This window comes from Atheta coriaria, unplaced genomic scaffold (assembly GCF_025399875.1).
Source record: "Atheta coriaria isolate IRGN ID8LTWV9N9 unplaced genomic scaffold, Caltech_Dcor_3.1 hic_scaffold_6_pilon, whole genome shotgun sequence".
In the NCBI taxonomy this organism is placed as follows: domain Eukaryota; kingdom Metazoa; phylum Arthropoda; class Insecta; order Coleoptera; family Staphylinidae; genus Dalotia; species Dalotia coriaria.
Genome location: NW_027045448.1, coordinates 6,448,848 through 6,572,633, shown reverse-complemented (window position 1 = coordinate 6,572,633; position 123,786 = coordinate 6,448,848). Strand labels below are relative to the sequence as shown.

The 123,786-nt window shown below is 38.7% G+C and overlaps 8 protein-coding genes and 2 long non-coding RNA genes across 16 annotated transcripts; 3 read left to right on the top strand and 7 right to left on the bottom strand.

The window, feature by feature from the left end:
* Positions 1-3,595: 3,595 nt before the first annotated feature.
* LOC135795042 (tyrosine-protein kinase Abl-like) lies at positions 3,596-14,768 on the bottom strand. The gene is given in 12 exon segments (XM_065306592.1): positions 3,596-5,425; positions 5,428-5,502; positions 5,505-5,566; positions 5,568-6,988; positions 7,048-7,301; positions 7,567-7,637; positions 7,722-7,845; positions 7,907-8,041; positions 8,173-9,435; positions 9,492-9,764; positions 11,272-11,322; positions 14,246-14,768. Coding segments are annotated over 12 exon segments (4,473 nt in total). The 5' UTR covers positions 14,376-14,768; the 3' UTR covers positions 3,596-4,811.
* A 213-nt stretch (positions 14,769-14,981) lies between these two features.
* LOC135795043 (ecdysone-induced protein 78C-like) lies at positions 14,982-35,122 on the bottom strand. Of its 2 annotated transcripts, XM_065306594.1 has the most exons (7): positions 34,896-35,122; positions 33,833-33,918; positions 18,705-18,829; positions 18,277-18,418; positions 17,693-18,213; positions 17,452-17,631; positions 14,982-17,373 (listed from the first exon to the last, which is right to left on the bottom strand). In XM_065306594.1, exons 1-7 carry the CDS (start codon positions 34,955-34,957, stop codon positions 17,182-17,184), a joined length of 1,308 nt encoding a protein of 435 aa, XP_065162666.1. In that variant the 5' UTR covers positions 34,958-35,122; the 3' UTR covers positions 14,982-17,181. The 2 variants fall into 2 exon arrangements, with proteins under 2 accessions (XP_065162666.1, XP_065162665.1); XM_065306593.1 differs by lacking the exons at positions 33,833-33,918; positions 34,896-35,122 and adding an exon at positions 25,843-26,499.
* Positions 35,123-35,720: 598 nt separating this feature from the next.
* Positions 35,721-38,024, bottom strand: LOC135795045 (integrin-linked protein kinase-like). Its single transcript, XM_065306595.1, has 3 exons — positions 37,667-38,024; positions 37,359-37,524; positions 35,721-37,299 (listed from the first exon to the last, which is right to left on the bottom strand). The coding sequence occupies exons 1-3, from the start codon at positions 37,753-37,755 to the stop codon at positions 36,208-36,210; spliced, it is 1,347 nt and encodes a 448-aa protein (XP_065162667.1). The 5' UTR covers positions 37,756-38,024; the 3' UTR covers positions 35,721-36,207.
* A 166-nt stretch (positions 38,025-38,190) lies between these two features.
* LOC135794654 (serine/threonine-protein kinase tricornered) lies at positions 38,191-78,203 on the bottom strand. Of its 6 annotated transcripts, XM_065305992.1 has the most exons (9): positions 78,083-78,203; positions 73,910-74,026; positions 58,170-58,232; positions 48,392-48,433; positions 41,873-42,008; positions 41,166-41,806; positions 40,748-41,057; positions 40,502-40,689; positions 38,191-40,432 (listed from the first exon to the last, which is right to left on the bottom strand). In XM_065305992.1, exons 1-9 carry the CDS (start codon positions 78,186-78,188, stop codon positions 40,317-40,319), a joined length of 1,719 nt encoding a protein of 572 aa, XP_065162064.1. In that variant the 5' UTR covers positions 78,189-78,203; the 3' UTR covers positions 38,191-40,316. The 6 variants fall into 6 exon arrangements, with proteins under 6 accessions (XP_065162064.1, XP_065162067.1, XP_065162065.1 ...); XM_065305995.1 differs by lacking the exons at positions 58,170-58,232; positions 78,083-78,203 and adding an exon at positions 75,872-75,955; XM_065305993.1 differs by lacking the exons at positions 58,170-58,232; positions 78,083-78,203 and adding an exon at positions 75,106-75,361.
* On the top strand, positions 75,791-76,928 carry LOC135794655 (transcription initiation factor TFIID subunit 11-like). Its single transcript, XM_065305998.1, is given in 4 exon segments — positions 75,791-75,931; positions 76,082-76,252; positions 76,255-76,496; positions 76,560-76,928. Coding segments are annotated over 3 exon segments (702 nt in total). The 5' UTR covers positions 75,791-75,931; positions 76,082-76,117; the 3' UTR covers positions 76,885-76,928.
* LOC135794656 (adhesive plaque matrix protein 2-like) lies at positions 77,092-78,055 on the top strand. The gene is made up of 4 exons (XM_065305999.1): positions 77,092-77,235; positions 77,455-77,604; positions 77,655-77,780; positions 77,880-78,055. Exons 1-4 carry the CDS (start codon positions 77,199-77,201, stop codon positions 77,942-77,944), a joined length of 378 nt encoding a protein of 125 aa, XP_065162071.1. The 5' UTR covers positions 77,092-77,198; the 3' UTR covers positions 77,945-78,055.
* Positions 78,204-78,288: 85 nt separating the features above from the next.
* On the bottom strand, positions 78,289-83,748 carry LOC135794653 (cold shock domain-containing protein E1-like). The gene is given in 8 exon segments (XM_065305991.1): positions 78,289-80,323; positions 80,605-81,634; positions 81,637-82,201; positions 82,292-82,499; positions 82,566-82,765; positions 82,882-83,061; positions 83,121-83,443; positions 83,498-83,748. Coding segments are annotated over 8 exon segments (2,763 nt in total). The 5' UTR covers positions 83,586-83,748; the 3' UTR covers positions 78,289-80,154.
* A 485-nt stretch (positions 83,749-84,233) lies between these two features.
* Positions 84,234-85,530, bottom strand: LOC135794657 (uncharacterized). Its single transcript, XR_010548932.1, has 2 exons — positions 85,474-85,530; positions 84,234-84,644 (listed from the first exon to the last, which is right to left on the bottom strand). It is a non-coding gene; the product is annotated as an uncharacterized lncRNA (long non-coding RNA).
* Positions 85,531-85,783: 253 nt separating this feature from the next.
* Positions 85,784-87,040, top strand: LOC135793590 (uncharacterized). The gene is made up of 2 exons (XR_010548657.1): positions 85,784-85,937; positions 86,034-87,040. It is a non-coding gene; the product is annotated as an uncharacterized lncRNA (long non-coding RNA).
* Positions 87,041-87,552: 512 nt separating this feature from the next.
* LOC135794283 (SCY1-like protein 2) lies at positions 87,553-118,209 on the bottom strand. Its single transcript, XM_065305497.1, is given in 19 exon segments — positions 87,553-89,184; positions 89,764-89,910; positions 90,584-90,601; positions 91,253-91,315; positions 91,675-91,925; positions 91,989-92,345; positions 92,404-92,653; positions 92,741-92,894; positions 93,487-93,632; positions 94,514-94,628; positions 95,292-95,337; positions 95,340-95,421; positions 96,223-96,368; positions 96,935-97,030; positions 101,906-102,026; positions 103,502-103,565; positions 103,567-103,856; positions 107,866-108,082; positions 117,950-118,209. Coding segments are annotated over 18 exon segments (2,625 nt in total). The 5' UTR covers positions 108,034-108,082; positions 117,950-118,209; the 3' UTR covers positions 87,553-89,073.
* Positions 118,210-123,786: the final 5,577 nt, after the last annotated feature.

The window sequence follows — 123,786 nt, the reverse complement described above, 5'->3', positions numbered from 1 at the left end:
AGAATAGGAGAAGATAAAAGGAAGAAACAACAGAGGAGTAGAGTAGAGAAGAGGAGGAAATAGAAGAAAGAGAACAGGGGAGGATCAGATTTTTAAATTTTTTGGCCCGTGTCGTTAGACAGTCTACTGCTTCGATGCGTCCATTGCTCCCGGCCCATCCTACAGCTACGATGTCTCTGCGCTTCATCCCCGAAATTATCAGGCATATCAACAATTTTATGGTGGGGATCACCCCAGAGAGGGGAACTCCTTATAAGGACAATCCTTATAAGGCCTTGTTCAAATATTTCAAGTTTTAAGTCGCCTCAAGAGAGGTGACACTTAAAAATATTCTTACAAGTTCTGACCTGTAGCTGAAATGAAAGAAGGAGTACACAAATCATACAGGTTACCTTAACAATTTTTATAGAGGGGATCATCCCCTGAGAGAGGGAACTCTCTTAGAGACCAGTTCCTGAAATGATAGTAGGCGAACACACAAATCAAAGAAGTCAATATATCTTACTATTTCTTTATTAATAGAATACAAGTTTAGATTTTACAAGTCAACAGAATACATGCCGCCGTATTGAGACAGGACTTACGAGCTGCATAGCCGCGCACATATAAGCAAGTACCACTTCGTACAGTTCTGCCGGGATAAAGAAATTAGCAAATAGTCCATTTTCTAGGTGATTGAAAATGGGAACAAATATACTGGGTGTTACAAATAAAAAAATTAATATGACAACAGAAAATCAATTAAACACTACAAATATTGCTCGTTTTTCACTCGAGGCTTCGGGAAACTGATATACAGGGTGTCACAAAAAGAAAATAACTTCACTTTAGAATATACGTCAATGGCAAACTTTTAAACACTACAAGTATGGCTATTTTTTCACGTGACATAAAGGAAAATTGATATACAGGGTGTTGTAAAAAGAAAATTCATAGATCGAAACGAGACACTCCAAAACAACAAATACAGCTCATTTATGTATGGATGTCAAAGCAAATTAAGATACAGAGTGCCTCAAACAGATATTTGCAACTTGCAATTAAGAAACAACCAAAACCTACAAGTTTAGCTTATGTTCACGCAATGAAAAGGAATGCACAGATTGTTAGAGAAAGAAAATCCAAAGTTCAAGAAAGACGAGGACCAAAACTAGAGAGACAATCTATTTTTCACGTAATACCAGGATACAGAAATGGGCAGGATGTTATACAAAAAACAATTTATAATAAAATGTAATATTATTTTTTTAATAGTCCCGCTTGAGATGCTAGCCGACGGTCGACGGGACGCCATAAATTTACACTAAGACACGTTAATTGTTGATGAAATGCAAATAGATTTAGCACATTAATGCTACGGTTTTAATGTTACGTTACGTGTTAGTGTTACGCGTAATGAAAACAAAGAAATTTTACTTACATGGAAGCTCCTATATTTGCTAATTGAGAACCAACAAATTCTATTCCAAAATTGAGTTCTGTATAATTCCACAGGTGAAGAATAATCAGCGACGGCCGACGGAACCACATGCGAGCACAAATAAACTAACGATGAATCTGCGATTGATGCACATTTAACGCCTGCAATCGTACTACGAGTAGCAAAACTCCGGATCACGCCCGATTCCTATATATGCCGTTAATTGTTTGTGGAATATAAACCGATACCTATACCTAATTATAATCGGACGAAACAGAACTAGTTGTGATGAACACGCGCGATTTATCCGGCGTTCGAAATAAAACTGCAACGTGCCCAGTCCACGGCGACAACACGCGGTCACTATCAGTTTGCAATATGCTTGGTGAACGCGACCCTGGAGATAGGTTGTTTCATTTTGCATGTTGGCTGCGCGCAACTCAAAACAATGCTAATCACTATTACTAATAAAGGCAGGATGTCATGAATAATAAAATAAATAAAAATGTTATAAGCAGGAATACAAAGAATAACAACTAGATTCTAGAAGACAATCTAAAATTGCAGGAAGAGATCTTCCTAAACTTCCAAAAATCAACGAATTTTCCAATGTTGGGTTATCATTATCCCAAAAAAACATTTTTAAATAAAATTTTGTCTATAATTATATAGATATTCTTTATTCTTCATATACATCAGTATATAAAGAAAGTAAATTCAAAGAAATTTAAAAAGAATAACATATATGCATCTGTATTATAGCCCCCTACTTACATCAAGAATATTTGTCTTAGATTCTCCTTGTACTTCCAGTCCTGGCATATCTACATTTCTAGTAAGAACTACAAATCCTGGGAAACTTAAATTTATTATTTAAATACAATGAAAATTTGTAACCAAAATATCATCCATACAAATAATATTATGCACACAATTCACCACATAGTGCCATGCCTCTTCTTCATATGGCAGTACATACAAAACTCCCAATATAATTTATTGGGGTATTAATATAATTTCATATAAATATAACTAGTGTTCCTTGGAAGCCATATGTCGCATCAAATTATTAATGAATTTGTCAATTTTCCTAACATCCTGAGCAATCTCTGTTTTAAATTGTAAACACTAAAACAAGCATAACACTGTATTAATTTCAATAACCGCCATAATAATCAATACCAAACTTACTACAACATCATCAGTCATCTTCAGTACAAGCTGGTTCTTTGAATGAGTGTACTTCATTGTATATCGCACTTTAGTCGGTTCCTGAAGGTATAAACGTTCTCCTGCCTTTTCAAAGTCCTCCCACGTTTTTATGTAAGTCATTTTAAATTATATTGTCAACTAATTAATTAGGTAAACTAAGATTGAGCCAAACAAATCGAATACCACAAGGAAACTTTCTTGTGAACATAAACTTAACCTACACGCCACGTTTGACACACGAGTTGCCAACTGTGAACGAAGGTTCACAACTCGGTAGAAATTACTAAAATCTCGCTAGATACAAAACGTTTTCATTTTCCTTTGCTAGTGATGGCAGCAATGCGTTTATTTTCCCTTTTGAATTCGAAAATTTGAATGAACTTATTCAAGAAACAAATAACTGACAACATGGAATTTGACTAAAGGCAGAAACGAAAGTTTAGCAAATCTATTTAAGTAGATACAGTCTGTTATCCCCTATCAATAAAGCCTGTACATGATTCCAGCATAAATATATTTTGTATATACATAAAAGAAGGAATATCAAAAATTGCGTTAATGTTGTTGCCCTTGTCTGCTGTCGAACGATTACACTTACAATATTACGCCAAGAACTATAAAACCGTGTATCATTTGTTGTTTTCGTTTAGAATATTTTTATTTTTGTACACATTTCCTCTATAAGTGCATGTGTTCCGTCCGAAGACTGATCGAATTCCAAATGGCACAAAACTAACTTTAAAGAGAACAAAGTACAAACATCGGTGTGATTTCGCATAAATGTGAAAATACTATTATATTCATGCTAAAATGGCTAATGATATAATATATTCGACACAGATCAGCAGTATTTTCACCGTTCATGTTTTGTATTAGCGTGTAGTTGTGAGTGCCTCTTTTGCACAAGTAGGATGAGTATATCGTTGTAATTGTAGTAAATCGTAGATTATAAACAACAATCGCTGCATGAAAATGCAATTTAATTCATAGTATTATTCAACTGGTTGAGTCAATGACGTGATCGATTAAACTATAGTGTGATATTTATATTCATATGAGTTTCTTTCTACCGTTAGGGCGGAAGAAAGTGTTCGGTATTGTTCGCTGAGCATACAGATTTGAAAAATTTCGTTGAAAAACGCTTACTTTGTAGCGAGGTCACACACTTTTGATGAATATGTTTATGAATACAAGTGCAAAATTATATCAGTCTAACAATTAATTGATTACTTACGATATAAAAGTATATATAGGTATTTACAAAATAATTAAATTCCAAGATTAATTAATTAATCCATATATCTATATCAAAAAATAATAGTAATAACTTATTAAATCGCACACGACTTGCAGGCCATGCAAAAATCTCCGCGGATTGCGCATTCGCTACAACTAAAGTTAAATTCATCTTTGGATTATACAAAATAGTATCATATAAGTTGTAAAAAGTCATCCATCTTCGTGCGCCAACAACATTCGTATCCTGTCAAGTCACACGCTGATCGAACGAACGATCAGGGAAATTTCGTTTTTGTTTCATTGCCTAATTTTTAAAAATATATGTAGAAACTATACTTCACATCCACTTTTTGTCAGCATTTTCACACACTCTAAACATATAATTTACAAATGAAGACTAGCATAATTGTCATTATAAATAAAAAATAAAATAGATGTTCTGCAACTATTTCTTTTTGTCGCGCGCGCACAACGATATAATTCTCCAAAAGGGTTCGCACGATATATAATCGTCGTAGAATAGACAAAAATGTCGCCGCAAAGACCAGAATAAAAAACAAGTTAGTTGAAACGTTAAATAATAAACATTTCCATTGAGCATGTGGGTGTAAAACTTGTAAAATTAACATATTTGTATCACAGTTGAGTGAAAAATGAATTTACAGACAATCTAAAATATCCCTAATAAAAAAGACGAATACAATTGCTTTAAACTACTCGTATTGGTTTTTGGCGGCTTTGATACGACATTAATACACGACTGACAAGCCATTTACTGAAAACTTAATCGTTGGTACAAAGAGGGACACTTGTACCTTTCATCTTTCTCTGGCGTAAATGCAAACGAATACTTTTCATCTCCGAAACAAAACCGGAAACGTGTTTCCCTTAACTTAAGTCCTACTTAGTGGTCCTACGCAGTCGTAATAATTGATGTTCCCTATCGCACGACGACGTTCTCGACATCTTTGATCGTATTAATGACGTCGTTCACACAGCGCGAGTTCTCCGATGAGTTACGCGAACCAGCCGTGCGCATCTGGCGGGCCTGCGTTTCCAGTTTGGTGAGCAGCTCGCGAAATTGGAACTTGGTGTGCGCGGGCACCACATTGTCGGCATAGTCCATGCACGAAGTATGAAGCAGGCCAATTTTGTCGGATAGCTGTAGCCAAGTGGTCGACGTGACGGTCGGATTGTTCTTAATACTGTTGAGGGTCGACTCCAGCGCGCGCGAGATCTGCAAGATATTATTTTTGTTCTCAGTCTTGCCGTCGTTTGTGATCTTGGCGTCTTCTTCTGGAGTTTTGCTCTCCAAGTTAATGGGCTTAGCGGAAATAGGCGGTTTATTGTTCGCCGATGCGATTGGAGTGGCGTAAATCGCTGAACTCGCTGGTCGCATAATAGGTTTTAGCTTTACCGGTGGCTTGGTGGGAATGAGCGGCTTGTCATCGATCACGGACGATGGCGGCCAGACACGCTTTTCGTTCTTGGTGTTCTTCGACGTCTCTTCCGGCTCTGTCGCCGCAATTTCGGTGATAAGCTCATCGTTTTCATATTCTTCACGCCAAGTTTGGGTGATAACTGAGTATTATTGGACACTTCAATCGATTCCTTCGTTTCCCATAGCTTTTCAGCGAACTGATGCTTCCGGTACTCTTACGTTTGTCATCCCTTCCTCCAACTTTGCATTGCCCCATCTGAGCTTGCAATGCTCTCGCGCTTGTTGTTCTCGTCGGCGTCAAGATTGTTCTTATTTTGTTCGCTCTTATCATCGTCATCAGACTTTTTCTCGTGTTTCTCGTTTCCGTTATCGACTTTCCGCAAGCGTGACTTAAAATCGATCATAATGCCGCTGTCGACCGAGTCATTTTTATCTTTCTGCGTGTTTTTCTTTGGCGGCTCAACCTTCTTTAGGTTCTGTAGAAATGCGCCGTTTGTTTCGGGCTTCGTTGTGACAGGCGGCGTAGGCGTCGCCTTTGGCAAGTTCAACTGTTCGGACAGTTCGGAAACTAATTGAGATACGGGATCATTACTAATGCTACTCACAGCCAATAGAGAGTCGGGCGATTCTTTCACATTCTTCTGCTTCTGGTCGGCGCGCTCCTTCATTTCCGCCACCAGCTTGAGCTCCATCTCTTTAAGCAGTCGTGAATTCAGCAATTTCTTGCCTTCATCACCTGCTCCGCCAGCGATCGGACCACAATCGTCCGTTTCGTCAACATCACCATCGCCAGGGAAGATTGGAGGTGGCAGATCTATAGGGGAGCCCACTGTTGGTACGTCCGAGTCGATACTCATTGGGCTCTTGCCCTCTAAACTCGGGCTAGTCAGACTTAAGCTCGTTCTATGCGGACTGCGGTCCTTATCTTCCTTGTTGGCACTGCTGCAGCTATCGGAAGAAGGCTCCCGCTTTCGTAGACTGACGCCGAATCGAGAAGACGCTTCTTCTACAGACGGCTGCAGATTGCTGACGTCGTTATCTTCAGTCTCTTGCTTGCGTGACGTCAGCGGTGAAATGGGAACACGTTTGCGAATCTCCACCGACGACGTCATACAGTTGAAACCCATAGAATCGATGGGTTCAACTGGTCCATCAAACTCCTCAGGCGGTGGCGGCAAGTCGGTCGGTGGTGGCGGAAATTCTAAATCAGCTAAACTAGGCTGGGCAGAACGCGACGGACTACCACCGCGAAAACTGTTGCCCTGCGCGGCTTTAAACGTGCGCAGACTGCAGCCACCTAGGTCGGTATTGTTGCGTTGCATGTTACGGTTGCGATTAAATTTGGAAGCGGTGGGCGAACTAGGAGGTTGTTGAGCATGGAAGGTGGTCACGCCGCTGGATGAGTTACTGCGTATCATCTGGGGTTGAGTACGGATATTCGTACGTGGGGAAAGCGAACGTTGTGACGTCTCCTTCGCATCCTTAACTGGCGCAGACGACGCGGCGCTGGCAGTAGAAACACTGGTGGTGGTGGATTGAGCTGCTTGCTCCTGGCTAGAAATACCGCTCTGGCGGAGAGATTCAAGGTAGGCGCCGATTCGCGCTCCTTTCGGTAGCGTACCGTAGCGACTAATAGCTTTGCGCACATTTTGCACTTCCAGGGCAGCGACCTGAACCTACAAGTGCACAGAGCATATGCATTTAGATAAAATAATATGCGATAAACTAAACATACCTGCGGTTGCGCTTGTTTCTGTTCTTTGTCTGGATAGGTCTTTGTCTTGCGCCCACGCTGTTCTAAACCGCGATTTCCCATTATCGGCGCGCGCTTGAACGAGCCGCTGCCAGGGACGACGAACGCGGAACCGGATACCTCCGGATAGGAATGTGCGCCGGAATCGTCCGTATCAGGTGTCTGGTCCTGTAGCTCGCTCTCGCTGTCGCCTCCCTTTGCACTTGCAGCAAGGTTTTGCAGATCTCTAGTCATCCCTAAAGTGTGCATCACAAAGAATAATTCTCGACTCTAACAATAACGCATAATTAAAACATGCAAAAGCGAACAATATGAAATTAAAATGTATGATTGTTAACAATGAATGATTACCGATATGTACAAACCGTTAGTAACTCTTACAAATGCATTTTTAGCAGGATTATAAAAGCTTGATGTGGTTTCATCCACGGTTGCAAGGATTGCATCCACCTAACACCGTAATACACAGAAGAAATCTACCTTTAAATTTGTTATTAATACCATTTAAGTCGGCAGCCTCGGTGTCACCGTCGCCCTGGTAGGGATCATCTATGGTGCTGTCGCGGAATGAACTGCAAGAAGACAACAAGCTGAAACACGAACATCATAATTATCTGGTATGAAACACATTTTCCTGCTGGTGGCTGTGTAAATACCTGGTGCGCTTGGGAGGCGCAGGTGCCTGCTTTCCTCGCCTGTTTGTTGTCCGCCGCAACTGAACATTGCTCTTCGATGAGCCACCCGTGAATGTACTTAATTTCGCCGACGTTGTGAGATTATCTTTAAGAACCAAACAAACAGCTTAAATACTAACCTAATACAAATAAAATACAACTCCTACCTGTTGACTGTTCAGATAAAGAGACTAGACCGTGAATGTTGCCGGTGCTGCCGGAGTGCGTCTTCTTAAAAGACATGTGCGGCGTGCCCAGCGGAACCGGCGGCGGTTCCATGCCCTGCAACTGCTTTTCAACCTCTGCGGAACGTTACAAAAAACGAGTAGAGTTAAACAAAATCGCTAAAAAACGCCAAACCCAACCCGCTAACTACCAACAACCAACTGAACTCAAGATTTGAAGAAGAAGAAGAAATAGACACTAAACTAACCTTCAGTAATGCTAGATTCCTGGAACATATTCTCCAGAGCATGGTGTATCTCTCGGAACGTGGGCCGATCGTGCGCTTGCCACTGCCAGCACTGCTTCATCAGATCATAAATCTTCGGCGGACACCCTTGCGGGCATTCCATTCGGTACCCCTTCTCCAACATGTGGTACACATCAGTCAAGTCCACGCCTGGATACGGCGACATCCCATACGTCGCAATCTCCCAAAGAAGAATGCCAAACGCCCACACATCCGATTTGGTGCTGAATTTATTGTAAGCCAGACCTTCCGGGGCGGTCCACTTAATCGGAAATTTGGCACCCGCATGCGCTGTGTATGTATCATCACGCATCAGTCTCGCCAAACCAAAGTCAGCCACCTTAACCAAATGATTCTCTCCAACGAGACAATTTCTCGCCGCAAGATCGCGATGAATAAACATGCGCTCCTCTAGATAACTCATGCCGCTGGCAATCTGCGTGGCCATGTACATCAAGACCACCGCGTTGATCTGCTCCTTGTTACCATTGCGCAAGTAATCCAGTAGATTGCCCTTGCTCATAAACTCGGTGATAATATAAAACGGCGGTTCTCTCGTGCATACGCCCATTAGTTGCACTAGATTAGGATGTTTCATCTCTTTCATTATCGCAGCCTCCTCCAGAAAATCTTTGAGGGCCATCGTGTCCTCTTTGAGAGTTTTTACAGCAACCGTCATATTATACCGCTTCCACACCGCTTCGTATACATCGCCATATTGCCCACCGCCTAATTTATGTCGCATTACAATATCAGTCCGGTTAATTTCCCACTCGTCAGGTTCGGGACTCAGTGGGAACACAGTGGGTTTATTATGTTTGGGCGCGGGGTAGAGTAGTTGCGTGATTAGACCATCCGATTGCATGGAATGATGGTGCACTAGCTCGGCCAGAGTGTTAAACTTGCTCTCGGCCGTAACAAATACCTTTTTCTCGGCATCTTCGTTGATGCGATAGTGGTATACTCGACCTTCATAACGCAGCGATATACTTCTCTGTCCTGGAGAACTTTCTGACTCCCGCACAAGAAAACTACCATTGATGCCCGAAGACAGGAGATATTCGGCGGCGTTACGTGCGATTGGACCATGATACCACGAGTGTTTCTCCAGCGAATTAACCGGCGTCACATAGTTCGATGGCACCCAGCCGACTTGATTGGACGTCGAGTGCGCTTCGCACCATTCGCCGCTCTTGTTATAACTTAATATTCTCACTTGTTCACCTAGACAATATCATTTTATAAATAATAACGCAATTAACGAATTAACAATATATTACCTTTCTTAAGACTTAGTTGATTCTCTCCACCCGCTTGGAAATCGTAAAGGGCGACAAACAGTTGCGGATCGTCCTCTTCCTGCGCGAGCAGATTTTCTTTGGACGTCCATCGGTTGGCAGTTTCAAGAGACAGCGGCGTGGAGGCGGTGCCGGAACCCAGCGAACTCAATGTTCCAACGGTGGCATTAACCGCCGCCGAGCTGAGTGTCCCGGGTGGGTCAGTTTCCGGTACACTCGGTATATGCGGCAACGGTCTGCTCTGCAGCAGCGCCTCTGTAACACCAAAATAAAAACAAAAATTAATTAATTGATTGAAAACAACACAAAAAAATGCAGATTAAATGATTTAATTAGCTGTAATTAGTGAAATTCGATTTTGCAAGTAGCACAACTGTAATTACAAAGCATGGGAACTATTCTTCTCCATTACGCCCCCCGTACTAATAGCTTTAATTGCCAACATACAGGATGTCACGGTAAAAAAAAACTCGGCACAGTGTCTATTACGTTCGCCAAGCATTGTTGCTATCACTCAATAATTTTAGGATGTAATCCGAAGCCCACAAACGTACAAAAAAACCTACTACGAAAAACTCAGGTTGCATTCGTACTCGTTGTCGACGCGTTTGTTATCGGATACGGCGACCCGTCCACGCTATTACAAATTAAAATGCAAGCCAACTTAAGAAGCCGGAGGTGCTATTATGCTACTCACGCGATGTGTGAAATTCTCGCCGGCGGTGGGATGAATGAAGAATGAAAATACAATAGCGCATTACGCACTTAGTTGCACTCAACTTACGGAAAGATAGATTGCGCAAAGCAGACGTTTTGCAAGACGCTAACTAAACGATCAACATCATCATGTTCTGTTGTATTTTTTTTTGTTTCTTGCTACTCACATAACATTTCCAATTATTTCATCTACTTACGCCAATTATTAGATAATGATATCAACAAAAATGATTAACTATTCATGAACGCACCCACCCACAATATGAGTAATCTTTTTTCGTGATTACACATTTCGTAACAAAGTCATGACTAAATGCAAATACGTACATATTATTATTTATATGTTAAGTATAAACTAGGAATTATGAAATTAGTCGATTTTTTTTTATTTGATGACGACATGGGATGAGAAACAGCAACAAAACATCATTATTCGCTTTCGAAGAAGAGCGCTGTAACAAATTGCACAATTTCGGTTTCGCGTACTTGAAACTCAAACTTTACTAACATACATGAATGTATTAAAAACCATACCAAGTTAAAAAAAAGTTGAAATAAATTCCTTATAAAGGTATAATTTTAAGAGGCTATATCCAATCAAATCGTAAAACACTCGTCGCTATACGTGGAATCCTCTGAATCATCCCATTGTTGTTTACAAAAACACAGACACGTATGATATTATTATGAATCTTATTTACACACCGTCACACGTGCTTCCGCGCAGCAAATCCAAAATTTACAAATCTACATTTTTACGTAATTTACGGTTCATTGACAGAAAAAAAACAAATGCCGGTTCCGTTTGACCGCGGATCGGAAGTCCATCGACCATGTGCGACACAAACAGGAGCGCCATCTGTTTAACGTTAGCACTCACATCCGTCGATTATTTATGCGCGGGCATAATGAATATTTACGTTTTTATAGGAAAGCAGGTCTTGAGTTAGTTATTTAATTGCATTTGTGCACATGTTGATCGATAATTTCGGTGCTGGTGGTATTTATTTTTTTTTGTATTAATAGCGGTGCCGACGATACGCACCTGTAAACGGATGTGAACGAACGCTTCGTATGCTCGCACGGTGCTCGTTCGCTAAAATTTAAAACAAACAAAAATTCAACAAATATTTTTTTTGTTTTTGGTGGAAATGAATGAATAATTTTGCTATGAATAGTTAAATTGTAAATACATATGATCAAAAATGTAACATTGTACACAATTTCGAGTTGTAAAATTTGTTAAAAATCGAATCGAAAGGAAACGAGTGGAAAATAAATGATCGCTTCTTGCATGGTTCCTGCACGCGCGGCATCCCACGACGGGCTGGCGCATACCACAGACCTTGCCAAGGTCATTACAAACTCACGACCACGATCACTCGGCCGTTCCTTCACAACTTCACATTCATTACGCCGAGACGAAACGCATTTCCATCTTTTTTACTATGTAGGTACACCAGACTAGCGCGGCGACTAGATGTGCCTACTCAATTTATGTATTCGAATAAAAGCAAAAAAAAATTCAGACTCACAAATGGGGAAGCTGTCTACTATCGGTAAACAAGCCAAGCACTTATGCGCTACTACTATTCGCGAAAGTAAACAAATTTTGTGGTAATGGCTATGTATGCAAAGAGAAGTAGTCAAATATTTGAAATATTACTTACACCGATGAAAAATATGCAATATAAAAATGAAATGTGATATTTGATGCATTCATAAGTCAAGAACCCCGCACTTGAATGAATAAAATGCGTCTGCCACCTGACGCATTCTAGCCTTGTACAGATTTTATTGATGACTAAAAAAGTTCATAAAGAATAAATCATTAAAATCTAAAATAAAATGGTATTGACCGAGGCCAAAGGAGCACACAGTTGTCGATAAATGGGGTGATCGACATTGGGGTAGTTCAAAGCTAACACCACTGTCATGCCGCTGCAACGACGCCGCGACGCGAGTCAATAAAGTCCTATAAAATCCATCCAGACGCCGAGTGCAACGCAACGACGCGCAAGGATCCTTCCACAAAGCGAAAGCAATAACCAACAAGCAAGTTGAACCCCCTCGGCAGCCTTGGCGAGGTACCGAATTGGGGGAGAGCACGCGCGCGCGATGCACAATGAAACGCCCGGGGGCAGCACGTCGTCCCCACAAACATGCCAGAAACTCGCATTTCGACGAAATTCATCAACAAATAATATATAACGGGGAAATTTTTACTGACACGCCAAAGATTTGTTGACGAAATTCCACACGCTGGTGTGTATTTGTTTCATGCAATTATGAGTCACCCAACGAAGAAATTACTTCCACGAGAACGAGCAGGAAGCAACCCTTAATTAATTTACAGCCCACATCTCCGACGCGCACTCAACTCTCGACGATCGACAAAAATACAAATTGGATAATTAGATTTAGAGCACACCCTTCCTCACTCTCCGAATAATTTAACAGCTTATGTGCGTACGTAACTAGTTATATTTCGTTGGACGATTATAATTGTTAACCGCTTTGTCCGAGTATTTACTCCCAATTATCTTGCTAATTACCGGTCATTATTTCGGCGGAAATTGTTTTTGCTAAGACAAACACATTACACTTTTTTTTCGGTGTCGCCGGTTAAAATTGTCAAACGGTGAAATTGGCTGTGACATGAAACCACGATGCGTTTCCGCGTTTTAAACTCGCTATTTTCGGATGGGAGACGCATTTCGGTTGAAAATAGACTCCAAGGAATTATTCCAAAGAATGTGACCGAAAGATTCACTCACGTTATTTTTATCTTGATGATAAGAGCACGAGAATTCTCAAAATTTCATTTCAATGAGTATTTGTAACTTTAATCTTATCACGATTACTATCACTCTCGAATACGTTCAGAATCGATTTATGTCAGTTTGCGTTTTGGTAGTGCGCAACAAATGCGTTTATCTGCACTTTATTTGAACAATGAATGTATAGTAACATATTTAAATAATAAACATTGATAAACATGATTCATTACGTGATTGATTGCCTTCCGTTTCAAAACAACTAGCTACAAAGCAAACTTCCTTTACACTTAATTATATCATCGTTTGTTTTCTAGTTATGTTTCTGTAATGAAGGAATGAGTCAGATTTTTCATGAAAATCATGCAAAAAAACGGGTTGACACATACATTAAGCATTCAGACGAAGACAAGGTTGCTATGGAAACGATAAACAAACAACTGTGTAGCGTGATTTTTAGTAAAATCTACCGCAACACAAACATTATAAGAGATTGAATAATAACTGGGTGTTAATATGATAACACAAGATAAAGAATTGAATAAAACGCGTCCTAGGAAACAAATAATTAACCGGAAGTGGGTATAATTTCAATTGTGTGCTGGAGAAACGAAGGTTTAAAATATTTTCTTGAAATCTTGCACGCCCTACACATCAATTCGTGTTCTGCGTGCCGACAAAGAATGAAAAACAAGTCGTTAACATGTTCAAACATGCCGGCCGAGGTTCGGAAAGAAAACACTTCGATTTTTTGACAATTTAAAGCAAATATTTAACATTTCCATCAACATGATGAGTGTGAAAGTTAACAATACGAAGTACGCAATTTATATATTAATGCAATATGATAAATCTGCGAGTGTCGGTTGTGTATCATTGTGTTGTGCGTGTACTATTGACGGAACCTTGATTTGATATCCCGTTATAGAGTTGAAGTTTGTTGCTGGTGTAAACACACACAACAAATGCACAACGCGAATACGTGGAACGGCTCGTTTATAAGAATTGCACGAATCAAAGTGGAGAAAATTGCGACTAACATTCGACGCGAATCGACAATGCAATCACGCTGGTAATCGATGCCGATTTGTATTGTTTGTTCGCAAATCGCAGCGGTGCAAAGCAAAATGCCGAAGACGATCGTCAATTGTTTCGCATACAACAGCACCACACAAATCAACAATAGAAACCCCTCGATGAGTTTCCGCATGCGAGCAAATGATTCATGAAGTGCATACATACCGCTATGCTCGGTGAAGATGTTGGACACGATCTGACGTCCATCTTTGGTCGGCTTGGGCCTACTCTTCGTCGCGCGGATTGAATGCGTTCCCGACGTGATCGTGCGTTCCTTGGTATTCTGCGCGCCCATGGTCGGCGCTCATAACCCGATGGTGACGCCGAAGGGCCGAAACGAGAACGGCGACGAGCGCACTCCGGCTCCGGGTATGCGTGTGTATGTGTGGTTGTGTGTATCAGTGTATCCTCTGGCTGGCGGACCAGCACAACAACACTCTCGGGCACGGCGGATCGCGGAAGTCCAGCGGGTGCCGGGGTTACATGCTTTAAGGGCGCGCGCGGTGCACGCAAATCGCGCACATTTGCGGGCGCTCGCTATTGATCAGTACGCGGCGTTTTTACTGTGAGCAGCAACGGCGAGACGCGACGACGACGGCGACGACCCCACTGCACACACTGCAACTGCCTTGCTCACGACGCCATTTTGCGCTCGACTTCAGTGTGTCTCTCTTACACTCACTCACGACTATGCGGCGATCAGCGCCGACGTCGTGTCGGTTGTGTCGATAAATAGTACAACATTGCACCACTAAACGCCACTATTTTATCCAATTTAACAGTGTTCAACTTAGGCAACCAAACATACACCAAAACAAAGTTGTTTAGAACAAATAGTAACGTTCAAATCTTATCAATATAACGAATTCGCAGAATTGTTTACTATTGAAACTAAATCAACTTGATAGGAATTTGTTTACTTTTGCAAAATAATATCAATATTGATAATAATTTACAATATGCATCAATCATTTTTGTAACAAATGCGTTTTTGTTCCTCCGACGACTAAAAACTATACAAAATATTTAAAACTCTTACAGTATAACGTCCTGCCACAATAATTCCGATAACTTAGCATCGCTCCACGAAACATGGTATTAATAATAATCTCAAAAAATTAAATAAATCAAAATACATACATAATAAAAAAAGATTACTGCAAATAGTGCGCGTGTAAACAATCAATATATAAAATTCAATAGAATAAACAAGAGTAATAACAACGATTTAACATTCATAGTATCATATCAATAGAGATTTATCCTCGCAGACCTCATCGCGACTTAATTGTATAAATATGAGCACATAATTTATAATTAAAATTTCTATGTCGTGTGTTTCTGTGTCTGTGTCGTATGTGTAGTGTCTTTTTCACGTTCTGCTAAAGTAATTATGCTTAAACTACATTTATAATAAATAATAATCGTCTTATAAAAAATGGCATACCGAATATTTATATCAATGGATATAATTACAATATTTGATGCGACAGAGGCAGTGGAACACCGGAATCGAAAGGTTAAATGTACACAATCGTCAAACTAAAATTAAAAACTTAAAATATAACAAATTATATATATATAACACACTAGTTAAGATTCGCGCTAAACAACTACCATAGTATAAGTACGTGAAATAATAAGTACATTAGTGTCTTTTGTTTCGCCCCGAACAAAGATAAAACAGAGTGCAGTCAGTCAAATAGTTTAAAATTTGTTCAATTGTCTGCGTCTAAACATTGAAATGGCTACCGATTAACGCACACCAAAAAGGTGAAGAAACTATACAGCCTCAAACAACATTTAATAATAATTGTCATCATGATCATCATCATCATCATCAATATTTATATCGATTTCGTTCTCTTCTATATAAAAAATCACTTTTGTACTCTACGTAGAGATTTCCAACGCTTGTAACACACGCCTTTTATATTAAACGCTCTAAAAACCATCCAATGTTATCTTTTACAGTATTTGCAACGTTAAGTTTTAGTGTTAAATTTAAATTGTAATAATACATATTATGATACGTCTTCCATAAACGTTTGTCTTTTTTTTACATTCGTCAAATATGTAGGATATGATTGTTACTTCACGTATTCTCGTCCGTCTCCGCAATTCATCATCATTGTAAAGTCATCTTAGTAAAATCTTAGTCCTTAGTGTAAAACACATTTTGAATGTCGCGCTTATTGCCGATGATCTCAAAAAACAACAAAATGGCTGATATAGTGATGATAGTTGTAGTCCACACCGAAATTTAAATAAATTTTACAATCTCTCAACAATTAATCGTAATTATGCATGTAAGTAATAAGTATTATATCTTATGTACAAGATAGAAATCTATGTTATATATTTTGGAGCAGACTGCAAAACAGGTTTAAAGTAATTTTTACAGTTTTTCTCATCTTTCGCTTTTTCTCTTCGCTTCGCTGATATGTCGAGTTGCATACATTTTACTTCATATTTCTATCACAACTGTTTTCAGGATAACAGTCTTGGACACACATTAAAGGTAAAATTAATGATAGTATTCTTCTCTTGTGTAGCATGAATTTTAAACAGTGATATAGGACTATTATTCTGATACAAATTGCGATGATTGTGATTATTCAATTCATTGCTCCATTTTGTTTGTGATTAGTATTGCTAATGATCAGATTGTTACCTTTTTGTTTCTCACTTTTCAATTCATCGATTCGACAATAATTATTGCTTAACTAACATATTAACGACCCTGTTATCTAATTGAACTCTCTCTTACTATATAGTTATATATTAAGTAAGTTATCATTTTGTCCGCCATTTTGTTTCTAGCAAACTTTTATGTGTGTGTGTGTGATATGAAATGTAATGTTTCACGTCTTCGTGTCTCGTTTTCCCACCACGTTTCTTATAATCGCCTAGAAATAAGTTTGGTTCCACTTTTTTTTCTTGTACTTGTTGCATCCTACACCGCGTACCGCTTACATAATTGTATATGAAGGTTTCCTTATTGGTTACTAAGTTTTTTGAGCAAGATGAGGCATGTGTAGGAATTATACAGATGCAAAAGCCCACGTAAGCCTCCGATAAACATCTACAGTGCTGCTTCCTCACTGCAAGTCGTCCTCGCACTTGGGAATGTCGAAGATTTCGGCGAAGAGCGGCGGCAGCGTCAGTTTGGACCAGTTCAGACGAAACCAGTCCAGGTGTGCCGTGTGCTTTGCGCCTAGATTGCGCAGCTCGGGGAGTTTTATCAGCAGATTCGAGAAGAGTTGTGGTTCGTTTGCATGATTACGACCCACCTACAATACAAATACAAACCGATGGCATTTTATAGTAAAAACAATCCACAATAAAAGATAGCTATGGATTATGTTTACCTGTACTTTAAGTGCTTCTATAAGTTTATCCTGATAATGTTCTATCGTTTTGACATCGGTGATGCCGGGCCGATCGGCTGTGAGTAACACCACAGCGGAAAATAATCCCAATTCCGTGTCGTTCAACGCAAGCGCGTTAAATGTGCTGGCGAAATGGATAATGGACGTGACAAAATCAGCCTAAGCAATAAAAATAAATTACAATAAATTTAAATTCTTACTTTTTTAAACTAAAACTTACATCATACATAGTTTCCAACTGTTGTCGACTAACAGTTGTCCCATCGTCGAAAACCATCGACGCTCCCGAGGTGAGTTTCGCGACATGACTGAGCCAGATCTCAAAAAATCCGATTTTGATCAGTATCAGCTGATCATCCTGACCCAGATCGCAGAACCCGGGCACGCGTTTCGCAAATTCTACCACGCGCTGCACGCTCGGCGTCACATTCGCAGCTAATTCCTGCCACAACCAACAACGCTGCAGCTCAATGCTATCCGCTGTCGAAGAGGCCGCATCCGCAATATCCTCCTGTGGACTCGCAGGCATCTCACCAAGCGGTTTTCGTACTAAATTTCGAGTGTGCTCCTCCGTGTAACCGCAGTTCGCATGATGCGCCTGCGACACAGTCAGGATAACGTCGTAGACAGCAAGTTGCTTCGTTTCCGCATCGGATTGATCCGCATCTGTGGTGGAAACGCGTGATGCTTCCTCTGTGCTGCGTTCCCGAGAACGTTTTGGCACCCTACCATATCTTACAGCTGCCGAAATAAAATAAAACATTCACAAATTTGTTCCGTCTATAAAAGTTTCGCCAAACTTACAATCCCTCGACATTCCAACAGCGAGACATTTCTTAAATCGACAATATTGACATCTATTCCTATTCAAACGTATCACCAGACATTTGCCATCGCGCAGGCAGCGATACTCGATCTGCTTCTGTATGCTGCGTCGAAAAAAACCCTACGGACAACAAATATAGCTTGCTTTTATTTGTTTTGTAATTAGTGGCATGCGTTTGGAATTAATGTGTTTCAAGAAGCGAAGAATGGCCACGAATGGAAACAGCGACAATTCGAAAGGCACGCCGGGCGCAGGGTACGGTGCTTAAAAGGCTTTACCGAGGGTACCGTTATTCTCGGAGTCTCGAAGAGAAAGGTATACTGCATATAAGTAACAGGCGCATCCATGCATGCAACGCATTCAACGAATATGAGTGTGCGTGATTGGGGAAATTATCGTGGATTACCTTGCATCCTTCGCACGACGTAACGCCGTAGTGGTAGCCCGACGCCTTGTCGCCGCACACTTTGCAGGGCACGAAGGACTTTGTCGTCGCCGAGCTGTTTGAATCCGCAGCGACATAATGTTGATCTGCAATCAAACAAAAATCAAAACTTTAAAACGCAATTTAACCTTTTTTAATACATAACCTAACCTGTTACGTCATAGGTATATTCCGCATAGATAATAATACAGGTTAAGATGAAGAGTGTTAAGATCAAGATTTCAACTGTCACCAAATGTCGCCTGTCGCCTGCCCCGTGCCGTTATCCTATAGATTGACAATGAGTGATATGTATGCCATAAGCGTCGCCAAAACATTCGACATTGCGGCAATTGCGATTCGCGAGAACTAACAGTAACAAACTAACAGCAAAACGACGACACCGAGAATGTTAATATCACGCAGTTCGCGAAACGCCTGCGAGTACAATGCGTGCGCCAACTGTACCTCTGCGACATGTCGACATATTTGGAATAGAAAAAAGGTATCCGCAGCGATCAATTAACAAACGATCGCTCTCGCGAAGTCGAACATGTGTTCACGTTTTGACGTGTGAATGATCTTTTAATGCGATTTAATGCTGTCTAATGCTATTTAATGTCGCGATAAACAGCGATGTAACAAATGTCCACACACAGGCCATGCGACAATACGCGGAAATTTCGCTCGATTTGGCGTTGCAGCGCTGCAAAAACAAGCGTTATTTGTGCGCGAGTAAGCAAACATTGCAATAAAATCAGCTCGCTTTAGTCTTCGTGTATGTAGCCAAAAATAAAAGCAAAAAAAGGAAACATGCCGGCTGGTGGTATTATATAATGCGAAACTGGTCAGTCGTCAACCTTGCTGCGAGTGCTGCGAGGAGGAGCGCCTCGCAGGAGTTACAACACGAGCACATGAACTTCACCTTCGCACACGATACACACCCATAAAAAGTCAATGAACACTTGATTCTCGATACATTATACACGAATTATAATTGAATTAAAAGTTTTTTTGCAATTTTTCCATGGAAAATTCAATTGCATATAACATAACCTCAAATGTGCATTAATAATATCATAACCTAGCATTATACAAGTTGTCGTTGAGGTATAATGATAGACATAAATTTTCGCACACAATGGCGTATAATTCGCGTTCATACTGCCGTGCGATTACGAGATTAATTTATTTCCTCTTTCGCGATGGAAAGCACGACGCGGAAAACACAATAAAATAATTAATTATAGCATTTCATTATTATTAAATAACATTGTAAACCTTTGAGTGTATCATTGGAAATAAAACGAAATTTAATTGTCAATTTTCATTACAATTTGCGTTTGAGTGCCACCGCTGTGCTGGCAGCAAGTTTTCAATTACAAACCAGAGACAACAGACATACGAAGATTAAACCGTTGGGCGGCCATTTGTTCGCTCATTGTTTCGTGTGTTTCTTTCTAAGATTCAACAACAACAACAACAACAAGAACAAATAAAATGACTAAGACTAAGATTCAGAGTGAGTTAATCTAGTTAATTACGGATGTGCTGAAGGAAATTACTGTGAATTCGTCTCATAATTGTGCGGACAATAAGAAAAATTATTTGGAGAATAAATAGAAAATTAAGATTAATTATACTAAATAATTATACTTTTCTTTTGTTTTTCTTTCATTTGCATGATAATAAATTTCGGCATTTCGGTGAGTTATAAACATAAAAAAGTTTTAAAATGTAAACTTCAACAACCACAATTTTATACTTTAAATGTGAATTATATTGTTGTAATTTAGTAATTTAATTTTTATTTCAAAATAAATTTATTTTAATGTTGCGCATTTATCACAGTTTATGTTATTATGCAATTATTTGTATAATACCTACATGTGTTCAGGCGAACGCAGCCGATTGCGAACGCATATCATCTATAATCTTGTGAAAGTGCATTTTACTCGTTAGCGCATTTCGCATTACACGTTACATAAATCAACGAATTTGCAGTCATACCAATAATATCGCTTATAACACTCAAATTGCTTAAACAATTTGTGCGTTGGCAATACACACACCGTTATACACTGCGATGAAAAAGGAAACAATTATCTTAAAAGTTGAAATTTGCCTGCATTTGCATCGACATACTCTACTTACTTTCGAATTTGATTTTTTCGTTTTTCTCGCGTACATGTAAATCGCTAATCTGCACGGTGTGTACAATCAGATTGTGAATATTGTGATCTGGTTTTTAATGCAACTGCACATGTGTGTGCGATTTATGTAATCGGTGATCGCTAGCGATGTGTGTCTCTAATGTCTAAAGTCGCGTAATTAGAAATGCGCAAATCGAAGCGATAGTTCATACTTTCCTCGCTGAGTGAAGTGAATACTTTCATTGAATGCATCATACTCGTAATATCACAGATTGCGCTGTCAATTACATATTACCACACATTGCAATATAATATTACTTGTGTGCATACATAAAAGTTGCATACTTTTCATTTTTAAAATGTTAGATTTAATATAAAGGCTGTGCTGCCACAACAGAAACAAAAACTACACTAAAAAAAATCCCTAAAACTTGCCGGAATCATAATTGGACGAATTAAAAGGAAAAATTACACGCTGATTGTGAAAAGCTATAGAATACAACTGGATGAAGAACACACAAAGATCGTTTTCGTATCTTTTCATTGCTTTCGGATGTTTCGGATGGTTCATTGCCCCATTCGGAATCGCCTCTGCTCGAGGCGGAATTTCGTTAAAAACCTGTTCCATAGCTCCATACATTTACACACACAGCACATCCATTGCCCAGCGCACGCACGGAAAAAGAAGCGGACGAAATAAAAAAATAAAATAACGAAAATCTATCAGCTATTCAATTCCATCTTTCCCTCCGATATCGTCGTTTGATACTGCTTTATAGATACGTTAATTTATTACTACGGCTGCATCACGTCACATTCACATTCATAGTAAGACTGTCGTTTGGTCGTTTATATGTTAAAATTTTTCATTCAATTAGCTCGCTTTACATCCGCTTAAAATTGGAGTTTTCATGGCTTGAAGATTTAAGATAAGTGAACCTGCAGTAAAACTAGCTTTTGTACGTGACTTCGGTCTCGTAGTTTTTAATAAAACATTAATTAATTTATTAATTTCATTTATAAAATTTGCAATTTTATGTTAAAGAATTTAAAAATGCTAATAATGCATTTTAAAGCCATCTGGAATTGAATTATTTAGCTAAAACTATGATTGAATCCCTATACTAATTTTCATCCATTATTTAACGCTCTTGAAGACAGAAAGAAATCCAAAAAATCATAGATCATCAAAATCTGTCCAGCCATTCTTGAATTATAAATATTGTAACTAACCGTACTTTGTTTTATATAGAAATAGCTATATATTTTAACGCCCAAAGTAAAATTATAAGAATCCGCTGGAATTTACAAACTAAAAAATTCATCTGCATTAAAATTGCAATAAAATATGTTCTACTTCAATAACTACCCGTCATAAAAATGCAACATTAATGCATTCGTTCATAAATAACTAATTTATAACTACTATTTACTTGTTAACTCTCAGGGCGCTTAGATAATACGCGTTCTACAAAATTTTAATGAACATTTACATAACACTAGCATAATACATTAAGTTTTCCAATTTCGAAAAAATGCACCGGCGCACTTTAAACAACAAAAACCCGGCGTATTACTTTCAAAGTTTAGTTACCGCTGCAATCGTTGCGATAACTACAATTTTTCATCTTTCGTTGCGAACATCGTTCACTACATGATTCAACTAGGCGGCTAGCGAATGTGAGAAACGAGAAGAAACAAATGTCTGCGCGCTTGCACAGTGAGCGTTTAATTATCAATTACGCAATCGTAATCTTTCTCCGCGCGCGCAGTTTTCTCATTTTCTTCGCTTCGCGTCGGTTCAGCGAGCATCGAGAGCTTTCGATACTGCATTGAAATCGAAATCGAAGCGAAATGAAATTGCTTGTATTACTGTAAGCAATCGAAGCATATATGTCAAATCTATACAAAGTGTTTCAAATATCTTTCAACGTTTTTCAGTAAGTAGGAAGTAAAAGCGCAAATATTTTATGGTTATATCGTTTTATGCATACTGTGTACACTAGTCGCATAAAAGGCGCGCTCGCATTTCTCCCTTTACTTAACACTTTAACTTTACGTCTCCGCACACAACACTTTAGTTATTTACTTATACGCTTTTCCACTTTATCTGTATACGAACGTAACAAAACGCTAGAAACGGCCGCAATTCGATCGCCAGAAGATAAAATAATAATGCGCGCAGCCTACAGTTTACCCAACACGATTCGGACGCTTTTCACGCGGTTGGAAACTTTATCGCGTATGAAAAGTGCATAAAACAGGCGACACATATAAGTTCCAACACTTTCAACATGGCTACTGAATAAATAACCGCAAGTTTCAATATATTACGTTAGGTTCGAGAAATAAAGTTTGTTCTTCTTCGTGTTTCACTCATTTGTAATTCACTCACACTGCGCGAGGTATCTTCGGTTATTTATTAGCGTGCGCAAAACAGGAAATCGCTAATTAATGCGTTAATCAAGCATTCAACTCTGGAGGGTTCGCAAATGCCTGCGTGTTTAACTGTTAAATCGGCGAAATATCAAATTAGCAAACAGTTATCTTCCAAAAAACATTAATAAAGCAATTATAAGGTAAACTCTCATCAATTGTAACAGTTTGTTATTACAGCAGGATAATTACATTAAGATTTATTAATATTTTTTTTTCAATTTACAAAAAAATATGTTTTGAGGTTAAATCAGAGCCTAAAAAAATTAAAAAAATCAATTTTTTTTTTCAATTTTCAGAGAATAAATTAATCGTAGGCAATAATCAAAACATAAAAAAATCCAAATGTTGTAACAGGTGAAAGTTGATCCAACATGTGGTTGTCTAACGTCGAGTAACATTATCACCCGATTACACATTCATCGAAAGACGCTGAAAGGCTGTAATTAGATGTTTAATTCAATGAAGTGCCTACACTCGAAAGGCTCATCGGTGAAACATCGACACGCGAAGAAAACAAAAACGCTTTACACCGCATTAAAAGAATTAAGATGCGCGCGCACGCAAGACGTGTGTGCAGCCTGACGTCACCGCACTAACCTAACTTAATCGCAAATCGCAAATTGCAATGTATTGTTAATTAGTTATTAATGCCGTTTGATGTCTTGTGTGTTTTGAGCTGACGGCACACCGCCACGAATAATAAAATCGTAACGGTGCATCGCCGCGCGCAAACTGCGCCTCGATCGTGCGCCGGCGATGCACTCAGCATTCGCACGCTAATTATGCGCCACGCATAATCGCATAATTTGGAAATTACAATGTGCATTCTTCAACGGTCTGCACGAACTTCGCTATTGAAAACCACGAACGTCAAAAATGCACAAAACAAATTACATTACAATCACATGTAAATATCTAATCATATAAAATAAATATTTATGCCTAAGCTGTAAATTAACAAAGATTTTTCACGCTGGATGAATGAAAATAATCAAATATCATAAATGCCAACATTGCAACATTGCAAATAATATTTTTTTGTCTGTTTTGGTGTAATTAAACATAAGTATGCTTTTCGCACAAGAGATCAGATAAGCATTAACGTGATTAGCAGATAAATTAATTACCTACAACTGGATGTATATGTGATGTGTGGCTGTGCGCAAGCGCGGAGCGTAAAGTTATGGCTGCGGTAATAAAGTTACAAGTCCTGGCGGTTTGAATAAAAACGCGTTTATGAATAGACGCGCGTAAACGTGCGAAGAGTTGGTGCGTAAGCGACCAACGACTAGCGACTTAATGGTTGTTAGTCTTTACTCGCGGATTGCGCACTGTGCGCTGCTCGCTAATTTTATTCGCCACATATTATAACTCGCGTGTATATTATATGCATGCGCGCGTCGTATGTGTTTATTGACCTTTTCGCTATTTTTGTCATACGCGCAGATAACTTACTTTGTTTTGTTATTTTCACCCTACAGAGTGTGTAAATTAATTATTCGCGTGTTTTTAGTAAAATTTGAAAGAAAAACTGTAAAAATTCAATAATTAGAAGTATTTTCTTTAAGTATTCTTGTTTGTAATTAATTAATAGCAAATCAATTAATTTGTTGTAATGATTTGTTTATAAAATAATAGAATATTAAATTCTGAATCTAAATATGCAAATATTTTATTGTTAACTATTTAAAATCTAATAAGAGAATCGGTTTTATAAATATTACCAAAGTTAAACTTTGATTGTTCATAACTTTTGATTCAATTGTAAGATAAACAAAAACTTTAAGCTGTTAGACGTAGAATTTACTGCATAATCTATTTTTGCAAGAATCATACTTTTAGCATAATTAGTTTTCAAGTAATTAATTAAAGACTAAAACTATTACTTTAACAATAAAATCCACGCGCATCTAAAGAAAACTTTCGTATTTTCTTTTCATATTAATTAACTCTACAGAAAATTTTCTTTCCAACGATACTTTCATCAACTTTATAAGAAATGAATTGTAAGAGTTACAAAGTCACAAAGTTGTGCAATTTTAATGCCAACAATTGGCGCGATTCAGAAATAAGTCTCAAAACATTTATCAATTGTTTAACTTGATAACTTTCAGAGTTATTATGATAATAAATATCAAATTTGTCGTACATGAGTATTTGTTCACTTAATTTAATTTTCGGCAATAGAAAAATACGAATTATTACTTAAAACACGTCAATTTCATTTTCAAAGTTTCGTTTTCATTAAAATTAATTGTGTTTTCATAAATACTGTTGTTCAAGTAGCATAACGTATCAGATTCACTATGGCGCATAACAATGCCCTGAAAAATCGCAGCCGAAGTAATTAAAGCGCTCGCACCGCATGCCGCTCAAATTTTATTAATTAGTTAATACGACGCCGCTGCGTGCCGTAATTAATCCTCTTATTTTTAACTCTTAATGCTCAAGTCACGCTGTAATTCATATATTGCAAAGAAAAAGAAAATAAAAACCAAAACACCGAGTGATGTAACTTTGGTGGTTACCTTGCTTGATAACGACATTGTTGTTGGCGGTGCCGGTGGCCGGCGGCGAGAGTACAATCGGACTACTACCAGCCGACGAAGCGCTCGGACTGGCGGCGGCGCTCGCCGTCTGCGGCGGCATATGCAGCAAGGCATTCGGCGGCGGTGGCGGCGATCCCGCCGCAGACGTCGAGCCCACCGAGCCCGGATCGCTGAATCCCTGCGTGCTGCTGTCCTCCGGCGTGTCGAAGAAGCTCAGATTAAACTCCGAACCGGCGTCGAAGGACACGTCCGGCGACAACTTGTCTGGGGACGGCGCCGGACAACCGCCGAGCGTGCCCGTCATCGCGGGCTCTATTTTGAACACGTTCATCGTACGTATTTGTGTGTAGTATTATCAATAGCCTTATCAATTTTCAACAACACAACGATTCAGACTTATTCTTCGACCACGACGAACTGCGCACGCTTTTTAGTATAATCCATGATAGATCGTGTGTGGACACTGTTAATTAATTAATTAATTTTTAAAACATCGCCACGTGGGTGTTGATGTTGTTGTTGTTGTTGTTGTTTGTTAAGACACACAAGGCACATCGACGCCGACGACGACGCCGAGGACGCGATTGAATAATCTCGCGGCGCGCACGCGGACCGAAGCGATGCCACACACTCTCGGAGACACGGCGACTCTCTCGCGCCTCAGCGGCGCACAGGTAAGCAGCAGCGGCGCGCCGCCGGCCGAAGAGAGCGAGGAAGGGAGCAGCAGCGCAGCGCGATGCTCTGCCACCATGCTACCGGCATCTCCCCAAGTTCAATGCCCCTGTACAATCTTCATCGCGCACTTACTTCATCGGCGTACACAAACGCGCGAGCACCTGATCTACCGGGTGTCATCATAACAACAAAAACCAATATTTACACAGCGTGACGTCATCAAAACCGCCAATAACTAAATATTTTCATTGCGAAACACCCTGACCACGGTAATATATGATCTCATTTTTTTCATTTTGAATTTAGTCTGCACTCCGCATGCAACATATTGGCTTCCTTGCTTCTTTTACTTCGTACTTCTTGGTGCTTGCTTTTCATTTCTTCCTTCGGCATAGATATCGTGTTTTCTACCAGTGGTACTAGCACTGCTTTTCGCAAAAGTGAAGAAATGGAAATCGGGAAGCCCGGACCGAAATTCGCATGCAAATCTCACTCGGTTCTTCCCCCTTTTTTTAACTCGTTTTTTGTTTGGTTTTCTTTCGACTTGGGGCCCCGGCTGTACCTTTACCTATTTTCATCCGGCGACAAAAGAACAAAGGGCACCAAGCGCGCACGAGGAGAACAATCGATGGTACATTGCGGATTAGGTTTCTATCTTTTATTCGCTGGCTTTATTGCGTTCGTCGCTCGCCTGGGGTTCATTTTTTACGCGCATTGTTGTTTTATGCGGCGCGCACAATGCGAACAAAGATGTCACAATGTACACTGTCCGGCCGGCAATAATCAAACTATGAAACACTATGACCAGGGACACTTTTATGTGAACGGTGAAAAATCAGATGTTTTGATCTGAAATGATATGATTTGTGCTTTCGGGCAAAACGCACTGAATTAGCATTTGCCATTTATCTCAGTTGACGGCGCACGCCGGCGACTCGCGACGATCAATCAAACATGGCGCGGCGCGCATCACCCGCATCGATTAATTATGTATTGTCGCTCTCATCCGCGCGCACACATTCGCCATACAGCGCAACATTAATTTGCAAAAAATCGTCTGGTGCGCGATACAATCCGTGCTTTGTTTCGCATTTGTTCCCACAGTATCATCATTCATCATGGCAAATTTATGCTGAAATTGATGGATTTTATTGGAGGTTAATTTCAATCAAAAACACTTATCACAAATGTTTTCATAAAATTCATCCGCAAAATCAGTAAACATCGTTTTTTTCATTTGAAAGATGTAAACACAACACCCGATTGTAAAGTGTTAATGATAACGATCTGAATTTTTAATCTGTTTTCATTAAAATCCCATTTAATACGCATTACATCAAAAACGACAAGATGTCCACGACACACGTCGCTCAATCCGCGCACCGCTTAATACGATTTTAATCTATTTTATCGATTGTGAGCGCGCGGAAAAGATACACGAAAGTGTCCCGGCCGACACAGTAAATAAAGTGTTACAAGCAACAACTTACATTGTGCGCCCGTTTGGTGCTGGCGCTGTTATGCGCTGTTAACAAATCGCCGCGCCGCTAAAGACACGCATAAATTATGCAAGCGCACAACGGCTTACGTACGATTCAAACAAAACCGAAGGAGTGAACAGAAAAAAATCAATAAAATACGACGTAAACAAATCTACCACCTCAAGCCCACAACAATCATAATCATATACACATTTTACCATCGCCAGCACCAAGAAAGCTACCAACTGGTCCGAGTAGTTGCTACTTCTACGGTAACAAATATTTACACATGTTTCACAGTGTATTTAAAGAAAGAAAGACGAAAAAAGACGGGAATTGATAGTGTAAACACTGAAAACATAAATTCATGAATTCAGTCTAACCATAACGCAAGCAAAGAGACACGTCTTCGGAGATGATGAGGAGAGGCTGCGCCGAAGAACCGATCGCGCGTGTGAATGAACCTTCGCCGGTGCTTTTGCTCGGCGCGGCTCCTTCGACTCCTCTTCGCGCACGAAACGAACCGGTTGCCATTCTCATATATAGGCGCACCACCTATATCCATCCACACTGATAGGTACATACACAGAGAGTCGAAGATATATCTTTGTTTATACGCGTATATGCCGCATTTTACATGTAAAATTCTTGCGCATTCGGGATGATGCTTATCGATAGGCCCCCTTGAAGAGTCGTCTGCAGAATTAAGGTACCGCACGCACCGAGAGATTGCTGCACACGTGCACCACCAGAGAGATGGACACGGACGCGATAATGTTGCTCGCATGCCGCGCATTCATATCGATAAAGAGGCGGCGCGCATTGTGCAGCGCGCAGCGCACAATACAACATTACAACCCCTTTAACCTGTTTGCGCGCATTGTCTTGAAGACGCCGACAGTGGAACACATCGGAACGAGTTCTCCTCTCGGGATCCCGGTTGGGATGCTGGGTGCGCGAACATGTGAAATTATGTCATAGACGCTGAGAATGCAGCGCGCGCCCGCCCTGGAATTAGCGAATGGGCGATGCCTGAATTTCCAGGCATTGTTGGCGAAAGGATTAGGCGGGATGCAACATGATAATTATAACAATGCGTCAACACAATACCGCACAGCGCCAACATTGATTAATGTTGGCAAACGAGAATCTCTACGGTGCACTGAAACAATGCGAATCTAAACATCAACATTCTCCAATCAATTTCATTACGCATTGTATATTTAGTGTTTAAAATCAAAGTTTTACGCATGCGCATTAACAAAATAATGTGTAAAACTGTTGTTAATGTAAAGTTAAATAATTGCGTCTCTCAGAAGAATGCATGATTCTCCATGAGAGATAAACCCAATTTACTTTCGTATAGTCACGTTTCAACCATTCATGGCATTTTGAAGACTTTTTAAAACAAGTTTGAGTTTTAAATAGCCATTTTTGTTTCGTACGAAAAAAAAAAAGTTAAATAAGTCATTAATTTTTTTTTATCATCGGTTTTAATTGAATAGATTCTATTAGTTTATTTTGAGTGATATCTATTTATGAACGGTCGGCGGCTATTTAAAGCTAATCCCGGCGAATTTTAACGATTTTTGCGCGCTATATTTATTCGAGCCGAGCGGCGAGCAAAGCGTTGAATGAATGAGTCATTAATCATTTTGTGCATGCTGCACAAAAGCGCAATGTACGTCGATTCTTGAACTTTTTGCTCGAGCATGTCCTGATAAGAAAAAATTAACTTATTATTGTTATATAAACAAAATAAATTTAAAATGAGAATTTTTACAAAAAAAGTAAAACTGCAATTTTTATTAAAAAAAAAATAAATAATAAAATGAAATTATTTCTGTGTCACTTAGTTTATGCCACCATGCTGCACGTGTACGCAATATAACATGTAACATGTTTATATGCATTTCATTGCCATCTCGTTTCACTGCCATCGTTTATTGTCGCAATGTCATCGTAGCTCGTGCGTTTGTTGGCTATGCGTGCGCGAAACAACACGACCGGAAGAGTTATCGCCGTCTGTTCGACAAAAGCTCATAAAATAGTGCATATCGTGACATAACCTAGACTTTAAAGCAAATACTCAAAGGTTATGTATTTTTCACATAATCAAACCGAAAGTTTTATTGACCCGAAATTAAACGCAATAAAATGTATCATCGCACAATGAAACCGAAATTCACTCGCCGGCTTTTTGTGCGTGCGCACAATGCACGAATTGCGCACATTGGTATCGCAATTGTTAAGAATTTAAGAAGTGCACACACTTCCACCAAATCTGCAGCCGCGCCTCGCAAAGCGGCCGTATAATAACGATCATTAGCGCGCCGCGTGTCTCGAGATGCCGAGCGTCCAGGCTTTCATTCAATTAAGCGCCATTAAAATCGGAGCCGAAGGAGTGCGGTCCATTCCGAGCGCAAGGAGCGCTCCGTCGCACGATCGCCGATGATATTTTAACAGTTATTTACTGAGAAACGAATTAATAACTTCCATTCGCCGTAGACGTTCCACGGAGATGAATCTGGCATTATGCACCACGAGAGTCACAATCACACCAACCATATTCACACAATGCACAATCACTTGTTAAACATTCATTGCGATTTTTGCATCCCCTGGAAATTTTTCAATGACGGATTTAATTGAATATCGAGCTTAATTTAAATTGGTTGTGTGGGTAAGTCGTACTTGTATTTGTACTTTTGTACTACCTGGATAGTTTTCATGGCATGATGTTGGGCCTGCAGGCTGCAGGAGGAATAACCGAGGTTGTTCACCTTCGGCGGCGCGCTGCGAGCAGCCACCGCAGCAGCCGCTCACAAAAAGAGAATCACGCACACGCGATGCACAAAGTATAGAATATTGAATATTAAGTGTGTAAAATTTGACTTTTAGACACGCGCACTGATGCAAAAAATTAATTCTCCATTAAAAGTTTATACATTTTTACATTAAAAAATTAACCCCTTAACTAATAAAACGTAATAATTAATGAGATTGATAAAAAAAAGGTGTTGCACATTTATAAAACGTGACTGCACGACTAAAAAGTGATTTAAAGATAAGTTACGTTTCAACACGTTTAATAATTACAGTCATTAATAAGAAAAAACACATCACAACTCTCAATTCTCAATAAGTCGCTTATTATTTCAACCAAATAATTAAAGCCGCGGAGCACAAGTGTTGATTCGGTTTAAATTACCGCCGGACATCCATCGAGGATGTACCGTTACGATTTATTTTTGAAATTTCAAAGCCATTATGAGCGTTTGGCAGCGCGGTCGTAAATTATGCCCATGAGAAAACAACATCAATTGATTGCGAAATCTGTGTGGATTTTTTTCGAACTTCAGGTGGTTTTTTTATTTATGTATAGCCAAATCGCGCGTCGTGGCTCTCTCGAAGGAGATTATTAAGGAACATAATCCGTGTGTATCGACGCTCTGTCTATCTTTATTATACTCCGGTCTATAAATCTATTCGGAGGAGTCATGCCATCCTATCTCAAATTATTCTTACCATAATAGGCTAATAGTAAAATATAAATATATACAATGTGTTTATGGTGTGTGTGCGCAATAAAATTTACCATCAACTGGAGTTAAATTAAGTTAAATCGAGACAAATTGTATTAATTTCGTTTCAGAAATTGGTTATATTCACATACTCGTATTTCATTGTACGCAAGTGCACAAATACACAAGCACAAAAGCACACAGGCTCGAAGTGGTAGGTAATTAATACGAGTGTGATGCTCTCGCATCACGTCGGACGTGAAGTGGACGCACGGATGGTCGTATGAGAAGACAACGAATAAAAAGTTTGATCGAAAAAAAAAAACTCGCCGGACTGGTGCGGTGTGTGTGTCCGGCCATCCGGACGGATGACGAACGCGTACGCAAGTTGTTTTAATCGCGTATTATCACGCGAAATAAAAGCGAACGGAATTGGGAATTGAAATTCGATTCCCAGGTTACAAAAATAAAAATATCCAATATCATAATATAAATCTACATTGAATTCTAAAAATAAATAAATTTTATTTTTAGTTTATTTGATTTTAAATATTGCAAAACATTAATTTTTCCATTAATAGAATAAAATAGATGCATTCCGCATGTATTTTCACTCGCATTGTATTTAATTTCACTTATCCAGCGCGCAGAATGGCTGCTCATAAAAGAGAATAGAAAAGTGCCCTAATAGCAGTAATCCTGCACGCCTGCTCGCCTGCACAAAGCAGACGATTCTCGTGCGTTTGTTGTTGCGACGCGCAATATGCAATAAAGGTAAAGATATACCTTAATATGAAAACGGTACGATATTGTGCGGCGGCCGCGAGTCGGAAATGCGCGCGGCGCGCAGGTAAGTGACCGCCTACCTTTTGTATTGTGATTACGTCGTCCTGCTCGCGGTGCGCGCATTCCAAGCGCGCAGCGCAATCGCGAGAAATTATCTCGCGCAGAGGAAGTGCGGGTATAGGAAGTAGGTATGCGAAACGATACGCGCTTCCCTGACACGAACGCTTGCACAATGACAATAAATAAAACCCTCGTGAAAATTCATTTCATAGAAAAATTCCATTTAAAAAATTCAATTTTCCGAGCCGGAAATAAACAGTTCAAAAATTTGCAGTGAGATGGCGTAAGTTTTATTCATAACCTACAAAACTATTGAAAAAATAGCATAAACTCAAAATGTCATATATTATTTTTTGTTTTCATAACTTAATACGCATTATATAGCTGTACAAGTATTATGCTCTACGTTAATTAATTAATTTCCTCATAATTTCCATGAAAATAAAAAACGAGAAGTAATTTGAAAACATAATAACACGTCGACGTTTATGCACTCCGAAAGCAGGCAACACATTTATCGATCTGGCGTTGGTTCGGTTGCCAAAGCATCCGCGTCTGCGGCTGCTGCCTCCCATCCCGCCGCAGCCGCCGTCGGTGCCTGCGATGCGGTTTGCATTATGGCACTGCTCGTTTTCGGTTTTGTTATAACTGAATATATTCCCTATTTGGCGCTGCCAGCCATAGCCATGGCTCACACGCGGTGCGCGGTCCTTTACTTTATTTACTTTAGCAACTAAGCAGGCGCTCTAAACTTTATCTACACTGCTATTAAAGCCATTGCGGCCGTTGTTATGCAGCGTATTCACCGGCGAGAATTTATCTATCCAAACGGGCTGAATTTTCCAATAAATTACCCGGAAAAAATACCCGACCGCCGGCAACATTATTTAAATCGAAATCTCGAATTAAATAACGAGCGCGGCTAATGCGCACAATGCACATAGTTGGCGCGCGGCAGCAAGCAGCAGCAGCAGCAGCGAAGGTAGAAGAGAAATTCGTTATTTATCTGTGCAAGTCTAACTTTTCCTTCGTCTCCAACATGGTGTGATACCATAAAGTGCATTACGCCTCGTAACTCGCAATAATTTATATTATAATCTGCCACACCTTGTATATATTGCATTGCGTTGCATTGCTTACATAACATTATGTAAACCGAGCTGCACGGTTATTTAACTCTCTCGCATGCATTTTTCCTAAACATTTATTTGGTAAAATTTGGATTTTTTGAAAAGTCGTAAATTTTTACGTTACTGCCTGTAAGTATATATATTCGGATCACACGCGAGAGAAACAAAAATCGAGATGCATTCGAATGTTTTCGCTGCGAAGAGACATCAGCAACAACAACATTGCTGGGCGGAATGGGCGGATGCGCTTCGGTCCTCCGCGCCCGCCGTATTGCGTAACAGGCACATGAATATTTAAATTTAATTAACATACCGCGAGATCGCAGCGCCGCGGCCGTCGGACTGGACGCCTCGAGGGGACTGGCTGGATTCGAGCCGGGCTCTTGCTTCACGCTGCCGCTGCAAACACAGCAAGAAATAAAAATTACACAAATTGAACAATTTCAACAAAGTATCATCACTCCACGCCACGACTAGCCTATATAATATATATAAACACACACTCACACGCATTGCGCAATAATATTTGAGTTAATTGACGAATTAGGCAGAAAAATTCCCGATAAAAGTGAAGATCAACCAAGTAGAAATTCTTACAACACATAAAATAGCGATATAATGCGTTCATTAATGCGCCACTACCGTGGAACGCGACTTAATAAGCCATATAAAAACATTCAAAGTGAGCAAGATTTATCAACGCTGGAATGCAATTAAAAATTTATAATCACTTACGACTAAATCATGTTAGAAACAAAACCAAACAAAACTGTAATTTGCCGTGAGAGAATAAACAAGAAACAAAAAAAAATCAATTGCATTTCCTTGTAAATAAAAATCAATACAATAAGACGAGATATTTTTTATGTTAATGAAAAAGAAAATGCAGATTTATGAAAATTGTTGGGTTATTACTAGGTGTTATTACTATGTCGGTGCGTGTCATTGGAGGGATGGTAGGATCCATTATGGGAAATTAGGTCACTCATTGCAATGCCCTTGAGGGCTCTTTACGCGCTCGAACATCGCCCGATTAAATAATAACCCAAGTGTGTGCACGTCGAAGGCCGACGCCGGAAAAGCAGCGGGAAATCTTTCGCCGGTTTTATCAATGTTTTACCATTTCGTGTTGTGTGTGAGTCTCCGTCGTTTAAAACCGCATTGATTTTTCAATCAGCGAATCGCCGAAACAAAACAAACGCGTTAGCCGTCAGCTCGCGCTTCAAGGACACGCCAATGCAACGAATGTAGATACATTTCCTTATTATCATTTTACTGATTTTACACACTAAACAACACAACATCGAAAATAAATACTGTCGTGTTTATAATTTTATCATTTTGTGAGTGCGTTTTTGTTGTGTTGTTGTTGTTACCTTGAATACGTGGAATCCGCAACGCTAGTCTCTGGACTCGGCGTGGAGCTGGTTGGCTCCATGATAAACCGGACGATATTGCAAATATCATATTATCACCAGCGCCATGTTGTTTATTTATTTATAAGTCATCACTCCACCCGATTGCAGCCGGGGTGCAATTATCGACCCGTGCGTGCGTGCCCGGTACGAGGCATCGCGTCCGCGTTAGTAAAAAAATATTAATTGCCGCCGGCGAAGCGGTCCAAAACGTGCGCGGGTGGTACGCAAGAGCCCCTAGCCGCCGTCGTCGTCGGGACACTGCTTCGGCTGCAGCTGGCCCCGCTGCGCGCGCTATTCGATATTCCTCAGGCGGCCGCGATTATCTGCGCATGCCGCCGCCGCCACCACCGGCGGGGTGCACTTGCGTTTTGTGCCAGTCGCCGACAATGTTTTCTAACATACAAACACACTTTCCAGCGTGCGATTTATTGTCCCAATTACGCTAATCGCGACTTTCCCGTATAATTAAACGCCGCAACCATTATTTTCATTAAATAAATTACCATAATTGTAATTAAATAATAGATACTTAAACATATCTTTGGTTTTATAGTCTAAGGCGAGTAAAAATAAAGAATATCTTACCATTTATCACAACGGACACAAACAATGTTCCCGCACTGATGCAAATTGTTTACTAAATAAAAACACTGCAAAACGTGTTTCATCGACGCTCATACCACTAGCGCCACCTGGGTCAAAATGCTCCAAACAGTCAAACGAACAAATTTTTAAAATGTCTTCAGAATTTACCAGAATGAAATACATATGAATTCATATGTATTAAGTTATTAATTAATATATTCTATTAAATATCATATAAACTTCATATCGTTAAAAACAAATAAGTTTTGATTTTGTGCAGCACCACATCAATAAATATCAAAGTGTTAAAATACATACTTAAAATACTGTTATTCATACTTCTTTGATTCGCGTTTCATTATTTCAAACATGGCACTCGTATTAAAATTAGATACATCTGTAAAACTAATCGAGTTTAACTGCGTATAAGAAATAGTTACTTTGGCACTATGTAACTACATTAATAAATAATAAATATCCATCAATTAGATTGTTAAGTATGTAGACGTTTTAACACGGAAAGCGTTATTTTTAGTTTTAAGGCAATCTTAAGGCACTTGTCTTGCATGTATACATTTTAGCAACGATTCTTTTTTGTCTGCGTAAGTTTGGAAGGCAATAAATAAATCGTCTTAAAGCTTGAACACAAAGTGTGTCTTCGAGTCTGAAAATCATTGTCAAATTCTTAGCGCTGCATTTTTTCGAGAATTGGCACAACCATATCGAACTTGGGTCGTTTGCCGGCATCTTCATTCATGCAAATTTTAATCAATTTCGATAAATGACTGGATATTCCCGGTTTCATCTGAACGCGCAATCCCTCCAATGCAATCTTCATTCCGCACTCCATTGGCGATAGATCCGGAAAAGGTTCCTCCCTGGTTGCAAGCTCCCAGAGGAGAACAGCAAAACTCCACATATCCGACGCTTCCCAATTACGATCGGTAATCTTCTTTGAAAGCGCTTCCGGTGACATCCAAGCCGGATAATACACCCTACCCTTTTCCTGAAAGCTGAATTTACAGTCAGCCATATTGATTCTAGCTGTCAAGTCCTCATCGATCATAATATGCCTGCTGTTCAAGAAATATTCGGGAATAATACGCTCTAAACTATGCAAGTACGCCATTCCCCGTGCGATTTGCGAAGCAAAACGTAAAGCTTGCGGTAAATCGACCACAACGCCGCTGCTTTCATGCAGAACTCTATAGAGAGATCCCATTGGCATGTATTGATTCACAAGGATCAAAGTCGGAGGCGAGTTACAGCCACCAATAACCGGTAGAATATTGGGATGTGAGAATATCCTCAATTTAGGATACTCCTCGTTGAAGTCACGTGAAATGCGCTGCGTGACGTTGCGAATGTTAAGTACCTTGAGGACAATCTCGTTCTTTTGCCAAACACCGCGGTAAGAATCACCGCTCGGGGTAGAAGCTAGCTTGTCTTTTTTGTGAAGGTCGTTAATGTTAATACCTCGATGGCGGCTGAGTGTAGCATCGCGAGATCGCGTCTTGTAACCCAACCAAGATTGGTCTTTGAACTTGATAATTTTCATATCCTGTCCGGCGTCAACGGCGATGTCATGGAGGTGTTTGCTTTGAGTACCCTTTGCTTTATCCAGCGGAGTATCACCGTACTTGTTAGCAATCATAACGTTGGCCCCATGCCGTACCAGGTCTTCAGCAACGTCATGGTATGACCAGAAACAGGCATAGTGCAATGGAGAGTTGCCATGTTCATTAGTAAAGTTTATATCTGCCTTGTGTTTTAATAACTGCAAAAAATTAAAATTAGTGAAGATATAATTTAGAATACTGGAAACTATTTTCTTACCAGTAGCACAAGATCACGGTGACCATGTGCAGCCGCCAAGTGAAGCGGTGTATCATCACCGCGATTTGTCGCATTCACGATTGCCCCGCGTGCTAAGAGCATCTCCACGATTTTTATGTGACCTTCCATTGCAGACCAATGCAATGGACTAAAGCCATGATCATCCCTGTAATTATAAGTAATAAGAAATAAGTTACAGTATGTGACATTGAGTTTTAAATCAATCCCACATGAACACCACAGCTAACCATAAAAGGATTGCTCAACCTTATTTGCTGAGGTAAAAAGGTGTAACAGGTTTAACCTACCCCTGATTCATGTCATGTTCGGTATCGTCGAGCCAAACACGTACTTGCAACGCGTTTCCTTCGCGACACCATTGAAATATATCCTCCATTCCGGAAATATGCGGTTTGCAATTTTACGAACTATAAATAAACAATATGGGCGTGCACCTGTGTCCAAATAATTCGGTTTCTTCGAGTTTATACTTGATTTTGTTCGTTCTTCTTGCTGCAACAACACTGCGCACGTTGTAATTACTTAATAAACTAATTAAACACGGATAAATTACAATAAGTATGCAATAAACTAAGTAAAATAATAGCAGCTGAGGAAATTATGTCATTGCTGCCCGCAGTAAGAAAACAAATATGTTGTGACTGTAGGGGGCGCTGCTTGTATTGCAAGAAGTTGAGCAATGGCGGTTCGCAGTGTTACCAATCAAAGCTACACTAAATCACTGAATATCACTGAGTTTAAATTTTATTCCAAACGTTAAATTATATTGGATTATAGGAATGCGTTGAATAAATATTTGTAAATGCAAAGATCAAAGTTAAAGCACATACTTTAATAGACTTTCTTTATGTTATACACATTTTGAAGAAAAATGTTATTTACAAAGTCCGGTCAGCGAGCCAACTAGTAAAAATTATACAGATAAATAAATAACAGAGTTTTCCTTGTTTTGAAGTAAAATAATTTATCTTTGCTTTGAAAGTGCGTGAAGAGTGTGGATGATTTAAGTTTTTCTCGGCTATCTTTTCCAACTGTTTTGTTTTAGTTTAGAGAGCTAAAGAAGAAGAGCCTATAACGTGTCCTGCTTGTCTTCGCTTCCTACGTCCACCCCGAAATGTACATTTCTCGACTTATCCTACAAACCTCGCACACGAGCGACACTCGGTGCCCCGATATGCTGTATAACAACAAATCAAAAACGCTCAGCATTCATTCGTCTTTTATGTGTTTTGTTTGTTTGCCTCGTTTCGTTTTCTTTTTTCGTTTATCTGCGCAACACACAACATATACAATTAATCATGGATCATGGATAATCTAATGTACAGCATTTGCATCGATTGCATTACCACAATTCGTAATCGTATCTATACATAAACAAATAATAATAATAATGATAGTAATAAATCCGCAACGTAACGTTAACGTAAAATAAAAACGTAAAATTATTCAAGTACTTGGTACTCTCTCTCTTCCTATCGTGTGTCTCATTTCATTTGTCTACTAAAAATAATAATTGGACGAAACTTAATTCAATTTTTTCTTTACATAATAATTTGTTATAAATATAAATATGCGTAGATTTTGTTTTGTTTGTTTTCTTTGTTAAGAGATTTTTTTTTAGTTCAAGTGAAATTATAGCTCTCCTCGCTAGCAATTTGTCGCAAGTCATTAGTAATTTCCATTCGTTCCCAGTGCTACAAAAATATTCTTGTTTACATGGAGATTTCTTTCTTTTGTTAATATTTACCGTAAGGACATTGCGTTATTTGCTTTCTTTTTATTTACAATTCTAATATTACAACATTAAGTGTTTCCTTGTCGTGTGAATTTTCATCGGAAAACTGACGCAATTAAATAGACTCTAGAATCGAAATACATATTATTTTTGGGTGTTTCGGTGCAAGTTGAACAAATTGTACTAAATTCTCGCCGAAAATCGCTAAGAATTAGTCTAAATAATTAAAATTAAAAAATGAAGAAAAAAAAAACAAACAAATCACTTTGATAACAATAAAACAATTTTAACATATTCACATTGATAGTGTATCGTATGCATGTTTGAATTTTTGCATTTAAAATGATGCGGCACGTCGTAAAAAATGTTTTCTCATTTGTTTAGCTTAGTTTTGGTTAAATGTTCGCGGTTTATCATCCGTAACCTTAATAAAAAATAAGAGAAAGATAAAATATCACAGCAAGAAACGTTTAGTTCGTTATCATTTCCATCTTAAATAATTAGCGTTTGAAGCAATTCCAAAGCCTTACAAGTGAAGAGTGTAGATCAAGTTTAAAAGAGCGTAGAGTTGATAAATAAGCAAACAATACTATCGTAAATTTATTTTCTTCAAAATTCCTTACTTAGATGAGCGTTTCAAAACGTTTTTCCTTATTTAGTCTTACTTACTCCACTATTCGAACATCTAGTGCAAAAATAGCTATTTCAACACGACTATAATATATTGAATATTATGTCATTAACAATTAATATTACGCATTACTCTCGTTTAAGTGTTACCATTATCTTCGGTTTTAATCGTTAGGTTTAGCTCGGCGTGACGACATCAAATTAAATGCAAAATTGCGGCGACACGTTTTTTTCCCTCCTACTCACAGCACCGAAAAATCGAAGAAAACACCACCAGCCACACAAACAGTGCGACCATCGTCGCTCGGGACTTACTTTTAGAAAATATGCAACAATATTAAACATTTGTTGACGTGGTTACTCCTAAACTCTCTTCAGAACGCCGCGGCGCACAAAGTTAATTATTATTTTTTGTGTTTTTGTTTGTTTAAGGTATCTTGAAGAAGGTTTTATCACCGCAAAAAGGATAGCGCAACGCTGCATGTTTTGTAGTTGTTGTTCTTGCATTTCTAAAAATAAGAGGAGTGCTTGCTCGGTTCATCCTACCACCTAGTCCTAGGGTGCAGCGCCGACTATTTCTTCGTGGGCGTCCCCCGTTGCGTCAGACCCTCGAACCGCTTGAACGTGTAATTTATAAATACCCAGTCTTTGTATGTCACTTCACCGTCTTGAGGTAATGGAGCAGCAGCTAGAGAAAATAAATTACAAATCAATAATTATCATTCCAAATAATAGAAAATAAAAAAATATGACTTACGGATCTCTAGTTTAACGTCAGGGAAGTCGTCAAAGTTGGAAGTGTCGTCGATCGAGCGCACCTCAACCGCGATGGCGGCAGGCCGCTCACGGATGTGCTCCCAATCAACGCCCTTAAAGAACGGTATCAGCTTCAGCTCTTCGATGCCCTTCTGGTTACCTAATCGTCGTTCAGCCTCACAGCAAAACCTTCAAAACATCATTATGTTAAAATTTGTACAATAAATTACTAGTTTCCTATATTTACCTGACAATGGTGTCTTTGGCCTCTTCGGAAATGGGAACTTCAGCCGGAAATATAAGTGTCTCGCGCCAATTCATCACTTTCCTATAAGTATCTTGTGGATTCTCAGAGCAAAAGGGCGGATAGCCGATGAGCATCTCATACATGATGACCCCCAGCGACCACCAGTCGCAAGCTGCACCATATCCCGTCTGTAGAAACACCTCCGGCGCAATATAGTCTGGAGTACCGACCGTACTATACGCCAGTGCTCTTCGGTTCTTTTTCCAGCTCTCTGCACGTCGTTTACTATCCATTGGACTTGATGTTATTACTGAAAATAGCAAAAGATTTTTAAATTGTGCACATTTTACTCCAGATTGAGATAATCAGAGAAAGGAAAAGAATTTAAATTGAAGAAGTTTCATATCGCTAAACTTACTAAAATCCGATGGCTTCGCCTGACTAAGATCCCTGTAAAAGTCCGTTCGATGCGACTTCTTCAACCCGGTACACAACCCAAAGTCGCTTAGTTTAAGGTGTCCCTTCGCATCCAGCAGCAGATTGTCCGGTTTGATATCGCGATGAATAAAACCGAGCTTGTGTATCGAGTCGATGGCGAGCGCCGTCTCAGCGATATAAAACTGCGTGCACTCCTCGGAGAGCGTGTCCTTCTTCATCAGCAGCGTCATCATGTCGCCGCCAGGCAGAAACTCCATGATCAGATAGAGATTGATCGGATCCTGGAAACTATAATACATTTTCACCACCCATTGGTGGTCGGCCTCGACGAGGATATCACGTTCGGCGCGCACGTGCGCCACCTGCTCCTTCTCCAGCATGTCTGCCTTGCGCAGGATTTTCATCGCATACACATGACCAGTGTCCTTCTTCTGCACCAGTCGCACCTCGCCGAAAGCGCCCCGGCCAATCACTTTCAGCGGCTCAAAGTCTTCAACTCCAAGCCGCGATCGCTTCAGCCGCAGGAACTCCGTCTCCTTTTGCGCGTGCTGCGCCCGCTTTTCATGGCGCTGCTCCTCCGACAGGCTTTCATCTTTTAGTGTTTCTTCTAATTTCGCTAACCTGCAACGACGTCGAGTCAAAAAGTTAAGCAATGATGCTTGCTATATAAGCGAAAAGTTTACAAACCTTTGTTTCCGCTCGACGTGCTGCGTTATTAGATTACTATAGTAATTCTCTAATGTGACTTTTGCTTTGGTAGCTTTGTCCAGGGTGTGGACGCTGAAACGGATTGTGTTCTCCGTGGCAGTCATGTCCAAAACCCCTGCAAACAGGAAAACAATTCGTTACAAACAAATTTGCTACGAAGGAGAAAAAAGCGCAGCGTAATTTATTGCCATACGCAAAAACAAAGTCATCGTAAAACTTCAAAGCCAGAAAGAGTTGTATATTTATGCAACATTTACGAGTCACAAGGCGTTATATTGCAACTTTCGATTTGAGAAGCACAGAGCGTCGTTTTTTCTGTGTATGTAATTTGAGAAAATTACCGATTGACGTCGAACGACTTCGAGCTGGAGAGCAAACTAATCAAGAACGCACGACCGTCACGCGAGATGAATATTTCGTTTCTAATCGAGCTGCGACTCGAGCAACGAGCGTTTGTCGTGCGCGGTAATAAATTTTATTTCTATTGCAAAATTAAAGAAACCTCCCGAAAAAGAAATATAATTACCTGCCAGTCACGTTTTTCTACAAATTGGTTTATTATCTGCACCAACAAATACGACTTCACTTTCGTACAGAAACCGACGGATTTACAGCAGCATTATGTCGCGAGCATTTTTTGTTTGTTTACTCGATCCACTTACAAGTGTCGCAGCAATCCGGAAGCTAAGCCCAGTGTGACAATAAAACAAATTTTCGCGGTTTTTGCGCTGGAAGAGGAAAGAAACGGAAGCGTTCACCGCACGTAGCGCAGGATTGTGTCAAACTGCGCGCCTTGAAGCGCTTGTTTGGACGAAAAGTGTGCATGCGGTTAGATCATCGGCCCGTGTCCGAATATATTTTCATTATACGCAGTGCCGCGTTGCGCATTGTGCGTAATTTTACGCGAGATGTGTTCGCCGAAGAGTGAATAGCCACAAAAAAAAAACACGGCTCGAAACAGCTGCTGTTTCCAAATTTCAAAAAATCTAATGACCAGCGTGCAAATAATCGTGGTGAAACATAAATCAACCGTTTGTTATACTTTGCTCTACTGCGCATGCGTAAAATACTCAAACAACTGGCATCACAAAGTTTAAGGCACTAAACTCGTCGCTTCTAATCGTTTGATATGTATTATTACCATCAATGAATCATAAAATAATTATACGTTGGTAGAATACGTGCGTATTATAAAACAAAGATCAAAATTACCATTTTACAATTAACATTTCGTTATTGTTGTAATACTTATTTATAAATCTAAGCAACATTTTAAGCCAACTAAAATCAACATTAATTGACGTCAATTTTACGATCCTCGCAAATATACATCCAGATTCGTTGCGTTTTTCAAACCAAAACATTCTCAATTTATATTATACATTTATTATCTTGCATAACAAATTAAACAATGAATATAAAGAATGGCTGAGACAGCAAGGAAGCAAAACCACACAATTATATTCCCCGCGTATTTTTTGCGTTGACTTCACGAATTTATTATTTAGTAACCGAGTCTTGCTCCAGATTCATTGTGTAAATTGTGTAACATCGAATAACACAGTTTTGAATACAAATACAAGATGGCCGACATTAGCAAACAACATCGATCGGCAATCATTTTTAATAATGCGTTGCGTTTTCACGGTCATGTCGTCATGCCGCATGACATATTGATCAGAAAACAACAAAAAAAACTATCTCCGGTCGTGTTAAAAGGAGACGCAAAGCCTTGAATAATCACAACTTTTTACAATTTTTTCTTCTAGTTACAATGTTTCGATTGTTTGCACCGTGCGTGATATAACGCGATTTAAATCAGCTGTCGCTCAGCGCAGCCTACGAACCTATTTTAATTCGAATCGGCAAGCAGCGAGCAAATGTAAATTATTGTAATTCTAATGACAAATTAAATGCCGGCCAGCGTTTGCGGAATTAAGGCTTTGCGTTTAATTAAAATTGAGCCCACGCGCCAGCGCAACCGCAAACATCCCGCCTTTGATTGCGAACAATCACAGATTGAATTATCAGATTTGGGCAAACGATAGTCATGTTTTAATAACAGCAAGCATGCGGATATTTTTATCTAAAACAAAAAGAATGACCCAGTTTCAAGTTTTAACTGTTCTTTGTTAATTATTGGTTAAATCAATAATTTAATTCGAAACAATTCGCTACACATTAATTTTATCAACTAAAACGTGACTCAGTGGACTGCAAAATGTAATACACACTGTACGTAGACAATAATTATATTTATCGCTTTAATCGCTAATAATTAATAACTGTAAACACTAAAAAGTACCCCGGAAGAATAATATATAAATAATAACATATAATTCATTAATCAGGAACCAATATAAGTAAATAATGCAAACCCTTTCTTTTCTATCAAATTTTTTGTTAAACGTGCGAAATTTTGACTTTCTCTGTATTTATATCGACAGTCCACAACGTATCAAATTCACACCTTTCTCTGCAGCGCACCGATAAATAAATGCAACAAAAACATTAAAATTTTGCACGCTGCGTTCACCTAGAAATTTCCATCTATTAAAACCTACCATTCTTAGACAAAAATCAACAATTCGATGGAATGCACCAACGCGCACGCATAAAAAATGGAAATAAACTAAGCAGAATGTTTCACCCGATATGCAATATTATATTACCACACGCGAGCAAACTTCTTTTTAACATTTACTCCGATTCCGATACGATGCGCAAATCGAAAACGCGATGAATATGAATGAAATCTTCGCGCATGTCGAAACCCCAGTCTTAATTGCAAAACGAACACAATAATTTACATTTATAAAAATGCAAATAATACTTATTAAATTCCTAGTGTTCAACGGACCCGCCATGTTTCGATCCAAATACCTACATCAACAATAAATTACACTATAAGCAACACATAATGTTAATTCATGTGAAAACAAGCCGTAAAACATCAAATTTCCAAACTTCTATTTCTTAATTCAATTGAATTGCGCTTTTAATTTTATCGTTTTTCTTCAGTCTCATAAAATCAGCAAGAAAACAGCAATGACTACAATTTGGATAATCATGAGAAGGAAGAAAACGCCGCGAGACTCACAAGATTAGCAAATTAACTTTCTTCTTGCCAAGACTTCACCGTTCATGTCGTCAAATTGCTAATTTAGCGTTAATTTCGAGCGCATTTCGTTGCGATTAAGAAATTACATTTTTCATCGTTAGACTGAGTTTCACAGAGTTAATTGAAGATTTGAGATCGAAGTGGGATAATTTTTTATTGGATAACTTTTCCTCGCACAAGTTTCTCCTTCACTAAAGTCAATTTTCTGCAAAAAACTATATTGATTTTGATGTTAAACATGTAATAATCAGTAAATCACTTCCTGGTTGTGCAATTTTGAAAAAGAACACAGTTGTCTCCAAGAGAAAACTTGTTTGACCAACAATGTAATAGTAATCATAGAAAAACCTGTTTGTGCATAATTTGCAAATCACTTAGAATATTATGCAGCATGCGCGTTTTTATATCTCTGCATAATTCAATCAAGTACCGAGTAAATTTAATGTTTTCCTGTGCAAACAACAGCTGTTTTATAATCGCCGATTTCGGCAGATTTCAATGACCATCCTCGTAGCTCTTCTGTTTACCCAGCTCGTTTCCCCCTCGATCGTCGCGTGATGGCGCATTTCAAAAGTTTCCGAGCAATTCGTTTGCGGCATATAATGACGGCGTAAATTGATACCAACGAGCAATTACGCGGCATCGTGGTGGTGCGGAGCATCTCAGGCATCATTCACTCTCGATATTCGATATATATTGAGCCATAAAATTACAATAATGATCGGTCGGGGCCAGCCTCCAAAAAGCGCGCACGCCACACGCACCATTACAATGCGGTATTAATTACAACATTGGTTATGATTTATATTGCCTACTCACATTATATTACAACATTCAAACAATTCAGAATCAAACACGTTTGCCATCCAAGTTATAAAAATTGCGTTAAATTTTTTGGCACAATTTCTTGCAGCGTAAAAAGTTTTCTCGAAAAAGCGCACTGCAGGTTTGCGGTCGTGCTTCCTTCGAAACTGATCTATGTATATATAAATCTAAACTGTGGGAACCGAGCGCTGGAAACACAGCCCAAAACTTGAGCACTGAATACAGACAACGCGACTCTGAAAGGGCGACGCGGAAAAGTTCAAGGACTACGCAGCGCGCGCTAGCGCTGAACGATGAACGATGAGGGGACAAGGTCTGTTTTCCACCAGTGCGCGCTCCACGTGACAGTCGAAAAACCCTGATTAATCAAAAATTACATTCAATGCCAGCGCTAAAGTGTAGCAAATGTCGAACAAAATCGACGATGCCTTAATTTTACTTCCATTTTTCTTCTTTGCTCAAAACCCGTTTTAGACTTTGATCATTACTTCCGGAAGTGAATTTTTAAAATACGCCGCGTGTCAAAGAACGTGCCTATCAATGAGGGCACTTTGCCCATCGACCTCGCGCTAATTACATCATCACGTGACGCTGCCCTTTCTACGGACTTTACCACCTGCAGATTAGAAAACGCCACCGGCAGGATAACGCCTTTCATGTTGACGGCGACGGCGAGCTAACCTAGTTTTCAACCTTTGTTATCTCGCCAACCACAAACGAACACAAACCACAAAGAGACGGAATTTAATCAAGTCGAACATGTTTGTAATGTGTCAACTATACTAGAAAATCTAATCATTTAATAATATTATATACAATATTATTTTTCCACATAAAAGAAATACAGAAAATAAATTTAATTCCCTTATCTAATATTTTTGAAATCAAAATCTCTGCAACATGAGATCATCACACTGTAACAATTCACCGTCATGTCACCATGCGCAAACATAAAGCACGAAAAACACAAATAATTCAAACGCGCCTAGCACAAAAGCGATTTATGTCATTGAACTCTCGCGATTCAAATCGACTTTTGTCGTTAGTTAGCACACTCATCACACAGACGACAATCAACAAAAAGAGGAGGTAGTAGAGAGCGCGCTTTTCCGCGCCATGATTTTAACGTTTGTTTACACACACCAGGGGCGTAGCTACCGCCGTATTTGCCGTATCAATTATACGGGGCCCCTGGGCCACGGGGGCCCCCAAAGTGTGTAAGGAAAAACCTTTACCTCCATATAAGGGCCCCCAAAAAAATTTTATACGGGGCCCCGACAAGGCACGCTACGCCACTGACACACACATATGCACACATTCGACATGTCAATTTTGATGATTTGATCATTTTCAATTTGTCGACTTTTCAAAACTAACAAGCCGGCAGTTACGCAATCATCGCGCGCGCGTTATACCTCACGACACTTTTCTGCATATTCGCACTCGTGAATCTCACACGATATTCAAATGAGCAGCGTGAATAACGCCGTAATAATATTGCACGTTGCGCCATTACTGATATTATTTGCATTTTCAACTAATATTGAATTCAAGCAAAGAAATAAAAACAAGATTCAGAAGAGCGCTGTCTGAGAGTGTCGCAAGAGAATGGCATGTTTTTCTTTTTGTTTTTGATAACTCCAACTTTATAAATATTCATGCGAGCATTGTGCGAATTATGAATTGTGCGCATATCAATCAATCTCTTCTCGGCAACATTTTCATTGCGCGTTCGTACTTCGTACCTACTTGAGTCAGGACACAGGTACATGTTTAATGTATACTTAGCGTATAATTGCGTGCGCGCAGCGTGTTTGTGTGTGCCCTCATGATCTTTGCATCATTATTATTTATAACCAACTTTCACCGTGCAAAATAAACGCCAAACGTATAGACAAATAAATATTACACAGCCATAAGTGAAAAAAAGAGAATTTATAAATGAATATTCACATAAAATAAATAAATCAATTTTTGTGGTAAACACAAAGCTGTAGAAAGCGAATACCACAATGAATGTAATTAAATGAAATAAATTTAAATTTTTAAACACTAGGTATTTTATATTGGTACGCAGATCGATTGTTCACTTTTGATCAAATCAATTTGTATAAAAGACCTCGAGGGCGAAACAAATTGGCGCACCAAACGACATTTTCATACCGGTGTGCTCGATATTTATATCCCCGACGCAAGCGACAGCGACAATCCAATTTTCCCGTTTTGTATCTCTCGTCGCAATATACATGTACCGATTCCTTCCGTCAGCTTTTGTCGCTCACGCGTGTATGCATACAAAAAGTGCCAATCCAATCGAAACGTATCGCGTTCGCATGTTTCAATTATTTTTATGACAAAAACAAGTGCGCGCTCAAGCAAATTTTAATGCGTCGTCAATTATTCAGCAACAAAATTTGTAATCAGCCACAACGACATAAAAAAAAAACAACGATAAAACTTAATAAGCAAATGCTTAATCTAGTTTAATATCCGCTTGAACTACAACATTTAGCGCAAATGCAAAAAATAAATCAAAAATAAAAACCACTTACGTTTTGGTTTATGTAGGTATTGTGGATTGCATTGACACTCACCTAAAACAAAAAAATATATAAATTACTTTTTGATTCAGGAAGAAAACATCCGAAAACGAACAAATAATATAATTGGATTCAATCACAATGTCACATTTTGCTAGTTTACAGTTTTTAGGATGGCCCGGAGAGCAAAACGCGCGACTCGTACTTCATGGTAATTTATATTTGCGGCGCTTCTGCGGGGTCCTCTGTCGCTGCCGCCACCTCCACCCCACTTGGCACGCTTTCAACATTTCCAAACACACAGTCTCCGGTTACTCGCGCAATATTGATGTTTGCATCGGCGGCGAAGCGCCAAAAACCAGCGCCAAGCAAAGCCAAGAATCGCGATGGCCCTGAGAGTTGGATTCACGCGTTTGCGCTTCCGACTATTCCCTGGACTCAATCCTTTTTTGTCCACACATGCCAAATAGAAATTTCAACATTGAAAACGTAAAAATAACACCAAAATCACACAAAGAAGAAAAAATTGACCGCAGAGAGTAAATTTGATGATAAAATAAAAGAGTCATAATAAAATAATTAAATTAAAGCGTGAATCTAAATATTTAAATGAATACTGTGAGGTTATTGTCGCTGTCGTTGTGGCGTTGATATATGCGATGATTCGCGCATTCATTTCATGTCAATCAACTACTACTGGCCGACTCATCATCGTCGAAAAGTCAACGAGTCCTCTTTTATTTAGCGCTCGTTAATTTATACGTTATCGGCGGGCATTAATCTGAAGCGTGTGCTTGTGTTTGTTTTACTTTTTATTATTCCGAGCGTATTCCCCCGCAACAGATTATTATATATCGATTGTTCATATTAATATGCGCATCTGCTTAAAGCAAACCAAAACAAAAACCGCGATACCAAATGTACACAAACGAAATAATCAATACATTGGAATATATTGATTTGAAATTTATTCAAACACATTGTATATCCAACGTGTATGTCGTCAATGAATCGTTTTGACCTACAGACACTCATTCAAACGCTTAAATGTCGAATGACTCACGAATTTCGCGTGCGCTCACCAAAAGTACACTTCGGAAATTAGCAGATTTGTTGTTAAATCGAATTTACGCGTGAAATTTAAAACCAATGTTAATTTAACCAAAATTATATAGAAGTTATTTTTAGATTTATGTATACTATTCACCAGCTTGTATCCACGCATGAGATGCAAATAAAAAATGGTTTTACATCATCGTAAAATGTTTCAATTGTTAAAAAACCACTCAGCAAAAAGTGATTAAAAATGAATTAAACTATACAAGTACTAAAGTCTAAACAGTCTTAAAATTTCCATAAAATTATTACATAACTCGTAAATTTTCATTTTTCATGCGCATTCAGATCGAATCTGTGTGCAAATTAAATATTACACGAAATGGAATTCCTAAATCCGAAACTCTCTGAATATAAATAATTTTCGACAATCCTATATGCGCTCGGTGATATTTAGCAAAAGCCCAAAGAGCCGCAAAAGTCCTCCAGTCCCATTTTACGTATTTACATTCCCATTCGGCTGCTTAATGAATGAACAAGGGGACGAAGGATGCGAGGCAGTGGAGCGAATGAAACTGAATGAAATTGGAGCATCGACGAGGTGGAAAGTTTCGATGGGCTTATTATTTCTTCATCATCCGGATTTGTGGCCATGATTTCTCCGGGCTTACGTGTCTTTTCAATATTAAACGGTGAAACATGCCGGGATTAGAAAAGGATTTCAAGGATAATAGGGTTTATAGGTTTTAAAGAGTATAATAATTCACGCGGAATTTGCAAAAAAGAGAAGAAGCAAATTTCAACATTTGCAACGTGTGCGCACGCAGATAAATTTTCGTGATCAATTACACCACGAGCAGTTATCATTCTCAATGAATACTACCTGTCGAAAACCAATTTCACTCACTCAACTCAGCTCGGTTTCTTTTCAAACATATCATTCATCATCGTGCGCGAGCTTTGGAAAGTCGGAAATGATTACGATGTGCAAACATTAGAAGAAGAAGAAGGTGGCTGCCTAGAGGGCAAGCGTGAGTTTCGCACGAATTTCGTCTTCAACTCTGGCAAATTTGATACGCGACGCGAAAATAGACGCCGACACGAATCGAGTGTGAAAGTCGGCGGCGCACGGAAATCGGATGATATCGCGAATGAAATTGATGTAAACTCACAGCGCGCGCGCCGGATGATAAATGACGAAGATTTATTTTAAACGATAGATACCCAGAGGTACAAAAAATGATAAATTACGCTACAAATTGCAACGAAATAAAAAATTTAATAAGTAAATACCTATTTCGAAATTAAATTCGAAACCTCTTGTACGCTTCAATTCCAATTGTTACCCGGCGTGAGTGCGTTACGTCGTGCGCAAACAATCGCCAAACAAATTTGAAAATTTTTGAGAGCATTACATCCATTTACATAATGTTAGCCTTGCGTAATCGTTGCTAACCGACGCAAATTTGCACACTCTAATTAGTCTATTCGGTTAAAGTTGCAAACATGTTTCATTTAAATGTGAGACTAAATTATGCAAAATGTTAAAACATAATAACGAAGCAAAGAAAAAAAGATCGATAGATACTCATGTGCGCCCCGAGAGGGTTAGCATTGAAAATCACGACTGCGTGTTGGTGTAAATCAATTCCGGCGACCCGTCCTCGAATGTAGGTCAAGACTAAATCCCGGTGGCATAATTCGCGCGCTCGCTCGCGAAACGAGACGCGCTTCACCACCGTCTTCATTAAACTTTCCGCAAAACGACGCAAGACGTAATAAACCTTTATTTACACAATAATAAACTTCATTTGCATGCAAATGATGAAATTTAAATCAAATCATCTTCACACTTTACTGTGTTTCCATTAGAAACTTTTTTAAATAGAAATAATTACACGTTCAAGCAGTGTCGAAACGATGTCAAAACTATAAAAGTGATGCCTCGTGCGCTCAGTTCGGTTCCTTCTTCCTTGTTACAGAAATAAACAAACTGCACCGCACTGGTTACGATTCGTGTCCGACAACCACTCGCCCACTCACGCAACATTCATCACCCGAAATTTCCTATATGTGAGTGTGATTTCGGATGATTCCACGCGGTCGTTAATTAATCAGCAACAGAGGCACGTCTTTGTTTTGCAGCTATATAAATATTCTTAATTCTATTCCCCTATTATTGTGTTGCGTCAAGCGTGCGCGCAAGATTTATTATTAACTGCAAACGCTCGAATTCCCGACGAGTGTTTTGGCGAAGAACGCTTGGGCTCTCCCATCACGTTCCTAATAGGATATCACACCATCAAGGCGAACGATATCAGACATTGTATCCCTCGGTCCCGAAAGGTCGAGGGACGTTATTAATTTTCATTGATTAATTAATTGCAACGATCCCAGCGAGCGCGCGCGTTCAGCGAGTTAACCCTTTCACTCACAGTGCGATCACGATATTACTGATTAATTATTTAATTTAACCTATTGATTTCAAGACTCATGCGTTTGACACATACTAATATTCTGTTAATAAACTATCACATTCTTTCTACTTTTACTTTTCAATCAAAAGTAATAATTAATAACAATAATAATTTAGGAACAAAATTGAAAAGGTACAAAGATAAAATAAATATTTGATGTGAGTAAGGTCGTGTTATCAATCAGGTGACAAACATTTCCCACTAATTGAAACATAAAAACCAACACATGTGACAATAAAGTGTTATCGTCTATTCTTATCAAAAACTGAAGTATCTATTTCTATAATTGACAATCGAGTTAGGAATTTTCAATGACCTTGACTATTGAACCGATATAATTAACTGGGTAAAACACCTTATCGCAGCAGAAAAAAGCAGGATGTTATTTTAAGTAGTTTATCACTCAATTATCGTAATCATCATTATTTCCAATTGATGATTAATCATTCGCAAATTTGTACAGCTGTTCCTATCGCGAAATATGACGAAATAAAAGACGCACCTCTTTGGATTCAGACATCGTCCGCGTACATCATGTGCGTGCTCGCTGCTAACAGTAAAAATTAAGCAAAGTAGGCAAGCGACACGCGGCATACGGCATAATAAACCCATCAAGGAGCAGCATTGTTGCAAACGAAAACAATAGCACTAAAAAAAGTTGAAAAAAGCGCACAACAAAGTCACAAGCGTTACATAACTGTGCGCATGTGCGCAAAACGCATAAAAAATATTTACACAAATAAATAAAAGTTGAAACATTTAGTGAAAAGATGAAGAAATTTAATATTTAGTATACTAGTATGCAACAAGTTGTTTTAATAATAAAAAAAGAAAGAAAATTACCATGTTTTCGTTTCTTTTCGTCGATGGACGTTAAGAAAACTTTGCACGGATACCACATGATGATAATCCAAAATAATCCTCTGATTATAAACTTTTGTATACACTAATTCACTCAATTTTATACTTTTATACTTGTCAATCAACACTTTTAATATCAAAAACTCAACAATTCAAGGTACGCAAAATTCCACACGACCAATACGATTGTAAATGCACCAACAGTCCGCGCCACCAATGCCAGCCGTCATGTCGCACGGGAGTTGCACGGATGTGTGCTTGCGGTATGATTAATTACGTTGATTTATCACTAATCATCGCTGGCGACGACGACGACGACTGCGCGTCGCACATTATCGCACGCGGCTAAAACCGGCTATCGCGGCTAAATATCGCTACTTCGACGAATCATCAATAAAATGCAATGTCAAATAATTTACCCTCTTAATGGCACAAGTACATCACCATTACGCGCACTCAACACACACACACACACACAGAGGACAAACATCAGATAGTTTAAATAACCATTTCAACGTGCGCGCGCACATATTTATAATTTTGCATTATTAATAACCTCGTCAGATGATCATAAAATATCAATAATGCAACCGACTGACACGCACTCACTCGCTGACCGACAATCGATGAATGGAGGAGCCAAACAGTGTGATATTAACATTAATTTAGTGTCGTGTGCGTCGTTGGTCAAACGGTAATTACGCACCACGCGCAAAAAATAAATGCGACGGTGGGGAAGTCAACAAATAAATTACAACTAAAACTTTCTGTGCTGAATAATATCGATGCGGACGCGACGCTCGCGCACAGCGGAATAAAGTTATCATTTAAACGGTATTGATACACACATGTTACGAATCGCACACTGTCAACATCCATATCCGACGCGATAATAGAAGCGATTGAACGATAGCGTCAGTCGAGTGTCCCTACCTACGTAAAACTCTGTTTTCGTGCAACAAAACAACACCATCGATTGTTTGCATTAACACAAATTATTACCAATAGACGAGACAGAAAAAACCAACGATGAAAAACATGAACTTGATAAAATTACGCTGGTGACAAACAACTTGTAAACTAGTAAATTGATGGGGAGAGTTAATTAATTTCACATTTGTGTTCATGTGACACATAACAGGTGTGTGTGTATAGGTTATCATGATTAATAATAGAACACAAAATATAGTCACGTTGTCTTTGCATGATTCAAGATTTGGCATTCATCTTATCATAATCGCATGAGCGCGCCGCGACTATATCAACACGATATTATTTAGATAGGATAACAGGATAAACAATAAATCGATTAGGTTTAATCAAGTCATTGACACTTTAATACTCGATTGTACAGTTTATCTCGCAGGTTTCCCATGAATTTCCATCGATAGTGAATCGATTGCAATCAGAAACAGCACAGCTCTCGGCGTGTTTTTCACGATTCATTGCGCATTCAATTGCGAATCGTCTTGGCGCTCTTCGCCAACATAATCGACAAATGAAACAATTTCGCAATAGCCAATCGATCGTACATAATTTCGTGTGCATGTTCCAGTCTAACGGAAATTCGTTTACCAAGCGAACTATAGTTGCGCCAGCATTAGGTGATTATTGTTGTTGTAAATAGCAGATTGCTTGAAATTGAAATGGTTTTCTTGTAAAGTTTCGTTATAATCTTATTTAGTGTTTAATTATACATCAATCTATCTAAAAATACTTGTTGATGAGTCAAACAGAAAAATTAATTTAACACTTTGATGAATAAAATTTCATCACAATTAATTGCAGAATTTTATTAAAAAACAATTTTTGAAGAAATAATCATAGAATTACAAATAGTTTTCGCGTAATTATTCGAAAACTATTCGTGTCCGGAATCATGTAGGTGCAGCAATATTAAAAGTCCTACGAAATGCAAATGTATGATTTACAGCTGTAATTCAAAATGTTTAATTTGGATGCAAAACTAGAGCATATAGAGCAAAAATTACGGAGCATAAAATGCATCTTCCTTCGCGGTACCGCGGTTTGGTCACTTTGAAGTGACCAGAGACGAGCGGGTCGTAAATATTATTGCAATGCCCGGCGTGTGCACTGCACCGCACGCGTTTCAATGTATTTTTAGCGCTTCGCTTGACCGAAAATAAATTTAGAGACGACGAAAATATCGCGCTCGCGCAGGTTTGTTTTTCTTTCAAACATGCATCGCAATTGCACACAACAAGCAATAGACTAGACATAACTGCCTAGCAATACGTAAACATGAAATTAATAAAAATTTTGCCTACAAACACCCGCGGCAAACCAAGAAAAACCAATCAACTTTAAGAAACCAACTCATTTCACATATCTAGCGAGCGGTAAAGCTAAATACTCGCGGCAGCAAGACGCGAATAGCGGCGTATCGTGAATTTCGTATCTGGGTCAAAAGCGGTATTGGTCTTTGCCTAGCGTTTCCTAGTTCCTGCACACGCGGCGAGCACAATAAATACGAAAAATAATCTCATTTATTACCCGACTGACCATTACGCACATTACACTCACAGTAATATATTTTGTTAACTGACAAATGATACCTAATACCAATATAACTACTTAACAACTTCCTACATGAAATAATTACTTATGAAATGTTTTAATTAACTTGCAATTAACTTTGAGGAAGTAAAAGTAGACACAATGAAAGGGTTTTCTTGTCAACGTGTGATTAACGTCGAAAAGCGTGGAAAACCGGCCAACTGAGCCAACAAAACGCAGGAAAAATAAAACGTCTAATAGATACCGTCATTCGCTAGCATTGAGAGTGTGTCGCGATGGCCTTCTCATCCTGTGTTCGGATGAATCCAATGCTTTGTTTCGCACGCAGGAAGTTAAAGAAAAACCCGACTACATGAAATTCTACTCTAACGCAAGTAATTGATATTGACGCAAATGTGCTGCTTGCAAATAATATTTTTGGGTCAACATGTCAACGTATTTTAATAAATTTAGACAAAGAAAAAAGAGAAAAATTTGAAAAATGTACGCGCCGTAAATAAATAAAAATTGATTACATGCTTTATACATTTGTGAGCGCGCGTCCGTTAGCATTTCGAACGCGTTGGATTAAATTCGCAACATGTGACACGCCAAAGATTTAATTCGATTATCCCGGCCCCTCGACCACACAACACAACACCATGCCGCACCGAGAGAGCGCAGCATTTCTCTCCAGCCAATCCGACACAATTTCCCACACATATTTATGGCATATCTGCGCAAACAAAGAAACATAAATCGGACAGTTGAAAACCGCTTACCGCACAAAATGACATACAAACTGGATTACCCACATTACCTCAAATGCATCCATGCATTTTTTGATTTACACCGCCACCAGAGCGAGCGCCCAGCGGTGGTGGAAACACTCGGAAATTATTCAGGAATCGCGCGGCGTGCGTAATGAGCACCATTGAGAAAACGGTAGTTTCGTGCCAAACTAGTTCATCACACAACACACCAAACACTGTCAGCAGACACAAAAGAACAGCTAGTTCCTGCTTTTTCAACTTAATTTTATGTTGAATCAAAACTAATTCCGAACGAGAATGTGGACTTGTTAAGTAAATTGTAAACCAGACACATTTTGACACCTAATGACGACCGTAAAATAAATAATTAAGCCAGTTCATCAAAGTTTTATTCGCAGCGATAAAACGAATGAAAGAAACTCGTTTCCTGGTCAATAGACAAATAAATATAAATTTTTCAAACATTTTTCGAAATAAATTTATGTTATAACCGTGATAATATCAGCACTTAATTTAATGTTTGAGTATAAAATATAAATATTCATAACAGCTTCCTGGTATACCGTTAATTGCACCAGTGTCTTACATTTTGAGCCAACGAGAGCAAAAACTATAACGTTTACATTAGCACTTTTCAGTAAATCCCAACTGGTTAAAATATAGCGAATATCCTAGAGATTAATTATAATTTCACTTCGTAGAAACACAAATCAAACATAGTCTAGTTACGTATAGTGGCTATTATCAGACGTCTTTAAGCTAATAGTAATAATATTTAATGACGTCTGTCTTCTTAGAGATGCGCGTCGAGGGAATCGCACTTGTACATCGCGGTGCAGTGCGGCGCGCCACTCATTATAACAGTAAATAGCGTACGTAATAATGCACAAATAATTTATGCATTCCGGCGTGCAGCGCGCTTTCGAGTTCAAACAATTCACGAACGCATGACATGTGAAGTATGTCTTGCAATGGCGGGCGCGTAGCGCACGAGTAACGCCGCTTGTTAATTGATTCGTGTAATTTCTCCAAAGCATAAACTAATCACGTCATCACTATTCTACACAGCTACCTGAAAATATTTTTTATTTTAAATTCTATTTATGCGTTTTGGTCAAAATTTTATTTTTAAACTGCGTCCAATAATGTATCCGAGGTACAAACACATTTGACCTCAATGCATAATTCAAACCCTTTAATGGGCAGTTAGACGACATGCGTCTGGGACCACCTCACCACTTGCCTCAAGCTTGCTTTGCAGCTCAAAGAGAAAGGGAAAACGAAAACTAAAACTTTAATCAATTCCAATTGCCGACGGTCGCCGCGCTGCGTTATAAGGCAGCTTGGCTTCCGTGCCGCGTGGTACGCAATATTTTATTAAAACGTTGGCGCACCACTGACCTTGCCCACAAAACCATCATATGAAAGAAACACCCGCATCCGAAATCGATACATTCACAATACATGTAGGTATCTACGTGTAATCACACGTTAGCCTCCCACATGTGAAAACAAAACATCAGCACATCCACACGCGTATTTTAATCAAATTGATGCGCCGCGGAACAAAATAGTTTAATAAGGAAGCGAATTGAGCAGATGAAAGCAAATGCAACGCGAATCCAAGCCCCATATAAATACGCCAAACAAAGTTGAAGGCCTGCGCGCCACTGCGGTAGGAAAATCAAGTGCGTATGTCGTGCATCATACGCGTTTGGCCTTTAAACACGAATTGAGCAGAGATTAACGATCGCGCGATAAACGAGTGGGACGCGTTTTAAACAATGTGTTGTCGAGCGCGGCGCGACATCAAATTTATTAATTGGCCGCGCATCAAATGAGCTTTCAAAGCCAATGATAGACTGGCAGCAATAGTAGAAATTCAAATAATTACTAGATTCCTTCAATCAAATAAAACATGTTTCGCTAATAACAAAGCAAGTTAAACATTACTTAAATTTCTACAAACGCGTAAAAATTTAAACGTGGTTTTTAATATTTAGAACATCATGGAAATTAACATCAAATAAGGAACATCAATAAGGAAATTGTTGCCTTTGTGTAACAAAATTCCGCATTTGTTTTATTTGTTTTTTTACTACTCACATGTCGAGACTAATTTGTCATTTGCCAACATCCTGTTCATACAAAAATGTCCCGTTCGCTTACCTGAAACAATAAAAGTAAGACAACGATTAGAATGATAAGTCGAATATAATTTATGAGCGCACAAAAATAGCGACAAACAAACAAAAAACAAGCAGGTTTTCCAAAACCCACAAACAATACCACATTATAAAATGATAGACAGCAGCGCGACAAGAACAAGACAAATATACGTTCGCAGTGTGTGGGTGAAAGTTTTATGGCGCTTTTTTTTAAACGTAAAAATTTCCGTTCCGAGTAATTAAAATACAATTACGTCGATTATAGGCTACACCAACCTTTGAACATGATTTATGCGAATAATAACGCCACACAAGTTATTTAACTATTTTTTAGTTTAGGTAATATAAATTGCAGAAAGGAAGAAAGTCGCTTTGATGAACATTTCCATCGGATTTGCGTAGAGTGGTTTTCCTAGCAAGAACAACGTCGACAACAACAACAGTAGCATGGCGTTAAGTGCCACTTCTTTTGGTCTTGTCCGGTGTTGTAACATTCACAAGTGTGTGCGATTCTCCAGTAAAGCCAACGGCGGCATTTCACCGCATCGACAACTCTCCTAACAAGCCGGCAAGAAGCAGCACAGCGCAACTTGACGACTTTGAAACGACCACAGCAAGAAAAGGGAAAAAGTCGCTGACCTAATCTCGTCTAGCGTTCAAAGTCAGTGCCCGTCAGTGCTAAAACCTCGACAAATAATAAAATATAAAGATGTGCGCGGAACACAAGAAAACATCCGCGCTAAACGGTCAGTTATTTTCTTTTTAATTACAAGCGACATTATTAGCGCGCGCGCGGCGCATGTTTGATCATTGCACAATCGCACAATCAAAACGAGCACAAGTGCCATGAGTAGCAATAGCAAAATAACACAAAACGTTAAACTGGCCACAGAGAGCTTCCTCAGTACTGCCAACACTTTCAACGCTCCAAACTATTCAGTAGCAAGAGTAGCACTCATTTGTATTTCGTACACGACTGGAAAAGATTGCGTACAGAAACGTCCAAGACGCGCGTCAGCTGGCACATGGCACACGATTCCAAGCATCAATGCCATCAGCAGAAAAGTCCGCAACGGTGCGCACGAAGAAGTTTCATTTCATAACGGCTCTAATGAGTAATAAAGAATTTTGCAACTACACGGACATCACAGGTGTTTCCTTGCTTGCAAACAATTAAAATCATACCACCAATGATGATATACTCTACAAATTCAACATTTTCAACGCGAAATAAAAGTGAGAGTATCGCATAAAACACGCACAAAACGTGTTTGTAAAAAAGGCAAAACGCGCCAAAGGAGGAAATTTCTCAAAACAGTGTGAAAGTTCTTTTCCTGTCTGCAGAGCGGCAACAAATATTGCTCGATACTGTTCGAAACACTCGAGAAACCATTAGCATTTTGTAACATTAGAAACACATTTCGGCCACCGCTGCGCAGACGCAAGATTACTTAATTACTTATATAACAAGTTACGACCAGACACCACGACCGTGTTCAAGATTTTTTCATGCTACGCTATTCATCTGGTGCTCATTTAAATGTTAAATTTTTCTTATTTGGCACTAGGTTTTTGGGTCGAGTAAAAACACCAAAAATATTACACACAACAATAATTTTAGTTGACATTCACCGAAAAATTTCAAAAGTAGTAATGGCGGGTGGTATCGCCGTCCATCTAGTGAAAGTGCAATAAACTTACGCAAGTTATTCACAAGAGTAATTACACTCTCAAGGTGCAAAAGACCACAACATTTTACATTGTACGCTGTGGTAATTGCACGTGTTGCAGCTGAATAATCAGCAATGTGCTGCGTTCAGCGCACAATCAAATCAAATTAGACACCGCGCGCACAAAAAAAGCTAAAACGTTAATTGCAGAGCACATGAGTTGCGCAAAAAAGCAGCTGCCAATAGACAAAAACAATTAACACGCGCGGCAATGACGAGGAGGTGGTTTTATTGCTGGATGGCGTCATTGCAAGAGAAAAAATATATCACAAGAGACATGTGTAAACACATAAATTAAGCGAGGATTTAGACAAAGAAATTAGCAAATTGTTGACGTGCGGATTCGTTTTACAAGAAAAAATAATCTTTGTTTTTGTTATGTATTGAAGTCAAGGACTTGAAAATAAAAATGTTTAAAAACGCAGGTCAGTGTACGTGTGTAATAGAAACACAATGTTTCACTATTACAATATATCATATTGGTCAGAGTAATGTTGTAAGTAGATTATTTGCTTGCTTTAATGAACACTAAGTGTACACCACCCACAAATGGCGCATGAAGTCGAAAGCAGCAATAAAAAAAACCACACACACACATAATGGTCAAGTCAAAACAAGCAAATTGTCTTATTATAGCTTGTTGTCTTCGCCAAAATAAACGCGCATTTAATTCGTTAATTGTCAATCGGCGTACATGCGTACGAAAACGGGCGCGTAGTACGCACAATAGGAAGCCATATATCAATTAAACTCAACGAAATAAATGCTTTGTGCTCAATTATTAGGTACAATACTAGTGCCGCACGCGGTGAATGGAAAAAAAATGTAAAAGCACAATGGAATTGATTTAATTTCACGAATTGAATGAAATTTGATGTACGGTCATTTTTAATTGCTAGCCTCGTAAAGCTTAAGTTCCATGCTCGCAAATGCCAAGCGGGCATAGTGCTCATAAATTCGCAAATCGCTCATAAATCCGTTAAATGTTCCAGAAACGCAATACATCCGTGTTGGGCATTTTAAGAGTATTTCGAGGAGTATGCACCACCAAACGCTTTTTCTTTGGTCGTAAACACGCGTTCGCAAACAGGAGCATGATGAAAATAAAAAAGCCTTGAAGTTTCGCATGATGATTTGCATGATTTGTGAAACACTTTCGTGTGACTTGAAAAATTAAGACGGAGTTGCGTTGCCGCACAGAACACGCAAATAATAAAGTTAACACAAAAACAACAACACGATATATACTATACTATACAAAGTCCTAAAAATATGTGTAATTCGTGAATAACTAAAATATTAAGGTCAAGTAGGAAATGCTACTCTGGCCCACCTTGACTGAATGCGCAACACACTAAAATCGAAAAAAAAACTGACAAGCGCAAACAACTACGCCTCGTCGTGCTGATACCGGCGATTCGACCGATAGGCAGCAATTAACAATTCACAGGTAACAATGTCTAGTCGAGTCGAATCATTCGGCGAGAACGGCGACAAACCGAAAAAATAAACTTTCGATTTCGGCGTGATATGCCGGTTTAAATTTACATTATCAATTTATTCACGCAGTCACGTTTATAGACTCAAAACATACTACAAAAAAAAATAATATCAACAAAATTATAGTTTCTAGTTAAAAACATTTAATTTTTATACGTTTCCTAGAGTAAATATTATCATGAATAAAACTGCATAACGATTGCACCATCAGCAATAAACCGCGACGTGTGTAAACAGCGCAAAATGTTTAAATTTTCTTCGGCGCAATTTGTGCACGCGTCGATTGCGTCAATTTCTTCGCGCATTTCATCTTGAAATGTAATCGATTGCGTAATACTTAAACGCTCCGAACGAGATGAAGCGAAAGAGCAGCTTTATTGCTCCGACGAGATAAAAATGCATCTCAAATGCTTGAAATCAAATAAACACTAGTGCGCACACGTTTTCCTCACTAGAGCATAAATAATTACTATACCGCGTCATTTATTTAATTTTCCACTCGTACAAAGTTGACCATTTATCATGCTGATTTCCTTTCGCGTAGAAAACAGTCGCTGCTACTTTAATCATACTAATTAAATCGACATTCTTTTTTTTTCTTTATTCATTCTAAAATATAATTGTATGTGAAAAAAGAATGAAATTATGAATCGTATGCATTGCCGTATTCGATTCCGTGCATAGAATTAGGTTAATTACAATTTTCTTGTGCTTTTTCGTTTTTTTCGCGTTTGCGTTTCATGTTTCAGCGCACAACACGCGCTGATTTCATTGCCGTTTTATGTCAGGCACGTAAAACTGTTCGGTTTTTATCGTTGCATCACGATGTGGTATGATATTTCCTAGCAGAATTATTATTGCCAATGATATTTTCTTTTAAATGTTTCTTTTCAAAGCGATTTACACGACAATCAAGCGTTTAGCGCTTGCTTGCCTAAATTCGGTATATTTTCGGGTTGAAAATCCCGTAACTCTCCATTCCGCCCCGCAATGTAGAAATCTACGTTCGAGCAGCTTTTTCCACACCGATTACCGCACGAAAGATTTACAACGTCGTTTCTACACACAGCGCACGGCGTAGATTTTATACCCCCAAAACACGAAGTCCTTCAGTGCTCCTTCTTCACGTATCGATCTAACAGCAGCGCACAGCATACAAGAAATAATATAAACGTCTCTCAAAACGTAGCGCAAAAAAAGTCCAAGGGAGTTGTAAAATGAGATTGATATTAAAACCAGAAACCTTGGTAAAATCTCGATAAACTAGATGAAAATTATTCATTTAATCGCAGAATCGACACAAATAAAAACGTTGACCTAGAGTTAAATCTAATACAACTAAAAAAGTAAAGAGCACATCGCCCACACGTCTGATTATGATTATGATTTCATTTCCACAACTATAAGCTGGTTATACAACATGAAATCGTCCAAAGCGAAATAAATAAATTATATGTCAGCTTAAAAATGTAAAACGAAGGTTCTTCTATATATGCACATTCAGCTCGTGTCGCGTGTCATTTTGTCGTTTATGATTAATAGAAACCAAGTTAGCGCAGTGTACAGTGTCCAAGAGACGGGCGCAAGTGACGCAAGTTCAAGTGGAATTAATTGCCAAGTCTGACGCAAGTTTAATTTAATTTTAAATTCGCCATCTGATTGTGATGTGCAGATGCAACCAGCAGCAAAGGACATTAATTACGAAGCAAACAAACTTAAAACTGTGTTTCACCACTTCAACTCTAATTAAAATCGAAATAATTGACAAGCAACCAAAGTACACACAGCTGTAATTGAAATATAAAAATTTTAGTACATCGTTGATTTAATGTCAAAGAGATGATGAAGACAAACATATAATACGTAACTATGTATAACAGTAAACATTGCGGCTGCAACTTCCACGTTCTGGCAGGATTTACTCTCTCTTATCAGTTAATTTATTATTTCCTCTATGCGCGTTCATTGTGCGTACGGTTTAATGTATGCAATAAACGACGAAATAAACAAATGTTACGTGCGGCAATCGTTAAAGTAATAGTATATAGTTTTATGAGCGCACATAATAATATTAATTATTTCGGTTTCAAACAGTTCGTAACAATTGCGATTCTTCTACTTTTAGCAAGTCGTAAAGCATCGGGTGCTAAGTTTAAATTATTCACTCTAATAATAATTTTAATAGACCTTCAAAAAATGAAAAATTCCTGCTTGCACAATTTCGGAAAAAATGTGTTTTTTGTTTGTTTAATGCGTGCGCTTATCACCTGAATGTGTAGTAAGGCACTGCAGTTATATCTTACAATACATATTCATGTTTATACACTGCGCGTACAGCGCGTTGTGTAATTTGTCGCAGACACGGAGAAAACAACAAAAAAACTCGAAATTGGAACAACGAACTCAAAGGGAACTTCTACACGGCAAACAATTTCGAAACAAGCTGCAAGCGCACACACTTTTCAACCCATTTTGAAAACACGACAGGAAGGCAGCTGTGGAAACCTATTCATACAACTCACGCATTCACTGCACTCGCTGATTACACATTACACATTAAAATGTTAGTGTAAATTATTTGATACGCGCAGAAGGAACAGCTATTGTAATATTTATTTAAAATAATTTTTTTGCTTACCAATGCCTTGCTTGTTAACCGGCTGCGGGCTGAGTTTAGCAATCCACCTGAGAAACCTACAAGCCGTGGTGGGCGATGCGCCACCGCCTCCGCCTCCACCGCCGCCACTCGCCGGCGGCCGGCATGCGGGCGGTGGCGTCTGCAGAATCTGCGTGGGCCCCTCCGAGCCGGGCAACGGCCGGTAGCGACTATACGGTGACATCCAAAGCCACTATCACATAGTAGGTAAAAATATATCCTTCTTCAACTGTTAACCACCCCGCGTGTACAAGAAATAAAATCAAACTTTACCACACGCGAAATACAAAAGCACACAAACAGATTATACAATATAATCGATCGATTTATCTGTTGAATTTAAATTCTCACGTCACCCACGAGTATTGTGTAGAACCGTGAAGATGTAGGAGAGCTACAAACGGAATCACCTGTTGCGCCTCCGCACCACTTAGTTGTGAACGACCGCGCGCAGTGTGTTTGCGCGAGGTGCGCGAACGAGAACGAAAACGCCGACTGACGGCAGAGCGCAAAGCGCAAACCGGCGGTGGGCTAGCGGTACCGAACCCACCAACAACCAGACCAAACCAACGACGACGACGACGACGACGTCGACGCAACACAAAGTGGAGTGGCGTGCGCAGCACGCTCTTTCGCACTTTCTAAAATCGTCCGCATATATCGCAATTCGCAATATACACATTTTATTATTAACGCAATAATTCATAAAGAACCAAAACACAACACATCACCAATTTTCCGCGCAGCCTTGAAAATTTATTTTTGAATTTTCGCTTAATTACGAAAGAAAAAGTGCGAACTTTAACAGTTCACGCGTGTGTTAATTCCGAAGGTGAAAATAATTATAGCAATGTGTCGATAAACAGCTCGGGCGTCATTAACGTTTCGTTCCTGCGCGTTCATGCGTGCTAACTGCAAGAACAAATTATTCTATTTTACATCCAACACTCAAATTGAATCGGTGTGACTTTAGATTTTTATTTGAAGAAAACTTCAAACATTTCCAAATTAAACTTTGTTTTACAACCAACGACGCAAATTACTTCCCGATATTAATGGCTTATTAATAGTCTGCAACGCAAGTGTGGAGCACTTTTCAAGCCAAAAAATTTGCGCCCATACATTAACGTCATCTCGCTCAGCGGCAGCGCGTATTTTTTCGCGTACAATTTTCATCAAGCAACTCATCTCATTAAATATGCGCAAACTAAAATTAAAACTTCTATTTGCCGACAGTTTGGAAAATATTTGCGAAAATCATTCGCACGTCAGCAGCGCGCGATAATGCGTGGTAATTGTAACTTTTCGCGTTGTCTCCATGGGAAAACGCGTGGCGCGCCAGCAATTCGCGTGCAATGTTGATCGATAGTTCCGTTACGCAACTCTCAATTCGTGTACGCGTCTCGGAGACTCGACAGAGATCCAATACTTTTCTAGTTCTGCGATCGCGCACAACTTTATATGGCACGCACATTGATTTTAACGTCTTTGCAGCTAGTCAAACTGGAATCGCTACGAAACGGGCGAAACAAGCGTTTTTCATTTCGATGGCCGTGCCAAATACATCGCACACAAGCCATCTACGATTGCGATCGATGTACGCAAACGTAAAAATGTCCGAGTACTTAAAGAACGGCATAAAAAAGGCGCAGAAACACAGAAAAACGCAATAAAATTTTCAGTTTTATTACGCGACTACAATGTTTCCAATGCAGTTAACACCGCCGTTTGAACTTCGAGTTGATTCGTTTTCGGAAATCTTTAAATATTTAATATAAATATTCGGAATACTCTAAGCGTCCAGCTGCTGCACACCATAAATATTTATGAATTGAACCAAATTACAACTCATCGTAAATTCAGCGCGCGATGGAAAAACCCTAGGCACGCAGCGTTAAATAATAAACTTGAATGAATCTTGTCCATCGTGCAATTTCTGCGAAAACGCGATTGTTGGGTTGGGGTCTATTGTTGTGTACGCCGGCAGCAATGTGCAACGTGCAATGTTGCACGCTGGTATGCTAGCCAAAGTTTGTTTTCGAACAGCAACACGCCGAACTGCTAGGCTGCTCTCTCAAATCTTTAGGGCCCGCACAGGTAGACAGATAATAACAACTCTACTACAACTACAGACGGGCCGAAAGCGATGCCAGACAGATTCAGGCAACTGTTGCAAGCGGGTGAATACAAGAAAACGTTGAAGCGGACCTTTGAACATCTGCAAGGCCGAAGAATTCTAATTGCCAAATTTGTTGCCGAAATCAAAGGTAACCATCTCTGTGCACTTGCTTCAAGCTTTCCAGTTTTCAAACGAGCATTTAATCACCAAATACATTATGAAACGACATTTATTTTTTGTTTTATATTAATGATATTCTCTTTACCAATTGAAAAAAGTCAACCGAATTTAAAAAATAATAATTTCCTGTATATAATTTTTTAACCGGAATATATATTCCGCACATTTATTATTTTTTAAACTCACAAATAAATTACTATTAATGAAATGTAAAGAAAACTTTGAAACGCAATATGCAATTTTGCACAAGTGAAAACATTTCCATATTTTACTTTATATATTCAAGTGCGGTACAAAATTAAAGCGTGTTATGTCTGCGTAGAGAAAACACGCGGAAAAGCAGTGCCACTAGATGGAAAATTATTACTTTGCACACGGTAGCGTTCCACTACTGTTTTAGTTATATTACGCTGTATTATTATTAAATAGCGACTCCGAATGTTCACTATTCGTGAACAATGAATTCGCAAACGCAGCAAAAAATAAATCCTACATAAACAATCACACGCAAATACCAAGTGTTTCCTAAACTGTAAACCAACGCCAAGAGTTATATTTATAACCCGTAACTTTCTTTTCGACAACACTCGTTACATGGAAATACATTACGTTTAATAACTCCATTCGCAACCGTCGACGATGAGCCAAGGACAAAACCAAATTGAATAGCATTGTCGTGTCAACATACGTTACGATAATTATACATTCACATTATTCACGAGCAGCTATTATTCGATCAAATAATGAATGAAAATTTAAAATACCTTGTTACAGCGTGCACCAAACTTGGAATTCATGAATAAAGTGGTAGCAAAAAGTCGAAACTCACCTGAAACAAAATAAAAAAACACATATTAAATTCAAGCCACTAGAGCAAGGTAAAACGAAACAATTTTTTCCTTTTCATTGGAGAGAAATACAAACGCATTATATCACATTGTATCGCACAGTGAATTGTTGCCTTGCTGAGTAATTTATGTTTTTATTAAGAAAAACGTTCTTATTGTTACAAATGTGGGCATAAATGTGTCATGTTGGAGTAAATGTCACAAACGTAAAAAAAACACGCATGATAACGTGAGACCTATAAATTAAAAGAAACAAAACAAAAACTAACAAAAATAACGTGTAGAAAGAACTACAACGCAACTATTCAATGAAACATAAAACACGCAGAATGTAAATTTGTAAATTCGCCAGTTTTGAGCGTGAATGAAGTAAAAATAACCCAAATATTTGGCAGTGATAATCGTGCGCACATAATTTCGCTATCTTTCCAACGTTTTCAGTCCTTAAAACAAGTCAAGCCATTGAGTGTACGTAATGACGATGTACTTTCCCCAACATAAACAAGACATTAAACCCTTCGTAGAGTATTAAAACGTCGCAAAAATATCGCCTCGGTATATTTGCATGTGTGCGTGGGCGAGTATAAGCTATAGATGTGTATATTGTCCTCAAAATAGCGCAGCAATACACAGCGTTGCGTTGACAAAGCGGAAGTGCCACCATCCCACGCAGGTCTACAGACTAGATTCTCCGGACTACATCACACGTGCACGTGCAGGTAGTCCCACTAGAATATGCCACCCTCAACGCACACATTCACCGCAAACGAGAAGAAATGCCCGGCGCATCCACCAACGTTCGATGTTTTATTAAAATATATCGATTGACGGTTTTATGCCTGCTGTAGCAGAGGCACTCTCATAGCCAGAGGGTGAAAGTAGAAGAAAAAAACCGCAATATAAGGTGTGTGTGTGTATCTTGTGTCCTGTGTCCAGACTTCTTTACATACAAAATTGAAACAGACGGCACAAACAACATCTCGTGGTGCAAAAATATAAATTTTTCAACAGATATTTGCCTTGTCATTCGATATACCTTATATAAAATGAGCAACAGTCAGAATACGACATTAATCAAGCGCTTTTTATTGTACCTCCGTATCTTGTGTGCCGAACGAGGGCAAATTACATCCGCAATTCCGCGCCGGGCAAATCCTCTCCTTCCGCTAGATTCGCATCCTTGCCATTCCTATGCAGACGTAGAAATTCAATGCACCGCCGGAATTTGCGACAGTTATCTACGACGAGCAAAGTAGGTACAAATGAATTTCGAACAAATGTCGAAGGCGCGCGCGCGCGGAAATCGTGTGCAGCGTGCGGCTCGTGATCGAATCGGCGTAGCCTAATTGAAATTTCTCCACCGACGAAGCGTAATTGCCCATTCGTATCGATTTTGCATCATTGTAATGTTTCCATTACTCAAATTATAATTTTATTCTCGTGTACCAAGAAGATTCCAATCTATTTTAGTCATTGGAAACACAAAAACGGAGAAGTATAAGCTTAAATGTCCTTAATGACTGCTTTCCGAAGATGATTAACATCTATTTTAGCATTTAATTTGCATCTCAGACAATGCCGCGTGCCCAAAAACAAGACAATGAATGATAATTATTTTTAGCGTACTTAGCATCCACCTAGCGTTCTTCTTTTAACCTTGTCGGATAAGGAATAGCGCACAAAGAAAGTTTCACTCGCAAATATTCAATGTCGATGAGAAATACAATGCAGAAAACGAACAAAAAATTACAGTAAAACAAGAAAACAAGCGAAAGAAGCCAGATAAAACAAAAAGATGTGCAAAAAGTCTACAAAAGAAAGTGTGAGTCTAGCGAGGCAAAAAGTACAGAGAAAATAATAAAGTAAAATACAATTGAATCCAATAAAGTTGCCGAAGGGTCAGACGACATTGATCCTACTCGCACATTGCAAAGTTGAAATTTTCTCAGCGTAGCAAAGTTTTCAATTCGTCTACGAGCAGGACATCGACTGTCCGTCCATCTGTCTGTCTGTTCGCCAATGTCGTTACCGACGCCGCGTCGCGGAACTGCCGCTTATTCAAAATAACCGTAATGATCATTAGGCCGTGTCTTTGCCGTGCGCATCGAGTGTGGCAATGCTAAAATTGCTCGCACTTAACAACAAAACACAAAAACGTACAACTTTTAACACTAATCTAAAGTTTCAAGTAATATACCACAAAAGTTAACTACACGTCCGCTTTGTTTCGTTCCAGCGCTTGGTAATTATACTAAAATTTAAACAAATTACACCAAACCAAGCAGAAGTTTTATAAATTCGTAATCTAGGCAACTTTAAATGCAAATACGAAGCGAATTGATTAAACAGTCATTAAAGACTCGTCGTTGACGTAGAAATCGATGAAATTTATTTATGAAAAAAAGAAACAAGAACATCAACTACACCCACACACATTAGATGATCGGGGGAGGCGCAGTGTGGCTTGGCGTGCGTTGCCGCCCTGAACTCTGGAATATCGAAAGTCTATTTATAAACGAAAGCGAGGCACATTTAAGCGCGCTAGTGGTGCCAGACTTTTCTCTCTGTTGAACAAATCGATCAGCGCAAAAGCTCCAACTTCAATTTGCAATCGCAATGTAATCAATTATATGCATATGCATCATCTTCAGCCAACTTGGCAAAGGCAGAAGGCTAAAAGAACGAGTGTAATTAATGGTTTCGTTCATTTTTATGGATGCACAGCATGCACAATGCTCGTTATGCCAAAGAAACGGAAATTAATAAAGTCAAGTAGAAATTATTTAGTACAATTTGTGTCCAAAAATACTTTTATCAACAACCATAACCAATATGGAGGTATCCTCTATAATTTCGTACACAACGCCAACGCCTAAAACCACCTGGAATTGGAAACTTGGAACTTTCCAATTTCTCGCCACCCCCACCACTATTTGCGGGTCGCCCGAAGAAAAAATGACATCTCACGCGAGCAAACGTCTCAATCGTGCCTCGTCGTCCAACAAAACAATCGCAGGCCACTAGATTACTCTTTTCTCTCCCAGTATATAGAATATATCGATAAAACAATTATGGATAACATGTTCTTGAAATGAAAGCAAATTACTTCGGGTCAATATCTGTGTTATTATTTGCTCAATTCAATCTTTATCAAAACTACGTTGTCACGACAACCATAAACAAACAAAAAGCACCTACATACACGTAAAATCCTAATTAATTACCAGCATGTTTACTCACTGGTCCGATGTGCTCCGTAAACTTCGCCCTCGCAATTATTAGCCGATTTTACGTGCACGTCAACCGCCTCGATAAAAAAGTGCAAAATATATCACACATAAATATTTTAGTTATGCTATAGTACATACCTACTAGCATACGGTTAGTTCAAGAAGCGGAAATTTTTGAAATAAATCATACACATACCCACAGCGTAAAAAAGTTCTACTTGACATGCACCGGCGCAAAAAAGCGCATTAGCGTCTACAAGTTTTGTCGCCATTCATGAAACAATGAAGCCCCTAACCGTTAAAAGCCAACGTCACCCGACGCCGTTATAATTTCATCCTGCGACATACGCCACAGCAGCAGTGCAACCAACGCTAATGCTTCTATAATTCTCATTTTTCCATACGTCGCACATAAAATCCCAGAAATTTAAGAGCTGAAGTAAAATTAAACGTAAACTGACTACAGCATCATAAATTTTAAACTGGAAAAATAATCACAAATTTGTCGACTTGTGAAGAGGCCGTCGACATCACGCACAACTTCATCCCTAAAACGCAGCAGCGCGACGTGCGCGTCTAGGCAAGAATATAAACAAGAAAGCATCTCTCGACGATTTCACGATATCCCGCTTATCCTAGGGAAAATTGCCCTCGCCCGCGCCGCACCAGCATACTAACAATTTCATGGTAAATCGATACGAGTGAATGACAACACCACACTCATACACGCGCAGACACGTCGCGACATCCTCCATTACTTCTTTCATTACACTCACGTCTCTCATAGACTCTCCGTGCATCAAATGTAAGTGGTGTTTTGTCCTCTTTGCGAAAAAGTTTACGATCAGTGCCGCGAAGGCCAACAACGGTATTACAAACTCACCAAAAGGTCAAAATCAGCATCGGCAGACTGCGTCTGCGAGGAGGAAAACGGAAATAGGAAATACTTTCGTAGGAAACGAGTAAACAAATCACAAGTTTCCCCGTGCATTGCGTGCGTGTTTACGGAGAGGAGTCATTATGGTGTTGCTCTTCCGGCCGAGGATAATAAAGGATGTTGCTGCGGTTTAGTCAAACCCAAAGTTTGGTACTTTGCGCTAAAACCATCTCCACTACTTTGTTGCTCGCTGTAATCGTTAATCGCGATAGTAAATCGAAATAGTTATCGAAACTGTTCGACTGTATAAATGGTACGTAAGTACCTCCTTGTAGTTCATACACAATGAACACAGATAATTGCCTAGAACATTTTCAAAACCTTCCGAAACTATTCGCTAACGTCGTATCCCAGATTTATTTTTGCCATCGGTTCGTATTTCAATTCACGTGAAAATATAAATCAAAGCAAACAATTTGCATCCTGCTGTTACGTTCCTCGTAAAACGCGTCGCTGATGTCGCAAATAAAATTGCTACGCTTGTAACGCAATAAAACTAGTTTCGAGCGTAAACAAAGTGCGTCTTGTGTTTTGTTTAATTCGACGCGTATAGAAACTAGACAACAAAGCAACGCGCGTGTCGTAATATCGCTCCACAAGTTCGTTATATATATGTGTGGGTTTGTGTGCGTGCGCTAAAGACTCTTCAATTCCGCAGTTATATAGGTCAAAGTCGTGTCAGAGTGTCGGTACAGACTGCACTTACGTGCGCACGAACGCAATGCAACAAAGCAACGCGCACCAATCGAAGCCCCCCATCGACTGACGTCATTGCGCCGGCACAATGTACACAATCTTATTGTTTATTGCTACAGGTTTCACAATGATGACGACGACGAGAAGCACCATCACTTTGATAAACACACAAAAAAAAAACATTAACAACGAATGGAGTAGTATTTTTTTTAGTTTTCATCCTCTGCAAAACTTCCTTGTTGTTTGTCGCGCTCTCGTGAGTGCTCATCGTATAGACATTCACTCCACATCCCGGAAGTGAACATAAGTCACACAAAGATGCGCACAAGAAGTGAACAAAAAAAAATAAAACAACAACGACAAAAGCGCTATGCGCCCAATTTGCCTTCTTAATTAATTAATTAATTAAAAACTACACGTAGATATAATATAGCGGTGGGTGGCATAAAAACACGTGTACAATGGCAAACTTTGGCGTATCTAATAATCAAAATGGCCGCGAGTGGAAAAAACTTACGTCAAACTGGAAAATTTCACAATTTCGGAAAAACAATTTCTGAAATCCACCAATTTCCAGTAATTTACAACATAAATGTGTTAATAATTATATGAATGCTTATAATATCCTACAAACTGACGTCAACGTACTTGCAAAATAACTCTAATAAATATTTAAACAATTTTTTAGTACTATACACCCAGCAAAGTCACCTTGTAATTTGAAATTACAGTAAAATCAAATTTTTAACGAAACACACATGTGCGCACAAAACAGCTGCGTGCAATTTAATGTCTATTGACCCGTTCAAGAGTCGATAAAAAGCGATTCCGTTGGACGCTGGCGCGCGCGCTTTTCCCGCCTCGCTCGTTTCAAAGTACCGAAGATGGCACCGCGATGAGTAACGCGCCATCGCCGATGACAACCGGCGACGTCATCGCCGCGTCTTCAACGCGGAACAAGGATCAGAAGTTAAATAAACTCAGCGCATATACATACGCTTACGAGGTGTAATTAAGGTTAAAGGCTCTTCATTTCACTAATACTCTGCGCTCGCGGCCGGCATCCAAACGACGAATTAACAAGCCGTGCACGATAGCGCACTCAGTCACAAAGCGCGCAAGAGAACACGAAAGTGTTGCAGCAATAATACACTCAATGATGCAACACACACGTGCATTAGTCAACAAATGACAAAATGCAGAGCCTTATCTCAGCCTGCTGAGGAAGTCAACTACCGAAACGTGCAGTGTTAATTTGTCTAAACATTTAAAAACACTTAGATAAGATAATCTCACGAGAAAATAAATTGTGAAACAAGTAACTTCAACTCAAGGAAAGGAAAAAAAGTAAAACTACTGAATACAAGAATAAATTATCGCACTAATGAAGACAAGTTGGAGTTTTAAAACTGCTGCGCATTTGTCATTCATTTACTACCCTTAATCCCACAGTCAAATCGATAAAACGCGTTAAACGCGTCGAAAACGAAAACATCGGAAGTTGTGCGCGCATTGAATCGCGATTGTTCGCGTCTCTAATTGATGCGCCGCGCCGATTCCGTCCACGTAGTGACGATATCTACGATGACGGTGGGCGCATTATCCGTGGCAGTTCATGCGGACAAACCGTTAATGCCCATAATTAGAATGCACCGAGCAAAAAGAAGGGTTGGCCGCCGCTGACGTCGCAGCACACACCAACGCGTGTCACTGCATTGACGCGCAATGTGCGTCACGCAAAGTGCTAAAAAACAAAATAAAAAAACAGCCATGGGCACTAACCTTCTGAATTTAGCGGGGTAATCGTGGTTGAAGTTGGAGCCAGTGCAATGAAAATGGGGCAAATGCAGCCCCATTCAATGTGTTCAGCCTCCCCCTTGAAACGCTCTACGGCGATACCTAAAACGCAAGCAGACACGAACAGAATTTAGATTTTTATCCACACACTTGTCCAACACCCCCCAAAAATAACCCGTTCGATTTGAATTAAAATTTTATCATACATACATAATTTAAGAATCAACGCAAAATGCTTTTATTTTAATTCAAGTAAAACATCTCGCTAACCTAACTAACGGTAAACACAATAACAAGACATAAAAAATGGAGCGTGGGCAGCAGGCGCGAGCGAAAAACAATCTTGCAGTAACAAAAAAATAAATATCTACAAACAGATGGCGCTGTTTCATATTTCGTGACGTCACGATGTTGGACTCGTGTTTGCAAGTGACATTTCCTAACTAAACATACAAAGCAATTATCAGCAGCCAAGTAACAGTAACGAGCAATGGTCAATTCCTGCGGCAAACGGCGTATATCGTTAATTAGATAACGCCGAGGTCACTAAACGAGCAATTCGTGGATGAACACAAAAGCCGCAACAGCTACACATATGTATTTGCTTTATTTTTTCACTGGAATTCACTCGACAATAGCACATATTTTAAATTCCCAGAAAACAGCTGGCTACGCATGAAATAATTTGTGAAAATTTTCCCCGAATACGAGGAAGTGGAAACAGCTGATGGGCAAACTACGACTGACAGCCGAACAATGACTAACTGTATACGCCATAATCGCGTGAATTAAATTATCAACAAAAACGAGAGAATCCTACATGAATGTAAACATTTACACCGATTACATATGTCTCAGATGACCAATTGTTCTGGTACTTACGCAGAAAAGCAGCAAAAGCTCAGAGCGCACAGGAATGCAGGGCAATCGCAACTCGCTTTTGTTTTGATTCGCGTTCTCTAAGATCGCAAAATGCACACACGCTACTCTCTGCTGCTGCAGACACAACTACAACTCGCCTGAACCAGCGTGATTCGTAGGAATCGGTTGATAATGCATCAACGTGTGCCAGCTCGCTCGCCAGTCCGTGCGTCGGGTCGTTTCGCAAATAATTCAATTAACAATAACAACGCGACCGGAGCCAGTGTGTGCAAATCAATCGAAATCAAGTTCACACTTACGATTTATTTACACCCACAAGTGTTTACTGTTTTTGGCACCAGCCACACGGGGTCCAAGAACGCCGAACGGCGGGAGGGAGCGCTCTGGAATGTGGTGCGTTATGGTTTACTTTAGAATACCATCGTCGCGACCGATGTCCAGCGGGTTGCAAAGAGTATTATCCGGGGGTGTCGGGATCGTGGCCGCGCAAGCTCTCGGAGGCACTACAGTGGGCAGGTTAACTTTTCGTATTTTTCACTCGTTCCGGAGGCAGAGATATCGCGCGCGCGTCCGAATGCTCTCGCCGTTGCACGGGACGCGGTGATCAGCAGCGACGCGATTTTTTCGTCATTGCTCGCGGATGCGATAAACAGATTATTGTCAAAACCGTGCTCAACGTGATATATTGACTGCGAACCAGTCGCGAACGTGCGCCGCCAACGACGCCAACAGCTCGAGCGGCCAATGCGTCAACTACGCAACTATACCAGCAGTGTTACCACAAGTAGCCACTTCAGTTACAAGAGATTAGGGAGTAAAGCGTTGCCAACTTAATCGTACAAAAACAAAAGACGTAAATTCAAAAGCAAAAACTACCACACACTCAAATAACTACTATTTTGATTGGTATTAACTTATTCCAGCCATTTATTTCAATAAGTTATTAACTTCTTTAGTAATATTTCTTCACAATTATCATTTTGTGTTTGTGGCGTAAAAGTGTTGTTGCTCCACTAAACAACTCACTAGTTTTATAGACAAAATATAGGAAAATAATGCAATTACCGTGCGGAAGCTGATTGCGCCGTACACTCAACGCATTATTACTCAATCGCCAGCAGAAATGTGAGTAGAATGCACCGAAAACTGCATATTAATAACATCTAACCTAAATAACAGAAATAACCAACCGTAAGGTGCTGCCCTCATCCACACTAAGACCCAACTAACAAGTAGCGTAAAACTTAAAGCATAACATTTTTGTTTTTTATTTAGACACAACTATTTACAATGGATAATATCTTAATCAAAATGGAAACATCAGAAGAGTCGGAGTCGCATGATAAAGCCCTGGATCAATTGAAATATGATTTAAACAGCACCAACTCTGATTCTGACAATTATGATGAAGACTCTAGGATGCAGCACTTGCAATTGAAGAAAACATGTTAAAACAAGAAACAGAACACAAGGATGACAGTGGAAGCACATCAGATATGAATACTAGTTTCTCAGAGGAAATAAGGCCTGAAATCAAGGAGGAACATTCCGATATAATGACACAGTTAGACTTAAGTAACTTGGACACATCAGTGGAGTCAATCACACAGAAAGCTGGAGGAAGTTCACCAAGCAAAAAAGACCAAAAGTCAAAGAAAGAATTAGAGGAAGAAGAAAGAGAAAAAATGCAGTATGTTATTAAATATTTCACTAAACCTTACATTTTTTAATATAATTTGTTTCTATTTTCAAGGGTTTTGGTTTCAAATTTTACTGAAGACCAACTAGACAGATATGAAATGTACAGAAGAGCAGCATTTCCAAAAGCAGCAATAAAACGTCTCATGCAAACCATCACGGGTTGTTCAGTCTCACAAAATGTCGTCATTGCCATGGCAGGCATAGCAAAAGTATTCGTGGGCGAAGTGGTCGAAGAAGCGCTGGATGTCATGGAGGAGCAAGGGGAGAAGACTGGCCCACTACAACCGAAGCATTTACGCGAGGCGATAAGGAGGATGCGACTGATGGGCGGCATTCCGAACGGGCGCATGTACACTAAGAATAATTTTAAAGTCTAATGTATGAAATAGTAATAAATGCAAAAGCACAAATGCATCTCTAACACGCGTATTATTTTGTGGATAAATGGCGTTATCAGCGCAGGCCGGGAGCGCCTAATGCCGAAAAGAGAGAAGAGCGAGAAGACCGCGTCGCGATACGGAGTGGGATATGGGATAATAGGGGGCAACGACTGCTCCTTATCGCCCAACGTCCGCTGCTCGGCCTAGCGCACAGCTCGCCGACCGACCATTGTGATCATTGTGATCAAACTTTGCGTACTGCCGCAACGGCGGAGTGTTTTGTTTGAAGCCTGGCAAGGAACAAGTGCAATATGCGTGCCATCGCCGTGCTTCTCTTGTTTTTCGTTGGTAAGTTATTCACAAAAAATATACACACAACATTTCTTTGTTTGCGTTTGAAAGAAAGTTAAAAACTTCAAATATTAACACGGTTCTAATGCACAAATAAACCGGAAATGTTATCAAAACATGAGTGAACTATCAAAGTGCATGTTGCAGTAATCGCGGAAATGTAACATCGAGATAAGCAATCCTTGAAAATGTAATTAATGTTTTATGTAATTTTAGTGTGCTTACACTTGTGCTACAGTTGCGAGCCGCACCAACGCCGTCGGGGATGTCGGATAAACAATGGCCGGTGTGCGTGCGACGACTTCGGCTGCAACACCGACTATCGATATGAAACTTTCGAAGAATGTACCAAGGCGTTGCGAGGTACATTAAATGACCACCATTTTGTTACACATTTTGACTGATGTTTTAAAGGTAAAAATCCAACGGATGTTCACCGAATCCATGCCTGCATGGCGGCTCGTGCATACAAGTGAGTCAATCGCCCGGCTACAAGTGCAGATGCGAAGGCACGGGTTATTTCGGTGGCCGATGCAATCGAGGTAAGATGGCCGCCATAGTAATTCTTGTCGGCCCACAAAAAAAACGTCTCGATAACGCCGCGCACTTTACGATAACCTTCTAATGATTTTGTTGCGCAGCATGCCCGAAGGGAGGGTCAGCCGGCCGGCACGACATCTTCCCGTACGAGTGCATTGTGATATGAACCGACGCGACCACAACCAAAGATCTACGCACTCCAGCGCTTAGCGATAAGAATATACTTACGTACATGCATAGCATTGTAAATACGAATAAACCGTTTATAGCGAATTAATTAACGGATAGTAAACGTGTGACTTACCATTACATAGAAGATGAATGCGTTCCTGCCAGTCTTCATAACGATGATTCTTGTTAATGATGAATCCCTCCGCCATGATGCGCACGCAAAACTCATCCAACACCATTTTTGACAGAGTATTCTCTAACAAATCAACAAGTTGTCAGTAGCCATGGTTACAACTATATGCAACCCTTCAAAGCATAAAATAAACAACGCATTGGCGATTCGTTTTCAAATTTTGGTTGTTTATTGGTAGGTAATATTCACTTATATTTATTTTCCTTCGAAATAAAAAAGAATTTACAATAAGAAAGATAATCCACATGAATCGTATGTTCCTCCAGGTTTAGTTTCGCTTCATTTTACTTGGTTTCGTATTGAATTTGCTTTGTAATCGTTCGAGTCGTTTTAACTGCATCGCAGTACCCACAAAAAATCTTTACAAATGTAGAAACGCGCGAGGATGAAGAGGAGAGTAATTAAATACAAAAATTAATTAAAACAAAAAAATTCGCATTCTAAAAATGAAAATAAATACTAATCGATTCTTAATAGATGGGGAAGAGAGAAAAGGGGAGGGAGGAGTTTTAAAGTCGTCCTAATTTCCTAAACTTTTTACAAGTTTCAAAGTTTGATCATGCATTTGTTTGACGTTTGATGAGTGACCGAATGGGTAGCTTTTTTCGTTAATATCGTTTACATTGCAAGCAGATTAAAATTACTGGCCCTTAATTAATATCCATAAAAAAGTAAAAATGTTTGTACTCTACGAATTTCTTATTTGGTGATTTTGGGTTGCAACCGAGTGAGTAAATGCATCAAAACGTGACAAAGTAAAGACTAATGAATTAAGATTCGATGCATTTTCTCACGCTTGTGTCATGCGTTCGTTCAATTCATTCATCGGAATCATACAATGTTCGGTTTGTGTTTTCTATCGCTAACATGATGTACTGATGGCTTCTTTTGAATCATATTTTTTTTGTCTTTTTGTTTTTTGTCTCGAGTTGTCTAGCTGGACATATCACTATACTAACATACAAATATTACTAAACATTTTCCTAGAAAAACGTCGCGATGAAACTCAAAAACAGTCATCAATTTAAACGCAAACGCAATCGAAAAATTTCTTGGCCATTTTGTTTCCAAAATAATGTTAATTTTGTTCAATTCATTTCTCGCTTCGTAAAAACTGGGGGATAGCTATCACAGAACAGTTGCAAATCAATTTACAAACATTTTACATACAAGTCTATCTACACATTTGTTTCCACGAAAGAATTTCAACGTTTTTTCTGAGGTTCACGTTCCGTACTCGACCAAAAACTTTTGAGAATTCGTATCAGTTGCGAGCGATTATAGAGATAATTGCGGGTACTGCACACATAACACAAGTTTGTATCAAAATCAAAATGACTGTTAGCAAAAACGTGTTTCTAACTCATCGACAAATCGATGAAACAACTTGTCAACGGGGCGCATTTTATTTATTTAATTTTTTTTTTTCATTTCTTTTTTTGGTTTAGGTTTCTTTCCCATGTACTTTTTTTAGCGTTTGCTTCTTCTTCTTCTTCATTTACATGTTTAGTTCACTTATCGATGCAGTCTTCTATAATTCATATATCGCTAATACCTTAATTTGTATAATCCTAATTTAATTTTAATTAAATTCATTGTATGCATATTTGTCAATGTTGTTTCTTTTGCGTTCATTGAATCAATGATTTTTGTCTCTGAATTTTTGGTTTCCAATCAATCAACAAAGCAAGTGTTTCTCGTATTTGTTTTGCTCTTCTTGGTGGTTGTTTTAGTAATTTTATTTAAGCGTTACTTTTTTTTGTTTGTCTTTAACATCATCACTTATCTACGACTATTTGTGTAAACAGAAACAGAACGAACTCAAACACCGTTGTAGTTTTTTTGTTGTTTTGTGTATGTGTGTGTTAAATCTTTTGTTTTAAGTTAAATTGCTGTTGTTTTTCGTAGGACGCTTTTGTTATTCGTTTGCTGCGAATTGATACTTACTGGTATTGAAACTGGTTTTCGTTTATTTAAAACGTTTGTTTTGCCTGTACGTTTACATTGCCCCTTTATTCGGTTATCGTGCCGGGCAGTCGCAGTGAACGCGCGTCGAGTGCGAACCCTTTCGATCCATCCGGCCCCTTCGGCTGTCGCATGACGTGTAGTTTCGGGCCGGACTCCTCCATCGAGATTGTACGTAGACGACTAATCAGGCGCTCTGGGCGGGCTTGGACATCACTAAAAACACAACAAAAATACAATAATTAATACACTGAAATAAACTACACTTAAGTGTTTACATGTTTGTGTGAAACACCGCCGAAAGGATGAACCAATGAAGAGGAAAAGGAAAATTGTGTAAGGTACGCGTTTGGACCATTACGTCACTTGACAATTTACAAAAATATGACAATATGTCACATAAACAGTAACCAACTATTCTTGACTCCTAGAAATTAGTCAATATTAGTATGGTTACTGTTTATTTACGATCAATTTTGTTTTTCTCTCGGGCTTACCTCACTTTAACAACATTACACGCAGAAGACTTTCCACTCCGTTGATTCGTAACTAACACAAATTCGACCTGATCACCGATTTGAAGATTGACATTGTCTTTGACCTCAGACATATGAAAGAACAGTTTCTTGCCCTCTTCGACCTCGTACGCCAAGAAACCGAACTGTCCCTTGATGGCATCGACAGTGGCGCGGAGTTTCTTGCGTACTGCGATGATATTTGCGGCACGACCGGTGGAATCTACTTGCAGTTGAACAGCATCGCCAACTTGCAACAGCTCGCGTTTATTCAGCAAGCCCATGATACCAAATTCAAACTCCATCGGTTCCTCCTCGCTATCCTGATCCTTATCCTCGTCGTCCGGTTTAATACGTATCAGGCCCGAGTACTCGTTCTGATCAGGATTCACCGAGCGCAGCGGACGCACCACAACACCCTCCAATACTTCATCGGTGACTTTTGGTAAGACAATTGTACCCTTCGCAATAACTTTCACATTTTCGGCAGATGAACATGTGCCGGAATTACCACGTGTGCCCAGGTTGTACTCCACTTCCTGCCCCAGCTCCAAGTTGTTCGTGTCGCCGTCAAAGTTGGAGAAGTGGAAGAACACTTCGCGGTCATGATCGACAGTCTCGATGAAACCGAAACCGTCCTTGAGCGCAGCGACAAATCCTTGATACAATTGCGAGTTGTTCGCGCGTGGTGTCGCATGCTTTGTTATACCGTTCGTTTGCGCGCCGATTGCCTGCTGCACCACCTGCAGCTCGACAGCAATCAGCTCTTTGGTGCGCTTTACAAGATTGATACTAAACTGCACTTTATCGCCAAGGCGCGGAAATTGTTTCTCGCAGTCTTTGGAATAAAATGCCACGGTTTTCTTGGCGCCGTTGAATGTATAGGTAATGATTCCCGACTCAGCATGCGGCGCCTCCCCGTTGCTCGTTTTGGTGGGACTGCGACTCGCCCAGCTGCTCGGGATGTCCTTCGTTACGGAGCCAGTGAGATTACTCTCAATGCGCGTCTCAACTGCACGGTGCCAGCCGGCAACGGTTTCATTCGGATGGCGCTCTGGCGATTGTTGGAGTATGTGCTCGACTGATCTTGAATGACGGTAAACTCATACTCTTCACCGACGCGTATCTCACGTTCAACGTCGAGCACCTCGTTGAAGTGGAAGAAGAGTCTGGGGTCGCGTTCGGCACACTTGAGGAAACCAAAACCGTCCTTGACAGAGGCAATTACACCCTGTTCACGCTTCTCGCCTGACACCACAAAACTCTCATCCAGCAGCGAGATATTCGTGGCTCTGTTAAGTTGATCACGGCGATCAGTGGCGATCTTAAACTCAACCCAATCACCATGCCGCAGAGTAAAATCACCGCGTTGGTCTTTATCGCCGAATGAAATTTCTACCTCTGAGTGGTCCGGAGCGCGGTATCTAATGCGTCCAGGCAGTGCGTCGGTCTGATGGCGCAGATTCGTGCCGCGGTCGAGCGGTTTCAGAACCTGGCCACGCATTATTTCGGGTTTTAGGTCTTCAAAAATCACCGTGCCGGTTGGTAAGCGTGTTATGTTGCATGCTACTTCTTTCCCCTAATAAAACAGAATTGAAACAATATTAAACACGTATTAAATTCGTTTAAAACAAAAATTTTAACTAGTGATTAGTCGTACGTGACTCACGTTTCTAGTTTGTATAATAAATTCGACATCATCGCCCAACCTGAGTTCTTCTTTTATTTTGGCCTCTGAGAAGTGGAAAAATATCTCCTTGACAACGTCGGCGCGTTCGATGAAACCAAAACTCTCCTTCATTGAGCACACGACGCCCTGATACTTGACTGGATGCGCTGGATTCTCCAAGCGGACATGGCAAGCGCCCAAATTTCCACTAAAGACAAACACATAACTTTAAATTAAAACCCAACAAACAAAAAACGGCAGTTATTCCACTTACCGATGATTGGTGGCAATTTGAAAGCTGACTTTATCACCGGAACGCAGTGTGACGTTGCCCTCAACATCATCTTTGGTGTAGGGGAGAAAAAAGCACTCGCCGCGGTTCTCATAACTAATCCGGCCCTGATTATCGCCACTAGAGCCTTCACCGCGTATCTCGGTGGTCACCGTGCCAGTAACACGTTCCTCACTCATCACCTAAGCATAGAAATGTGTTAAAACATATGGTGCAATCATGTGTAAACTGAATGTAGACCACAGTAGAAAATGCACAATCAGCTAATGTGATAAGCGTAGAACAAGCAATTACTCACGACTTCGGGTGCAATTTTCGTCACAGCGCTGGCAATTGGCTTCCCGGTGCGTCGGTCGTAAGTCATTTCAAACTCAACAGGATCGCCAATCTTCAGATGTTCTATGTTGCCGGTAAACTGACTGAAGTGAAAGAATAGACGCGCCTGCCGCTCACAACACTGGATAAATCCGTACGAGTGCTAAATATAAATCAAAGTTGAGTCAGTCTTATCAACAACAAAATAGTGAATGAAATTACCAGTAGTTTTTCGATGATACCCGTCTCCCGCGTGCCTTGATTCGCCGAGTTGGAGTCATTGTAACTGGACGCGCTGCTGTTGCCATTGGAAAAGATCGGCGGTGAATCACCGGCGCTGTTATACGTGTTGTTGCTGTCCAGCGAGAAAGTGCCAATAGTCGGGAAGCGACTAGTACTAGTGGCGCTCGCCGAACCAAATAGATTGTTGCTGCCGCCGTTGTACGTCGACGCCGGCTTGCTATCCCCCAGCACGGGGAACTCCTGTCCGTACCACGAACGCGTGTTGTTCGAGGTGATCGAGTGTTTGAATGCTTGATTTTTACCTGCAATATTGTACATCTAACCTAACAATTTCAAATGTTTCAACAACAACTCACCAGTCATTGGTTTAAAGTCGATGATGGCAGAGTCCTGATTCATGGTGTCCGGCGGCTGGAAGGTCTTCCACTGGGGATTCGTGGACATAGTCCTAGAAATTCCCGCACCGGCGATGGTTCTGCTGCTTCAGTCTGAACGTTGTGTGTTTTGTATGTTTGTTTGTTGAATTATTGGTTGCGTCGTTTTTTGTTTTTCTTAAGTTAAGTGAATATCACAGAATGGTTATGGTACCTTTCCCTTCTCTCCTCCTCAAACCCCTCCTGCTTCGCTTCGTTTGCGGCGGCGGCCAAAAGAGCGTACCACACAAAATTATGTTGCTTTTTAACTTTGTTACAATAGTTTTGTTTTTTTATAATAGTCAATATGGCAGCTGTGCACCGCAACAGCAATTAGTTAATTGGTTAATGAATGCATCAAATCGCGGTCGAAAACATTCGTCTGCGAGCAATGCCGCAAACTCGTCCTCACAATTGGTTTACGTTTTGTTTTTCTTTGTTTTTTATGTTATGCAACAAATTAAATTATTTAACTTTTTCGAACGTGTTTAACTCTGCTTGATTAATATAGTTAATTTTTCGAACTTACTGGAAACGCCGTTTGTGTGTTGTTGTTTTGTTTGCAACTTGTTGATTTGTTAAATGTGTTAATTTCTTTGCTTGCCTGGTTAAATCTTTTTTCGTTTGTTTGCATTTAGGATGATTTCCGCAGTGACGTTTGCATTTAGCGAAGAATCGAAATCAACGTTGGGGGATGTGGTGACTTGAATGAAGTAAAAACAGCTACGACAGTCGACACCGAGTTGCGTAGAAATGGAAACTGAAATGGTTGAACTAAAAATCATCAGATGTCTTCAATGCGTGCTGGGTCTGGATTGTGCCATATACTCTCATCACAATGTCGCGCAATTTCCTCTTGAATCCTCTTTAAAATCTCTCGCCGCCCGAACGATGTGTTGACGAACTGGTTAAACTTTGTGTTTTTGGTTGCCTTGTGTCTTCCGTTGCTCTTTCGTAGTACAAATTGGTGAATCGTTTTGCAGTTGATTATTTGAAGGAATTGTTTCAAAGGCCAGTGGTTTGCGCTGAATTACAACTCGGGTTACGTTCAATTTTCTAATCTAAATTTTGAGTTTCTTAGTTACACAAGCTGCAAAAGAAGAGCATAATTAATATTACGTTAATTAAGATCGATATAGAATTCGCGTACAATATGTTTGTGCTATTGGATTAATGTGCACATTCACAGTACCAAAAATGCGATAATTTATGATTTACACAAGCAGCATGACTGCAATCAAAATGACAATTTAACAAAAACGACGTCGAAACAAATGAATTTCGGAAGTGTCATTCATTGAGCTATGATTTTCAACTGTTTTTAGTTCACGAAAAATTGTTATGATGACCTATTTTCCATTTTCCGCTGCATTTTCCAACACGTCTTAACCTTACAAGCGCCGTATTTTCTTTCAATTAATAATTTAAAATATGCCCTACAATAATAATGTTTCGGCGATTGCGTATCGTATCGGGCCGCGATCGGGCGAGGAACATGTGCACTCGGCGCTAACTGGACGAGCGCGAGCCGCCGAATGGAACGAGGCCCGAATTATTGATTTACATTCACTTTTAATAAACATCTCGCGACGATAACTCTTCGTTGACCGCCTAGTACGCATCAAACGATCCGGGTGCGGTATAATAACGCACGTTTCGTTCAATTCGCGATGCGCAATTTTTCATTGAACGATCAACAAAGAATTTCCGTCGTGTAAGAAAGATGGCACAATGATAGCAGACCTCGTAGGGCCGCACCGATGGCGACCACCGAAACGCCGAAATTTGCGCGTTATTTACGCCTCCGCGCTCGAATTATTTATGCGCCACACGCGCCTACTCAATTTCTCTATCCTCATGCGCTTTTTGGTGATGAAATGAAGCAAGTTTAATAAAAATTTGGTAAATTATCAACTCACCACGACACAGCACAGCACTGACGACATGCCGCCATGTTGAATGTCAACATGCTCAAGAAAAACAAAACCTAAACGGAAAACGTAGCAGTGTTGGCAGCTGCAAACACGTATATTTAAAATAAAATGTTTTTACAATATTATAAACGATAAAAACCAATAAAGTAATATTTTATACTTGTTTTAAGATCTACTTGACTATATTAAACTATTTCCCATGTTCAACTAATAAAATAAGCGTAAATATTTTTGAAACATTTGCTGTGGTGGCAACACTGCCTACAGAAATGTGCTTTGTCAGTTGCAATATTTTCCCACAAGGTGGTACCGCTTGTGTTGATTTGGTGTAAACTTGTGTAAAATCATAATAATGATAATAATTGCTTATCACACGAAAACAATTTAAAGATAACGGACGAAGTTCACCCGAATTAAAAACAAGTCTGCCGACAAGTGCACTTATATAAGTAAGTAAATATTCTATGCAAATTTGTAAGAAAATAAACAAATTTATAACCTCTTTCCTCCTAAAATTAAATTTAATTTAAAATTAAAATTTCTAGTGACTTCGCAATGGTCAAATGAAGATAAAGAGGTTCTCCTCCAAGCGTTGAAAACTCACGGAGCTGGCAATATTACAGAAATAGCTAAAGAATTTCCATTTAAAACTCATCAGGATATATCTGTAATGATTAAGCGATATGAAAGAATTGCACACACAAATGACAAAATCTTTTTCAATGAGGAAGCACCAATAGAGAAATGGACAAATTTAATTCGACTAAACTCAGAATATAATACCCTATGTCCCATTGCCAGGGCATTCAAATATATCAAACTATTTGAACACCATGGCAATGATGCTGATAATAATGAAGTAAATATTAAAGATTATTACGAATTGTTAGTAAAATTTATCGGCAGGTGTTCCACCAAAGGAGTTAAATCCAGCCACAAAGAAATTTCTTATAGATACTCTAAAAGAAACAGCAAAAGAAGTTAAAAAGGACCAAAACAAAGAACAAATTCTTGCCTTTTTACAGAATCTGAACTTATCTTCACTTAAAGATGATAAGAAAACGTATGGTAAGAGAAAATCAGAAGAATTAGATGATAGAGTTATAAATCCATTGAAATTTCCTATGAAATTGTTGAAAAATAAAAGAATACTGTTAATTGTTTGACAATTAAAATTCTTATATTTCATCTCATCTTGCTCATGGTAAAAGATTTGACTGAAAGCCGCCAGCATGAGTTTTACATCCGGCTTTCAGCGCAAGAAGCAAATTATTATTTAGAGTTATACAAGTACTTGTGATGATGATGTCAAAAATGATATGCCTGTTTACAATTTCATGTAAGATGCACCAATGACAAATGAACAATGAAGATGAGACTAAACAGTAACATATCACATATTTGACTTATGTTCCAATTGTATTTACTTATTTTATATATATTTATAGTTGTAAATGATATGATTCACTTAAGTTTTAATTTATTGGTTAGGAGAAAGACGCCATTTTGTAACCGAAGCAACGCAATATTATAGTTTAATACGTGAACATAACTTGTGTGATAACTGAGTAGAAACTGATGAAGATTTGATTATACATCTCTTACATTCTTATATCGTAAAATTATGCTATTTACATCGAAGATTGGAAATGTATGTTTATTGACATTGATATTCAAAGATTGAAAGTGATTGCAAGATATTGAAAGAGAGAATGATGACACATTGAGCAAATATTTGTGTGCTCTCGATTTTCAAAATGGCCGCTTAATCATTGTGAAAAGCTTACAAAAGTCTTGGAATGTGTGAATTTACTCGAAAGTACATACGTTAGTTGTCAATTGTCAATATTTAGAGTTTTGTATAACATTGAAATTGTTTTGAATCAAAGACGATAGATTGCGAATGTCAAAGTGTTAAAGCTTTGGAGTTGTTCCTCTTTAAGACGTACGCTAAGATATGATGGTAAGACATATACAAATTCGGTTTGTCGAACATTTTGGAACGCTTACAAACATCGATATTAGTTATTAACACCCCACACATTACACATTACAACGGGGATATGAAAAAATATTCATTTGTTTTCGTTAAATATATCTTCTCTTCAATCTTCCTCCTTGACTAGGTCATATATATATGCTTTCTGTGTGTGAGTACTTCTGATTTAGTTAAATGCACGATTAGAATATCATTAATTATCATTATTGAAACGTGATTTGTAAGAGATTGTCTAGGAATGTACTTTGAAAGAAGAGATATTGATGTGAAATTGTTTGTATGTTAATATGTTGTTGCTTATTCTCGTAATTAATTAATAGTTATTGAGGGCACATTTGATAAAAACACGTTCAATTTGAATTGAGGACTGGAGTACATTTTACATTTTATACTGTGTGCCATCAGCAGTGCGCTGGACGAAAGGAACACTTTACAATTTACAATTTTTAGTGTTTTTTTTTTAAGGTTAGAAACTATTTAGTTTAGTTATGAACAATTTTTGATTGCTGTCTGGTTGGAATTATTGAATTGACTATTTGCAATAATTTTCGGGTGATTGTCGTTTCATTTTTTAAAAGTCATGTTAAGCTCGCAAATGTTTCATTCTCAATCAAGGATTGCATTCCAATAGCACTAATGTAAGGTTAGGTGTATGCATGTATACATGGTTGTCTACCATGATGTATAGTTTTGAATAATATTTACAAGCTGTATCCGTGATTCTGTGCAGTAGCATGATTGTCGTTGAGGGATTGCCATTAATCCACCGTGAAGAAGCAGCGACAGCTCGTCTTCTCCTCCTTTTGCTGCCAGAGGTGCGAACAATGATGGCGGCTGAAAACTGACGGCACAAACAAACGGATGCGAAACACAATGGTGCAACATGAGATCTGATTGGTGGATGGTGCTCGGATAGAGAGACGTAATTGTTTGTTATTATTGTTATTAAGAGTTGGTGAGTTGGTTGTGGTGGTGATGGTTTCGGGCGGAGGGCGGTCGGCGGGCGCGCGTTTACTGCCGGCCGGCAAATAGCTGGTACTGGAACATCACACAGAGAAAACAAAACCATCCGATTAGAACGAGCGTGCTCCGCGGGTTTTTGAGGCCGGCTGGCGCGCTCGCTATTCAGCGATGGCGGCTGGTCGACGTTTATACAGTCTTCCAGCCCATACATTTACATAGATTTATTTTGGTTTCATGTTTTTGGCACATATCAAAATGATTGATGCACAATCAACACTACTCTCAACCGATTTTTCAATGCAGCAATATTTATAGATGGATTCTACAGCAATCATTTCGAAAGCAGCACATAATGTCAACAAATTTCGTGTATTTCGGATGTTTCTGATGATATGATGGTGGCAACATTCAAATTATTTTTAGTTTAGAATTTGTTTAAAAGTCGTTTAAATTATGTGATGCTTGAACCTTTAAACGCTTAAAATATTTAAGTTGATTTTAAATGGTGTGCAGTGAAAATTGATCGGCTCGCATGCAAGTCGAATGACCGGACCTGTACAAAGGGGGAATCACATGCCTTTATAATAAAGTTTGTACAAAAAAAAGCGATGGTGGCGCCCAGATTAGTTCATGTAAGCCAGATCGTTCGACGCAATCGGGCGCGTGTAGGTGCCTCTGTAAAATTTGCGTTCGCGCAGAATGCGTTGGAAGTAGTTCGAATCGAAATTCGAGTCCTACAACACGAGAAAACATTAATACCCTTCAATTTTCACTGCGCAAAACGCACAAAGCCGTGAAGCAAGATGGCGGACAGACAGTACAACAGTCTCTAAAGTCTATAAAGTCTATACTGATGAGGAAAGATGGCGGCTTTGTACGATTTTGAAAGCATGAAGAATTCAGTAAGCAACAAGTCCCGACAAGGAAAGATTTAAGGGAAAAGAAGAGAAGAGACGGATGAGATAGCGAATGCACGACATGATGACATTTGATAATGATTGTGTGGCGTGGTAGCGATAGTGTCCAAACGTGTATGCGACTAAAATGAGAGTGCGTCAATATTAGCACAATCCACAATGATATACAATCACACGTAATGATATATCTGCGATACGGCAATGAATGATTTTGTTTGCGTTTGTTTGTTTGGTTGTCTATAGTGTGAGTGTGGGTGTGCTGGTATTTTCTATACCACACGATGGTCATACGTACGTACATTCAGCTAAATGTAATGTTCAGGAGGGACATTTCCTAACCGTGCTACTAGAGAACACTCGGCCGTTGCTCGGTTGGTGTGAAGAGGTGAATCTTACCATGCCGGAGCCAAGCTGCTGCAGCAGGCCCGAGCCCTGCGACCCGCCCAGCGCGGACATCGCCGAGGGCCGCCGCGACCGGATGTTCTGCATGCTGCTCGTTAGCAGGTAGGGTACGCTGCTGCTCGTGTTGGGCATCGAACCGCCCTATAAAAACGCACACACACGTATATCACATCCGAAAACAACATAAAAATACAATAAGATATTTTTTCAAAAAACACACGCGCAAAACAACAAATCACATGGTATTGTTAGTGAGAGTTTGTGATAAGTAGTTATTTTTTAATGTTAAGCTAACTATTAGTTACGGCCCAAGATCAAGTAGAATGGTGGCGGGCGATAACAAAATACGCGATTGTCGGACGGCGGCGAAGCGCTAAGCCGAGCATAATCCGAGCGTGCGGAAACTTTTCGCCGTCGCGCTGCGAAGGGCTTAACGACAGAATTACGTATCGGCGCGCTTCATCAGCTTGCTCGCTCGCAACTCCAAAGCTTAAACTCACAGCCCGCTAGGGATTTGCTCATGATTGTAACCACATTCTACAATGTAACCACAGAGACAAGAAAAACTTGATTTTGGACCCGAAAATTCTTCAAAAAAACATTTAAGCTATTTCTACACAGATAAAACAACATTTATTAAGTGTAAGTTGTGTAGTGACACAGAAAAAAATCAAATAGTTGATGTTTAAGGTTAGATTTACGCTGCCATTTTGATTTTTTTCTTTCGCAAGTTAATATCTTAAATTTTATGTGTTTGAGTTTTGAAAAAGACACATAGAAAGAACACGATTGTTTTCCATCGAGAAATACTCACTATCATGCTCCGTGCAAGCTGAATTAGAGACAGAGGCGGCAATCAAACACAAGTTTGCATGATCCAAGCACGGTCGGACGGCACAAATGAGAATGAGAACATACGAATTCGTGATTAGATTTCGCTTAAACTTTTAAATCAGATACAAACAATTAAATAATTAAACACACCATGATAGGGTTTCAAGAACAACATGGCAGGTACTTAAAAAACCGCTTTTATCGATGTTTTTTTACTAAATTTCAATAAAACCGGTTTTAAAACACCACTAAACCCTTTTTTGTTCTGAGCGAAAACAAGGGGAATGTTTGGCTTGCGATTAGTACGATGACGAGTTGGGGGGCAGAATGTAAGTCCTTGTTTGTCCTGTCGATTTGGTGGTGGAATTATGGCTGCCGTTTTGCGTGGCACATTATCCATAATTCGATGATGATCATGATGGAGGTGGCAAACACACGAAAGTCAACGTACACAACTGCAGTCCGAGGGGGTTTATGGTGGTTGAATGATGAGTGAGGGTGTGTGAATGCGAACAAGACAGGGCGATGTATAACGCAATGTGTGATTTTATCACTGCATTCGTTTGATTTTCTTTTCATTTTTTTTTGGTTTGGTTTTGATTTTGTTGATACGGTAAGTAATTAGTAATTAGTGGTTTGGCAAACTTACATACGACGACGGCACCGATATGCTCGAGCCCTCGCGGGACACAGAGCTGTACCCTATGGCACCCTGTTCGAGCAATTCGTATTTATACAGATGTCAAAATTGTAACACACACTACACACACACACACCACATCGAGACCACACATTCACACAGTATGAGAAACGCAGTGAGAGCTTAGGTTAGGTTTCGATGAACGTAACCTAACTCTTGATCTTGATTCAAAATACTGAGATGTTTGAAGATGTTTTCGATATTTAGCGCTAATTACACACGTTCAGTCAGCCGCTAGCGCTACACGTGAGTCTACTCGACATCCAACTACCTCGCACTACCCTAGAAAAACGTCTGCTGACAAATGCTGACGGTATACGTGTGACGAATGACATAAACAACCAACACACAAACACACAGAGATTAGTTACCGTTGGTGGTGAGAGGTTCACGGTGGATCCGCGTCGTTCCTGCGGACCAATACTGGAATGTCGTCGGATAGGCAACCCGCCACCAGGGGTACCACCCGGGGAGCTGGCGCATGAAGGTGCGATGCGTATCTTGGGTGTCATCAACGTGTTGTCCGAAAGTCGACGGTTGGGGAACGCGTTGCTCACCTTCAGATAGTTACTATCGGGCGATGAAGGTGATCCACCAAACCACCAACCACCCAACATACCCCCTGCAATATAAAAGTAGAAAACGTGAGATGGAAGGTTATGTTATCGTAAGTGGCTAAGCGAACATCCACCTGCCGAGTTCTTGCGGGCCATGTCTTCGGCACTGGAAGTCTTACGCTGTTCCACACGTAAATTGGGGATGTTGAAGGGTGGTACGTGCATGTTATCCGAACTGTATTGGTGACGCAGCGGGCGGTGCCGCTCTGGACTTGGCAGAGACAGGTTGTCGAGTTTGAGTTTGTTGCGTTGATTGCGGTCGATCTGGTCGAGCATCTCTTGGAGAACTTCCAATAGCATCGTGAACTGCTCGAGGTTCAACGAGGGGTTGACTGTTTGTGGGAGCAAGCTGGGCATCACCTTTGTTGCCATCAGATTTACAGAGAGTCCGTATTTCTTATCACTAAGCATTAGTCGATAAATATCTACAAAACATTTTTTTTTAATTTTAAAATTTTTAAAATGTTTTAGTTTTTAACTTACTGACTACTCGTAGTGTGATTATCGGATCAGACAGTCGGATGTCATAGAGTAAAGGCAATACTTCGTCGATAATTTGACTCTTATCTAATCTATCTAGCGTGCGCTCAACGCACGACAATACGTTGGAGACGATCTTCAAGTCGTTCTGGTTCTTCTCGTAGATCATCTTTGTTTTTGGTAGAATCATCCGTCGGATCGCCATTTCATCCAGGTATTCAGAGACGTTCGTCACTGCGACTAGTGCTGCACTCTACAATATTAAGAACAACGTAACCTTTGTGCGCATACATATAGGCAACACACAATACACTTTTTTATTTTAAAACTGAATACTTACTTGTACTTGTATCGTGGTACTTTCGAAAGCACTGTATAACATCGGCAGAACTTCTGTGCGGATGTCATCACGCGGTGTTTTCTCTAAGATGATGTGTAAATTTTCTAAAAGCGTTACGGTCGCTTGGACAGACTTTGGTGTTGAAAATACACTCCTGCAAGGTAAAAAACAATTTTTTCATTTTTTTTTCTATAAAAAAAAACACTTTTTAGAATATTTAAAGCATGCGCAAGCGCATTTTAATTTCCTAGACGTTCATCGCTCATCGTCCTGTTGCTGTTGATATCGTCAATATTTACACAGAGCAAATCTGTGTGCTCGGATGTGTATCGAATTTGTTAAGGGATTAGTCGTGCTGGGGATTACACGCGTCCTCATCCCCGCGTCCGAGTTGTGCGTGGAGAGTTGACTCCGTTTCTGGATCCGATCCGAGGCTGCCGATTCAAAATTACGCCGCGTAAGCTCAACTAACGATTGCTGCGTTGGTGGCTGGATTATAATTAATGTAAGATCGCGCTTGTTGCGGTATTGCCGACGACGTCGCGTAAACAGCGAGTGGATGCTGGAGGACGATTTAAATTGTTTGCGCCCGCAATTTTCTCCGCCACTGGAGTGTATTTGCATACAACGATGGCGGCATCAGCACATTTCGTAATAGACACGATAAGAATCATCTTAACTACTAAATCAGATGAAATTAAATCGAAAAAAACTTTTGAGAGAGAAAAAAATTAAATTTTTCTTACCTAAAGGACGGAAGAATGATGTGTTCGTATTCTTCAATTGTGGATTCGTTAATTAAGTAGAGGACTGGCTGCAGGACTGCCGCGAGCACCTCCTGCGTCTTCATCTCTTGCTGCAGCGAAGGCCAGACGTGCTGATACCACAATTTCTACAAAATAGAATTATAATAACAAGCCGTCCACGATATATATATAGATGTGGATAAAACGATTCGAGTTTTACGGCTTTGGACGCAGAGAAGATGGGCACGTTTGGGACCTGGTTATGCAATATCTAAGGGTTTTACTCTTAAGCTTCTATTCCAGCTAGACGCTGCAAGTTTCATGCAGGAAAGCTTTAGTGAAGTAAAATAGAATAAAACTATCAAGTTTATTTTTAAAAAAATTCTCTTTTTTTTAGAAAATTACTTAACTAATTAGTGTTTGTTCTGGTTTCTAACAATTAACTGTTTAGATGTCGTAAATTTTTATTTCACTAAAAGCAACGATAAGAAAGGCAACAATTGATTATGTCTGGAGTACACTCTCCAGCTGCTTTTTGCTTTTCAGTCAGTTTGGGTCCTTTCACGCCCGTTTTACTTTCGGTGTACTTCAATCTTCTTGTTCAAAAGTTTCGAGCGTTGCTTGAGTTTTGTCCTACCGCATGTTTGCTCAGTGCTCGTCGAGATGGAAAGTTAACGCTGGTTTTAAGTCCGCATGACATAAAGAGGATGCTTCTTTCGATCCGTTTTCATTATTTTTCGTGTTTGTATTGTGTGTGTTTTTATTTTTGAGTACCTTGATGTGAATTGGAGGAGTTGGGAAGCAAGCGCGTGGAAGTTTTATCGACGGAATTTGTTTTCTGCGCACGTTTCGCATTAAAGAAAAATATTTATGTCAAGTTATATGAATTGCCATCTTGGGGAGTGTTTAAGCAAGCGATCTAAGGATAATATTTTCACACGATTGAAATTTAGGAAGTAAAATATTTTCGGGGTGCGATTTTAACATTAATTATTATAATATGTGCTTTTTTTATAATATGTGTTACCTTTGGGACGTAGGGTAGCGCTTCTTTGAGAGTACTGCGATAAAAGTGTGCCTTCTGCGTGGGATCCTTCATGTTGATGACGTCGAGAAATTGCAACGCGTGCACGGCCGGATCGCTGGAAATGAGGACGAAAATAGGGCATAAATAAGTAAGCAGCAAACGGATATTTCAAGCCTTCCTACAACCATCATACAAACAATTCCAATCATCCGCAATCCTCGAATTCAATACAAGTATAAATAACGAACAGGGCGTAAATCATCAACGCACAGAGATAAAAAAATAAATAAAACTACACAAACTGTTTTTGACGTTGGTAAATATTAGTTTTCGTTTAGAAAGTTTTTGTTGTGGAAAATCCCATTTGATGCTAAATAAATTGCAGAGTAAAACTCTGGATAAATCTACATAACCTTATCAAAACTTCTGCACTGTACAATGTACACGAAATGCAAAATGCGCGATTTACGCTTGGGGGAGCGCATGCAACTTTGCAACTGTAACTTTTAGTTTTCGATTTGTGGTTTTCATGTTTCATTTTTTTATTTGTTTTGCATGTCTAGCCAGTCTAAGTAAAGCAAATTTTATTCAAAGATGAATTATGAATAAAACAACCTGTCAAAAATGTGACAGCTGACATTCTAGGTTATAAAGACGTCAATCCTAACCTATAATGAAGTTTTTTACAAAATTCTTTTGTGTAAAGAATGTTTGTTGATTTAGGAACCATTTCTCGGCCTTTGGTACACAATACACAAAATATTATTTACTTAGGTACCTGAAATATTTGATTAGCGATAGCAACTGCGCCGTGGGTCGTTGTCGGTGTCCTTGCTGAGCAGGCGCACCGTCGCTTCCTGCAGCGGTATCGGCACTCGTGGCAGTATATTGTGAACTTGATCCTCTAACTAAAAAGCACCCAATTAAAAATCTTTGTTATTGAACTTGACCTTGTTATATAATCAGGTTGAGAGGAATATTTTAATACTATTATATTGTTTTCATTTCCTCTTTGAAGAGTATTCGCTCAACCATTTAAAATATTTCTCGGAAAAATTCCGCCGCGCTGCACTACTTCCTCGAGCGCGATCGTTACAAGACGCAAAACACAAAAGTGGACTAATTAATGCGCGCTTAATTAAGTTAATTAAATTTGCGTTGGTGTACGTTCGCCTCTATTTTCTTCCGTTCAAGTTTAATAGCGACTTTGATTTAGTTTTATGAGTATGAACAAAACGCACTTGGAAATTTTCGCGTATAAGTTAATTAAATCGATAAGAGAACACAATAAGTGTATATTATGAATATGCAAAATAAACAATTAATTACGATATTAATGAAGAGAGATGCAAGAAATGCAAGTGAAATGTTTGTGTGTTCATTGGGTTGCCTAGATACGTTTACTGAAGGAAAAAAAGAATTTTTCATTTTATGAAGTTGAATAATAAAATTGATTTTCAAGTAATTTGCACAAGGCGCAAATGGCGCATAACACGAACCGAAAACTTTTTCACCCGTCTTCATCGTGCAACGTCAGCGCTAACACTTCTGAATAAGACATCAAATGCAGCAGAGCGAGTTTCATAATCGGATTCGCCGTGCACTTTCGCGTGTGAACATTTTTGAATGCCATAACTTTTAAGACGCGTGAAAAGTTAAAAACTCGCATATTTTACTAGGTTTTCGAGATTATAAATACATTAGATTACCAATTCGAGTTGTTTCAAATAGCTGGAGCTAGAGTGCTGGGCCTGGATGAGCGGCCGGCCCTGATTGAAGATCGCGCAGATGACCATCCCCAGCGAGAACATGTCGCTGAGTATGCTGCATATCGATTGCGTTTGCGTTTCGGGGGCTGTGTCGCACCGCAGCACGCAACAGGCGACAAATCACGCACACCGCATGAAACAAGGCCAAAACACAACATCGAATGTCACTTGTTGCACACACAGTGGGTCAGTGGGAATAATGGATGGGTATGAAAAACTGTCATAAAATGCATGTTAATACACAAGTATTAAAATGAATTACATTTCTCAGAAATCGTTGGTTTTGATGGTAAAAAAATTGAGTTTTGAGTTCAAAATTTAAAATTTACGGAAAATCACAATGAAGGCTTGATTTATGACGTCAATATTGAGTTAAAAAATGAAAAATTGACGGTTATTCAATGAAAACAAAAGAAAATGTAAAAAATCCAATTGAGTTTGACTGCGGATGTGACGTCATTGTTGAGTTATTTCCTTTCAATGGTATCCTACATATTTTTGCGGTTTTCCAAATTTCGCGTTTTTTTTTAAACAAAAAAATTCCATTAATTCTTCATGTATTCTTTAATTTATTAAAAAAATAATAAAATTTTCTGATTTTTGTGATTCTATTGTTACTAAAATTACTAAACAATATATATTAGTTGTTTACCTGTATAGTCGAGATTGGGTTGAGCCATTTTCGATAATCTGGACGTCCACGGTTGACAGGGCACGGGTTCAACGCCATCCACATCGTTCACCCTCTCTGCAACACATCGTCGAAAGGATTCTGTTAGATTGCGTCATGTGGTGCGGAACATGCTCGTGCGATCCGAAACAAATTACAACCAAAAGAGCGCTGTGTGCAATTTTGTTCTATTTAAAGTCCACAGGAGGCATAAATCAAAATCGTCCTTTCCTAGATTCAATCAAAATAAAATCAAAAAAGTAAATTGCGGATTTGTTGAGTATGAATACGTAAAAATGTCAACATAACTTGCTTGAGTTAATATTTTTAATTGAAATTTTGTTGTTTTTTTTTACCCCGGCTGGTGCTGTTTGCATCGCGGCAATTCGTTATTGTGCTTGGGTGTTTTTAATTTATTTGCAGACTAAATACACACATTTGTGCTTGCATTTCATTTCAGGTATACATGAATATTTATTTTTCGTGCTTTCATTCATTTTATCGCCGGTGCTTTTTTCGTTGAGTTATTTGAGGTTTATGTAAAAATGTTTGTTAAAATTAAAATATATTTTCGGAATAAATTTTATTTTATGAATTCATAGCGCCGCCGGGTACGAATCTAGATAATCAAAAGAAAAATCTTGTGACTTGAGTTATTAAACGATTTTGATAAAGAAAAAGAATATTGCGGTTTATCGATGGCCGCACACAGACTCTGTGAAAACTGCAGAGATGTTTTTTTTTTTGCTTGGGGTTTTTAATAGCCTCTTCTCTTCTTGCTTGGTTGCCCGGGTCATTTCTTTTTTTTTTTCATGCTTTTTTATGCGAACAAAACCCGCGTAGGCTCCCATTGAAAAATTTCCAACGACCACAATAAACGTCTCGGTCCAGGAAATTTATTCCATTTTCTACCTTCCGAGAAGTTTTTCAAGCATGATCAAACGAGTAGAAGTAAGTCCAAGATAAGAAGAAGATGAGGAAAAAACGAAGAATGCGCTGCTAATTGAAGTAGATGTATATTAAAAGCAAAAAAACTTTGTGGTCATAATTTTTTATAAATTTTCATCATCACAACATAACCTCGATTCGTAGAAAAGAGGAAAAAAAACTTTAAATCAGTTTGATGACGTTAATGTTGATGTTGTGATGTTGGGCGAGACAAATTTTCCCTTTGATGGTTCCGTATCGCCAAAAACAGGTGGGCGTAAGCTCCGGCTAAAAATAACACCGTGCCATCCGGTCGCCGAAGGCAGTAGCAGCGCGGCCGTGACATATTAATTAGACTTTTAATTGATTGCGAAACTTGGCGACCTGTGCCAAGACTGAAATTTCAGTCTTTGTGTGTTTTGATGATTAATACTCTTCGCTGTATTTACATATTTACGGTGTGATTGTTTGCTGGGCGATTGTGTGACACGCTTCACCGGATGTTGTTTTACAGCTAATTGAATCAAGGTTCATTTTAATACGGAAGAGTTCTTATTGAATTACTTATAACCGGGAAGGTATGGAATTTTAAATTCTTAGTGACGAGGTTAAATTCATCTAATTCCGGGAGTAAAAAGAGCAGAATGATAATTTTTACTATTTTTTATAAACAATTTAAAATAGAGTGTAGAAAGGTGTATGAAATTATTTAAATTATATAAATTATTTGATTAATAATTTAAATTTAAGAAAATTGCGTTTTAAATCTCATAATTGCGATGTTCTACTTTGATGCCTCATAACTTAAAAACTAAAAAGGGTAAATTAATGATTTAACGTTTTCTGGGAAGATAATATTAAAGACTATTAAAAGGAAAACTTAAACTTTGCCTTTTTCTTAGTAATACTTAAGCCATATTAAAAAGAATTATGAAAGCAGCGTCTAATTAAACGTAAAAACTGGGTCAACTTTGAATTACGATAATTTTAATGATTTTATAGGCATAATTCATATTAAAATTCAATAAATAAAAATTTATAGGACATTTAACGTGTATAAGAACAACTTTATATTTCTAGTCATTATTCTGTTAGGTTAATTGAAGTAAATGCTTAAATTTTTATACAATTGAAGTGAAAATCGTTATAATTCCGAATCTAATAAAGATTTAGATGCCATTTCTTTGATAAATCTTATGATTTATTACAATATTTGTTTTGCAAAGCGGTTAAAATTGTTGTAATACATGCGTAAAAATTAAAAAAAATGTAAAATTAAATTGAAATTCACGTTTTTCACGCATTTTCACAAACATTTAACTATTGACTATTGAAGTAAAAATTGTCATAATTCCGAATCTAACAAAGATAAAGAAGCCATTTTTCTTTCTTTTGTTAAATCATAAAACTTATTATAATATTTCTTTTGCAAAACTGTTAAAAATTTGATATTATGCGCATAAATACCAAAAAAACAAAAATAAAATAAAAATTTCCAATTTTCAAGTGTGTGTACATGTAATTAGGCTAAATTGTAATATTGGCTGGCAGATCCACGTGGCAAACACGCAGATAGCAGACAGGTGGGAGCGCTGCGCCGCCTTTCTGCATATCGATTGAAACGCACCCCCAGGATGTGCGATGTGCGACGTACGTTTGCGGCGTGGCGTGGCTTCTGTTCTCATCCAATACAAAATATAGGTCACTTTACAGTCGCCGACCAAAACAAGCGCACACACTCGACGCAAAAATTAAAAACACCGAATAAACTTTCCACGAAGCTTTTGTCTAGTTCGGCCGGGATTTAGTATAGCTTACAGCTTAGAGCAGCAAACACGCAATTGTTTATTTACTGCACTTTGGAGTAAAACCATCGACAATTTGATCAGCAGTGAACTGAACTCAACTCTCTACTGGGAGAGTGCAGGAGTATCTCAACTTCCGCACGTGGAAAAGTCCGGCTGTCGTAGCGCCTGCGGGCAGTGCGATTGTGCGCTATTGTCGAACAAGTTAATTAGTCATTCCAGTTTGACGCGCAGTGCGCCCCTGCGAATTTGCAAATTTCGTCCTTTTATCTCTTCCGCTTCTGTCTCTCCAGGGAGGAGAGTCAAGGCAACTGCACGCTTATCCAAACATCAGTTGATATGTTTCCATTTTTCATTTGCCTCAAGCATTTTATTGCTATTTGTAAAAATGTTGAGAAAAATTCTCCAAAAATTCTTCGGAAATGAGAAATTAATATATTGAAAATGTATTCTCGTGGAAAATGAGCCTTTGTAACCTGATTACGGGCTGCACAAATGGTGGTGGTGTTTGTGCAGCTGCTTTTTGAAGAAAAAGAGGGAAATCCACTTGTGCACGCCGAATGAATCCAGGAGTGATTAAAGTTTCATACATAAAAGCACAAAGCGCTCGCGTCCATTTCGTCCATTATGGGCCGCGCGCGAGAGTTCGCGCAGTGCTTCAGTAAAACGCTTTTTTATTGCTTTATTGCACTGAATTTAAAGCGTTCCTCTGCCGGCTGCTTGCACGGAAAAGAGCCACGCTAATAGAATTTCGATTGGGAGTCGAGCTGCGGTCATAAAAGGCGCATGAATTTCACATTTTTATACTCAATGCCAGATTTTGACTGTTGGACTACTAGCTCGTTTATGACTTGTTCTATTGTCATTGATATGGGCATTGCAATGGCACTATTCTTTTACTACAATGAAATAAAGCAAAAATTTGGCAAAATAATAGAATTTCAACGCAGCAAAACTATAAATTCTACAATTTTCACAAAAAATCCAGATAATAGTGCATTTTACTGAACTTTCATGAAATAATTAAAAATCTGAGTTTTAATTTAAAGAAAAAAACTTTTACGATAGTATTCATAAACAAGCAATAATTAGTAATGTTCCTAAATGTAAAATAGAACTAATGAACAATTTCATGTACCTATATGGTTACATAAAAAATAATTGACTTGATTATTGATTTTTTTGCTCGCATTTTCGAGCAGTGCAAATCGGATTTGTTTTGACAGGAAGAACTTGATTTTTCAGTACGCGCATAAAAAATTCATTTGAATATTTCAAAAATATTCCATTCAATTCAATTAAATTGCTTGATACGCTTTCAATTCAAAGTTAATTTTAAATTTAAAAGGAAATTAAAGTACAAAATATTAAAGCAAAATTAAAGTTTTGCATTTAAAATAATTTAATGGTACGATTAAAAATGTTTAATATAAGTATATAGCGTTTTTCTTTTTTAATTTAAATGCAGTTTCATATATTTTTTACCAAAGATATTAATTTATTAACTTTTGCAGTTTACATTGCTTTCAAAGCGCGTGCAATGGATTGCAGAATATTTCAAAATGCTGATTTTATATTACACTCGGTATTTTATGATTCTCTGGCATATTAATAACAGAATGTATATATTTTAATGTTTTTAATGTATAGTTGGCAATCAAATTTTAGAAACAAAAAATCATAAAGCGTATGAAATTCAATCAAATCATCAGAATTTTACACAAAATTCAACTTTGCCATTTAATTAGGTTAAAATTGCTTTAAAAGCATGTATAATGGGTTGCATAATATTGCAAATTGCAAATTTTTTTATTACACCCTATATTTTATGATTCTATTATCAATTAATAACAAAATATATATATTTTAATACTTTTATAACTTATGTATAGTTTGCAATTAAATTTTACAAACAAAAACTTATAAAACATCAAAAACTCTCTCAAATTATCAAAAATTTCAACATTTTTGCAATTTTCCGATTAAAAACACCTTGTATATGCCTAGTATCAATAATAAAAACTCTCATCCCAGTTGCTATTTAATGTACTTCGAAAAAAAGGCCTAAATACCCACCAGCTGTGCGTGTGCGATACGTTAAATATTAAAGTGTGATTAAACAAACGTATACGAGTGTTGGATTTCAATAATTTACACTCGTACATAATAGATTCGCGCTGGTGTTGGTAGAAATGGCGGTTGTAACACTTTCGCATCATACCTGTGAATTCGAGTCCAGCCAATTTCCACGTGCCCTTCTTGGTGACGAGGATGCTCGCCGGACACACGTTCCTGTGCAGCACATGACCCGAATAATGCAGAAAGGAGAGCGCTTCCGTTATCTGGAATCGATAAGCAAACGCCACACTAAAATTAACCAAACTAGCTACAATACACACAACCAAACACACACACACAGTGTAAAAATCAAATAAAATAAAATAAAATAAAAACGAAGAAAAAATCATTCATAAATGTTAAATTATTCATTGTAAATTGCATAAATTGCAAAGGGTTGTTGTTTATTAGCGAATATAGCGAATATATTAATTCGCCGAGAGAGGCTGAGAGGCTGCAACTATTCGTGTAAATCCTTCGAGACACGTGTTGACTAAAAAGCCCAGCTCGAAGCAGCGGTGGATTAGGGCAGGTCGCGTTAAATGCGAAGCCGCCCCCGGTGACGTCCCGATGGGAGGCGGCTGTCGACGGCGTCGGGCGCTCGCCCAGACAGAAGGATTGTCAGCGCTAAGCTCGATAATCCTGTTGGGATTGTTGCTCTTGAATTATTCAGAAATCATTACTGCAACTCTATTAAATTTTAATTATTTAATAAACTATATCATCATCAAATCAAATCATTTCAATTTTAATAATGAAAATAAGTTTTTCTTTAAATTCATTACCAAGACATTAAATTATAAATATTTTACTTTAATAATGATTTTATCGCTTGAATATCACCAAAAATAGATCATATATATGATCTGTCATTCATTTTTGACATTTACATAACCTTAAACTTTAATTTTGACAGTTCTGTCAACAACAGGAGAAAATTCAAAGAAAAAATAACTTTTAATCATGAAAAATGTTATTATTGATGTAGACTATCCGGAAAATGTTTTAAAAGTATTTAAAAGTATATTTTTGAACACTTAATGAACAATTTAGTAATATACTCGTATTGAGTTTTTTTGTAAATTTTCATTTTTTGATTGCTTGATTTGCTTTAAACTAACTGCTTAGATATAAAATTACTCATATTTTACTATAAAAATGATTTTATCGCTAAAATATCAACAAAAACAGGGCAAATATATTATCTATCATTCACTTTTGACATATACATAACCTTAAACTTTACTTTTGACAGTTCTGTCAACAACAGGAGAAAATTTAAAGAAAAAATAACTTTTAAGCATAAAAAGTGTCATTAATGATGAATTCTTCACGGAAAATTTTGTAAAAAGTGTTTAAAAGTATCATTTTACGCACTTAGTGAACAATTTAGTAATATATTGATTTATTTTGAAAATTTTTATTTTTTGATCTCAAGTTTAGCTTTAAATTTATGGCCTAGACATTAAAATGCTCATATTTTACTTTAATAATGATTTTATCGATAAAATATTACCAAAACCTAATAAATTTGTATTATACCAGTAAGGATAACCTAATAAACTTGAGTAAAACCCTGTAATTACGTAATAACCGTGCAACAAGTGCTTAAGTTTTATCTCCGCGTCCCATCTCAATCTATTAACGCTGCAGAAGTACATAAAACAATCAAATGCATACAGTATGTCCATATGCTCACCTGTAAAATCCCGTATTTGTACTCAATGTCCAAAAAGTTGTACTCCCTCGCGTGGGTAGGTCGCGGTGACGGAGGCGGCGCCTGCGACGCCCCGGAGGCAAACTACCCCATGATTTGAGCTCATTTCTTGATGATGCGCCAGCACATTTGCCAAACTGGCATACACGGGCTCCGTCGCAAACGCTAACGTCTCCGGGCATTCCTCGATCGGATGCAGGACGTGCAGGATTTTCGGGTGGCGAAAGCGCTCCAATTGTCGCACGGACGAGCGGAGGATTTCCGTGACTGTTTCCTTGCGTTTTGGTTTATGCAGTTTCTCTGCGCAGCGCTTTTCGAAGAGAAACACTGAACATTCCTGCAACATGATGAAAATCACATTTTTTATTGAAGATTAAAACGACACGCATTAAATATAGAGGAAATTTGTTGCGTGTTACACGTTGTGGAAGGGTGTGAGTAAACGGTGGAAGCGGAGGCGCTTAATACACATACTAAACTGGGCAATTTATCAGCCATTATCGGTTTTTATATTTACTCCTTTTTTCATCCAACGCGCTGGTGGATTTATATGGGAAAGTCATGTTAACGTGCGTCTGATGTATAAAAACAAGTTGTTAAAAGAATATCGAAGAATATTTCTATACTTTAATGAAAAGACTGCAAATTATAGAGCATACGTGTCAATAAATATTTGATGTCTTTACATAACTCGAATGACAGCTTCATTTTGTGGTTATGTCATATTTTATGTGACTTGGTGTCTAATAAACACATTAATTTACTTTTTTTAACTTTTTGTGCTTCTAAAGCTTCGATATATTGTGTAAATGTTGTAGAAATTGTTTTATTAGCAAAAGACTGTCTAAAAACAACATAATTTTAGGTTATAAAAGCATTCGTCTGTTTCTATAGATCATATAAAGCCAATGATCGTGTATTTTTGAGTATTTAGTGCGCCATCTAGCGTAGCATACCCAAAAAGTAAATATTAACATAAAATTACTTTCTTTGTATTTAAACGAAAAAAGAACTAATATTAGAAGTTTTTTATCATCTACAATTGACATATAGGTAGTATACATAATAAATTTATGAAAGTTTCACCAGCCACGTAGTTAATCTACAGAGCAAATTTATTTTCATCATGCGCGGCGAAAACTTTTCCACGCGCTCGCCTCGCTCATAATCTAATTATCTAACAAAAATGGGCGCAGAGTGAAATTAATTATATCCGTTTGCACACGTTCAGATTAAATAAAACCTCTTTTTTATATAAATTGCAATTGAAATAACCTTCAAATCAAAATTTCTCAACTTGTGTTTAACAGATGGCAGCACACAGATAACTTGCTACCGGGTTGAAAATTACAGCAATTTCGCGGAATGTCTAAACGAGTAATTGCATAGTGTCTGCTGTGTAATTCTGAGTTAAGCACAGTAAGTTTCGAGCTCATAGTTGGGTTGGAAGTGAGAGATATGCCGTGGTGCGGTTTGGGTTGACGCCCTTTGGCTCAAGACGAAACGCTTCTAACTTAATTTCCAGCGCCACGGTCGGTGTAAGTTGTAATCCGGAATTAAATTACATTTTCCGGCATGACTAAGTAATTGTTTCAGTGCAAACAATATTATAATTATTTATCATCAATTCCGTTCGTGGTGTGTAATATATATGGAGAGATATATAAACAAATTGCTATCCAGTTACATTTTAATGAGAAAACCGTATCATAACTTTTAATGCGGATTAAATTTATTCACTTGGTTTCACTTGCGTTTTGGTTTCAATTTTGATACATATCGTCAACTGAATATTATTTATAAATATACAATATGTACGTGCTGGAAATTTAAATAGGGGAGATATATGATCTGTCATTTGGTTATGACAGTTACATAACCTTTAAATTTACTTTTGACAGTTTTGTCAACAGCAGGCGAAAATTTAAAGAAAAAACAACTTTTGGCATTAAAATGACATTATTGATGTTTACTTCCCCGAAAATGATGTAAAAAGTGTTCAAAAGTATCATTTTACGCACTTGGTGTAAAATTTAACAATTTTATTAAGTTCTTTTGTAAATTTACTCTTTAAATTCCTGCTTTTGATGCCTGTTAACCACACTGTATGTAAAAAAGTGTATCAAATTAGAAATTTCATCCTTATTCAGAATGAAAGTCAGGAATCTCATCATTTTTCGACGGCGTGTTTGGCGCACAATGAAATTCGATTCGATTCGCAGAGCACGCATAATTCCTCGGCCTAATTCCACCTCATGCTCCTCACCAGCCATCTCCAAAGCCATGGAACAGGATTGCTCCGAGTCCTTTCTTACCTCACAGCGGCTGCCGTCGATTGACAATACTTTGAATGAACTTTTGAACTTTCATCGCGCATTGTGCGCGCAACTTCATTTGTAACAAACACGCTGATACCTGGCGCGTTTAGCTGACGTTCCGACATTTATTACGAGCGAAATTCCGCGAATTGTTGAATACCGAATGAGCTCCGAATGAAACTTGTTGACCTGGACTTGATTCATGATTTCCGCAAACGCGACTGCATACAAATTATGCACATTGACATATTTTTCATGCAGGAAGGTACATCAAATTAAGGATACACCTGTATATATCGAGGCACAAAATCGAAGGACGTAAGATTAAGCACCAATTTAATAGAAGCATCGGAAATGGCAATGGCGTTGAGTGCGGGAAATGTGGGTAAAATTGAACGTAAACACGTGGGCGAGGAAATATAGGTTGAAGTAGGTCGCGCCGGATGTGCGGAAACATGCGAACGGTGATTATCGAACGATAACAAACCGCACCCAGTAAGATTCAATCCTATTAGACTCGGGGCTCTTCAAAGCCCATTCGATACAAATCCATAATCATTCGGATGGAAGACCCAGCAACTAAATTATGTTAATTATTGCATCAAACTACAAATTGCGCTGTTGCCAAATAAAATCTTAACATAACCTTATTTACAATGTCATCCTGATCCACATGATGACATGTTTGGAGATTAATATCAAGCTGTAATCACGCGATAGCATCGCTGTTAATGACGCCACTAACGTCCGGTTTGACCACATTGCTGAAACCAGTGCAGGCTGCGACCTCGCCACGTGTCTAATCAACCAAAGGCAACATAACCCCCAACACCTTTCATCATCATCCACCGCCAGCGCCATAAACCAGTTGCTTCGGCTGTGTGTCCCCGCGAGGTGCAAATCGTTATCTTAATTAATAACTTGACGCTTGACAATACAATATTGTGTTTGCATTTTGCATTATATTGTACGATTCAATTTCCTCCTACGCCTTCGCTGAGAGTTGGAGAGAGGAGGCGGCAACGCGGCAACAGGCAGTTGACGCACGTAATTAATTGCATGCTGCACATACTGCATGCAAATATTGCACGTCGAGATGAAAGTGAGTGTACTCTGAGAGCGTCGCGACGCTCGATATTGCATTAATTGTGCGCACGAAACAATTAACCAACGTCAAACTAATTAAATCTGTGTGGATGGAAATAAACACAGATAAAGTTTTGTGTTTGGGTGAATGAAAAATTGGTTGCCTATGGTATAGTAGGTATATGCTATGCATTTTATTTTATGCAATTGCAATAAGATGGCGTTAGTTGTTTCACTTTTTGACAGTGAAAATAAATGTTTTCTTTTATGGTGTAATTTTAAAACTGAAAGTAAGTAATAAAACGTGTAATTTCCTCTCTGCACTTTATGAAATTTGCCTGCCACATTTTGATGTTATTATCATTCACCCACGATTTCGCACCGGCGCTCATATTTTACGCCCCCGCACAACACCGAAAATAGATGCGGCGTTATTTTCGTCGCCGCACGTGTCGCATGCAAATTTCCGGTGCTTTGTTTACGTTTTGCGTGGAAGCAAGCAAATATCGTGACGTGAGTGAATTTAAAACCTTAGCTTCTATATACGGAAAAAAATTGCAACGTTTTGCAGCGTCTTTTGCGCGGATGTAAGATATCTTTGCAGTAAATAATAAGCCCGGGAAACTCATTTTCTTTCGGCACGGTTACGACTTTTGTTCAAACACACCTGCTGCTCGCAGGACGCGCAGGACTTAACAAAGGCACGAAGCGCTATTTTATCTTGCGCCCGAGAATTAAACTGACTGCAACCGAAACGGAAACGCTGCTTGCGACGACGGCGGGTTTTCAAACTTCCCGACACGTAAGTGCCGGAAAGAGGTGCAAACTTTCGCTTTCCGGTTAGCAGCTTAAATCCCTTTTTATTTTAAGTGTGTAAGTTACCAGCGAAAAGTTTAAAATTAATTAAATTTATGTAAGGTTTAGGGCGCATGCGCTGCTTACCTTTCCGTCACTTTTCCGGTAAGCGTCATGAATACGCCAGACAAGTTCCGGTCCGGCACTGGCGATCTGCTTGCCGATTTCGAAGAATTGTCCGATCGGATTCGTCTCGAGCGGGCTCTGCGCGCCGCTTCCGCTCTTGAATTTCGAGAACATCGTTGATGCAGGCATCGATCTTCTCCGGTTCACATTCAAGCCTCACTACACACCACCAGTGTCACTGTAACAAGAAAATACATAACACGATAAAATATTTCTTATGGATACATCAATTTTTCTAATTTAATTTTAAACGGTTGTTTAATAAATAATTACAGGTGAGTTTAAAAGTTGAAGTGTACAGGAGTGGATTTGAATTATGCATTGTCAGTTAGCATGTTGATGCAATCGATATAATGCATCTTTCGATAATGAGGCTTAATGACAGCCATTGTGCGTCAGCTGAGCTCTGGGACATAATTCGTTGTGAATTATAAACTGCCGATTGATTGATTCGAACGACACCGTTGCGTCGCGCTGAAATTGTTTACGGCTCGCTTGAGGGTGATTTTGAGGGATGATTGTTATTGACGCATTGCGTTTCGATATCCGCACATAAATAACGAATTATTTGTTATTCTCCGTTTGGAACATGCTTTAATTCTAACAAAATCAATCAAATCAAATAATTAAATGAACGAAAAAAGTTGAGTGAATAAAAATCACTGCTTTTAAAAGAAAAAAATCACAAAAAGTTAAATTTAAAATAAACTGTGTTTTTAACGCTGGATAAAATAAATTACCAAAAAAAAAATGATGTGTGGTAGAGGATTTAACTTCTGTTTGGTAAAAAAATTCCACATTTTTAACGTTTTTACTCAATTTCCACCAAAAAAATAAAATTTCTCTAACTTTTCTTGCACAACAAAAGATCACGTACATTTATAGACAAAATATATATCAATTAAGAAGCAAAAGTGTCGACGCGTCGGACATAATTTAATTACTCATTGTTTTCGATTCGATTAACCTTTCCGTCGGCGCGGAACTCACAGTTGGGTGCGCTGAAGGAAATCAATACGTTTATTATTGCTTCATTGGAACATCACGTTTGCAACACAAGTGTACACTTAGAGCACCGTCACACTCACACGAGGCAATTAATTTTCTTACGGTTAATTGCAACCGTCAACAGTTAATCGATACGCCGCGTTCTGGCGGTTCAAATCAAACGCTAGCAAACACGCATGCGGATAAAAAGATGCAGTTTATCTGCAATTTTATTCGCACAATACATAAATATTGCTGATGGATTTCAATTTGCGATTTAATCCGCGCGCGCAGGTGGATTATTGCTGGTTACCATGGTGCAAACTCGTGCGCGCACGGAAACGTTGTTATCATTTCGGCATTCGTACAATTTTATTTACAATATAAATCCAGCGCAACCCCTTGAAGCGCTATCAGAGCGTGAAACTTCAGAGAGCTGCGGGTGGGGCAAAATTAACTTAATAAATCGAAAACACGCAAAGTTTATTATTCGAAAATTGGATTGCGCAAACTTGTACGAAATTTTAATGTCGCTTTTATAGGAATTCCATGAATGTGACGTCAATATGATACAAATTCTAATATTTTGTTGCTAAATATGCAGTTTATAGAAATTTGTTAGCAAAATCAATAATAAACAAAATATCAAATTTATTTTATCTTGGTTTTTGATATTTTGACTTTAAAATATAAAAAAGATAAAATTTAGAAGCAAAAACGCAAAAAAATTTTTTTTTACAAAAATTATTTGTTAATATTGAATAAAATTGGTTTTGAGGTTAGAAAACACCACTTTTAGTAAAAATACAACATGTCTTCCTTGATAAATAACGATTTTATTAAACCAAAACACATTTATATTATTTGACGAAAATCTTCCTTCGATTTTTGCCTTTTTTTCGTATAGATTCATGAAAGCTTTCCGATCGTCCTGAAAGCACAGGGAATGCAGGTCACATCCATTTTTCTTTTCAGCTGGCATTCAGTCGCGCGACCAAACATTTTGCAAAATGTATTTACATCACTGTGTTGCCACATCTCTGAGTACTTACGTTGATACCCACTGCATTGCGTATATTTCCCCACTGACTGACTGACTGACTGACTGACTGACCACTTCGTATATATCGAGGAATATTTCCGAACTTTTTACTCCTTTTTGCGTTTGTATATTTATGTATGTATATTCGAGTTGTGCAGAAGCCGAAGTGAAGGAAAAAGGTAACAAACGCAAGCACACGCTGAGCTTTGATGGCTCCCTCGGTGTTTTGCGTAAGGGATTGAAAGTGCGGACGCGCCGGACGGAAATACGAATATCGTACGCGTGGGCGCACGTTTTCCACTGCAAACACAATATCTTTCGGCCATCTTTGCCACGTGGCGATCATATAAATGCGATGGCACGTTTTTTATTCATGCGGAAACACGTGAATCAATTTATTTCATAAAAATAAACGCTGTGTTAAAAGTCAAACATAGAAAAATAAATTTTATCCACACAAAAATTGCCCACAGTGTATTTTTAAAGTTGTCATGTAATATTCATGCTGTTACACGTCCAAACTTTATATTTACGTATACTAAGTAAACAACAGCAACTTCATACATTTTTAAAACCTTTGCCCAATTATTATTTGCGCCACAAGTGGCCGAGTAAAATACACCGTCTAATATTTATAACATAATCGACTAGGAAACGTGTTGTTCCTTCCTCTGCAGGAACCTAGGACCGCAAACATAAAATGTGTTTGCACAAAACGCAGCGGTGGTGGCGGTAAAGTTATCGCATGTTGCGAGGGATCACGATACACGAGACCCGCACTCGCGCCGCCGCCACTTCACCGCCCCACCTGTGCTATATTTACGTTTCTAGAGTCCATCTGGAGTTGTAACTACGATAATTCTACATAACTACATATTTAACATTCAAACTTAAATAATTACCAGCATGATGATGATGAATATTAAATTGTGTCGTCACAGCTACCTTCGTTTCATTCCACATCTGTGTGATGTGTATTTATACATTCCTGTAATACAATGAAGGATGTGGTGATGGCGGTCGAGAAGTTTAACGCGAACAAGACGCAACTGGATGGGGTTTACATTGAAAGTTACAATCGCAGGACTGCGGCTGTAAATTCCTTCGCTGTGTGACATGAACGAAAGCGAGGAGAATTGAAGATAATACAAATGTTTCCGTGAGGTTTCCCAACGCGCACGGTTGTCACATTTCATTGTTAATTTGGCAACGTTGCAATTTATCTTGTGGCAGAAAAATGTTAGGTTAGGTTATGTGATTGATGGGCGTGTTTGAGGTTAATAAGATTTTGAAGTTTTTTGCCCAATTTTTTTAGTTAAAATTGAAAAAAATGGTTTTGAGGTTAAGAATTCTTGTTAATTTGGCAACGTTGCAATTTGTCGTCTGTCCAAAAAAAAGTTAGGTTGGGTTAGGATAGGGGATTGATGGGCGTGTTTGAGGTTAATGAGATTTTGAAGTTCAACATCACAACATAACATCACAATGTTAAAAAATGTTTTTTGTTAAAAAATATTTGATAAAGTTGAAAAATATGGTTTTGAGGTTAAGAATCAGCACTTTTAGCAAAAATACAACTTGTCATTCTTGTTAATTTGGCAACGTTGTAATTTATCCTGCGTCAAAAAAGTGAGGTTAGGTTAGGTGATTGATAAGCGTGTTTGATGTTAATAAGATTTTAAAGTTTTTTGTCAAAAATTTTCAGTTAAAATTAAAAAAAATGATTTTGAGTTTAAGAATCACAACTTTTTGCAAAAATACAATTAATATTTCTTGAAAATTTGGCAACGTTGCAATTTATCTTCTGTCATAAAACTTTAGGTTATGTTAGGTTAGGTGATTGAGGTTAATGAGATTTTGAAGTTTAACTTAACTGTCAAGTGCATTCGTGGTCAGTAACATTCATATTGTGACGTTGTGAAGTTGTGATAGAATTTACAGCGCACAAAGAGCGAAAAAAAAAACGAGAAATGAAAGGAAATAGAAACTGGAAAACCGAAAGTGGTGTATGAGTTAGTTGTCGGTCGCCAACTTTGCACTATGCGATTCATTGGGAAAGCTCCGCACGAAAGCTTTGGAGCTTTGGGAAATGCAAATGCTTTGCTGTCCGAACAAATTTCGTTTACATTGCGCGCAGTTGCAACTTGTTTACATCATATTTCTACCTTCATATTTATATTCGGTTTTAGTTGAATTCTAATTAGTTTTAGTTAGCTACATTTACTTTTTGAATGAACTAATTAAAATTATTAAAAATAAATACAAATAATAATAAACTTATTCGAAGTGAAAATAATGTGAGGTTATAAATTTCAATCAAATTCGTATGCACATAACCTATATTTACATGAGTGAATAAACAAAAATAGAAGGCGAATATGAAACACTGACGACACTAAATCGAAGTTACGCGCGTGAAGCATTTTGTTGCCGCTCATTCGTCATTTTGTTTCACTCGTCTCGCCTTTCGTTCCCCACATTATTTCGCTTCTTTCTTTTCCTTTTTATATGCGGTACGTGTGATGTGCGTTATCGTGTTACGGCACTTTCGCTCGAGCCCATCATGAGCGCGCGCGCGCACCAGCGCATTCGATCCGTCCTTTTTTCGTTCTTCCAGGTCCTTTTTTCTTGCGCGTAACGCGCTCACCTTTCTTCGGTTGTGAGCGCATAGTTTTGCGTCGACCGCGTATAGTAGAATCAATAGCTGAGTCATTCTTTGCTCATTTCCTTCGTGGGAGAATTCAATTACTTTATGTGCTTTATTTATCTGTCATGGAATAAATAGAAATAAAAATAAAAAGGATAAAATAGGTAACACAAGGGAACTAGTAGCGTATAAATAAAAATTGAGTGGGTATAGTAGGTATATGGGTGTCGGTTTAATTTGGCAATGTTTTTGTTGATTTGAAATTAAAGCAATCAGTTTTATTACTTTTTTACTGAGCCACCTGATCGGGAAAAAACTCTCGCTTGAAAAACTTTAATACTTTTTAAAACTTTGTTTTGAGGACTTAAATTTTTTATAGATTGCGATTTTCACACGTAATTCAAATACCTACATTTTTCCAGTAAGAAATTTGACCTTGTTATTTGATCGAAAATAATTTTATAAAATTGTTTTGACCTGTTTTTCAACCTAAATTAATTTTTTATATAAAATGGCTTTTTGTTGGTCATTTTGGGGCACTTCCGGTTTGATAAGAAGGCTACAACAGAACGCATTCTGTAAGAAAATTTCTTAGCTATTATATGTCTATTAGGGGATCTAAATTACATTATTATCATAATAGATATAGGGTGTTTTCCACGCCAAAGCAAGAAAAATTAACGAAAATTGTTATTTTTGGACACTTTCTCCTGGTTTAAAGAGCTAAAACAATACAAAGATCATAAAGGGATTCCATAACTACCATATTATAATGAGGGATCCTAAATTACTCTATTGGAAATAAAGCTGTAGAACATTTACCACATAAATTCTCAAAATATCAAAAAAATAACAAAATAGACAGTATTGATGGACAAAAAGACTTTGTGAGGCTTTTGTAGACAAAATAACTCTAAGTCCAATTCACTAGACTTAATACTCTTTATGTAACATTAGTTCCATTTACTAAAAATTTTTGCCGTTCATTTATCTATTTCCGTTTGCAGAATTCAGTTTTGATTTCGCACACTAACAAAGATAATCCAATGTGAAAGTCAAAGTATACTTGTGTCTCTAAGTGGAAATTGTGCAAGTCCCAGTACTTGCAATGGCAATATCTCAGTATCTGTACTTGAAAGACAACAAAGCATCCAATCACAGCCGAGTTTCCATGAACCGCATTGCAAATGCAGAGCAAACACAGCCAACTAAAGACGACAAACCCAACAAACCCTGGAAACTACAATACTCGACTCGTCTCGATAGCATCGCTTAGCATTGAGCAGCTGGATAGTTTTACAGTTTATAGTTGAACACACTTTCCACTTTACTCGTACATATTGTGTCGCTCGAAAACTATTAACCATTCTCAAGTCGTAAGCTTGATCGGCTTCTTAAGCGCACGTTTCTCCTTGCAGGCGATTAGACTGCCATCAATTGTTGTTTTGTATTTAGTTTAGTGATTAGTTTAGAGGTGGTTTCCAGTATTGGTATTCAAAGAGATGCGAGCATGCGCAATGTGCTCATTGTGTTAGTATTGAGTATATATTGCGTTTGCGGGGGCGCGTTCGCATTTGCATCGGCATGCGGTCGCTGCACGTCTTTGCCAGCTGAGGGAAACGGTGGTGACAAGCGAATTGAGAAATGTGAGCAGCAGGGGCGCAGCACGCTCGTATGAATTAAACATTGTGTGCGTTGAGGCACCAGGAACGCCTTCACCATTCATTACTTTTACGTAATAACGCATATCTTAACATTTTAACACCTAAACAATGATTTATTGGTGGTAAAGTACTAAAATTTTATATTTTTTAAGTGCAACGTGGTTAAAAATGATTATTTTGATGTATTTATAGAAATAAAGGACAAAAATAACATTTTTAGGTAAAAATACGCAAATTTCAAGATATTTTTATATCTCCTAGAATTAAAATAATTATTAAATGAATATTCTTCCATTTATGATCAATTCCTGCTAAACTATATTCATAAATTTCATTTGGAATTAATATAAATGTAATGGAAAGCCTGAAACTAATTGAATTCATTTTTCATTGAATTTTATTTTTATTCGCGCAATCGTTTCCAATAATATCCATGTGTAACAAATTCCTTATCGTCGATGAGAATTCTTTCATCTTTTTCATCGAAGACAAACTTTCCGAGCGCGCGCGCCCGCCTGAATGTAAATAATTAATGATTGTCGCGCGTGCTTCGACATCTTCTCAGCGGAATGCCACCTCGGCGCCTTCCGTTCGCCTGCTAAATATTTGAGCAATTTGAAGGCGTTCGATGCGTTTGTCGCTCGTAAAACGCGCCGCCGGAAACACTAAATTACATCACTCGAAAACGATCCCCCGTCTCAACGCTTACGCCCATCGGGTGTCGTTTGATTACCGACGCGCAAGAAAACGCGCGCCAATTTCTTTGCGCTTGAATCGCGCTGATGCAAAATGAATTTAGATCGTGTCAGATAATTGCTGCAATTAGACTGCTCTTCACGAAAACATTCAGATTATCCCTGTCTTGTATGTAATCTGTTATAATGATTAAAAAACTTTTTTTGATTGAATGAAGAATTTCGTGGAATAAAATTGCAATATTTGAGGAAAATTGAAAAGTTGAAGAAAGCGGATTAACACAAACATATAGGAAATATGTTTGATTGTGCATGTGTGTAGCGAGGGGCTTGTTTGATATTCAAAGAGACCCGCGAGTACCTTAAGTAAACGACAGTCTGAGCGCGGTGGTGACGAATGAAAGAAAGAGGGCACGAATTCAATTTCGATTTCGCGCATTTCGACAAACGTCAAATCGAAATGCAAACGTCGCATGTGGGAAATCAATCTTAGAACACACATGACTTTCAACTTTTATTACATTTTTTCATCTAAATATAAATCTAGTTTGAATTTTTTTCAAAATTTTTCATTTTTCAATTTCAACTACAGATTAATATAAAATATAAAATAAAAACACTAAAAAAGTTCGATCTTGACTCAAAAAATTATTTTAATTTAATTTTACTTGAACTGAAAGACAATTTTCGGCTAAAATTATTAAGTTAATTTTGATTTTAATAAAACCAAATGCATTAGGGGTAGAAAGTTACGAAAGAGATTTTCGAAGCTGATCCAAGAAGCACAAAGCAGAAACACGTTCCATGTTCGCACAGCACCAATGTTAAATAATGAAGCTGATTAACCGCGGCCAAGAATAAAGCGCGAAAGCTTTCGCCGGAGAGAGGAACAATGCCGCGGTGAAATTACGCACGGCGCGCGCGCTTCGCGTGCCTTCCTTCATAACTTCCGCGCGCGTTTCCTCGCACATCCTCCGCATTCCCGCATTCCGCTACAACTTCTCAGCATACATTCGTTCATAGGTACTACACTCGAATTTCATCGTTCGATATAAAACACATTCATCCCGGCAATTGTTGTGATTTTCGCGATTGTAATGGAGTTTTAATGGTTTCTGGAAATTTAATATTCGGTTTCGTTTTTGGGAGGGAAACCGAAAAGGGTTTCGGATGTTGCAATGCGCGCGGAATTCGATTAATGTCGGCGCGGATAAAATTACAACATTTACGAAATTATAGAATTATGCAGATTTCGGAACGGCGTGCACTGTGAGTTTTTGAATGTTCATGGAGCTTTGGAGCTTTCGAAACGCGCGGCGAGTTTTATTAATTGACGAGTTCGCGTGATGTGCGCGTTGATTGATCGTGGACGCGCGTCTGACGGACGCCGTTCAATTAAGCGTCGATTTATAATTGAACCGTTGCGAATTATTTATGCGTCGCCACATAATACGATAATAATTATTCAATTGAATTTATTTTTGTATATTATGATGATATTTATGTATTTTAAACCAGTTTATTCTTAAAATATTGCTTTTATCCTACGTAAATCCATAATTAATTTAATTTTTTTTTTAAATTTAACAATAGTAATAGGTTTATTTCTTATTTGCTTGCTTTATAACATTTTAATAATGCAAGATTTTCATTTAAGTAAATATTTACAAAAAATGCGATTAAATCGATTTTTTCATTATTTGTATGTAATATTTGTTTAAATTCTTAATTAAAAATACATACGTATCACCTGAAGAGTAAATTTTTAAATTTTTGACCTAAATATTGACCTAAATCTTGCGTGTTTTAATTTCATAATTTTTTTATTCATCAATTGCAAGCCAATATATTTATGGCCATAATAATATTTCTCTCGCTATTCAAAGACAACAATACGCAATACTATTATGATATTGAACAGCAAAACGTGTTTTTATTCTATATCGTAATAAAACACAATTTGCGTCAGAAATTAATAATGCCGTTATTAATTTTCTTTCAAGTTTTACAAATAACAATGTATTTATTTACTATTTTATTGTTTAGTATATTTTAATACTACATTGATTTTATTGCAATTTTATTGCTACGGGAATTTCTAAATTATATAAAAACTCATTAATTATTTTTAAACTCATGTACTCGTACTATGAGAGTTTATAATTTTAAATACTCGGATATTAAAATACCTCGAATAAAATTTGATACTTTAAATAATTCAGCAATATTAATTTTCATTTGAAAGTAATTTAATACAAAATTAAACTGTTTAAATTATGATTAATTATTTTGTGGATTTTGTAATCCTTATCAAATTTAGTGTCTATAAAACATTAATACAAAGTGTTTTCACGTGTCATCATTTTTTTTTTGAGGATTTTTAGCAGCGCATATCTTTTAAACTAAAAGCGGTAGCAAACTGCTGATTAATGATTATTATAGTTTGGAAAATTCTCCACAAAATCAGACAAAAAAATCATGAAAATTTTAGGTGTAAAGGTTCTAAAATTGTGGGCAAAAGTACTAAAAATTGCAAATAAATTTTGTACTATTTATATCAAAAGTTATTAGGTTTCACCTATTTTCCCAGCAAAAACAACACACAATTTTACTATCTATATCCAATAGTAACATTTAATGTAACATTTTTTGTACTCGACTGGTTCGGAAGGTGGTGCGTAATTATTCGAGATGAGTGCGTGCTCGTCGCATTAGCCTTTGTGTCTGCGCACATTACGCGACCGTTTTCCACTGAATTTAAATTTGCTTTGAGCCCATCGTATACCTACTACCGCGGCGGCCATTAGTGTAAATATTTTCGCACTTTGAGCAAACCCCTTGATCGCGATCACGAACGCGATAAAACATCCAAGTTATGGCCCGCCGACGCACATCTTCAAACTTGAAACAGTTCAATTAATTACTGCCAAGATACATCAACTTGATACACTGTGAGTGTGTCAGCCCTGCTATAATTAATTATTAGTTATAATTAATTTGTGCATGCGCTCACCTTTTAAAAGTCTTGCCGAGTTTGTTTGTTTCGCACTTTATATTCACACAAACACACCGAAAAGTTTTTTCCACGCACCAAAAACTTTGAATATTTTTTTAAATTTATTTTTAAATTATTTGTTTCAACTACTACGTTGTTTCGTCTGTAATTAAGTAAAGTGTAATTAAGCCCTACGAGTCGTGGATGTCGTGCGCGTCGCGCGATAGGTCACCTGTTGCAGAGGCATGTGGCTGCGGCGGCGGCGGCGTACTGCGAATGCGGTGGACGCCGAGCGACTCCCGGCCGGCCGCCGGGCGCGCGGAGGCGGCGTGCGCGAGCGAGACAGCGCCACCTGGTGCGCCTGCCACCGCCCGCACCGCCGCCCGCATTACCACCGCCGCCGCCGCTCTCACCTGGGCGACTATTTTTCTCCACTCCGCGCCAGCTCGCACTCTTACTTACTCTCTTTCATCGGCCTGAACACCCGCCAGCATGTACAACGCGCAAAAAAGCGTCCGTCTGTGCGACGCAACAAGTATACGCTCGCAGCGGCACGCAGCCGACGAATTGCGACGTCAATAACTTAAAAAGCAACAAGTTCGTATAACTGCGGCGGCGGCGGCGGGGTGCGCTGCGAGACAGTCTCGAGACGGCGTTCAAGATGTGTTTCTTTTGATTTGCACCGCATACTTGGATTTTTATTTGATACTCGTGTCTCGGTGCAAAAAGCGTCCGAGCGTGATTAGCATTGCGCGCAATTTTTTTCTAGGTCAAGGATCAATATTAGTCCTACGCAATTTCGCCTGCAATCAAATTGTTATTAACTCAAGTGATTGAGATTGCATTTTTTGCTTCTACTTTCTTTAAAATGTTAATTTTGTACTTCATAAAACACATGGTATATGTACTCATATATCAAAGCATATAAAATGAAATTTATATGTAGTATGTGGGCAGCGTACAATAGAACTCCTTGTGCATGTGCATTCACCCTCTTCGAGTGTCACTTTTGCACTCGCAAAGTGCATTTCCGTCGGGATAAAGCTCTTGAGTATATTATTCATGCACATCCGTTACGTATACTCACGTTCTACACTTTTGTGAACTATTGATGTATAGATGGCATTAGTAGTAGATTCGAGTAGTGCATTCGATAACTAAATACTCGCCATCAAATAACAAATGTTGCTAGTTAGAGTCCTTTGAATGACAATTTGCTCGGCCGGCTAGAGTTACCAGAGAGTCAGTTGAGTTACAAGGGTTGACTACTTGTGCGGGTTTTGTTTCAATTAGCTGAGAGTCCTTACAGACGCAGGCAGGGGCGAACCGATTCGACCGCGATGTTAAATATTTGCTCGACTTCGTAATTCGGTTAGATCAAAGCGATAATCGCCGATTCGAGCGCATTCGCCGATTGTCTAGGGTTCTCGCCCGGGTAAGGGCTCACATCCGAAACGGATAATTCGATTGCAATTTGGTACGCCGCTAAGCGTTCGTATTCAATATTTAACATCATCGAATGCTTAAAATAACATAACAATGCTGTAAAGCCACAATTTTGATTATTTAGAGGAAAATTTTGAGTATAAATCATATTTTTCTTTGTAAATTATTCATTCGGACGTTTTAAGTTATTATTTTACACATTAGTATTGCCATTACCATAATACTAACCTCTAATGTCATTGACATGAGTTCTGTGTGTATAATGGCTGATATAATATAAAAAATCATTTATTTGATTTTATTTCCATCTATTGGTGTAATTTGTCAAGGAAAATACTTAATAATAATGTTTTTGTATCAGCGGTTTTTAAATCGTGATTTTTGCATGTTTTGTTCCATCATTTATCTTTTTGTGCAATTGAAACGTTTGAGACTTTATGCGCCCGCCGTGATGGCGCTGGATACATTTAAGTTGCGCGCACGCGAAGAGCGTAAAACCCAATTAAAACGTTGCGTACGTGCTCGACCGACGTTATTAATTAAAAGCGCATTAGTTGTTCGGTGTTTGGGTCTAACACAAAAGCAAACCCGTTATTTATGCTTTTTTTTATCTTAATTCTACAAAATGTATTAAGAATTTACGTACCTACATTAATTATCTTTAAATTAAAAATTTAAAAAAATTACTAAACATATTGTATAGGTATATTTACAAATAAATTACAAAAAAGGGTAGATGTCTAAAAAATATGACATTAAGCCAGTGGGTTGCAGGCGCGGCAATACATCGTTTTAATTGAAATTTCAAAAATTTCACCCCTCGGGATGATCCAGTGTTTTGTTGTTTTTTTTCTGTGTGCGCGGTTGAAAGAATACGCAAATTTCGGCGTGCCAATAAATGAAAACATAATCAGCGTGTATTAGCAGCGTAAAGGTCGCGGCCTATATTCAATACGCAATTATATTCGGGCGGTCGTAGCGGTGGCGGTGGGCGGCGACAGGAAGCGCCAGGGCGCCATCCGGAAATGGTTCTCCAGAGCTGGGCTCCGGCTCCGGGTAACCGGGGTTTGCGCGACGTCGCCGCGCGGGGGCGGCGGTTGCCCGTGACACGATGTTAACCTACTTTCGTACGGGGCGCGCACGCTCTTGGCCTCCATCCGGCAAACTGTGCCACAGCCGCGTGCGCTGCACAAACATGACCGCGAAGCACACACCCAAACGCGACACAAACGCACAAACAACCCCAACCCGAGAAGAGGGGCGGCGCAGGTTGGGGAAGGCTCGTGACGTCTGTTTGCGTTTTCAATGAAGTCGCGATTTACGAAGCTGCAACTTTGTATCTAATGCTGAAATATTGAATCCGGGGAAGCAACAGGCTATGCGCAGCAGGCGGCGGGGAGGAATTGGGGTGGAAAGCGAGGCACGTCGTCGAGATAATGCGGTTTTAATTAACGATCTTGCATTCGAGAGTCTTAAATCTTGCAATTTTAATCTGCAATGTTTTAACTAAAATCCACCCTTGACATTAATTAACGTTTAATTTAATGCTGCAATTATTAAACTAAAAATTACACAAAATTTATTACAGGTATTAATATTTTAATTACGTTTAATTAACAAATTATAAGTATTTACTTTAATTTATTATCGTAATTAATTTCATAGTTCATAATAATGTAATATCCTTTCAGTCCTTATTTTATTTTACAGGTTTCTGTAACATAATTTTCCAAAGTTAACTCCTGCAAAAGTTTCCTGGGGTTGCAGAAGTCCTTTTAGTAGCTGTTCACTCCGCTATCGAAACATAGGCGGCGCTAGTGTGTCTAACCTGCAAATATATTCCTTTTGGTTGCATTTTATCCTAGGGGTGAAAATCAATGCCGGTCATTCACACCCTTTCCGCTTCGCTTAATGAGCGCGCACGAGAGAACGTCCCGTTGCCTGCCGCCGTCGGTTTGCAGGATCGTAAAAATTATTCACGCCCACACGTTTTTCATCATCAACGCGCCGCGTCCTGTTCCTACGCTCTGCCTTCGACTGCCAGATTCATTAAATCGCCGCTTGAAAAATTGTACGCTTCTACTTTGCCTTAGCGGATTAATCTTTACCGTATTTCTACGCGAAAAATAATAATTAACAGCAATCATTTTAAAAATGCTTGATTTATTAGTTGTTTGCTTAATAATAATTAACGCGAATTAGGATTAAAGTAAATATGTTTGTTAATTAAATTTTAAGTTTTAACATTAACACAGATTGTTCACGGCGAAACAAAACAGTGGAGAATAAAAAATAAAAACCGAAAAACTTTTAATTATTTCCTTCTTTTGCACGCGCTTCATTAAAATTTGCACAACGAATGGGAAAATCGCGCCCGCCGAGACGAAACTTTTTCTTCAATCTTTTGCAAATTTACGAATTCAAGTTTATTATAAAAAAAGTGTGCCACTGCCGCTGCGACTACGGCATAATTAAAAAGTCGTTTTGATTATGTTCTCACACTTTTGTTTTTGTCATTTAACAAATGGTATCTTATATTTTTGTAAGTTATTATGTTGGTTTATAATTAAAATTACTACATATTAGCAATTTGTAAGCATAGATAGTGTAATATTATTGTTTATTGCCTCTTTTAATCAAGGAGATAAAAAATTAACTTCCTAACCTTTAAAATTTGCTAAATTTTACTAATTTTCAAAATACAAAGAAAAAAAATGCAAATTTTTATTTCAAAATTTTGTAAATCGATTCAAACTATTGTATGAACCGTATTTTTATCTAAATACAACATTACACGATTATTTTTAATAAATTTTAGTCAAATGAACGAAAAACTTCAATTTGTCAAAACAAATCTTAAAAAACTAAGCTTGGGTGAAAAAACACATTAAAATTTGTATTCTATCACCTAGCATTCACTTAAAATGAATGAAAATAGGTCTTGTTGCGAGTGGGAGGAGCTTAGCACACGAGTTAATTACCGTAATTAAAGTTTCTTCTTCGCGGGTGGCACCGTGGCGGACATTAATGAAATACGTGCGTCGAATGCGGCCTCTGAACGTGGCCGCCGTTTAACACCCGTTCGCAAACACCCACACACAAACAAAACAAAACAGAAAAAAAACATATAACACAAATTGCCACATGAACCAAATAAGAAACTTATAGGTATACGTCGAAGATGAAGTCGTCGTTGTCGTTGTCGAGGAAATGTTTTTCGCCGCTTCGCTCGAGCGAAGCACTGGGCAAAATAACATCCCAGAGGAAATTATAAAATTACTCTTCGGAGAGCACGGAATGAAATCGCAGGAGTGCGCGACGAAGCGCAGAAAGAGAACTCGGTTATGAATTATCGCACACCTGAAACGGCCAAGACGCCTCAACGCCAGCCGAGGGAAAACTAAAACTTTAATTACACCGCGCAACATAACATACTCGTACATTCAGTGTAAACTGAAAAGTTGTGGTTTTCACGTAAACTAATTAAATAAATAAATAAATCTAAGTAATATGAGTTGACTATTACTACCACAGCGCCATCTAGTAGGTAATGTATAGTTTCAAAGTGGAACTTCTATATACGTTTAATAATCTAATGCTGTACGTCGGTTTAGTATGATGGAAATGATGAAATAGATTTGTAATTAACTGGCGGGCAAGTCATGCGGAAGATGTTCTGCAGTTTCTCTACGTTATTCAACCCCCCAAGCATCCGCCGCCCCCCTAGTCACGGTCAGAGGCTGGTTGGAACTCGCGGACAGATCACTACAGCTTCGAGGATATCGGGGATCAGTTCGCTCCGCTTCCATATTCTGCCAGTCCGTCCGGGGCGGCTTTCCTATTATGTGCAATGGCGCGCGGCGCGTTTCCGGCGCTGCCCCTTTTAAGTGTTTGTGAAATTGTGAACCCGCTGAGCGGCGTGTCTTTGCCGATGACACAAAGCCGCGCGAGTGGAAACGAAGCCAATACAATACTTTATCATACAGGGTGTTACGGAAACAACTAAAACTAACACTTTTCATAGCTTATATTAAAAATATTAAAATTTAAAAGTTTTAGGTTAAAATGTTTAAAACTGTTTTAGTTTAATTTATAAACTGTGAAATTTAGTTGTCTTCTCCTTGTATCAGTGCCGAGCTATATTACTCGTTAGATAATAGATAATAGGGGCAGTAGGAATAAAGGACTCTGTGCGAGTGGCTGGCCTCACTATCCTCGGTATCGCCGTAGATCCTGACCATCTGCGGCCATAATTTCAATATTACCTCATTACAATGCCATCGAAAATCCATTAGTTGGTAAACACGCAATTCGCGCGCAATGCATCCACCGAGGACACATAATTTCCCTCAATTAACCACTCGCCTAGGCGTCCCTTTGCTGGCCAGTTGATAATAAACTCGCGCACG

What these genes read in the sequence shown, in the direction of transcription:
- LOC135795043 (XM_065306593.1), bottom strand. Translation starts at nt 26,194, where the DNA reads ATGAACGTGTTCAAAATAGAGCCCGCGATGACGGGCACGCTCGGCGGT. An exon ending in CAATGTCGTTATCAAGCAAG is followed by an intron (nt 18,830 to 25,842) that starts GTAACCACCAAA and finishes GTTTGATTGCAG; the next exon opens with ATCAACATTATGTCGCTGCG. An exon ending in AGTTGGAAACTATGTATGAT is followed by an intron (nt 17,632 to 17,692) that starts GTAAGTTTTAGT and finishes TTTATTGCTTAG; the next exon opens with GCTGATTTTGTCACGTCCAT.
- LOC135795045 (XM_065306595.1), bottom strand. Translation starts at nt 37,755, where the DNA reads ATGGAGGATATATTTCAATGGTGTCGCGAAGGAAACGCGTTGCAAGTA. An exon ending in GAACATGACATGAATCAGGG is followed by an intron (nt 37,525 to 37,666) that starts GTAGGTTAAACC and finishes TTATAATTACAG; the next exon opens with GGATGATCATGGCTTTAGTC. An exon ending in ACCGTGATCTTGTGCTACTG is followed by an intron (nt 37,300 to 37,358) that starts GTAAGAAAATAG and finishes AATTTTTTGCAG; the next exon opens with TTATTAAAACACAAGGCAGA.
- LOC135794656 (XM_065305999.1), top strand. Translation starts at nt 77,199, where the DNA reads ATGCGTGCCATCGCCGTGCTTCTCTTGTTTTTCGTTG. An exon ending in TACCAAGGCGTTGCGAGGTA is followed by an intron (nt 77,605 to 77,654) that starts CATTAAATGACC and finishes TGTTTTAAAGGT; the next exon opens with AAAAATCCAACGGATGTTCA. An exon ending in CGGTGGCCGATGCAATCGAG is followed by an intron (nt 77,781 to 77,879) that starts GTAAGATGGCCG and finishes TTTGTTGCGCAG; the next exon opens with CATGCCCGAAGGGAGGGTCA.
- LOC135794654 (XM_065305992.1), bottom strand. Translation starts at nt 78,188, where the DNA reads ATGGTGTTGGATGAGTTTTGCGTGCGCATCATGGCGGAGGGATTCATC. An exon ending in TGACAAATTAGTCTCGACAT is followed by an intron (nt 48,434 to 58,169) that starts GTGAGTAGTAAA and finishes TTTTTGTTTTAG; the next exon opens with GTGAGTGTCAATGCAATCCA. An exon ending in GGCGAAGCCATCGGATTTTA is followed by an intron (nt 41,058 to 41,165) that starts GTAAGTTTAGCG and finishes TGCTATTTTCAG; the next exon opens with TAATAACATCAAGTCCAATG.